The 144,179-nt window shown below is 38.8% G+C and overlaps 4 protein-coding genes and 1 non-coding gene across 5 annotated transcripts; 2 read left to right on the forward strand and 3 right to left on the reverse strand.

Annotated features, from left to right (window-relative positions):
• Positions 1–15,131: 15,131 nt before the first annotated feature.
• SGK3 (serum/glucocorticoid regulated kinase family member 3) lies at positions 15,132–60,873 on the forward strand. The gene is made up of 16 exons (XM_052651654.1): positions 15,132–15,218; positions 20,675–20,758; positions 26,110–26,182; positions 31,652–31,727; positions 36,137–36,224; positions 39,547–39,596; positions 42,003–42,060; positions 47,283–47,366; positions 47,481–47,612; positions 49,580–49,692; positions 49,787–49,823; positions 50,673–50,759; positions 52,780–52,875; positions 54,894–55,049; positions 58,172–58,261; positions 60,703–60,873. The coding sequence occupies exons 1-16, from the start codon at positions 15,141–15,143 to the stop codon at positions 60,871–60,873; spliced, it is 1,473 nt and encodes a 490-aa protein (XP_052507614.1). The 5' UTR covers positions 15,132–15,140.
• A 9,984-nt stretch (positions 60,874–70,857) lies between these two features.
• Positions 70,858–106,360, forward strand: MCMDC2 (minichromosome maintenance domain containing 2). The gene is made up of 14 exons (XM_052651975.1): positions 70,858–70,951; positions 71,038–71,168; positions 71,247–71,306; positions 73,365–73,560; positions 74,711–74,833; positions 74,952–75,056; positions 77,431–77,556; positions 80,078–80,315; positions 87,616–87,821; positions 90,624–90,790; positions 91,296–91,475; positions 93,843–93,985; positions 99,986–100,095; positions 106,194–106,360. The coding sequence occupies exons 1-14, from the start codon at positions 70,858–70,860 to the stop codon at positions 106,358–106,360; spliced, it is 2,046 nt and encodes a 681-aa protein (XP_052507935.1).
• A 2,134-nt stretch (positions 106,361–108,494) lies between these two features.
• On the reverse strand, positions 108,495–119,340 carry LOC128059180 (uncharacterized). Its single transcript, XM_052651573.1, has 6 exons — positions 119,194–119,340; positions 118,633–118,703; positions 112,361–112,831; positions 109,154–109,267; positions 108,842–108,908; positions 108,495–108,661 (listed from the first exon to the last, which is right to left on the reverse strand). The coding sequence occupies exons 1-5, from the start codon at positions 119,338–119,340 to the stop codon at positions 108,902–108,904; spliced, it is 810 nt and encodes a 269-aa protein (XP_052507533.1). The 3' UTR covers positions 108,495–108,661; positions 108,842–108,901.
• On the reverse strand, positions 108,979–109,065 carry LOC128059716 (small nucleolar RNA SNORD87). The gene has a single exon (XR_008200639.1). It is a non-coding gene; the product is annotated as a small nucleolar RNA SNORD87 (small nucleolar RNA).
• A 9,027-nt stretch (positions 119,341–128,367) lies between the features above and the next one.
• On the reverse strand, positions 128,368–136,199 carry TCF24 (transcription factor 24). The gene is made up of 2 exons (XM_052652072.1): positions 135,813–136,199; positions 128,368–128,481 (listed from the first exon to the last, which is right to left on the reverse strand). Exons 1-2 carry the CDS (start codon positions 136,197–136,199, stop codon positions 128,368–128,370), a joined length of 501 nt encoding a protein of 166 aa, XP_052508032.1.
• Between the last annotated feature and the right edge of the window lie 7,980 nt (positions 136,200–144,179).

Below are 144,179 nucleotides of genomic sequence, written 5' to 3' on the forward strand. Positions count from 1 at the left end.
CGCGCGGAGCAGGAGCGCGGGGCGCGGGCGGGCGGCCCCGTGGCGTGAGCCCCGGGAGGGAGGAAGGGAGGAGGACGGGGTCGGGCTCTAGCTTCGGAGCGCGTGTTAACCGCACTAGCTCCGGGCCACGAAACTCTTCCCTCCACCCACCACACAAATCTCGAGAGACCTCAGGTATTGCAGAGACTTTATACTTTGTAACGTACATATCTAGCTCGTGGTTCAGAAACTGTAGGAGAAACTCGTCAGTGAGCTTACCGGGAGCCTTTATTTTGACTTCGTGTTACAAAGTTTGCAGGAAGAGTGCTGCGGCTGGTAATGGGACTGTTATTTCAACAAGGACACGGAGGTTTGCACAGGCAGTGGATTGTGGAGATTAAGCGGGCAGGCTTTGAAGCTGGAATGTTGGGGTTTGAATCTACTTATTAATTATGAAAACCCCGGCAGTTTGCTTAACTTTTCTATGACTTTGTTTTTGCATGCATATAGTGAGAATAATAGTAGATCTGGCATTAAATTTTTTTCTGAGGATTAAATGAGTTACTATTTAGTAGTGTCTGGCTCATGTTAGTCGCTCATTCGTGTGTGACTCTTTTGAGGCCCCATGGTCTGTCCATGGGATTCTCCAGACAAGAATTCTGGAGTGGGTTGCCCTTCTCTTCTCCAGGGGATCTTCCCGACCTAGGAATTGAACCTGAGTCTCCTGCATTGCAGGCATAGTCCACAGTAACTTGGGCCGTTTTCTTTATTATGCAGTCAGATGGGCATTCATCTTCAAAACAGTAGAAAGAAAAACCTTCCTGCAGAACCATTGCTTGGAGTTTGCTTTGGAACAGTTTTCAAAGACTGAATCCCACTGGAAAAGGTCTCATTACTATTCTGTCATGCTAGAGATGTGATCATCTCCGTTCTTCCAAATCAAGGTGAAAGTGAAGTCACTCAGTCATGTCCGACCCTTTGCGACCCCATAGACTGTAGCCTACCAGGCTCCGTCCATGGGATTTTCCAGGCAAGAGTACTGGAGTGGGTTACCATTGCCTTCTCCAGAGGATCTTCCCAACCCAGGGATCAAACCCAGGTCTCCCACATTGTAGGCAGACGCTTTACCATCTGAGCCACCAGGGAAGCCTAAATCAAAGCCATTCTCAAATGATAGCGAAACCTCAGCAATCTTGAGGGTTGTTCTCAAAGAGGCTTGAAGAAAGACAGCACTTTTTCAGTGAGTGTAGCCTCATTTTAAGCACTAAGCTCTGGTGCTCAAAAAGAAGTTCATCTCACTTTATACAGAACTTATAGGTTGTACTTTTTTGGGTGGGTACTTATTTGTAATATTGCAAAATGAGGTAAACCAGAGTACATAAACTAACCATCCTAAGAATCCTAACTTGCCAGTATTGTAAGGAATCTGAAAAATCAGATGAGCTGCCCTTCATAGATGAGAATCAGACCCAAAGATCCAAAACCAGTAAGTGACAGGGCTTAGACTAGAATTCAGCTCTGCTGAGAAGCAGATTATAAAATCAAAGGATGATATTACTCCTGGTGTTGATGATAGTACTATTTTTATTTTTGACAGTTTTATGGTGCTGTGAATGATTTTTCTCAGCATCATCCTACTTCATAGCTTAATTGCATGATTCATAATCATTCTTTAGCACCTTTGATTTAAATCACAAGTCTTAGAGTTGCCACATCAATGATTGCTTTGAGAACAAGATGATTGTCTTCAGCTTTGTACAAACATGTTCTAACAGCGCTTTGGTTTTGTTATTTTATACAGCCCTTTTCTCTCATGTAAGGAATGTAAACAGCCAGTGTAAACACATTGACCTTCTAGGCAGTTTCTTATCATTGTATTATTGGTGAAGTTTCCTTGGTTGGGTAAGATAGTTACCAAATGCTAGCCCAAGGAAATCAGACTTGAGTCCCAGTCATGAAAGAGATATCTTGCAATTGCTACTAACTTCAAAAGCGTCTTGAAGTGAAATTATTTGGAGATACTGGTCTGTTGCTTGCTGACTCTCCCTGGCTCCTTGTCGAGTCCACCCCCTCACCTGTAGGTATTTGTTCAGATGTCGCTGTATCAGTCAGACCCTCCTGTTTAAAATCCCCTTCAGCCCTACTCTTCCTGTAATGTGTATTTGCCTGTCTGTTTACTTGTCTGTTATCTGTTGTCTGCCACGAGACGATAAGTTCCATGAGGGCAGGGGTGCTTGCCAGTTGTGTCCTCTGCTATTCCCGAAGTGCCTGGCACCAGGGAGGATCACATGCAGGCATTTCCAGCTAGGACTAGTAGTTACTTAAGCCAGTTCACCATTCATTTTGGCATGTTCCACCCTCCCCCCATTTCTAGTTATTTGTCCTGTTGTGTTAGTCGCTCAGTCGTGTCCAGCTCTTTGTGACCCCTTGGACTGTAGTCCATCAGGCTCTTCTGTCCATGGAATTCTCCAGGCAAGCATACTGGAGCAGGTTGCCATTTCCTTCTTCAGGGGATCATCCTGACCCAGGGGTCAAACCTGGGTCTCCATATTGCAGGCAGATTCTTTACTGTCTGAGCCACCAGGGAAGCAAAACCTGGAGGCAGTGTTGATTCCTCCTTCTCCCTGGCACTGCATGTGCAGATAATCGCTACTGACTTAGTTCTCTTGTCAGTTTTTCACAGTCCTGCCATTCCTGTTGCTGCCACGTTCCCGTGTCTTCCTCCTGCGTTCCATTTCGTCCTCTCCACCTTCAGCTCTACTAGCTCCCTTCTCGTTTGCCTTCACATCTTCACCTGCAGGATGAAATCCAGAGTGAGAAGGCTGGCGCTGAGTTCTCTGTAACATGATCTCAAATCCACTTTGCCAGCCTGTGTCTCCCACATAGGAGAAAAGTGATTTCCAGCTTATGCTTGTAAATGTGAAAGTAAAATAAGGCTTTGATGGTGATTCCCTATAAAATTCCAGGGTTGCCTCACAACAGTTTCTCTTTCTATTTTTATTAATAAGTAGGTCTTTTCCTCCAGGTGGGCAGGAATTCTGACAAATGGGACTATATGACTATTACCTGTTTGTCCCGAGGACTTTTGCTGCTGTTTCTAAGTGCCCAGCCTTCAAAACCTCTCACATGTTACTGTTAACTGCAGATATCTATATAGGTTTACTTGGAAAATGTATTTCCTGCCTCTGAAGTCTAGTGACTTTTCATGACTTTTAAAGAACTTGGCACATTCTGTAGTTCTCTGGGCATTTTGTCTTTCCTTTTGTGGTACATACAAGCTCCTGGAGGATGGGAAGCATGCACACACAAATATCAGTTACTTTTCTGAGGAAACCAATCTATGCACCCACTTAGCTCCTTTTTAAATAAAATAAAGTTCACCTTATTAGGTCTTTAAATCATGAAATATTGAGCCTCAGCGATTGTTTCTACAAGATGGACACTCCAGGAAGAAGGCAAAGGAAGCTCAGTTCTAGAAAAATTCTTAATGAAGTTACTGAGGTCTGGATTTTTGGAAGGAAGAGCAATAGACCCAACACCCATGTAGGCGGCCAGGCCCAAGTGTAAAAGAAAATACACAGACTCACTCAGAAAACCATTAGAGGAAGATAGATTCATGGAGCCATCTGCAGCTTTAGATTTTCTTGTGAGGAGTTATTCCTAAGCTGTATTTTGTATTTGCATCTCTTGACATGAATAATACTGTCTCCCTTTGTGTTCTGAGCTGGAAGACTGAACATTCTCTTCTTTCTGACCTACAGAGAGCAGTTTACCTTCTTTTCCTTCATTGTTTCATAAAATGTTGGTGCTTCTTTTGTTGTTTATTTTCTGGATATATACAGAGGATAAATGCCAGAAGCTTTTAAATTCTTCAGAGAAAGGTGATAGATACAGGAGTCTTGAATTTGTCTGTTGTTGAAGCTTCCAGTTTTATTAAGTCTTCTGTCAGCATTTGCTTTCATATATTTTGCTTCATTTCATTATAAACATGCCCTTGCACATATTCTAGCTGAGTGATTGCTTTTATTTTACTTGTGATTTTTTTTTTTCCCCTAATAGATTAAATCTTGTCTACGGAACTTGTGTAGACATTTCTGCAGTTTAATTTTCTTTCCTTCTCTCTTGCCTCCCAAACCTCAACTGGAGTTTTTCCATTCTAGGGCACTCATTAGCCTAATTTATTTTCTTACAAATATCTTCTAAATTTTTTTCACCATTGCTGGGATAAATCTGTAGTTTCTGTTGACAGGAAAGAGTTGGTAGGGGAAAAAAATACACATATGTTAAGTCCTAATTTTTGTGGATTTTTAAAATAATTATTCTTGGAGTATAGTTGATTTCCAGTGTTTTGTTAGTTTCAGGTGTACAGCAAAGTGAGTCAGTTGTACATATACATATCTCTACTCTTTTTTAGATTCTTTTCTCATATAGGTCCTTGCAGAATAATGAGTAGAGTTCCTATGCTGTACAGTAGGTCCTTATTAGTTATCTATTTTATATATAGTAGTGTATATATGTCATTCACAGTCTCCCAGTTTATCCCCCTTCCCTTCCATAGGTTTGTTTTCTACAACCATAGGTTTGTAGGTTTGTTTTCTACATCTGTGACTCTTTCTGTTTTGTAAAGAAATTCATTTCTCCCATTCTTATAGATTCTACATACAGGTGATACCATATAATATTTGTCTTTCTGTGTCTCCCTACACTCAGTATGACAGTCTCTAGGTCTATCCATATTGCTGCAAATGGCATTATTTCATTCTTCCTTATGGCTGAGTAATACTCCATTTATTTGCACCACATCTTTATTCATTCCTCTCTTGGAATTTAGGTTGCTTTCATGTCTTAGCTATTGTAAATAGTGTTGCAGTGAACATTGGAGTGCATTTATCTTTTTGAATTATGGTTTTCTCTGGATATATGCGCAGGAGTGGGATTGCTGGATCATATGATAGTCCTGTATATAGTTTTTAAAGAAACGTCCATACTGTTCTCCGTAATGTACCAATTTACATTCCTACTAACAGTGTAGGAGGGTTCCCGTTTCTCCATACCTTCTCCAGCATTTATTTTTTGTCGACTTTTTATGATGGTCTTTCTGACCAGTGTGAGGTGATACCTAACTGTAGCTTTGATTTGCATTTCTCTAATAATTATTGATATTGAGGATCTTTTCATGTGTTTATTAGTCATCTGTGTGTCTGCTTTGGAGAGATGTCTGTTTAGATCTTCTGCCCATTTTTTTGATTAGGTTAAGACCTAATTTTTGAAATGTTAAAACTTCAAGGTAAAAATCTGCATCTTTACTAACAACAGCTAATGTAAGGTCAGGATTTAAAGCACACATACTACAATTTAAATTGAAAGTGTACTATAATTTAAATTTGTAATTGATTGTAAATTTTGTCTTAGGGAAATTTCTTCTAATGTGCTAACCAGTGAAATTTTACTGTCAGAAAAAGAACCTTGAAAGCAAATATTTGCTTTGGAGTAAACTGTCCGTTATCACACTGTATAATCATCTGTGTTTACCCTGAGTTTTCTTTGTTTATAAAACGCCTTAGTTAAGGGTGTTATCAGATAGACTCATCATGCAAATATTGAAAGTTGTAGCATAGACTAATTATATATCTGTGGCACTTGGTAAGCACTGTGTAACTGTTAAATCTATATGTTTTAAGGAAAATTTTATTAAGATACTGTAGTATATCAGTATGTATGGTAATAGAATTGATCTAGCGAAAGGGGAGAAATGGGTGATTCTAGAGACTGATGAAGGAATAATGAGGCGGTGGCTGCTTTGAGGATCTTACTTACATTCTTTGGCAAATTAGAATTCCCAAGTGTTTCTTTTCACCCATTTGTTGAAAGAATAAACAAGCTAATGTATATTGGGGTTTACTGAGTGCATGGTGATAAAGAAGTCACAGATTTTGCGCTATAGTCGGGGCTTCTCCATAAACAAGTCACATCCTATCTTAGATGTAAATGCTAAAATGGAAAGCCCAGGATGATGACAGAAGATTCATTTGGGGAAGGAGCACTTTAGTTAGGGTGATCGTGAAGGCTTGTAGGAGAAAGTGACCTTTTAACAAAGGCCTCAGTGTGAAGGGCTGAAGAGAATGCCTTCTATCCAGGCAGACGGGACCCAGGGACCAGAGACCGGAGTTGGGAACATGCTAAGTGAGTGTGAGCCTTGGGGAGAGGCTGTTCTGATTGGAGTCTGTTGATTGCAGGGGTAAGGGCCCTGGTGCAAGGCAGCTGGAGAGGTAGGAAGTGGTTAGGTCACATGGGTGCTTGTAGGCTGTTGACAGTAATTCAGAGTTTGGATTTTATTCTAAGGGCAGGGGGAGACAATGGAAAGAGTTTAAACAAAGGAGTGAAATTATCAGATTTACGGTGATTTTTAAAAATTGCTCTGGCTACTGTGGGAAGAATGGATTGAAATGAGGTTAGAACAGAACAGAGATATAAAGCTGAAGGTGCTCCCAGGACACTCTGAGATGTGATGGTTATCATTGTCTTTGTGGGGTTTTTTTGGTTGGTTTTTGTTTTCCTGTGTGGTTGTTTTTTTTTTTTTGAGTTTTGGTGCTTCCTTAATCTGAATCCTGCCAACCTCCCCAGTCAGAAGCAGCTTTATCCTAGCTTTCCTAGGGCCTGCAGCGTTTTATTACCACTGCTGGTTCTGTGTCAGTTGCCCTGCACTTTTCTCTTGGCTCATGTAGGCAACCCATCTACCTATTTCCCTGCCAGTGATCATAGTCCCCCAGAGAATCATCTCTGGAAGTGTTCTGGGTGGGAATGTGCACCCCCGCCCCCCTGCCGCCCCGGAACAGTGCAAAAGCATGGGAAGCTGAGGATAGGGCAGGTGTTCTGGTGATGGGGACCCCAAGATAGTGGCTTTGGGAGGCTAATGAGGAAAGAGCAGAGCATTGCTGCTGCAGTTCACATCCTTGCCCTGTCAGTTCTGGAACCAGTGAAGGGACATGTTCGTTGGCATGAGTTTAAGGCCCTCCTCTTTCTCCTAGCAGTTTTGATTTTAATACTGGCGAACAAAGGACTGTCAGCAGTCACTTCTGCCTCCTCACTCAGTCCCTTTCTTAAGTGTCTTTAATAAAATGCAGCCAGTTTCAGAAAACCAACAAATTCATGTATCTTTTGTCCGGATTCTGGAACACTCCTATCAAATTGCTGGGTGTAGACTATTCTGTATTGTGTCCCCACATTGGATATTGTGTACAGACTTTATTTCTGATTCTTGTATTACTGTTCTTTATTGAGAATCAGGATAAAAGTTGTCTCAAATAAGAGTTGCAGTAAACCTAGGGAAAACTAGGACTGTTTTGTGATTACAGAATGAGAGTGAAATCAAAGAGGAGGGTGGGGTGGGGATTAGAATAAAGTAGGAAAACAGGAAAAGTTGTAACTGATTCATCATGTGTTAGGCTGGGGAGGTTACTATGTATCTTTCATTGGCAGATCCTGTTAGATTTTTCAGTTCTTCTGCAATGAACTTAATTTATAGATGTGACAAAGAGGTGCATTGTTTCTGTTGAAACATTTCCAATATATTTGGAGCTGGTAGTCTGTGAGGGGGAAGTAAACAGATTTAGATTATATACTCTTATGTAAACTTTCAATGAAGTAACCAGTTGGCTTGGGGTAAGAATGTCTTAGGAAGGTGCTTTTAATATAGTTTAAAATAAAAGCAGACCTACCCATTTGACTGACCTATATATAGCCTTCTCAAGAGTAATTCCTGTCCTTATCCCCCAGTTATTTTTCTTGAATTCTCTAGGTAAATCCCCCTTCCCCAGAGCAATTATCATACCAGTCCCCAGGCCATGCCTAGGGTCTGCATGAATTTTCTCTTTTCTCTTTCTCCACCATCTCTGTCAGTTCCCTCCTTTGGAGCCTTGTTTCCAAACACACACTGTCCAGCCATGTCCCTGCTGATGAAGAAAACCTGTAGGTCCTCCAGGCCTGCTCCTCCTGCTCGGAACAAGATCATTATTAAATTCCCTTTGTGCTTTGGTATGAATTACTGACCCCTCTCTGCCGTGTTGAGTTGAGTGGATGCTGATAGTTATGAATGCACCTACTTTGTAATTTTGGGTAGGGCCCACTAGTCAATACCGAACAGTCTTTGTAATTGTGGAAGAAATGAGTTAAGAAGGGCTCTGCTTTTACTGTAGAGGGAAAAGCAGAAGAATCTTTTGACTTTCTTATGAGCTGGGTTTTCTTTTTTTTCTGACTGAAACAAAGATGGACACAATCCAGGCCAATAATTGCAGACAGTGGACAAAAAGGTAAACATGGTGATGAAGGGGGAAAATAAGTCTTAATTAGTATCTGTCTATTTTAATCAATATTTATCCAACATTTTTAGTATAACTTGAATTTGGAGTTTTCTATCATGAAATTTCATCTTTTTTCATATTTCTGCTTTTTGTAGGCCCCAATTTTTTTTTAATTTTTATTTATTTTTTTAACACCAAAAACATTTTGTATTGGGGGTATAGCCGATTAACAGTGTTGTGATAGTTTCATGTAGACAGGGAAGGGACTAAGCCATACATATACAGGTATCCATTCTCCCCCAAGTCCCCCTCCCATCCAGGCTGGCACATAACAGTGAGCAGAGTTCCATGTGCTATACAGTAGATCTTCGCTGGTTGTGCATTTTAACTGTAGCAGTGTATATATGACCATCCCAAATTCCCTAACTATCCCTTCCCCCTGCAACCGTAAGTTCATTTGCTAAGTCTCACAGGCCCAATATTTTTAAAAAATTGAATACATTAATGCTAAAAAAAATTCTGTGATAAGATCTATTTTGGTATTTTCTTTATTTCATAATTTAGCCCTTGATTGTCCTAGTGATGGGACCACCCCCACTCACAGCCCAGTCTGTACCAGGCTTTTGATTAGATGTTGAGGGTGATGGTCTCAGCAGCACTCCCTGTTGCCTCCTGGTGGCAGAGTTGAAAGCTGCTTTTCCTGTGTGCGGCTCTCTTTCTGTAACTCCGTGGCTAATGGGCACTTGGTGCTCCATTCCTTTGCCTCCAAAGGTGATTTAGAAGGGATGTGTGCAGCAGAACTGGAGGAAATTGAGAGGCAGCGCGTGCACACTGGGCTCTTGGTTAGAGCCGTGTTCCCATCACAGCACTGCCACCCAGAGCTCTGTGAGGACGTAGACCTGGTAGCCTCAGTTTCTTCATCTGTAAAATAGGAATAAAGACCCTTGACTTTTTGGGTTGCTGTGAGAAGTAAGTTATGTGTTGGATGTGAACACTTGAAACAGTGCCTGGTGTTAGCACTCAATAAATGTTACTTTCTCAACCTTAACAGTATTGACATTGTGGGCCAGGTAGTTTTTTTTTTTTTTCCTGGTCATGCTGCCCAGCATGTGAGATCTTAGTTCCCTGACTAGGGATTGAACCTGCATCCCCTGCTTTGGAAGTACAGAGTCCTAACCACTGGAGTACCAGGGATGTCCCTTTTGTAATAATATTGTTACTAATTGTTAATTTTGTTGGGGAGGGGTACTAGGTAACTTTCTGTTGTAGGAGCAGTGCAGGATGCATGGCGTCATCCTTGACCTGTAGCCGCTAGCAGCCCCCAAAACTGACAACCAAACATGTCTCCGTTCGGTGACAGATGTCCCCTGTCGAGAACCACCATACATACAACATTTACTAGCTGTGACATTATCTTGGCAAAGCATTCTCACTGCTAAGATCCTCTGAAAGTTCTTTTCTCATCTGACCCACTTCATTTTGTTATGTTGAACATGTCTGAGTTCATTCATGGTGTCAGGGCTTCCCAGGTGGCTCCATGGCACAAGAATCCGCCTGCCACTGCAGGACACACAGGAGACCCGGGTTCGATCCCTGGATCGGGAAGTTCCCCTGGAGAAGGGAGTGGGTACCCACTCTAGTATTCTTGCCTGGAAAATCCCATGGACAGAGGAGCCTGGCAGATTGCAGTCCATCAGATCCCAGAGTGGAATGACTGAGCGACTTCACACACACACATCTGAACTCAGTCTCCTTAGCACCATGTGACCTCCCTTAGGCAAGCCAGCTGCCCCTGGGAACCAGTCTGCAGGATGATCTTGTGACTCTCCAGCAGAACTAAGGCAGACTCTTTTCCTGTTCCTCTTTGAGAGGCCCTCCATACCTCTGAACCTGCCCCAAAGTTCCAGCTTTGATTCTCATGTGAACACATAGCTCTTTGTTTCTTCTCTTTCTTGGTGTCGGATTCCTTTTTTTAATTAAACTTTTAATTTTAGAATAGTTTTTTTTTTAACTTACAAAATTGTAACAAGGATAGTAGTACAGAAGTTCCCATGTACCCAACATCCAGTTTTCCCTATTAATATTATTATTATTGGCTGCACCGTGCAGCAGGATCTTAGCTCCCAGATCAGGGATCGAACCCACGCCTCTGGCAGTGGAAGCACAGAGTTTTAACCACTGGGCTGCCAGGGACGTGCCTAGAGTGAGATTCTTACATCAGTCCTCTCCTCACTCCATTTTATTGAGCTGCCTGGCCATTAGATTTTTAATTGCTTCGAAATTTTAATTGCTTCAACACCTTAAGTGTACAGTCATAGCAAGATTGCTTTTTCAAAATTTTGCTTCTGACCGTTTAAAAACACGTCCATGAACCTTCTTCATTGCTTCCCAGAGGGCTCTTTAGAGCATACATGTGTTGTCGAGTTAGGGTGATCTAAAGAATAACGGTCCTAAACTCAGACCACTGCTGGCTCTAATCCTGACTCCACCGCCTCAGGAGGTTACTTTATCTTTTTACACTCTGGTTTCTCCTTGGTTTCCTCTCAGTGGAGCTGTTGTGAGGAGCAATCAGGTTAACACATGTAAAGCACAGTCTGGGTTATAATCTTGCTTAGACACTAAATATTAAATATTGTTAGGTTGCAGGTTTGACTCAGCTTAAGGAGAGCCAGTGTGGTATAGCAAATGAATACATATAGATTTGGGGAGTCACAGATTTGAGTTGGAATACTAGCTCTGTCACCTGTTTGCTGGATACTAGCGTGGACAAATGATCTGATCTTTGTACGATTTCTTCACAGCAATAATTCCATGATTCTAACTCCCTTTTCCAGAGAAAATTGAGGCAGACAAGAGTGGTATCTTTCAAACATCTGTTCCCATACCTTCCTGGCTTTATAATTTGCAAAATAAATTTTTTTATTTGGCTGCACAGGGATCTTTGGTTGCAGCATGGGAACTCTTAGTTGTGACACGTGGGACCTGGTTCCCTTACCAGGAATCAAATCTGGGCCCCCTCCATTGGGAGCTCAGAGTCTTAGCCACTGGACCACCAGGGAAATCCCTGCCTGGCTTTATCTTTAACAAGACTGAGGATCCATGGCAATCTGCGTGCATGTCCCTTTTGTGTGTTCCCAGAGTGTACCATGCATACATCTAAAATCGTACTTAACCAACTATCATAAATTCTGTATTGCTTATCATTCTACCCCATTAGTCAAGTTCCTTGCAGGTAGAGTTTTCTCTTTGTCTTTGTGTTGCTTAGTGCGCAATGAAAGCTTAATAAGTATTTGCTGAATGAGGAAATAAAAAGTCATTTGAAGCAAATTGTAATGTATTTGATCCAGTTTACTGACTGACTGACTGAACAGTGCTAGGTTTCTGACACTCATTGCAAATCCTTAAAACAACCTTGTGAAGTAGGTGTTGCTAGCTTCATCTGCTAGATTAGAAAATTGGAACTCCTATCATTTACACTTACATAAGGACTCAAGGTAGAAAATTGTGCATTTCATCCCCATAAGAGCTGTGGGCATAGAAGAAAGGATCTCCCAACAGGAGCTTCGGCCTTAAGAGAGAGAGGAACATAGCAGCGGCCATGCCACAGCCTGCCCAGGAGGGAGCAGGGCGAGGAGATGCATGTCCTGATCCCCTTCTTCCCACCCCGTGTCCTGCCAGTGCCTTTCTGGATTAGGTCAGCCAGCAGCCAGAGGGCCAGGGAACCTGTGCGGTGCGGGCTGTGGTGGTCACTGTCCTAGGTTATGGAGTGCGGTGTGGAGCAGGGTGGAGTCTGAGAAGAAAAACAGAACGTCAGTGCAGTCTTCCTCTTTCTGTCCCTTAGCATTCGCTCACACTTGGTGCATAAAGCTTCTGTTCCTAACTCAGGAAACTCAAGGTCCTGTAGTCACTTCAGCCAGTTCACTAATGCTCTCACGTGGAGTCACTGCTAATGTTCTTCACGTAAAGTGATAGAAAAAAACGAAAATAAAATGTAGCCGCTGTAGTCTCTGCATCTGTAGCTAGTCCTCTGGCTCAAATTGCTCATCATTCCTTTTTTTCTTCTAGTACTTACTTTCTGTTCCCTTTACCCTCTGCCTGGTCAGTCATTGTTTACCGGATGTCAAGGGTTGTGCTCGTTTTCTCCAGCAAAAACATCCCATTGGCATCACCATCTGATTAAATTTAGAGGCATCCATTTTCGTGCCCTAAGATCTTTGGGCCAGGTAAACAGACCCGTAAATGTGAATGTAGTAGGAATCCACACCCCTATATCCTTCAGGTTTTTGACAGTGGCACTGGTTTCTGAGCTTCTCCAGCGATGTGGTGTAGTTTTTGATTTGCTTTCTTAGTGGGGAGATGAGGGAGAGGTCCAAGGATTCCTTCACCTTTTTTTCCATAATGGATTTTATGACACAGAACAGGCAGCCATCTGGCCAGTGACTAAGTAGATCTATTTCCACTAAAATTCTAGGACTAGGAAAATAACCACAGGACAGGCCAGTAGTCCCGTTGGACCCACCATGCAATATATACCAGGGTTGACTTTATCTATCACCTGCTCGCTGGAGTGAGATGGGTGCTCTGACTGGAGGGCTGTTTTAGGTCTCCTGGGACTAGAGTCACTTCAGCGCTAGTGTCTGGTAACCTTTGGAAAATCCTTGCTCTTCTCTTTCCCAGTGGCCAGTCACCCTTGTGAATGGCTGCAGGTACTTCTTAAGTAAGGTCTGGAGAAAGTGTGATGGGGTGCACGTGTGGGTGTGTCTAGGGCCACAGTAATCTTATGTTTAGACCTCAGACTCCTGGTAAAGTTGTTGAGATTCTGCACATTTTTTGGTGTAAAGTTGATCTCCTCTCAGAGTAGGCTTTGAACTTCTTTCTGGGCTCTTTTGGCATCTAATTCCCATTAGGAGGCAGTGAGGGTTGTTGGGGTAAAGAGAAATCGTGAATCAATTTGAAAGGGCTTATGGGAGGGGAGTTAGGAGGCCGTGTCTCCTCAGAGGGCAAGTCGCTACTTTCAGCTGAGATGTTTGGCCAAATGTGGAGTTAAACACCCTTGTTGTTGTTCAGTTGCTTGGTCGTGTCCAACTCTTTGCGACCCCGTGGACTGCAGCATGCCAGACTTCCCTGTCCTTTACCATCTCCCGGAGCTTGCTCAAGCTCATGTCCATTGAGTTGGTGATGCCATCCAACCATCTCATCCTCTGTCGTCCCCTTCGCCTTCAGTCGTTCCCAGCATTAGGGTCTTTTCAAATGAATCGGCTCTTCTCATCAGGTGGCCAAAGTATTAGAGCTTCAGCATCAGTCCTTCCAATGAATATTCAGGGTTGATTTCCTTTAGGATTGGCTTGTTTGATCTCCTTGCTGTCCAAGGGACTCTCAAGAGTCTTCTCCAATACCACATTTCAAAAGTATCAATTCTTCAGTGCTCAACTTTCTTTATGGTCCAACTCTCACATCCATACATGACTACTGGAAAAACCATAGCTTTGATTATATGGACCTTTGTTGGCAAAGTAATGTCTCTGCTTTTCAATATGCTGTCTAGGTTTGTCATTGCTTTTCTTCCAAGGAGCAAGCCTCATCTTTATCTGCCCAAGTGCCTGCATCTGTGATTTAGGGTCATTCACCTTTCCAGCTCTTGCCCTCATATTAGCGTAAGATTTTACAGCATTGCATATTTAATTGGTTCTGCAACCCTTGTCATCAAACCATGCCTTGATTTTTAGTTGTATCAGATTAGCAGCTATTAGGGGAAAAGGACTCATTTAGAACAGCCGTAGATTTTCCGCTCATCTATTTGGGAATTCACAGCTTTCAATTGGTCATTTGTTTTGTGCATATTCTCAGGGACAGTCAGAAGCAGCTGCAGTCCAGGTCATTATTTTTGAAATCAACATTTTCATCATATACCTGACCTTACGGCACCTTGCTCACCACCTGTACTTCATCCTGGGACAGGAAGTTTGAATGGTCTTGGTATCACTATGTGCCAGATTGTCAGTTTCCCCTCCCCTCCCTCCATAGTAATGTTATCAGGATATTGATCAAACATGCATTTCATTTTTGAGGGTCAGTTTTCTGGGGTCATTCTTGGTGCATTTACTGGAATAGAAGGGACTCGAACAAAGGGACTATTGACTTAGCTGGTGGGGGCAGAGGTGAGAGAAGCAACAGGACATGGGAAACACCCCTTCTCACAGTGTTTGGAAGCCGTTACTGCTCCCAGGCCTTCAGCTGTAGCTTGGGAGAGGGATCACCTGGTGGGAGCCAGACAGCCTTGTTTCAAGTCACTTAACCTCTCTGTGTCTCAGTTGCCTCATTTGTAAAATGGGAGTAAATAATTGGTTAGTAGACAGGTTCCCAGTTGGAAGCAGACTTTGCCAGTTCCTCTTGATGCTAGGAACTTAAAAACCACCCTTTGAAAACCCTACTCTCAGTCCATCACAGTAGTCCTTTCAGGTGAGAGTTTTAACCCTTGGTCCACAGGAAACGTGGTGTAAATGCTCCTGGAGATTTTTAGTAGAAAAGAAAGTAGACGATTTAGCTATTGAAAGGGACATAACAAAAACTATGTCTCTAACCTGGGCTGAGACTTATGATCAAAAGTTAAATTCCTGCAAGAAGAAGGATAAAATGGGTTCTGTGAGCCAGGAATGACAAATCAAGGTATTTTAAAATCATTTTGCTAATCAGTTCTTTTTTTTTTTTTTCTGTTGGTTAAGGTTGCATGATGGAGTTTGAACGTTACCTCAAGAGGTTTTATGTTTTGGATTAGCTAATTGTGTTTGTCCTCTGCTGACTGTTTCTTTGGACTCACTTCTTCGTGTCCTTCTGAGGCAATAAACTCAAAGGAATTATACCATGGACTACAAGGAGAGCTGTCCAAGTGTAAGCATCCCCAGCTCTGATGAACACAGAGAGAAAAAGAAGAGGTTTACTGTAAGTATGTAATGTGAAGTTCATGGGACAAAATTGAAAGTAGAGAATCTTTGCATTTCTGCTTTTCTTCCTGAGCCTAGAATGGCCTCCCCTAGACTTGGCAGCTTATCTTTGAAATGGTGTGTCCTCCACAGTCTTCTCTGTGTGCTGTGATGGAATAGTTTCCTTTTCAGTGTAGATTTTTGCCTGTTTCCCTATCCCTTCAGAGACGCTTGTGACCTGTCTGATGGACCCTCTCAATCGAAAATGTGCATATGCATGGTTCTGTGACACATACGCTTCTCAGAATCTGTGGACTCTGAAGGTCATTGATTCCATGTGAAGAACCACTGTCTTAATTTCCACATGTTTCTTAAGACATTTGTCATTTTAAGATTTTTTTTTAGTGGGGATCATTTTAAAAATATTTGTTGAATTTGTTAAAATTTTGTTTCTGTTTTATGTTTTGTTTTGTTTTTTTGGCCCCAAGTCATGTCAGATTCTTAGCTCCCTGGCCAGGAATCAAACCTGGATTTCCTGCATTGGGAAGTGAAGTCCTAATCACTGGACTGCCAGGGAGGTCCTGACATTTGTCATTTTCTACCTCATTGAAAAAAATATTTAACCTAGTATTTATCTCTTTTTTCACCATAGAGGCAAAGTCCATTTCTAACTTTACTTTTTATCGTCATGGTGGTAACTCAGTGGTAAAGAATCCACCTGGTAATGCAGGCGACGCAGGAGATGTGGGTTCAGCCCCTGGGTCGGGAAGATCCCCTGGAGGAGGAAGTGGCAACCCACTCCAGTATTCTTGGCTGGAGAATCCCATGGACAGAGGACCCTGGCGGGCTACAGTCTAGGGGGTCCCAAAGAGTCAGACACGATTGCGCAATGTATCACCTTCTCCTTATCATCTACTGTAGGACTTCATAAAGAGCAAGCAATGGGTATTTGGCTGAGTCAGTATACTGCTATTGGGAAACAGTCACTTTTCTATTTAGTGTAATGCCGCACTATTAGTATTTAGTGTAGCAGTCTTGTTAGTATATACAGAGATCTGCTGTCTTCCTTTTCCTCAAAAACTGTCATTTATCTTGTCCGTAACAGATCTGTTCTTCCTTGTAAGGCCCCACCCACTGAGCACTATGAAGAAGCTCATTTAACCCAATCCTGTTTAACAGTTTGACTGAAAATGTAAGCAGTTCTTTTAAGTAAAAACGCTTGGGCTGTCTTCTTCATTGTGGTCTCTTTCACTTATGTGAACACATGCCCCTTCTCCAACTTGGCATCGTGGTTTGTGGCAGGAGAGGTGTCCCCTTTCACAGTGTTTGTTCAGTGGATGACTGACCTCATGGTACCCTGGCAAAGGCCGGGCATTCTTGTCATCCTCTAGATCTTTGCCATTCCAGGTGTAGAGTGACGGCTCTGGTGAATCTCTGGCTGTGCTTGACCTGATCCAGCCCTGGGCCTCATGCCTGCATCCACCACTGGCATCTGCTGTTGACGGACTGATCTGTAATCTGTTCTTTGTTGGCTTGGCGAGTGGGGGTGACTGACGCTGACTTAGCTTCCCCTTGGCCCTGTGATGACTGTGGAGCGCACTGAGGCTCTGTGTGCCCTCCACTGCTCCTCACTCAAGTGGTCTGCCCCGGGCTCTGACCACTGGGTCACCTGGCCCCTGCCAGAGTCCACATCACAGGAGGAGTTGACCACGCCAGTCTGCCTTCTTAACTAGGTAGGGGCCGCCTAATGGTGGTTTTCTCCCAGAGTCTCAGACAGGGAGCTGGGAACAGCCCTTCCATTTTCTGTTCTCCCTTCCTTAATGAATATACTCCCACAGCCTGCATGCAAGCCCAGAGCAGAGAGATTGCAGCATGGGTCTGGCCATTTGACTCTCCTCAGACATTGTAGCATTATCTTCAACATTTATTCCACATTCATATAAGCCAATTTTAGAGACATCATATTGGATTTCTCTGGCGGTCCAGTGGTTAAGAATCCACTTGCTAATGCAGGGGACAAGATTTTGATGCGTGGTCTGGGAAGATCCCACATACCTCAACAACTCAGCCCTCTCTTGGGAGCCCACATGCCACAACTACTGAAGCCCGTGTGCACTAGAGCCTCTGCTCTGCAACAAGAGTGGGCACCGTAGTGAGAACCCCGTGTACCACAACTAGAGAGGAGCCCCCACTCGCCGTAACTAGAGAGAGCCCGCGCCCAGCAATGAAGACCCAGCACAGCCAACAATAAATAAATATTAGAGAAAAAACCATCATATTGATGTTAAACCAGAGATCAGTATACCCCACTCCCCGTAACTAGAGAGAGCCTGCACACAGCAATGAAGACCCAGCACAGCCAAAAATAAATAAATATTAGAGGAAAAACCATCATACTGATGTTAAACCAGAGATCAGTATACTTTGAGTAGCAGAGTGGAATGTGCAAGGTTTTCATTCCTTCCGTCTCCTTATTTTTAACTTTGGGAAGTTCTCTCCTTCAAGGACAGAACCTCCTGCCGAGTTTGATGGAAGCTCATCCATAGCAGATACACGCAGTGGGTTATCTCAAGGGTCCTGTTTTTCGTGGTAGGAGTATTTCCTTGTCTTCTGTGAAAGGGTGAGGGAGGCCTGTAGTGTCACTCTTACCAGCTATTCCCAGAGCTGACCCTGGAGTTCTCCGAGGCTCTCTGTAGTTCACCTTGTTCTCTTCCTCCTATCGGATGGTCAGATGGTACCTTGTCAGAGAAGACTTTACTGACCACCTGCTATACAATAGCACCTTTCACACGTCACCCTGCCCCTTTCACACGTCACCCTGCCCCTTTCACACGTCACCCTGCCCCTTTCACACGTCACCCTGCCCCTTTCACACTCTGTCCCACTTACCCTGTTTAGCTTTTTAATAGCAGTTATCACCACCTGACATACCTTTAGGTTTATTTATGTGCACTTCTCCTGAACTTGTTCTTTGAAGCAAGAACTTCCCTCACTATCATTTCACCAGTATCTAGATCAGACGTGGACATTTAGTAAGTGTTTGTGGCACTGAAGTTGAAAGAGAAGGAGGGTTAAGTTCACGTGTTTCTTGCTGACCACTGTAGTACAGTCCTCGGTCCGCGACAAGCTTGGTTCTAGTCAGCGCAGATAAGACCCCACCCAACCCAGCACAGACTCTGTCCAGCTTCAGCACATCTGTCTAATACTTGGGAACAAAAATAGGCACTGCATTAACTCTTCAGTAATATTTTTATGAATAGTTCTCATGTGCCTTTTAAATGACTTTATTCAGTTCAGCTTCTTCCAGAGAAATGCACTGCATTCTAGAATGTCTTGACTTAAATCAAGTCTAAATTATATTTTCATTTATCCACTCAGAGAACTATCCTTGAGCTTTTTTCTTATGCCAGCAGCTGTTCTCGGCATTGGAGATAAGTGGGTAGCAAGCATGATGGCAGTCCTTGCTCTCAAGGAACTTAAATTCTGGTGCAAGACAGGCAACAAGGAAACCTTTTTTTCAAAAAACTTCAGAAGATTTATTGTACTTGTTTTTGTTAAATTCTGTGTATTTTTGCAAATGAGAGTGTCTTTTCAAATGTGAAAGGTTTTTTTTTTTTTCACTTACTGGTATTTTTTTAGAATTTACCTAGTAAGCTCTTGTTTATAAATCATCCTGCTAATGAGTAACCTCACAGGGTTTTATCTCAGCTCCTATAAATAGGGTTACAGCAGAGCTGCCTCAGCCTGGAACCTAGGTTTGGTTCCAGTCTTGGCTGTACCCGAGCATCCGTGGGAAGCCACCTTATCCTGTCAGGAAGTCAGCACAGACAGTGTTGTTTGTTCAAGAAGCTCACAGTCATATAGAGCTAAGTCTCTGATCCTTTGGTGGGAGTCCTGCTTCCAGGCCCATCTGATGCTGACTACCGTGGGAGATGAAACCTGTAGTCTGCTGTTAGAAACATGGCTCTGTTTTGCCGGCACTCTGATTAGGTTCTTCTTCCTCTACTGCTGCACTCTCTCCAAAGGGAGCTGTGTCATCTTATAAACAATTCTGACATCTTACACCCAACAGCTTCCTGTAAGACAACTTAATGTCCTCTTGGTTAACACCAGAGGTAACACCAAAAAGCTCTCTTACCCCTGGAGCTCATGTAAGGTGCCTGGGATGGTCTTGTTTTCTCTGCCTCAGTGATTCATCACTTATCCAGGTAGCTAATGCAGTGGGTTGGCTTCACCTTCCAGGTGAGACTTTGTCCCCTTTCTCATGGGAGGGAGGGTATGGCTTTATGTTGTGGGGCCCTTCTTACTGTGGGTCTGTTAATGTGACCTTATCTTTAACAGTACTACAGAGTTCATACTTCATAAACACACACAGTATCAGAGAGATCTTTGCTCGCAGTATTATCTGACTATGAAGTGGTGAGTGGCGCATTCCAGTCTCTCATGGGAAAGGATAGTTTGTGTAAATGCTTGTCTGGCCATCTTCTGAAATAAATTTACTGTGTTACCTACAGACTGTGGACAGTTGTATTGTAAACATCTCTTTCCCCTAATCTTCACTGTAAAATAGTGAGGTTGATAACCCAAGACATACGTCAGTGAGTTTTTCTTCATACACCTGGATACTTGTTATTTTTAGAAATGATAAAAAGATCTTTGGGGTCCAAATTGTTTTCTCTGCGTTATGTTGAATTATATTCTGAGCCTTTCTGTGGGATGGACTATGAAAGATAATTCTGTACTATAACTGTTAATTTGATTCTTGTTCTAGTGCATAGAAGATAAGAATATTTAGATTTTAGTCTCAAAAGTCTGTGAACTTGGGCAAGTTATTTAACTTTGTGGGGCCATCATTTCCTCCTATCTGCAATAGGGGTTGTAATATTTTTTCTGTTTACTTCATAGGGTTGTTGACTATAGTTATATGAAACTATGTGTGCATGAAAATGTTAAACATAGGCAAGAAAGTAGTAGGAAATATGAGAATAAAGTCTTAGTTTGAAAAATATTGTGTAAAAGATGCTCTGAAAGGAGGAGAACTAATAACTGAGTATTTACTATGTGCCAGGCATCACTTTTGAAAATACTTTATCATTTCTGAATAGTGGTTACCTTTGGGAAAGAAGAGAGCAGTGTCATCTGTTGAAACTGTGTTTTATTCTTGGGGCAGGAAATCTGAAACAAGAATTACAAAATGCCAGAATTCAGAAGATCTAAATAATGAGTACACGGGTGTTCATTATGTTACTCTGTGAAACTACAGAAAATTTTTCCTACCATTTTAAAAATAAAACACCTTTCAACAAGATAAAAGAAGTCTTTGAGTTGGTATACTTGTATATCTTGGAGGATCGTATATAAATATTAATGTCTAATTATTGATTTTGTAGGTATGAAAACATTTTAGTTGCATATGTAAATAGCTAATGGGGGGGTTTCCCTCAAATTTTATTTTATTATTTTTAATTTCCACAGGTTTATAAAGTTCTGGTCTCAGTGGGCAGGAGTGAGTGGTTTGTCTTCAGGAGATATGCAGAGTTTGATAAACTTTACAATACTGTAAGTAACAGTCTACAAGATTTTTACTTAAAACAGCTGAGAAAACTGGAAGCTGAGGGAATTATTTGATAATTAAACAATACTTACATATATATCAGACAAGCAGAAAAGAGATTCTTCAAAATCATCCTAATTTTGGAATGCTTACTAAAAAGGGTGAGAGAGGGCTTCGGATAAACTACTGAAGGTATAGATGTGTAGTCTAAAATACATTTCAGTGTCATAGAATATTAGAAATAAATCCTTTCTATCTGCTTTTCTAATAATTGCTAATCATCATGCTTCTGCTAAGTCACTTCAGTCGTGTCTGACTCTGTGCGACCCCAGAGACGGCAGCCTACCAGGCTTCCCTGTCCCTGGGATTCTCCAGGCAAGAATACTGGAGTGGATTGCCATTTCCTTCTCCAGGGCATCAGAGTGAAAAGTGAAAGTGAAGTCGCTTAGTCATGTCCGACTCTTCGTGATCCCATGGACTGTAGCCCACCAGGCTCCTTTGTCCATGCGATTTTCCAGGCAAGAGTACTGGAGTGGGGTGCCATTGCCTTCTTCGAATCATTATGCTATTTATTTCTAGTTAAATTGCCCAACTCTTAGCTTTAAGTGTTAGAGTGGAGAGATCACATTGTGGGTCTGGCCATTTTTGCAGCAGTGTCTTCAGCATTTATTCCACGTTCATGTAAGCCAATTTTAAGAACATCAGTTCCACGTTCCTATAAGCCAATTTTAGAAACATCATGTGTGTGCGTGCTAAGCCATATCAGTTGTGTCCAACTCCTTGCAACCCCATGGACTATAGCCCGTCAGTCTCCTGTTTATGGAATTCTCCAGGCAAGAATACTGGAGTGCAGAGCCAGTCCCTTCTCCAAGGCATCTTCCCAACCCAGGGATCGAACCCATGTCTCCTCCATTGCAGGCAGATTATTGTCTGATTCACCAGGGAAGCCCATTTAGAATAAAAGGGAAGAGAAAAAATAACATTTTCAATCTGTAAACATGTGTTTTTTATGACTGTAGTTTGCATTTGGAAGCTTTTTATTATAGAACTTGTTGAACATGTATGGAACTAGACTAGTATAGAGAACATCAGATAATGTACCATCCATCTTCAAGAATTATTGTACATGGTCATTCTTGTTACATCTGTATCCCTAGCCAGCCCACTATAATTATGAAGCAGATCTCAGACATCATATCTTTCTATTTGTAAATATTTCTGTGTATATCTCTAAAAAGATAGATTCTTTAAAAATATACAATGTCATTATCACAATAATTAATGAAAATGCTTTAATATCAAATACTCAGTGTTCATATGACTGGTTGATAATCCTGTGACGTGTCTTTTTTTAAAAACAAATCGTTACAAATTTTATTTTTTTGTTTTAACTTTTTCAAAAATTTTTATTGAAATATAGTTGATTTTATGAGTTGTCTTTTAATCACTAAGTTTCCCCCTCCACCTCTCTTTTGTGTACAGTTTTTTTTGTTGGAAAAAACAGGGTCATTTCTCTACAGATTTTTTGATCTGAATTTTGCTGACATCCTGCCCATGGTTTAGACTGATTAATTCACTCTCCTATTTGTATTTCCTATCATTGGAGATATATTTTTGTACTCTCATACAAACACACACTCTATATGTGTGTGTGCATATGTGTGTTTGTGTATATGTAGTATATGTTTGGGTTTTTTTGTTTGTTTGTTTCTAAAACATTTAAAGTTACTAAAGGAATCCAAGGATTGGTAAGACTGTGTAAAGACAGTGTATGTGTGGTCCTTTGATCTCAAGTGATAAGGTGCCCAGTATGCTACTGGAGATCAGTGGAGAAATAACTCTAGAAAGAATGAAGGGATGGAGCGAAAACAAAAACAGTACCCAGCTGTGGATGTGAGTGGTGATAGAATCAAGGTCCGATGCTGTAAAGAGCAATATTGCATAGGATCCTGGAATGTCAGGTCTGTGAATCAAGGCAAATTGGAAGTGGTCAAACAAGAGATGGCAAGAGTGAACATTGACATTCTGGGAATCAGCGAACTAAAATGGACTGGAATGGATGAATTTAACTCAGATGACCATTATATCTACTACTGCGGGCAGGAATCCCTCGGAAGAAATGGAGTAGCCATCATGGTCAACAAAAGAGTCTAAAATGCAGTACTTGGATGCAATCTCAAAAACGACAGAATGATCTCACTTCGTCTCCACGGCAAACCATTCAATATCACAGTAATCCAAGTCTGTGCCCCAACCAGTAACACTGAAGAAGCTGAAGTTGAACGGTTCTATGAAGACCTACAAGACCTTTTAGAACTAACACCCAAAAAAGATGTCCTTTTCATTATAGGGGACTGGAATGCAAAAGTAGGAAGTCAAGAAAACACCTGGAGTAACAGGCAAATTTGGCCTTGGAATGCAGAATGAAGCAGGGCAAAGACTAATAGAGTTTTGCCAAGAAAATGCACTGGTCGTAGCAAACACCCTCTTCCAACAACACAAGAGAAGATTCTGCACATGGACATCACCAGATGGTCAACACCAAAATCAGATTGATTATATTCTCTGCAGCCAAAGATGGAGAAGCTCTATACAGTCAACAAAAACAGGACCAGGAGCTGACTGTGGCTCAGATCATGAACTCCTTATTCCCAAATTCAGACTCAAATTGAAGAAAGTAGAGAAAACCGCTAGACCATTCAGGTATGACCTAAATCAAATCCCTTATGATTATACAGTGGAAGTGAGAAATAGATTTAAGGGCCTAGATCTGATAGATAGAGTGCCTGATGAACTATGGAATGAGGTTCGTGACACTGTACAGGAGACAGGGATCAAGACCATCCCCATGGAAAAGAAATGCAAACAAGCAAAATGGCTGTCTGGGGAGGCCTTACAAATAGCTGTGAAAAGAAGAGAGGTGAAAAGCAAAGGAGAAAAGGAAAGATAAAAGCATCTGAATGCAGAATTCCAAAGAACAGCAAGAAGAGATAAGAAAGCCTTCCTCAGCGATCAATGCAAAGAAATAGAGGAAACGAACAGAATGGGAAAGACTAGAGATCTCTTCAAGAAAATTAGAGATACCAAGGGAACATTTCATGCAAAGATGGGCTCGACAAAGGACAGAAATGGTATGGACATAACAGAAGCAGAAGATATTAAGAAGAGCTGGCAAGAATACACAAAAGAACTGTACAAAAAAGATCTTCACGACCCGGATAATCACGATGGTGTGATTACTCATCTAAAGCCAGACATCCTGGAATGTGAAGTCAGGTGGGCCTTAGAAAGCATCACTATGAACAAAGCTAGTGGAGGTGATGGCATTCCAGTTGAGCTGTTTAAAATCCTGAAAGATGATGCTGTGAAAAGTGCTGCACTCAATATGCCAGCAAATTTGGAAAACTCAGCAGTGGCCACAGGACTGGAAAAGGTCAGTTTTCATTCCAATCCCAAAGAAAGACAATGCCAAAGAATGCTCAAACTACCGCACAGTTGCACTCATCTCACATGCTAGTAAAGTAATGCTCAAAATTCTCCAAGCCAGGCTTCAGCAATACGTGAACTGAGAACTTCCTGATGTTCAAGCTGGTTTTAGAAAAGGCAGAGGAACCAGAGATCAAATTGCCAACATCTGCTGGATCATGGAAAAAGCAAGAGAGTTCCAGAAAAACATCTATTTCTGCTTTATTGACTATGCCAAAGCCTTTGACTGTGTGGGAATACCAGACCACCTGACCTGCCTCTTGAGAAAGCTGTATGCAGGTCAGGAAGCAACAGTTAGAACTGGACATGGAACAACAGACTGGTTCCAAATAGGAAAAGGAGTACGTCAAGGCTGTATATTGTCACCCTGCTTATTTAACTTACATGCAAGGTACATCATGAGAAACGCTGGACTGGAAGAAACACAAGCTGGAATCAAGATTTCTGGGAGAAATATCAATAACCTCATATGCAGATGACACCACTCTTATGGCAGAAAGTGAAGAGGAACTAAAAACCCTCTTGATGAAAGTGAAAGAGGAAAGTGAAAAAGTTGGCTTAAAGCTCAACATTCAGAAAATGAAGATCATGGCATCTGGTTCCATCACTTCATGGGAGATAGATGGGGAAACAGTGGAAACAGTGTCAGACTTTATTTTTTGGGCTCCAAAATCACTGCAGATGGTGATTGCAGCCGTGAAATTAAAAGACGCTTACTCCTTAGAAGAAAAGTCATGACCAACCTAGATAGCATATTGAAAAGCAGAGATATTACTTTGCTGACTAAAGTCCATCTAGTCAAGGCTATGGTTTTTCCAGTAGTCATGTATGGATGTGAGAGTTGGACTGTGAAGAAGGCTGAGCACCGAAGAATTGGTGCTTTTGAACTGTGGTGTTGGAGAAGACTCTTCAGAGTCCCTTGGACTGCAAGGAGATCCAACCAGTCCATTCTAAAGGAGATCAGCCCTGGGTGTTCTTTGGAAGGAATGATGCTAAAGTTGAAATTCCAGAGTTTTGGCCACCTCATGCAAAGAGTTGACTCATTGGAAAAGACTTTGACGCTGGGAGCGATTGGGGGCAGGAGGAGAAGGGGACGACAGAGGATGAGATGGCTGGATGGCATCACTGACTGGATGGACGTGAGTCTGAGTGAACTCCGGGAGTTGGTGATAGACAGGGAGGCCTGGCGTGCTGCAATTCATGGGGTCGCAATGAGTCGGACACGACTGAGCAACTGAACTGAACTGATGTCAAGCTTATAATAAAAATAAGCATTTACCCATTTTTATGGCTTTATTGTCCTAAATTGAACTTCTTTAGGACCAAGTTGTTTTTTCCATGGGGATAGGCAAATCTGAGAGACAAATGTGTTAGAATATTAAGAGGAGGAAGGATTGAGCAGAGGAAATTGAAAATCTATCAGCTTTCTCAGAAACCAATTGCCAGTCTGTTAGAACACAAAAGTCACATTTCCTGACATCATAAATCTGGAGTAACAGGTATTCAAAACCTGTACCCCAGGTTCTTGTCCAAGTACTTAACTTAAACGATTTTAAGCCTCACAGCAAATCTATAAGTGCTAAGGTTATCCCCATTTTCCACAAGAAAACTGAAGCACAAGATGTTAAGTAGCTTATCCAAGGTCACAAAGATACTAATGTTTTACTGGGACAAAAGAGAATTAGCCAGATTAATGATATTTTATTGGCATAATTTAATATTGTACACTTAATCATGATATACTTAAAAGCATGATGGATTTTTATGATGGATTTTTTTTTTGAAAATTAGATTGTATTTTATTTTGGCATGTGTATAACTAGAAGACCTATGTAATAAGTTTATGTAATATTGTTTTTTTCTATTCTAGTTAAGGAAACAATTTCCTGCTATGGCCCTGAAGATTCCTGCCAAGAGAATATTTGGTGATAATTTTGATCCAGGTAAGCAGTACATTCTTAGACCAGCTATGAGTAATGTTAAAGTTTGAAGAAGCAGTTAACATATTCATTGCCCTGGATAGTAGTGTAACTCTGCAAAGCTGATGGTTCTCAGGCTGTATGCCTGATTACCAGGTATTATTTTAAACACTTTATATGTTTTAATTCATTCACTACTCACAGCAGCCCTTGGAGGTTGGTATTACCATCATCACTATTTTATAGATGAGGAAGCTGAGGCATACTTTAGATAATTTGCCCAGTCTCATATACAGCTAGTAATTAGCAGATTTGAAAGTTAAATTCAGGTGGTCTGGCTTCAGATAAATCTGTTAATCATTAAGGATACTGTGCAGTACTTTCCTAACCATGAGAGGCATTCCTTGTTACATCCAGAAACATTTACTAAATGTATGCTCTGTACATGGCACCTTTCAGGCCTTTGAATGGGATACCTAGTATCCTATTGTTCACCCTTGGGAAGCCTAATGTCACATAGGATCTCAGAAATCTGGAGGCTGTATGTATGTCTGAAGCCTCAACTGCAAAAAAAATTTTTTACTAGACTTTAAGAAATCAACCTAGTACACAAATGTCTACTTATTCAATAGAAATCTCTATACACTAGAAATTCCGTACGTAAAGTCATCTGTCTATGCCACAGGTGGATCCTGACAAGTTATCGAGTTTCCTCCCTCCCCACCATCTTGCCTCCTCAGCTAACTTGCTTGTAACCATCAGGCCTGTGATTCCTGAGTGTCTGCTTTCTTGGTTGTTACTCAGGATATGAGCTCTCAAACCACTTCTCTTGCTTCCTCTCTACAGCCTGACCTTACACTGTTCCTTTGTCTCCCAGACCTTTTCACCATACTCAGTGCAGTTCTGCCCATGATGAACAAACTCCTTTACCCTCCATCTTTTTCATATTTCTTTCACATTCTTGCCTTAATTAAAACTGACTCCCCTCCTGGCCCCAGGCTGCTGGAATCCCCTGTAATCCTCTCAACTGAAGACGCTTTATTCTTTTATACTTTCTGAACCTTTGGATTGGAAAGGATTCTCATTTCCCCAATTTTTTTTTCACTTCTCCTATTTTATGTAGATTACTTTCCTCTTGGGAGAATTTAGCACACTTTATTGTCCTACCAGTCTGTTTTATCTGGGTGTAGATTATAAGAAGGTGGATACTTTTATCTTTTTTATTTATGATGCCTAGTAAATATTTGGTTCTCAATAAATATTACATGAATTCATTAATAGAAGATTGAGTTGGCACAACACTGTCAGATAACACATTCCATGGGTTGACTCTGTAGACCAGTGACTTTTGAGCTCTTGTTCTCTTGTATTCTCTTTAGCTGCAGAATAGTGATATCTTATGCAGAAAATGTCAGGTGTAGAACAAATAAAAATGGAACTGCTTTGTTGGTGCAGCAGTGAAGTATGTCTGTGGAGCATGGGTTGAAAAACATTGTGGAGGGCAGCATGGGGGCCTTAGAGTTACTTGAGCAAAACGGCAATATAATGTGAAACCCACAGTGTATATATAAGTATGCACAGCAGAGGGAAGACAAGATAGAGACTGGGAGGCTGGTGAAGGGAATATTCCAGGAGTCCTCCAGTTAGAGAATGAGAGCTGCAAGTAGGGTGGAAATGGGGCTAAAAATTGAGTCAGATCTAAGAAGTCTTTTAATGAAAAACCTATAAAAAATCTTGGTGATTGCTTGGGTAAAGGAGACAGAGAGAGAGTAGAATCAGAGACAATTGATGTGTCCAACCTGGGGGAATGAGAGAATTAATTAATTTGAAGTGGTGGAAAGACACTTAAGGTGACTCAAACCACATATTAGTGATTAATATGAGACCGGAAGTAGGTTTAGAGTTTTGTGGAACCCTCAATTAAACCCTGAAGTCAGAATCATTTTATCCAGGGAAGAAGGCAAAGGGATAAAGACCTGCAACATTGCTATTTCATTGTTAAAGGTAAAATACCGGACACGTTCTTGTGGTATTGATGTTTTTTGTGGATTAATTATTTGACACTAAAAATTGATTTTTATTGAACATTTGGAAATCAGTCACGAGCGTATTTTATATAACTTGGCAACAGTTAAATAGACTACATGCCATAGATTTTTGGAAAACCCAAGTTATACTCAACAAAGCAAAGATTGATAGAATGCTCATTTAATTGGGCTTTAGAGAAACAGACATTCTCATGTCTTGCTGGTGGGAATACAAAGTGGTACCAACCATATGAAATTTGGTAATATTTAGCAAAACTATCATGCATTTCACTTTGACCAAGAAATCACATTTCTAAGGATCTGTTCTAAGCTGCATAGGAAATGATGTATGTATAAGACTGTTGATTGTGGCACTGCTTTTAATAGTAAAAACTGGAAACAACTGAAATAGCCTTCCATTATTGGAATATGATGCATCTGGGAAAAGGAACCAAAAAACACTTTGTACGTTACTGTGACATGATCTCCAGAATACCTGGTTAAGCGGAAAAAGCAAGGTGCAGATGTGGACACTGTATGTTTTTTGTGTAGGAAAGGATGTGAATATTCAAAAGGAAATAATGGAAGAATAAGTCAAAAACTGAAAACTGATGACTTCAAGGAGAGGTCAGCTGAAGACAACAGAGGTGGACATTAGACGCCTCTGGATGAACCCTGTTCATAGCTTTGCATATTTTAAGCAATTTAAAAGCAAAAATAAATGCAGTAATATGGAGGTCTCTAGCAATTAAAAATAAACAAGGAAAAAATCTATAACCTAATTGGTGGTAAAACACATGGAGAATAATTATTTTAAATGACTTTAAAACATGGACATTAACCTGTATATTCCTCATGGGACATATGCTAAGGGCAAAAAAAGCACACAAAGCAATTTTACTCTGCATTCAATGATCTTATTGTTAATTTATATAGAGTTGTTCTTTTGTGATTATGTTAGTGTTATGAGAACCAAAATTTTAAGCAGAAGATGAAAGATACAAATATAAAACTGGAGATTTTAAGTTAAAAAAATCCTGTGGCGGATTCATGTTGATGTATGACAAAACCAATACAGTATTGTAAAGTAATTAATCTCCAATTAAATAAATTTATATTAAAAAATCTTGTGATTTTTAAACTTGATTTCAGAATATAGGATGAAGTCACAATTTATTTTTCCCTTTCTAAAACAGTACACATTTCCTAGCTCTCTCCTCTGGAAATGCCTAAAAACAGTAACAAATAAGGAGCAGCAAACACCCTTAGCATCCATCTAAATACCATTTTCCCTGTAAAGGAACCAGAGTTCCATGGAAAAGTCCCATTTCCAGGTACTGGGCAGGAAATGTGCAAGATACCCTAAGACAGCTTGCCTGAAAGCAAAGAAGCTATGTAGGAATACTGACTGAGGTTTTATCAAAAGGACACAGGAGCACAATTGATGGGGGATTTTACCAGCCAAGGAAGTGAAGTAGCTCAGACGTGTCCGACTCTTTGCAACCCCGTGGAGCCCTACCAGGCTCCTCCCTCCATGGGATTCTCCAGGCAGGAATACTGGAGTGGGTTGCCATTTCCTTCTCCAGGGGATCTTCCTGATCTAGGGATCGAAGCTGGCTTTCCCGCATTGCAGGCAGATGCTTTAACCTCTGAGCCACCAGGGAAGCCCTTACCAGCCAAAGATGGGACAGTAAGACCATGAAAAAAGAAGTTGCGCTTTTAACCTCGTGTTTGACAGCTACCATGTAGAGTTTTCCCACACATCTTGGTGAGTTCTTATGCTGCAACTTTTAAGTCTGTATGTGTCATTTCCTTTTTCTTTTCACTTTATTTTGGTGGTTACCAACCTCTGTAAGATAAGTTTTACGTACTTGAGGCAGAATTTAGGGTTGTTTCTGCCAATACTTCATGGCAAATAGATGGGGAATCAATAGAAACAGTGCTCCAAAATCACTGCAGATGGTGACTGCAGCCATGAAATTAAAAGATGCTTGCTCCTTGGAAGAAAGGCTATAACCAACCTAGACAGCATATTAAAAAGCAGAGACATTATTTTGCCAACATAGTGAAAGCTATGGTTTTTCCATTAGTTATGTGTGAGAGTTGGACTACAGAGAAAACTGAGCACCGAAGAATTGATGCTTTTGAACTGTGGTGTTGGAGAAGACTCTTGAGAATCCCTTGGACTGCAAGGAGATCCAGCCAGTCCGTCCTAAAGGAAATCAGTCCTGAATATTCATTGGAAGGACTCATGCTGAAACTGAAACTCTAATACTTTGGCTACCTGATGAGAAGAACTGACTCATTTGAAAAGACCTTGATGCTGGGAAGGATTGAAGGCAGGAGGAGAACGGGACAACAGAGGATGAGATGGTTGGATGGCATCACTGACTCAATGGACATGACTTTGAGCAAGCTCCAGGAGTTGGTGATGGACAGGGAAGCCTGGCGTGCTGCAGTCCATGAGGTTGCAAAGAGATGGACACTGAGTGAACTGAACTTCCTATACTTTTCAAAGTTAAAATTTCACTTTGAATTTAAGAATCTTTCTGTAGAGTACACACAGAGTTAGGTATACTTTTTTATATTCTGAATAGTTTAATATCAAACCTTTTACTGATTGGATCTTGGAGTCAATATATAAATTACTTTTGGGGTACTTTTATAAAAAGAAGGATATCTTTACCACTGAAAAATAAAATTACAAAGGAACAAAAACGATGTAAGTTAGATAAGGATTGGCATATGAGATTTAGAGATGACAAATGCTAAAATGTGTAATCATTTGTTTGGTGTTTTACTTATTCATTTGCAAACATCAGTTAAGTATGTTCCAAGACACTGTGTTAAGGGCTAAAGTTAAAAATAAATTTAAAGCCATGACCCTTGTCTTCAGTGACTTTCTTAGAAAGCACTTTTATTTCTCAGTTTTAACCTCTGAAGAGAAATAGGTTTATACAAGATAAAAACCTATTTTTAGCAGCAGAGTTTTCATAATAGTCAGTTAACCAGTTAATCATCATTCCCACTTGCAAGGATTTCAGTATTTCTTGATTTCGCTTGTTTTTGTTTTTTGTTTGTGTGTATTTAAGTTAGTATGACTTTTCAGCCATCAGTGTCATAGTGTTAATTCTTATTCATTACCTGAAAGTATACAAGGAGTTGGACAAAGCAAAGTGGTGACTCCAGGTTTTGTAGTGAGTCTGTTTAGAACCTAAGATAGGCATTTTTGTGGGGGAGAATTTTCTTCAGCAAAATATGCTGTATTTTCATGTTATAATCATATTTATAGATTAAAATATATTTGTTAAATATTTATTCCTTATTTGATATCAAGAAGTATGAATTAAGAAATAACTTCTTAATCAAAATTCATTCTCTTGTGTTGGTCTATTCTTGTATAACTGTATTGATGATAATTACAGTCTGATGTAAATAATCCTAATACTATTGTCTCTCTTAACAGATTTTATTAAACAGAGAAGAGCAGGACTGAATGAATTCATTCAGAACTTAGTTAGGCATCCAGAGCTTTACAACCAGTAAGTAATTGTCATTGTGTTCTGAGGATACAGTGAAACCCAGCCTCAGATCTGTGGAATGTTACTTTGTGCTGTATATTTTTGTGGAATCTTCCTCAAGCATTTTTCCCCTGGTGTTTTTAATCATCTAAGAATTTTCCACCTGGTGTTCTTAGTTTTCTTTTCCCTCCATCAACTCAAGGTCCTAATTACTTTCTTCTTACTGTACTTGTATTTGTTTTATAGATTTAACTTGAAAAGACTTTGCACAGTTAAAACATTTTGCTGATTATTTGATGCTATATTTATTCATGCACTGAGAAAGCATTTCCTCATGTACCTCTGTGTGGGAATAAAAGAATAAATGGCAATAAAAGGAGAAATGAGTGTTACCCTTACCTTCCAGAGGTATTGGCTCCCATGCTTTTAACAGACTTTTCAGAGTCACGACACAGGAGGTCTGTATTTTTAAACTGTTACCCTTGTAACAGAGATTACTATTTTATAGTTCTTTACAGTTTATAAAGGATTTCTATCTTCTGAGCAGGTGCTCTGACCTCCTTTTTAACTTAATTTACTAAATTAGTAAAATACTGGAGCTGGACCTCCTCTGACCAAGGTCTTCAGCCCAGTGCTCTGGGTTTCCTTTCCCCTGATGCTCACAGATAAGATGAGGGTCCGGAGAAGGTCAGCCCCTGCTGAGATTGGCCTCTGCAGGGAGGAGCAGGTGGCGGAGGGGCACAGAACTGGGTAGGATCCTTGAATTCAGGGTTCCTATGTGTCTTGTGTGTTCCTCAGCAAAGAACCTTTTATCACTTGGCTCTTTGTATAATTATTTTTTAAACATTATGCCTTTTGCTGCAGACAAATTCTGTGTTATCTTCAGCTTAGATCATCTCCCCTTCTAAATAAAAACAAAATAAAAGTTAGTTTTTATTTCTAACTTGTACTGGTTTATTTATGGCTCTGCTGGGTCTTCGTTGCCGCAAGGGCTTTCCTCTAGCTGTGGAGAGTGAGGGCCCCAGTTGCGGTGTGCGGGCTTCTCATGGCAGTGGCTCTCTTGTTGCGGATCATGGGCTCTAGGGCACAGACTTCGGTAGCTAGGCTCCCAGGGTCTAAGCACAGGCTCAGTAGCACGGTGAGTGGGCTTAGTTGCTCCGTGTTATTGTGAGATATTCCTGAAATCAGGGATTGAACCCATGTCTCCCTCATCGGCAGGCAGATTCTTCACCACTGAACTACCTGGGAAGCCCTACCTTTCTAATGTTGAATTATTATTATATGCACTTGAGATTACTTCAAACTGACATAATTCTGACTTGTTTGAAATTCATATGCTAATAGCTAGAATTTGTCCCCTGTGACAGAACTTCACATGGAGTAAGTATAGAATAGATGGTGGTGATGTTTATTATTTCTGCTGGTATTTTGAATGGTGTTACTCAGAACTTCTGACAGTGTATGTTAAATTTTAAGTATTCATTTTAGATCATGAAGTATGGTATTATAAAGATGTTACATTTGGTATTGAAATTTAACTGAAACCAATTTGGTTATTTCAGTTTAACATTACACTATAAAATACACAATTCTTAATTATACAGCCCAAATAGACTTTTTCATATATATGCACCTCTTCCATTTAAAGTAGAGTACTTTTCCAGTGCCCCCAGATTAAATAGCCAAGAGATTTTTTCTTTAATTTTTCAATTTAATGTTTAATGGACATTTTCTTTTTAATAAAAAGTGACATTTCATGTTTTCTGGATCTCCTCTGTTAATGGAACTTTGTTAGTTTTCACACTCTCCATTTGGACATCAAACTGTTACGAAAATAGTATAGGTTTAAGAAAACAGAGAAGCCAATCAGCACATGTATCTTGAACACCTACTATATGCTTATTCTTATTATGTGTGGAAAAAGCACTTCAAAAGTAGCTTTCCGTTAGAGAAAAGGTTATTTTTAAGATAACGTCTATTAAAATGGAATTTTAAAGCTCAAATAAAATATTGTTATTTCTCTGACCTGTGGATAGGAAAGGGTTTTCTAGCATATTGGCAGTGAGTGATATGTTACAAATTAAAACATTGATAAATTTGATTAATAAAACCTTTTGACCTCCAAAAATTACAAGTAAAATTTAAAACCAAAACTATAAAAAGTTTCCCGTGAATAAAGGACAATAGATAAATATACTTACTAAAAGAGCTCATGCAGATAATACACACTAAGAACCACCCCCCAAATAGACAGAGCACATTAACAGATGCAGATGGCTGATTAATTACTAGAGAAACTGAATGTTTCCTTATCTATTTAAAAAATGCAAATGAACAAAAATATTTTAGCTTTATTGCAGCATAACACAAATAGAAAAGGGCACAAATTGTGACTGTACAGCTTAATGAATTATGAGAAAGTGAATATATCTGAGTATCACCCCCTCCAGGCCAAGGAGTAGAACATTATTAGCACCCCAATATTGAATATGGTTCCTTGTACTATGCAGTAGGTTCTTGTTGTTTATCTTTTTTATATATAGTAGTGTGTATATTGGAGAAGGAAATGGCAGCCCACTCTGGTGTTTTTGCCTGGAGAATCCCAGGGACAGGGGAGCCTGGTAGGCTGCCGTCTATGGGATCGCACAGAGTCAGACACGAGTAAAGTGACTTAGCAGCAGCAGTAGTGTGTATATATTAATCCCAAACAGTATGGAGGTTTCCTTAACAAACTAAAAGAAGTTACTTCATGATCTGCAGTCCCACTCCTGGGCATATATCTGGAGACTACTCTAATTCAAAAAGATATGTGCACCCCAGTGTTCACAGCAGCACTATATAGGAAAGCCAAGACATGGAAGCCGCCTAAATGTCCGTGAACAGACAAATGGATAAAGAAGATGTGATATGTATGTGTGTGTGTGTGTGTGTATGTATATATATAATAGAATATTACTCATCCATGAAAAACGAAATAATGCTACATGGATGGACCTAGAGATTTCCATATTAAGTGAAATAAGTCGGACAAAGAAAGGCAAATACAATATGATAGAATTTATATGTGAAATCTGAAATAATAATACAAGTGAAATGATGGCAAAATAGAAATAGACGAAAACAAGCTGATGGTTACCAGAGAGGATAGCAACAGGGTGGGGAGTAGGGGGAAGATAAATTAGCATTTGGGGATTAATATATCTCAACTTTTTAAAAGAAAAAAAAAAGAACAAAGAACAATTTAGGAGGAGGTACCCAGATGTAGAGATTTAACCATTCCTCAGGATCGTCATTAATCTGTGCAGTCTTATTTCCTCTTTATGGGCTTCCTTGATAGCTCAGTTGGAAAAGAATCTGCCTACAGTGTAGGAGACCCCAGTTCTATTCCTGGGTCAGGGAAATCTGCTGGAAAAGGGATAGGCTACCTACTCCAGTATTCTTAGATTTCCCTGGTGGCTCAGCTGGTAAAGAATCCACCTGCAATGTGGGAGACTTGAGTTCGATCCCTGGGTTGGGAAGATCCCTTGGAGATAGAAAAGGCTACCCACTCCAGTATTCTGGCATGGAGAATTCCATGGACTGATTGTCCACGGGGTTGCAAAGAGTCAGACACAACTGAGTGACTTTCACTTTCTTTCCTCTTTATATCCATTTGTTGAGGCCCACTTCAGCAGGTTTGTTGTTAAGTCTTTGGGTATATATTGATTGACTGTTGCTTTGTGTCTGAGTGTTTAATGTGTACACATAATGGTGCTTTGCTGTGGTTCCCTGTTTCTGGCTGCTGGCTGGTCAGTCGTCTTTGCAGCCAGTTACCGTAGCTTGCTTACTCATTTCCCTAGTGGTGGATGGCTGTTCTGCTTCTGATTCACAGCCATAGAGAGTATGACAATGAGTCTCCTAGTTATATGTCTTTTGCTGAACTTGTACATAATTTTTTCTGTAGTTTAATCCTTAAAACTAAAATTTCTGGCCCCAGGGAAAATGTATACTCAGTTTAACCAAATATTGCCAAAATGCTTTTCAGAAAAGTTGCCTCATTTTACATTCTCGGGAGCAACGTGAGAGTGTTCCTTTCCCTTCATCCCTGCCAACTTGGGTTTTATGCATCTTTCTAGATTTTTCTGGTTAGTGGACGGACATAAAATGACTTCTCACTGTTGTTTTGTTTTTTCCTGATAATTAGTGAAGTTGGCCATCTTCCTAAATTTCATTACCATTTGGATTTTTCTCTTCTGTGAACCTTTGTCCATTTGTTTATTGGACTCTCTGTTTTAAAAAATTAATTTGCTTATTATAGTACAATAATGATTATTATTGGATTTTGTTTGCCTTTCTTACTACAAATGCTACAGTGCTTACTTTTGTTTTCATGTTAAAAGAGAGAAAAGGTGTAGAAATGCAGTCATAATAAAGTTAATTTTTGTTTTTAGTCCAGATGTCAGAGCATTCCTTCAAATGGACAGTCCAAAACATCAGTCAGATCCATCTGAGGATGAGGATGAAAGAAGTACTCAGAAGGTAGTAAGAGGAATTGTATTTTTTAACAGAAAAAAAAAATACCGTTCCCCAAAGATGAAATTATTGGCAACCTTAGAAGCCACATTTACTTAAAATAATTTCCTCCATTGTAGATTTTCTACTGTGTAGAAAACATAAAAACAAATGTGTATACTCCTAACTGATCACTGTTTCTTGTAAAATTGATAAAATGAGTACTTTTTATAACAGAAAGTAATGTAAATTAAAGATTTGAAAATAGTAAGTTAGAAATATCCCTGTTATCAACAACCTGACCTATTTTTAATATTTCAGTGATTTTCTTTCTAATATATGAAAGATTTCTTAATATATGAATTTTTAAAATTACCTGATTTTAATTATACAGCATATAAAGTTTTGTGTTCTGCTCTGTTAACTTTACATCATACTTTTTGATCATCATGTATCTTCATCAAGATCACTGTAACTTGAAATGGTGAATTTTGACCAGCAGAAGAGGGCTTTTCAACCAGAACACTACATACCTCTTTGTCTGCTTTGTCAGATTGTGATGTGTAGAGCAGTCAATATACATGTGCTGGTTGGCATTGACTAAGTTTTATTGCTGTAGTTATATGCACATAATTAATATGTATTCTGAATAAAGAATAGGTATTCTTATTTTTTTAATGAATTGTGATATAGTAAGTTTGTGCTTTCTTATGAAGACATTTTCAACATATACTTTAAAAGGTTATATTAGAAAGATAAATTACCATCATTTAACTCAGGATTATTATATAGCAGTTAAAAGTACATTATAAAAAAAGTATAATTGCAAGTGTTTATAAATATGATAATACCTTTATAATTCAAAATTGATGCGTACTATTGGTAAATACATACATGAAAATGAGAGATGTACAGTTTTGTCTTTATAATGTTTTAATTTTGTCATGGTGCTGTTTTTCTGATTTAAAAGGTAATGTCATTAAAATCTTCATTTGAAAAATAGACATGACTACTAGAAAGTAGTTCTGATTCTCTAAGAGGGCCCTCAGTTAAGAGGATAGGTTTAACTCTTTACATTTGTGACAGGGTTGCTCCTAGGACAATGTAAAAGGATATTTTAATTTCATATATGTGCAATTGATCAAAAGAGAAATAACCAGCTGGGAAAACATAGTAAATAAAGCATAAGAAGGAAAAATATCTATGTTAAAAAAAAAAGCTCATACAAATGTATTTTCGAAAAGAATGATATTTAAGACTGTAGTAGATGAAAGGAACAGGACCGTGAAGAAATAACCCTTGGTAAACAGATATATGGGAAAATGTTCAACCTTGATGCCAGTAGCAAATAAAAGTTTTAAATGACATTTTTTTTCCTCTACCAAATTAATAAAAATGTCAAGAAACTGAAATACACCAGGACTAAGAAGGGTAAGGTAACATGGGCATCCTTGGGCCTTACTGGTGTTATCATTTCATGCAGCTCTTGGAAAGCAATTTGGCAAAGTGTATCAAACATGAAAATAATTCATGTCACTTAGGAGTTGATATAAATGAAACAACCCTTCCCACAGAAAAAAAGCAGAGATGTTCACTTTAGTATGATTCATAATGAAAGTTAGAATCAGTTTGAACATTCATTAAATAGTGATTGTCCCTATATATTGTACATTTAAAAAATATTTCTAAGGATGATATTATTTTAAGTTTTGACATACCATTAAATGAAATCAGGGTATAAAACTTTTTTATGCAAATTTACACAGTGTGAGCACGGTCAGTTTTTAGAAGTTAATACAAAGACTATATGGAGGTGCTAGAAGTATTTGTAATCAAATTACTTGTTAGTATGGACTTTTAAAGACAGCTTACTACTATTCAAAAAATATTTTAAGGAGTAAAATTTATGTAACTATGATTTTCTTTGTTAGTCTTGTTGAGCGTGTGTAGGTGTAGGTCATGTGAAGAATATCTTGCACTGCTGTAGGAAAATGCTTTTTGAAGAAAGAACCAGACTAAGAGAAATTGCTGGGTTCTGGCTCCTGTTCTGTCTCTGTTGACTTTAGATCCAGATTTTGTTTCTTGTTTCATCCATAAAATCTGGAACTTGGACTAGGATCTTTTGCTGTTTTACAATACCAATAGAAAGAACCTCTTCCCCCCCAAAAAAATCCTTGCTTCATCTTATACTTGTAAATATTTATTATTTTATTTTTTAATTAAAATGTATAGGAAATGTATCAGTTTGGTGCCAACATTGTTACTTTATAAGAAACATATGCTTTAGACCTTTTGCCCTTAATTTAAAAAAAAGCTTGTTTTCTAGAGATTGTAAATGGCAAATGAATTTAAGTGGGAATATATATGACCTATGTCTCTAATAAGAAATTTGCTTAGATAAAATTGTTGATTCTGATTAAAGAGAATGTTTTTAAAAACTTATTTTATATAATCTTATATGACGTAGAATTGTATAGGGCTCTGGTAAATGTGCATATTTGAGACATTTCTGATTTGATTCTTTGAATATATTAAGAATTTCATAGTGAATTTTTTGAAGCAGAATTCACTTCCATTTGGCTTTTGTGAAGAGTGCTCACTGTAAAAGGATCACTAGTTTAATCTTTTGGGATTTTGAGTTAAATTTCTAGCTAATTGTTAGTGAGCTAGAATTTTATTAGTTGATTTATGATATACTATATTAATAGGTGAGTGAAGATTTGCTTCTAAGTTAATAGGAGAGATTAAATGTACTTTGCTAACTGTTATAATAAGAGAAGCCTATCTAAAAATTAGGTACTATCACAGTAGTGGGATTAGGGAGAAAAGCACTCTTGGTTTTTCTTCATGTGCTTGCTTTAGAAGTAAATTTACCTCCTCCCAAATTAAAACTTTAATCCAGCATTTGCAGTTGTAATCATCATCACATTACCATTTCTTATCTTTAATAATAGCTTATTAAATATTTGAAAATTTAAAAACAAAAGCTATTTTAACCAGTTTTTTAATGTAAAAAAAAGATTCCTCTTAAACTGTTATTTCAGTGCTCGCCTCTTCTAAGGAGCTTTCTGCAGTTTACTTCATTCATTTGCCATCTTTGAGCTTGATTTCTGCCTTACCTTTTCCCTTACAACTTCTCTTGAAATCGATCATTAAAATGATTGTTTATATTGATTGTGTATCTTCCCAAGACTCTACGCATTTATTGAGAATTAAAGCTTTAGGTTTAACATGGCAAATATCTGTGATACAGTTATGTGTATTTTACTTCAGAAATATCCATTGACTGATAACCTTTGAAACTCCAGTAAGAATGTTAAATTCTTTTCTTTTTTTTCCATCTCAACAGCTACTCTCTACCTCACAGAACATCAACCTGGGACCATCTGGAAATCCTCAGTAGGTTTAATTTGTTTCAACAGTCTAAATGGATTTGAGGAAGATCTTTTTTGTAAATGTGCAGATGTACATAATTATACCAGTTTAACTGGAAGCCTGTGAAATAGAACTGTGGTTACAGTGACTGTTGTACTGTCATACGCTTTTCTGATTCACTGCTCTAGCTTCTCTTTGTTATAGTAGAGCTCTGAGGAGTTTTTAATCCACAGATTGTTGGCTGGGTTCTGCTGTTATGCCATTGTCACTTTCCTGGGGGGGGTGTGTGTGTGTGTGTTCGTGTAAGATGAGTAGACCATATTTCCCAGAGGAACAAAAGTCCTGGGAGGCACTTGGGAAGTACTCTGGCAAAAACATCTGTGCAGGCCTAATTGATATTCTCCTGGTACCCAGTGTCATCAGTACAGCCCTGGTTGTTAGCCAGCTTGGTCCAGAGGAGACTTGATGGAAATCAGCATATGAAAAGCTATTAAACTTATTTTTTTTCTGGTTTCTCCCATAGTCCCATATTTATTTGAACGCAGGGGAAACATTTTGGAGAACACCAGGAGTGGCAAATGTAGGCTTCACTTTAAGCTTCAACCCCAACAGTTCATTGGGATACAGAGGAGTTCAAGGCCACTTCCTGGCTCAGTTTGAGGACCCTGACAGATGAGTGATGACTGCTGTGGGTTACAAGAAGAGTGCAGTGTGGCTGTCCTCATAATTATCCTTCCAGGCTTACCAGATTAATTCTAAAGGATACTGTCTCAGCCCAGCGCACTGTGCTGCTTCTCTCACCTTTTTGGTTCACTTAGAGAGTCAGTATGAAGTGAAGTGAAGGTCGCTCAGTCGTGTCCGACTCTTTGTGACGCCACGGACTGTATAGTCCATGGAATTCTTCAGGCCAGGATACTGGAGTAGCCGTTCCCTTCTCCAGGGGATCTTCCCAACCCAGGGATTGAACCCAGGTCTCCCTCGTGCAGGTGCATTGTTTACCAGCTGAGCCACCGTGGCAGCCCAATGGGTATAGACAGGAGAAGTGAGCAATGTGGTGTCACAAAAGCAGATGAAGACAGGGAATAAATAACAGTTGACGTTGCTGATAGGGTGGGTTGATGATGATTGAGAATGGACCGTTGAATTTAATGTCACGGGTGACTTCTATGAGCAGTTTCAGTTGTATGGTGGATTCAAGAGAGTTTGTCAGGCAGCACAAAATGGAAATATGCTTCCAGTTAGGGTTTGTCACCAACAATTAACAATAGGATTTTGGCTGTGGCCTCGATGTGTTTACTGTGTTTGAAGGATTTGCATGTTTTTTCACTATTACATTTGTTCAAAAAATTATTTCAGTATTCAGCATATCATTAGAGAACAAAATAGTTCAAAGAGCAAGTTCTAGAAGAAGAAAAACACCTAAGGTTAGTTAAGTATTTATCTCCGTAATCCTGACTTGTTATTATTTAACCCAGACCTGGTATTGCTCTCATGTTTGTATTGACTTTGTTTTGGTAATTAAGTGAAGGACATTTAAAATGTGAATGGAGTCATTTCACTCCCCCTAGTCCAATTTAGGAATTCATCCTCTGTTAAAGAAAACAGCTCTTCTGGCTACTTAAGTTCAGCTTTGTGCAGCCATCTGTTTTTGCCTACACACAGCCAATGCTGCTTTTAACTTGAGGTTAAGATAAATAAAAAGGCAGTCATAGTATTCTTTCTGCCTTCTCGATTCCTGGTTTTTCTACATTACTATCTATTAGAATAAGTAGAGAGTTCTTTTATTTTTAACATGCAGGTAGTGTGTATGCAGAACAGTGTGGTGACTTTTTCTCCAGATCAGAAAATTTTCTTACTGACTTCACCAGGTATTCCTACTAGTAACTTTGTTTTCATAATAATTTCCAGACTACTTAGTCCTTGAAATATGTCACTAATTTATCTAGTCATTCAGTTTCCTTGTTAACAATATTGTGAGGTTTATGGTTAATAAAAGTGAAATGACAGATCGTAGATAGATAGACCTTTTTCTCCCAAAAAGTCTATTACTGAAGCCCTTCTTAAGCCAAACTTAACAAAGCTTAAATAAAATGAGAAAATCTCTTATCTAACCAGAAAGTAGGTATCATTACTATTCATTATTACCCACTCCAGTATTCTTGCCTGGAGAATTCCATGGACAGAGGAGCCTGGAAGGCTACACTCCATGGGTTCACAAAGAGACGGACATGACTGAGTGACTATCACTCATTCACTCATTATCTTTTTTATAGTAAAGATGAGATCCTACCAGTGTAAAGGCTGGAGTTCTCATGCTGAAGTGTACCCAAGATTTATTTATTAAGGAGTGAAGTATTAAAAACTATTGAAAAGTTAACATCCTATCACTTTTCTTAGAGGCTAATTCTTGTCATTTTTCATTTATTTCAGTGCTAAACCAACAGACTTTGATTTCTTAAAAGTTATTGGAAAAGGCAGCTTTGGCAAGGTAAGAGTATTTTTATTTTTTCTTCAGTAAATTAGTACTTTAAAAATGCATGCTTTTTAAAAATTAATTGTAAAGAGTCCACCTGCCAATGCAGGAGACACAGGTTCAATCTATGAGTCAGGAAGATCCTCTGGAGTAGGAAACGACAACCCACTACCCACTCCAGTACCCTTGCCTGGAAAATTCCATGGACAGAGTAGCCTGGTGGTCTATAGTCCATGGGATCACCAAGAGTCAGATGTGACTAAGCACACACACACATAGTTGATTTACAATGTTGTACTAGTTTCTGCTGTACAGCAAAGTGAATCTAGATCGATAGAGATTCTGTTTCCATATAGGTCATTACAGAATACTGAGTAGAGTTCCCTGTGATATACAGTAGGTTCTTACTATCAATTTTTTATATAGTAGTGTATTTATCTCAATCACAATCTCCCAGTTTGTCTTCCCCCGCCCTTTCCGCACTGATAACCATAAATTTGTTTTCTACATCTGTGACTGTTTCTGTTTTGTAGATAGGTTCATTTGTACCAGTTTTTTAGATTCCACATAAAAGTGATACCATACAATATTTGTTTTTCTCTCTTTGACTTACTTCACTCAGGATAACAATCTCTAGGTCTCTCCATGTTGCTGCAAATGGGATTATTCCATTCTTTTTTATTGCTAAGTATTATTCCATTGTGTATTTGTACCACATCTTCTTTATTCATTCCTCTATCAATGGGATGGACATTTAATTTGCTCCTGTGTCTTGACTATTGCTGACAGGGCTGTAATGAACATTAGGTGCATGCGTCTTCTTTAATTCATATTTTCTTTGGGATATATGCTCAGGAATGGGATTGCTGGGTTATATGGTAGCTCTGTTTTTAGTTTTTAAGCAATTTCCTTACTGATCTCCATAGTGGCTGTACCAGTTTATAGGGGAATGCATGCTTTATATATGGGATACCATGGGACTTGTTGATATGCAGGATATAGAATTAAGATGCTTTCTCTACCTTCAAAGAACTGACAGAATAATTCAAGATACAAGGCATCTACTCAGATTCTAACCTAAAATGTATTTGTTCAGCGAGTATTTTGTTGAGCACCTCTGTGCTAAGTACTGTTCTGGTCCCTGTTAGATAGTATTGAACAAAAATGACATGCTTTGTACCTTTGTGATGCTTACATCCTATTGAGGGAAATAGTCAATTAAAAATATGCAATCAAGTAAATAATTACATGCAGTAATGAAGCTGTGCAGGAGATGAAGACTAGACCGAAGAGACAGGAAAGTAGGCAGTCGGGGGGAAGCCCCTACTTAGGTGAGTTAGTCAAGGATAGCTTTATGCATATATATGTATACACACACATACATATTTTGGCTACACTGACACACAGGGGCTTCTTTAGTTGCAGGCATGGGCTTAGTTGCTCCATGGCACATGGGATCTTAGTTCCCCAAACTGGGGATTGAACCGCATCCTCTGCATTGGAGGGTGGATTCTTAACCACTGGGCACCAGGGAAGTCGCTAAGGATGACTTCTTTGAAGAGGCATTATTTAAGTTGAGGCCATAAAGACATCACTGAGCAGCTGTGTAAACAGCAGTTGGAGAAGGAAAGGGAAGTTTGAGACCCCTGTCCCTCTTCATGCAGTGAATATTGAGTGAATCACGAAAGTTGACAGTGTGCCACAGCAAGCAAGAAGAATCCTTAAAGCCAGAAGCATCGTAGATGGGAGTTGTCAGAATCATCAAATGTATTTAAGTGCCTTTTTTGCATTATACTTCAATCTGTAGTAAAAATAAATATGTATGTGTTTAATTATAGTGTGCTATATTCATAGCTTCCAGTATCTAGATCTAGTTTGTTTTCTGAGTTCCCTAGAGACCAGAAACTGTGACCATAAAATTAAACCCGTGTGTGTTCATTAATTCAGCAAATATATGTTTGCCACCTGCTGCACGCTGGGCATTGTGCTAAAATAAGCTATAGAAAAGTAGAAGTGCATCTTGCTCTCAAGATGCTCACAGTCTGTTGGAATGTTAGAGATAGTCTGTTGTTAAGGACAGACAGCATTATCTTTTGGAAAGCTCACATTTGGACCTAGAGTCAAATAGATCTATCTAATGTATATAATGTGAGGCATAGGGTCACACTTCACTTTTTTCCTCATGAATGTCAGCTGGTCCTACACAGTTCCTTGAAAAGGTTTTTCTTTCCCTTCTACCCTGCAGGGTAACCTTCATCATGTATCCAGTGTCCATATATGTCTTGGATCTGTTTCTAGATTTTGTTTTATACTTGTCTCTAGATTTTATATTTTGTTTCATTAACTGATTTTTCTGTCCTTGCACCAGTACCACGTTGTCTTGAAAATGAAGGTTGATACTCAACAGAACATCTTCTCTCCTTGCTCCTCTTCAAGAGACTCTTCTTAGCCCTTTGTGTATCAGTCTTAAGTTTTAGAATTAGCATGTCAGGTTCAACAAGATTCTTTTGGATTTTGATCAATTGCTTTGAATCCATAGATCAATTTGGAAAGAATTGTCATCTTACCAGTATTGAGTCTTCCAATCCATGACCATGGCATATCCCTTTGTTAATTTAATTCATCTTAAGCTTTTGTTGGTAGTGTTTTGTGGCTTTATGTATTTGATTTTTACATATCTTTAATTGAGTGTATTCCTTTGTGTTTCATTTTTTATGTGGTGAGAACTGGTGTTAAACCTGGAAGCTGAATATATACATTAGCTGTGACACATTGGTTCTCCTCCAAGCTGTGTAGCCACCAGTAATGCTTGCACATACCCACTAGGAAAGGCATGTGCCAGAATATTCATAAGCTTCATTGTTCATCATCTAAATGTCACTGAAAGAGTGGATAAATTATGGTATGTCTGTGGAATGCAGTACTCTGCACAGTAATGAAATATGAAAACAGTGCTATTGGGTTTGCCAAAAAGTTCATTTGGGTTTCCTGTAACGCATTTCTTGGCCAATCCAATATGTGTCACAATGTGAACATGTTATATAGAGTGAAAGAAGTCAGGCAGACATAACATTATCTATATGATTCCAGTTATATAAAGTTCATAGACAAAACTCACCTGTTTTACTGCAAGTGAAAATAGTGGTCATCTTTGAGGAAGAAAGGGGATGAATCATTTCTGGAATAGGGCAAATGGGAGGCTTCAGGCTACTGACAGTGTTTGGGTTTTTTGACCTGAAAGTGATTACACAGTGTGTCCGTTTTGTAATAATTTATTGAGCTGTAATGTTTGTGAGTTTTTCTACATGCATGTTACGTTTAATAAAAGCTTTAAATCTAGCAAAATGCTTAGACACCAGCAAAGTACAATAAAACAAAAGCAGAGTACACAAAAGAAAAAAAAGCAAGCAGAAATGCAGATTCACAATGAAGGTGAAAAATATGTATGACAAACTTTGCAAATGGTGGCCTTGGTTCCACTTTCCATTTGCCCATCTGTTTCTTAACTGTCTATTCTCCACATCTACTAATCTGCTGAAAAAATGCCTGCCATCAAGGTACTTCCTAGTTGCCACATTCTTTGAATTATTTTCTCAGAACAAACTTGAAGATGAACCAATCAGAGTATAGAGAAGGGAAGGTCAGGTGGGTGGGAGCTGTCAAGGAAAGAAAAAACAATGTAAGAAAGAAGGAACATTCAGTGGAGTCAAGTATTGTAGAGAACAAAAGCCTGAGAAATGAGAGAGATGCTAGCAGTTGACCTGAGGAAATGTACACCCTGAAGGTATTCTTGACTTTGTTTTTATGAGTAACAAACATCTTAATCAATAGACTTTATTTTTCAGAACCATTTTAGATTTACCAAAAAAAAAACCCCAAAAAACTGAGTAGAGAGAAAATTCAGGGGGACTTCTGATAGACTGTATTTTTTAGAACCATTTTAGATTTACCAAAGAAAAAAAAAAAAAGAAAACACCTGAGTAGAGAGAAAATTCAGGGGGACTTCTCTGGTGGTTGAGTACCTGAGACTCCAAGCTCCTAATGCATGGGGGCTGGTTTTGATCCCTTATCAGGAAACTAGATCCCTCATGCTGGAACTAAAAATCCTACATGCTGTAAGAAAGACCCAGCACAGTCAAATAAGATAAATATTTTTAAAATTTTTTAAAAAAGAAAGTTCAGAGAATTTCCAAACCACCAGTTTACATCAGTATGGTACATTTGTTCCAAGCAATGGACCAATATTGATCCATAATTATGTACTCAAGCCCATCATTTATTCACATTTCCTTAGTTTTTACCCAGTGTCCTGTTTTTTTGTCCCATCCAGGACATTTAGTTGTCATGTCTCCTTAGGACTTTTCTTGTGTTTGAGGCCCTTGATGGTTTTGAGAAGCACTGGTTAAGTGTATTGTAAGACATCTGTCTGTTGGAGTTTGGTGTTTTTCTCAAGACCAGACTGTGATTACAGATATAAACGAGGAAGACCACAGATGTACTGAAAAGTAAGGCCCAGCATTGTCACCAGCAGCAGATCATCTCAAGACGTTTTGAAATGTATCAGCTGATAGTTACACAACTTGTAGGGTGTCTTGAATCCCTTAAAATTTATTTCTAAAACTTTGGAGTATGTCTGCCTTTTTTCTAGGGCAAGATCTTCTAAGTTTCTTCACATCCATGAAGTGTCTGTGTGCACCACAGCCCATTATAGAATCTCAGCTACATACGGTGCTTGTTTCTCTGAGTGCTTCTAAATTTGAACCCTATAAGAGAAACCCAAATGTTAAAACGAAAATGCATTTTGATCACTGAGAAACCATTTTCTTCTCTCTCTTTTTTTTTAATGTAGCCATGAAATTTATAGCCTCAGTATTTTCCAAAGACACTTTGGGACTCAGGGCTAGCATACACACACACACACACAAACACACACATTTCTCAAGCAGTATGGATTTTGACACTTAAACTTAGTAAAAACCTTAAGCATTAGCATGTTAAGTGACAAACGATGCCTGGCTCTTTAAATCATCAACATTTCTTTGGTTTTAGTAAAATATCTAAGGAAAAGTGGAGTTGTAGAAACAAATTAGGAATTTTCAGGTTTCAAAATAAAAACATTATCTAGGTCTGTTGTGGACTTTATTTTTATAAAAATTTTAAGTATTGACTTAGCGATAAGTGAATTGTCTCTGTCAAAACATTGATATTTCTAACAGCACAATCTTTAAATATAACAGGTTCTTCTTGCAAAACGGAAACTGGATGGAAAATTTTATGCTGTCAAAGTGTTACAGAAAAAGATAGTTCTCAATAGAAAAGAGGTAAAATGAAATAGCTTTGTTTTCCTATATCCATCTTCTCAGTTAACAGAATTGTTTTCTGGTGTATAATGCAACTTGACTTTTTTTACCTTTTCTTTTTATTTTTTTAAACAGCAAAAACACATTATGGCTGAACGAAATGTGCTCTTGAAAAATGTGAAACATCCGTTTTTGGTTGGATTACATTATTCTTTCCAAACAACTGAAAAGCTTTATTTTGTTCTGGATTTTGTTAATGGAGGGGAGGTGAGTAATTAGTGTTTCAGTATTGATGATGTTTAGGGGAAAAAAAATAGAATTGAGTTAGAGTTTTTCTTAAGGGTTTTAGAAGCAAAGCCCAGCATAGACAGCTATTTGTTGAGTAGCAATAGTATATAAGATGCTGGCTAATCAGCACAGTGCAGGATGTGGAGAAGTGAGACATAAAGTTCTTTTCCTAAGCAGCTTATGGTGTAGGTGGGAAGCTCATAAAAGAACCTTGTTATGAAGCTACAGACTTCTCTGATAGTTTTGTCACTGAGCTATGTAGCAAGAACATATATTGAAACATTGGAATGAAACTTGATTTGTAATTTTTGATAATTAACGTTTCAGCAGTTGCATATAAACATTAGTCTGTCATTTTCCAAAACGTGCAACTGTTAATCAGATGAGGTGATCCTGTAATAAAGGGTTCTGTGGTGAAGCTAGTTCAGAAAATGTTTCATGTTATAGCCCCTTGGTGGTTTACAACACGTTTCAGCATATTTGAGACTTTGAGAAATTAATGCCTTAAAGACAGCCAGGATTTATATTTTAAAAACTTTTTTAAACCACACAATCACCTTTTGTTTGTTTGAACCAAATCTAATAATAATATTCCCCAAAACTCTGAATCAGAGGGATATTGAATATTTTTGAGAAATGCTGCTGGTAAGATAGTAATTCCAGTAATAGCTAACTTGTATTGAGCATTCTTATGACTCTTTATACATGCTGTTTTATCCTCACAACAATTGTGTTGTATAAGACAAAGAAACTTAGTGAGGTACGGAGAAGCTAATAACTTGATTAAGTCATATGGGTTAGTCCATGTGAAAGACATCCACATAGAGGTGGTGGTTAAAGTCATTGGATTGAGTTGGTTGGGAAGGTATCCAGAGAAAGAATAATAGTGGAGAAACTGAGGACAGACACCTTATCAATCCTTGAAGCATTGTGGGTAGTAAGGAGCAGAGGTGGAACTCTCCAAGGTAGAAGAAAGCCTAATGAGAGATCATTGTTTTAGAACCTAAAGATTTAGAATAAGAACCTAGGGCAAAATTAGCTTAGGCAGGTAACCTGATGACTAGAGGGTGGGTTATAAGAAATAAATGAAGAATTAGGAAGTGTAAGAAATGAACTGAAGGGACATCCCTGGTGCTCCAGTGGTTAAGAGTCTGCCTTCCAATGCAGGGGACACAGGTTCGATCCCTTGTCAGGGAATTAAGATCCCACCTGCTGTGGAGCAGCTAAGCCCATGTGCCACAACAAGAGAAGCCTGTGTGTACCACAGTGAAGACCCAGCACAGCCAAAAAGTAAAAAAAGAAAATGGAAAATCCAGCTGCCACTGAGCTTCAGCCAGTTGCTACCATGCTGAATTTAGGCTTAATGGTTCAGAGACCTGCCCCCCCCACCCATTTCCCTTTGCCACCTGCCCGAAACTAAAACTATGAGTTTTTACCCAAAAAAATTTTTCCCAATTTTTAAATGTTACCAGTTACTTTAGATTTTTCTGAAAACAGTATTTGGTTCAAACAGATTATATCTTTGGGTTCTGTTTGGTCTGCCAGCCACTGGTTACCAATTTCTGAATAGTATTTGGTTTAATTCAAATAATAAAAGATCAAGTAAGATAATTAACATGGAAAAATCAAGATCATTGGTCTTCATTAATAATCTTTTCTAGGGGGGGTTGCCTGGTGTGGTGAGGATACTGCCACACTGGAGGATTGAGGGGTAAATAGATGAGTAAGTTAGCAAGAACAGGGAAAGAGTTATGGTTGAAGAGAGAATGATTGCTGGGCGGATGGGGGACACAGGCAAGGGAGTATCAAAGTTCTGTACTTTGGTGCTTTTTTTATCTCATGTTCAAGGTAACGAAAATAAATCCTGTTTTTATATTTACAGAGTATATTTGTCTCACTTTATGTGTGAATTATCTTGGTATTCATTTTTTATTTCAATTTTATAGCTGTTTTTTCACTTACAAAGAGAGCGGTCTTTTCCTGAACACAGAGCTCGGTTTTATGCTGCTGAGATTGCCAGTGCATTGGGTTACTTGCACTCCATCAAAATAGTGTACAGGTAAATTTTTAAAATTGCACTTCTGAAAATGTCTTTTTATTATTTTGTTTTAATTCAAATTGAGTTTTGCTTTTCTTTCCTTTTAATTTGATAGAGACTTGAAACCAGAAAATATTCTCTTGGATTCAGTAGTAAGTATTGGCTTTTAAAAATCTGCTGGTTCACGATTCTTGTTGATGTTATGCTTAATGAAAAAGAGTCAGCCTCAAAGGTTCCACACTGTGATTCCATATGATGGAACACATGTTCCATTCATACATGAGGGATTTATATAACATTCTCAAAAAATCCAAACCAGAGAGATGGAGAACAGATTAGTAGTTGTAAGGGGACCAGGGACTAAGGGATAGGGAAGTTCAAAAATAAAGCAGTAACATAAGAGAGTTCTTTTGTTCCTTTGGGTTGATGGAAGTTTTCTGATTGTAGAGGTAGTTACACAAATCTATATATCTCTATTGCATAGAGCTACACACAGGGCTTCCCTGGTGGCTCAGTGGTAAAGAATCCACCTGCAATGCAAGAGACATGAGCTCGATTATTGGGTCGGGAAGATCCCCTGGAGAAGGAAATGGCAGCCCACTCCAGTATTCTTGCCTGGGAGATCCCACGGACAGAGGAGCCTGGCAGGCTGTTTTCCATGGGGTCACAAAAAAGTCAAACACGACTCAGCAACTGAAACAACACATACACACACACAAATGCATACATGTAAAAGAGTGAAAACTGAATAAAGGTGGCTGTCTAGCCAAGGGAATTGTACCAGTGTCAGTTTCCTGATTCTGACGCTGTACTACGTTATATAGGCTGTCAGCACGGGGTGTGTGGGAGGAGGGAGAAGCTGGGGGAAGGGGACATGGAGCTTTGTGTACTAGTTTTTGCAGTTTGCTTTTGGTCTATGATTATTTCAAAATCAAATGTTCTTTAAAAGTGTCAGTTTATATCCATGCATTATTTTATTTTACTGCCCCTGTATTTGTCAGGGACATGTCGTCTTAACAGATTTTGGGCTTTGTAAAGAAGGAATTGCTATTTCTGACACCACAACAACATTTTGTGGGACACCAGAGGTAAGAAATTTATCTCATTTGTCATTCATGGAATCATACGTGAAATGCAAAACTGAATCACAAATTGCATATATAAAATTTGAAATCAGAAAAGTAGAGTAAAGAGACTTCTCTGGTGGTCCAGTGGTTAGCGCTCTATGCTTCCACTGCAGAAGTCGTGAGTTCAGTCCCTGCTTGGGGAGCTAAGATCCTGCATGCCTCATGCTGCTGCTGCTGCTGCTAAGTCGCTTTAGTCGTGTCTGACTCTGTGCGACCCCATAGATGGCAGCCCACCAGGCTCCCTCGTCCCTGAGATTCTCCAGGCAAGAACACTGGAGTGGGTTGCCATTTCCTTCTCCAATGCATGAAAGTGAAAAGTGAAAGTGAAGTCGCACAGTCGTGTCTGACTCGTAGCGACCCCAAGGACTGCAGCCTACCAGGCTCCTCCGTCCATGGGATTTTCCAGGCAAGAGTACTGGAGTGGGGTGCCATTGCCTTCTCTGACATACCTCATGGTGCGGCCACAAAAAAAAAAAGGAAAGAAAAGTAGAATAAAATGTTTTCAGCTTCCAACCAGCTGGGAATATCTGATAATCATCTCTTTTTTTAAATAAACATTTATATAATAAACATTTAAAAGTTTATTGGTAGTTTTTTTTTAACTCTGATTTTGTGATATCACCAGTAACCAACAAAGATAAATTACACTTATTTGTGCTTATTTGTTTTTAATGTTGAAAGTTTATCTTCGATTTCTTCAAGCATTTGATTATATTTCTAATCCTTAAGAAAAAACTCATGAATCAGTGATGAAAATGTTCAAAAATTAATTGTGATAATGTTGGAACAACTCTGTAAATATATTGAATTGTACACTTTAAATGGGTGAATTGCTTGGTATTTGAATATCTCAATAAAGCTGCTTTTTTTAAAGGAAATAAGCTAAAGCAAATATGGCAAAATGTTAGCATTGCTTATGTTTGGATGGCAGCTCTATTGGTTTCTATTACATATTTATGGTTTTTATATGGTTAAAATATTTCATAACGAAGCTATTTAATGTAAGAGAATAAAGCAGTGTGTATGGGGGGCGGGGATTACAAATCAGAATTTATTAACCAGAACATCCTATTCTCTAATCATGTTAACTAGCAGAAAATGTATCTTTCCATTTGAGACAGTGATAATAATCCTTAAGATTTATGTTAAAGCCTTGTTATTCTAATTTCACACATACACACATTTAAAATATCCTATTTATTGCAATCTTAAGTGCCAGGTAGCTTTTTTTGGTCATCTAAATTTTAATGTGATCGGAAACTAGTAAACCCTTTTTTTTTAATTTTCCCATTTCTTTGTATCACATAAAAAAAGCTGAAGAATGTATTTCATCGTATATATTTCATGTGGGAAGAGGAAATACATATTTTGGAGTCTAAAATTCAAATTCACTGTTTTATATTTGCGAAATCATGCTTAAATGTTTTACAAGTTGAAGTATGATAGCCATCTAATAACTTATACAACTTTTAAAAATAATACATCAAAGAATTACTGTCATAATTCTTAAATAAGAATACAGTTAGTTATTTTTTCTTTCACTGAAAAGGAAAAAATGAATTATAATTGTCATATTAAGAATTCTTTCTTCAATAATGACTTGTTTCTTCAAGAAAATGAAGAATAAAGAGAAATAAGATTTAATTAATTAATCTAAAATTAATTTTGTGAAAGACAACCCCCTGCAAAATACCTACTTTATTATGGTTTCTATACTTGTCATCCTTCTCTGTCTTAACTGCATCATCATTTCTGGGTAAAATACTTGAATATGTAGTTTTTGAAAATTATCCTGGTGGACTCCCAAGTACCACTGACCAGGAACCACTGATACAGTGAGAATACCGAACCAACTGAAAATCTAGATAACATGTTTCATTCAGTGTAATATAACGCCTAAGATTTATTAAATTTCTCAATTATTCCTAGGTTTTGTCTTCATTTGTTTCTGAGTTGCTCTAATAGTTAATCTTTTCTGTAGTATCTAGCACCTGAAGTAATCAGAAAACAGCCCTATGACAACACTGTGGATTGGTGGTGCCTTGGTGCTGTTCTGTATGAGATGCTCTATGGATTGGTATGTGTTTCTACTCTGTTGTTATGATTCCAGTACATTGCAGTTGATTGGAGTTTTCTCTTTTGCCTTTCAGTAATCTTGTGGACACTTGTTAACTAGGTGACACTAACAGAACAGTAGTAACCTGGTTAAATGAATCCAGAACCACATTAGGGGTATGCACAAAAAGAAAACCTGTCATTTTGTTACTGATTTTTTAGAATTATTTTTCTGCCACACTAATCACTACTTCAAATATTCTCATCTCACTAGCATTTTTTAGAAATAGATACCTAGTTGTAACATTAAAATTACCCACTTTCAATCAGTTTACTCTGGCCATTCTGCCTAATTTCTAATTTTCTTAATTTCAAAAAGATGGAAAAGAAAGATTTTATTTATCAGAAGATAATAATACCTTTTGGTTTTTGCCTTGTATTTTGTTTTCATAGGATTTAATTAGGATACTGGTGCTCTGCTTTTTTTCTTTTAATTTTAATCACCAGGAGTCCTTTAGCCCTTTACCATACACACCATGTCTTGAAGCTTTCATTGGGAAAAAAGTGATGTTTACTATGTAATCAGTTTCCCCAGTTTTTATTAATTAAAGACATTATCAGCCAACGCTTCTGATGAACAAGTCAAGTTGTTTTACTACATTGAGTTAATATCATTTCAGCCAGGACAGACATTTTTAGGTTCTCTTGGTGGTCCTGTGAGTGGCCAGCAGCCTCATGCTGGGAGCCATGCACTCGATGCTGCCCTCATGAGGCCACGCCCACCGTCACTGAGACCTGAGGTGGGCGTGGCTTTTCTGTTTGCTGTGTGTGAGTGTATGTGTCCCCTGAAAAGAGGGGTGATGAAATTTAACCCTTGAGGTATGTTTTAGAGAATTTGTCTCAGGTTGTTAACTTTGAATGACAGATGCCTATGACAGCCAACACTCTCTTCTCTGCCCTTGACCATAGTCCGCTTGTTAAAAAGACCCAGTTTTGCTGTGTTAACACAGGGAGCTCACCTTGGTGCTCTGTGACAGCCTAGAGGGATGGGATGGGGGGATGCTCAAGAGGGAGGGGATATATGTATACTTAATAGCTCATTCACATTGTTACTAATACAACATTATAAAGCAATTATACTCCAATTGAAAAAAAAAAAGACCTAGTTTTCTGGTTATGCTGGTAACTTAGAAGACCTGCTAACCATGTTATATCTTACATTCTTTAAGTGTTGAGTGTTTCTCATCCTGATATTTTCATATCCTTTTAATTTCTTTAGAAGTCTTTGAGAGTATAAAATATCATTGCATGTAAAATGCAGCTGACTCAGTAGGGAATATTTGAATCACATACTTCATTAATCAGGCTTATATTAATGATTCAGAAATAAAGTTACATTTTAAAAACTGAAAAGTGAAGATTTTCTTTCCCGTACAAAAGGGAAAAAATGACAAGCCTGTAACTTCTTTAACTTAAATTATTTTTCCTTTAAAACTTTTAACTCAGTAATGAACTGGCTGATCCTCACGTTGAAGCTGTACCTCAGGTCTTTAAGTTGTTACAGCAGCAGGACACTGCCACCACCACAAGTTCTTAGGAAGAGCACTTTCTAGAAATCCGTTTAAATTAGTATATTACTGTGTCTCAAGAAATCATTTAATGTTTGCCCTGTGTCAAATCTCTGTTTCCAGTAATTCTATCATTATGTCTTATGGTGAAGTTGGAGGTTGTTTTCTTTAAAACAGTTATTATTACAACTTTTATGCAATTCACACCTGTCTGCCCAGTGTTATTGAATAAACGGGCCCTTATTCATTCAGTGACCATGTATTAAGCTCTACAGTGTGCTGACTTTTAAAATCTCTTCCCATGGGAGGCCTTACTGTAAGGGTACACAGGCCCAGATATGCCAGTGCTTTTCTGCAGCTGCTGGACACAGACTGCTCTCTTTAGGTCAGGGCCAAATCTAACAATTTTAAACCCCATTTGTGCATAGTTCAATTAATACTAACTTTCTTTCTCTTTTTTTTTTTTTTTAAGCCTCCTTTTTATTGCCGAGATGTGGCTGAAATGTACGACAATATTCTTCACAAGCCTCTAAGTTTGAGGCCAGGAGTGAGCCTCACTGCCTGGTCCATTCTGGAAGAACTCCTAGAAAAAGACAGGCAAAATCGACTCGGTGCCAAAGAAGACTTTGTATGTACATCTTTCTCAGTACCCTCTTTATTTATTTATCATTTGAAGAAAATTCCTCATTTTATGTAGTATTTAATGGGATAAATACAGCTCCTAAAGAATAGTACCATGAAAAAGAAGCATGCTTGTCCCAAAAATTTTCACCAGGGTTTATATAAAACTGTACAGTGTATAAAACTCCTGCACATGCATTTTTTTCATTTGACCTTCAGAATAATTTGATCCTGTCTTTTTCATCCTCCATATCCAGCTTTCATATCCTGTTATTTGTTTGATTTCATTTATTAGCAGTTTTGCTCCTCCCTTCTTCCTAAAAAAATAATGTGTGGCTTGCATTTTTTGATTGCCTAAACTTTTAGCTCATTTTGTTTAGGAAGAATTAAAGTGCCCCTTGACTGCATGAGGTAGTAACTTTTGCTTGAACTATCGTTCAGTGACTTTTTTTTCCTGAGAATGTAAATGTGACACCTCCTTAAAAAAGTATGGGATCTGCAAGAGTTGTTTCTTTTTGTTTTTCACTTCAAATCAGAATAATTTAATTGCTATCAAAGTTGCTGGTGTTACATTACTGAATTCATGAATTACTGAGGAACATTAATTTTAAATTCATTAAAAGTTCTCAGGAATTCTTGAGGGCTGTTTGCCAGTCTTGAACTTGAGCTGTGAATAGTGAACTCCCTGGTGAAGTGCAGGACTTGGGCTCCAGAGTCCACTGTTTTAGGGAGCCTTGCTAATGCTCCCTCCCTCCTTGTACCTCAGTCCTTTTGTTTAATTCACTCGCAGAAATTGGAACCCTGGATGAGTCAATCTATTTGCCATCCCTTTGCTGGTGGACAGTGCTGACGGAAGTTATACAACTGAGAATATTAGAAGCACTGTGAAGTCTAGTCGTTAGTCTTGGATGCTTCTCCACCTAATGCTCCGGCTCTCTATAGTGACTATTTTAGACCTTCTCTCCAAATTTCTGGGCTCACCGGTGGCTCAGATGGTAAAGAATCTGCTTGCAATGCAGGAGACCCAGGTTCGATCCTTTGAGTCAGGAAGATCCCCTGCAGAAGGGAATGGCTACCCACTCCAGCATTCTTGCCGACTTTTTCACTTTTCCTTTCCTTCTTCACTTTTAGCAGATGCTGTTGCCTTCTGTTTTATAAAAAATAGAATCAGCAGAGACGACTCCTCACGTAGACCCAGTGTTGTACAGCCCATTTACCTCTTGAGCTCCTCTGTGTGTGACAGTCCCCATCTTTTCCTATACTGCAGCCATACTGGGCTCTTGTTTTCTTGACCGGACTAATCTGTCTGCCACCTCAGGCCCTTTGTATGCCTCCTGGAATATTCTCCCCTCATTCTTTTTTGTCTGACTCCTTCTTACTGATCTTCCAGAACTCTGGTCAGACATCACTTCCCCTGAGAAGCAGGAGAGGGATCCTACTTATATACACTTTGTGGCTCCTTGTAAGAGAAAAGGTGGAATGGGTATGAGTACTTTGCCAGCTTTCAACAGTAGTAACCCAGAGTGGAATTGTTTTTGATAGTAGAGCTTGTCACCTGAGTTTTACCTCAGACTCACCATGTAAAAGTCTCGTTTGATATCTTTATCTCCACATTCAGTAGTAATGATTCTTTGTATCTGTGTAGTACTTTATTCCTTTCATACCACTTTTATTTCCATATTTGCCAGTGATTCTTACAACAACCTATGAAATATATAGGGCAGAAATGTTAACCTCACTTTACCTGTGAGGAAACAATGACTTGAAGAGGACATAACTTAAATTGGTCATTCTGAGTTAACTCTCCCATGCTTCCTCTGGGCATCTGTCCACACTGTTTTGCCACATTGAAGGACATGAACATGTGCCTAGAAAGAACTTTGGAAGGAGTGGGACCAAGTGGGAATGGTTTGGCTTCCTAAAATTCTTCAGTGAGTACTCAGTATATCTTTTAGCACTCAGTTCAGTTCAGTCGCTCAGTCGTGTCCGACTCTGCAACCCCATGAATCACAGCACACCAGGCCTCCCTGTCCATCACCAACTCCCGGAGTTCACTCAGACTCACGTCCATTGAGTTGACGATACCACCCAGCCATCTCATCCTGTGTCATCCTCTTCTCCTCCTGCCCCGAGTCCCTCCCAGCATCAAAGTTTTTTCCAGTGAGTCAACTCTTCACATGAGGTGACCAAAGTACAGGAGTTTCAGCTTTAGCATCAGTCCTTCCAATGAACACCCAGGACTGATCTCCTTCAGAACGGACTGGTTGAATCTCCTTGCAGTCCAAGGGACTCTCAAGAGTCTTCTCCAACACCACAGTTCAAAAGCATCAATTCTTTGGCACTCAGCCTTCTTCACAGTCCAACTCTCACATCCATACATGACCACTGGAAAAACCATAGCCTTGACTAGATGGACCTTTGTTGACAAAGTAATGTCTCTGCTTTTCAATATGCTATCTAGGTTGGTCATAACTTGCCTTCCAAGGAGTAAGTGTCTTTTAATTTCATGGCTGCAGTCACCATCTGCAGTGATTTTTGATCCCAGAAAAATAAAGTCTGACACTGTTTCCACTATTTGCCATGAAGTGATGGGACCAGATGCCATGATCGTCATTTTCTGAATGTTGAGCTTTAAGCCAACTTTTTCACTCTCCTCTTTCACTTTCATCAAGAGGCTTTTGAGTTCCTCTTCACTTTCTGCCATAAGGGTGGTGTCATCTGCATATCTGAGGTTATTGATATTTCTCCTGGCAATCTTGATTCCAGCCTGTGCTTCATCCAGCCCAGCGTTTCTCATGATGTACTCTGCATAGAAGTTAAATAATCAGGGTGACAATATACAGGCTTGGCGTACTCCTTTTCCTATTTGGAACCAGTCTGTTGTTCCATGTCCAGTTCTAACTGTTGCCTCCTGACCTGCATACAGGTTTCTCAAGAGGCAGGTCAGGTGGTCTGGTATTCCCATCTCTTTCAGAATTTTCCACAGTTTATTGTGGTCCATACAGTTAAAGGCTTTGACATAGTCAATAAAGCAGAAATAGATGTTTTTCTGGAACTCTCTTCCTTTTTCCATGATCCAGCGGATGTTGGCAATTAGTAAATAATAAATCAGTTTCTTTACTATTCTAGCTTGAAATTCAGAATCATCCCTTTTTTGAGTCACTCAGCTGGACTGATCTTGTGCAGAAGAAGATTCCACCACCGTTTAATCCTAACGTGGTAAGGTTACATCCAAGTCTTTCATTCTAAATAGTGAAGTGTGGGACTATAGCTCCTCATAATTTTAGGACTAGATCTCAAAATCTAACCTGAATAAAACTGAATCAGTGCCGAAATATTTATAAAACAGGTCAGGTACAACTGATAAATTCAAGATGATTCCTAAGATTTTAGTTACTTTAGATTGATACAAATATCTTCCAGCCCAGTATCTGTGAAGTGTTTTCTTTAGAGCATGTGTGAAAAAGGAATGAGCACAATAGGTTAAAAAAATGCAAATTAAAGTGACCATGGGGGTATCAAATTCACATCTATTAAAAAAAAACATTTTAAGTAACACTAATACACTTTTTCCTAGATTGATGTAAAACCAGCTACAGTCAAACATTATTAATGATAATGTAAATTGTTACATCCTATTTGGAAAACAGTAAGACAGTATTATAAAAATGCTTATGTTAGCTTGACTTGTTAAATCTTCTGATGGAAACATTTTACTTAAAGGATTAACAGTGTTGAAATGTTTGGAAATAAATATATAATAATAGGGAGATTATTAATAAATCATGAGAAGGCTAATAGTGATGTTACTAATGATAGCTTCCTATAATGTAGGGATATTATACTTCTTACGCATTACAGCATGTAATTTATGTGTCAAATAAGCTGCCAAGTTACTGCTATTACTGTTCTTACTATACATGTTTGATAAATGAAGAAATGGAAACTCAGAGATGTCATGTAGCTGGTTAAAAGTAGTAGAGCGGTGATTCAAAGCTGTGCCTGATTCAAGGTCATTATTCCTTCTATGCTTTTGTACATGGACAAAAGACACAAAGTAAGCAATTACAGAAAACTAAATACAGATGGTTTCTAGATGTTTGAGATGTTCAAACTCACTGACATTTAAGGAAGGCAAAATAAAACCCTCACATGTTGCTGTTTTTCACCTAACAGATAAGCAAAGATTTAAAAATTAGCTCCTATACTGTCCTCAATACCAGTGTCTTTACTCAAGCCGGACAACAATCCTATGAAATAGTACTGGTGTTTTCCACATAGTACAGATGAATTAACTTAGGCTCAAAAAGGTCAAATCACTCGCGAAAGTTTAAAATTAAAATTGTAGAAGTAGAACTTGAGCTTGGGTGCTTTGAAAAGAGTCCTTTCTCACTCTTAACATGAGCCATGCAGTATTATCCCTCGCAATATGAGCCATGAACCATCAGGGTACTCATACAGTATTTATAAAGTCAAGTGAAGGAACATTTGTCATCATTTATTGAGCACCTTCTATGTGTCAGATTTGGGAAATTTTATGTATTAACTCATCTAGTCCTCACAATAACCTTAACAGGTTTATGGTAGTATTTTTATTTTACAGAGAAGAAGAAACAAACTCACAGAGATAGGTTAGTTTATATAAGGAATTATAGCTAGCAGCCTTCATAGCCAGTATTCAAACCTTAGTCTTGTTCCAGAGTCCATGCTTCTAGGGTTATAAATGAGAATTTGATGACTTTTCTATACATACATGAATACAATTTTTAGCATTCTTTCTCCTCTGTTGGAGAATCTCTCATGTGGAAGGATCTAGCATCCTGGATTTCCCTGGTCTCTGCTCTGCTTGTTTGTAGACCTGCTGGGCTAACTCTATCCTTGACTTCCATATCTGCTGTGAATCCATTTACCTTGGTTAGAGTTGGTGAATTGGACATTTTAAGGATTCCCTTCCCCTGAGTGGAAAATACCCAGAGTTTCAGGGATGGGCTTGAAGAGTGAACCACCTGAGTTTGTATCCCAGTTTTGATCTGTAAATACATTGGAAGGGAAGAGTCCATTAGCTTGTATCAGCTTCCTGAAGGAAGGTTAACCACTGCCTTTGAGCCTAAGTAGCCACGATACTTCACTTCCCAGGTTCCAGTCCCGTTAGGTCTCCAGAGCTAAGGGTGTCACAGCCAGATGTTGAATGAATGACCTCTGTAGAATCACCTTTAATATTCATTTCTTCATCAAAAGGCCTTCCCAGAATTGAGAAACTGGATGGGCAGGCATTTTATGCAAGAGCAGATGCAAAATGCTGTCTTGAAAACCTCCCTGGGCACCTTTTCTAAACTTAGAGGTGATGATGGGTAGAGAGTAAGCAGGTCAGTTATAGGACCTGAGAGTCACGTTAACAGAGGCAAGGACTCTGTCATACTGGCCTTCCTCACCCTCCTCCTCCCTGTACCCAACAACGAGAACCTTAACTGGGAGAAGGGCATGAATAATGAAAGTCAAAAAGGAAAAAGCAGGAAATGTTTCAAGAGACAGGATGGAGTAGGAAGACATCTAAACTTGCCAGGAATAAATGGACGGATTCCAAAGAGGGCTTTAATGGGTGACTACATCAATGGGAAAAAAAGATACGGTGAATAATGGTATGCTTTTCAATGTTTTAGGTGGGACCAGATGACATCAGGAACTTTGATGCAGTGTTTACAGAAGAAACAGTTCCGTATTCTGTCTGTGTGTCTTCTGACTATTCCATAGTGAACGCCAGCGTACTAGAGGCAGATGATGCCTTTGTTGGTTTCTCATACGCGCCTCCTTCAGAAGACTTGTTTTTGTGAACAGTCTGCCCTCCAGAAACCGTTAAGCAAATATAAGCCTACAGATGAGACGGAAACTTCTGTTTGTGTGAATATATTCAAATATGTTTAACTAGTGCCTCATTTTTACATGTAATGTTTAAAACTATGAAAAATGTATTTTCTGCTGTATGCAAGAAAATAGGGCATTTCAAAGAGCTAAGTTTTGGATTAAAATTTGTATTCTTGTTTATTAAGCTTATTTTTAAACAAATTTTGAAAGCTGTTGTTCTTAGCACTAACCTATTTTTTGAAAAAAAAACAAAAAAACTTTTTGCTAATGACTGTTTTTTTCCCCTCTAGGTTTACACTAACATCTACCCAAGATCGGCTGTTTTTCAGCAGTCTTATTGCAGTTCAGTTAATGTATATTAATGCCTTTGTAGCTCTCTACTTAGACCTTTGTTCTCTGATCACAACTATGCAATTGGTACATGGTTGTTTAAGAAAAAAACCATATCTTTCCATAATGAATCACTGTTTGACATAATCATTCCGTGGTAGGATTAAAATATAAAAGCATAGTTAATTCACTGGCTGCTAGCTGATGCTTTGGATAACTGTTCATTCTACAGATCAAAATAAGAAGTAACAAGAGGAAATTCTACGTTTCTGAAATACCAGTTCAAATTTGTGAATTATTTTTCCTCTGGAGGAAAAGTAAAAGTTTAATAGTTAGAAAATTTAAATATTCCCAAAGATCTGAAGGGAAATAAAGTAACTGCTGGATTTTTTTTTAGGTGGTGCCAAAAATGAATGTCTCTGTTTCATGTATTTATATTACCAATACATTCTATTTATGTTGTTTTTGGTCTTTTGAATATTTAATATATTGTTAAGTAGGTCTAAATCTTGGTATTTGCTTTTGCAAATAGCTGTTCGAAGCTGTCTTCCTAATTGGTTGATAAGTAATAAGAATATTGCACTGTCTGTTTACCTAATTGGGAATTAAAAGAATAGCAAATTATGGGTCAGTATAAATCTATACAGTTTTACTACAGTGTAACAAAAGTTAAAAATAATTTAGGCAGATACATAGTATCTTATTTATCTTAGAAAAAGTACAGGAAATTGACTTTTAAAATCATACTAAAAACCAACTTGTGTACTTGTACAAAAGGAGTATCTTTGGAAAACTAAAAATTATGCTTACCCTGGGGTTCTGATTCTTAGTTTAGAGATTTTTCAAGTCTTGTAGGAAACTGAAAGAGTTCAGTGACACAGTTTTGATGCCTCAAGAACAAGCGTTCTTTCATGTAATTTTCTCTTGAGAAAGAAATTATAGAATTCCCTTTAGTTTACAATCATTCAGCAGAAGTGGGGATGGGAGAGTGTACTTTTGTTAGATTAGTAATATTTGCATCCAATACACTGAATCTTCCTTTAGAGGTAAGACTTTAATAGCAACACTGTAAATATTTGGTTTATTTGGCACTACTGTAAGTTCTGCTTTTATACAAAGCTCTTTGCTTATTGTAAAGGAAAATAAAAACTGTAGTTTCTTGTATGATTTTTTTACTCGGCTGTTCCTTAAACTGCCAAATATTAAAGTGCAATATTGTATGTTTTTAACAACAGATTTTAAATAGAATACTGATGTTTCTCGGGTCACAAGAAATACAAATCTTATAAGTATAATAAAAACTAGCAAAAAGATTAATGATCATCTAATGCCTGCCATTATTTTAAAATTGGTGATGGTTACAATAGTCATTGCAAACAGTAATTATTCATATATGTAAGGGAGAGAAGTATAACATTTTAAATATTTGGGCCTACACAGAAATTACTAGATTATCATAGGCTGACATGTTTAATATTCAGTGGGCAAAATCTCTTCCAAGTTTCAAGATTATCTTTTTTCTCAGAGCATGCTGTCTTTTAGAAAATATATGCCATTTGAATACTTGAACTATTTCATGGTTATTGCCAAAATAAACTCAAAGGTTGAAATGAAGAAGCCCCAACATTCTTCATGTTATACATATCTCTTATTTTATTGCATATGGTAAAGTGTAGAGCTTCTGAACCTTTGTCATGTTATAGCACAGACTGAAAATTACAGAATTTGGCACACCCACAGGGAGGTGTTAACTGACGCAGATACTGGCAACAAGTACTCTGCTCAGAAGTTGTCTATGCCAAAATAATTTTTGAACTTAGGAGCCAGCAAACACTGTCAGGATATAATTTCAGTAATGATAAACATTTGAAAAGTGATTTAAATATTTGTAATATTTTTTACTATAAAATTTTATCACTGTAAAAATTTACCATTACCAATCTCTCTTAGCATACCTGTAACTTTTGTGGTGATTTATCCATAGACGTACAGACCTTTACACAGATATTTATGTCTTTTGTATATCACATTCTGTATGAAAAGTGGGAGTAGGTTTATAGGAACATTTTTGGTAGTGCTGGAATGACTTTAATGAAGTGTGTTAAAATTAATAACTTATTTCCTCATGTATGTAGTTTGGAAATTAGCTGTTTTTTGAAGTGGGATTTTCTGCCACTTTCCTGTAATAGCAGTTTTTACTTATAGAAATAAAAGTTAAGTCATTATTCTACCATCTTTAGTATTTTAGCCATTGTACCACATTACTGATAAGTGAATCAGGAATTTGGACCAAAGGAAAAGTGGAAAAGAGATAAAAACAGCATCACCTAAGCAATGCAAGTGCACAGGAATGTGCAGTAGTGACTTCGTTTTCCCAGTTCCACGTGTATGGAGCTTAGAAGTTGCCTAAGAAAAAGCTGAGCAGACTGAAACATCAGCAGCTTTTGTTGGATACATATGACAGTGGAGGACACAGGGCAAACTGCTGCCCCTAAGACTGGAGAGACAGATGGCCGAGTATAAAGAGCTGTGGTTTACTGGAGCAGGCAACCCTGCAGGAGGCACTGCAGCGGTGGCAAAACCTATATAACAAATGCTAGAGATCACGTGCACAACTTTTTGAGAGTTCAAAAGTCCAGGGGAACCTGGTCACAGGGGTCCCCACAATTTTGTGAGATTTATCTCCCAGGGCTGAACCAACTTCTCACAAACTAAGAAAAACATTTCCTTGTACTTCCAGTATGAGGAGGGAAAATGAACCATTTTCAAATATGCCAGAGCACTGTGTTCTTAACAAGGCTTGCTCCTAGAAGAAACTAGTTAATCTGAACCTGACCCACAGCAGTTTTATCAGAGCCTAACTGACATATGGGAAGGGAAGTACCCAAGTCCAGTCCATTCTAGCAATCCTGTCCCACCGAAGGGGTGGAGGTGGGAGGAGAGGAAACAGAAACGCACTGTCTGTTGGACAGCTACGAAAGATGCGACTTACGTGTAATGAAAATACCAGAAGGAGAGAAAAAGGAATAGAAGAAGTATTTCTCCAAGTTAATGTCAGACACCAAATCACAGATCCAGGAAGCTCAGAGAACACCAGAGTAAATGCAAAAACCACAAAACAAAACTATACCTAGGCATAAATTAGGGACAAACATTCCTAGGGGAAACAAAGATATGAATTACATGTGACTTCTCAGGAGCTATGATAGCAAGAAGAGGAGAAAGCCCACCAGCTTGGTAAAGGAGAAATACTTTCTCAGACAAACAAAAACTGAGGTAATTTGTTGCCAATAGACTTGCCTTCCAAGAAAGGTTCTTTAAAGAGAAGAAAGGCTTCTTTAATTAATCCAACTATATCAATAATCACTGAATATAAATGGTCTTAAGTGCACCAATTAAAAGATTTTTTCAGAGTGGATCAAAAATCAAGACCCAACTATATGTTGTTTGTAAGAAATCCACTTTAAATATAAAGACATACAGATTAAAAGTAAATAGATGAAGAAAATACATAGCATGCTAATACTAATCAGAGGAAAGGAGGAGTAGCTATATTAATTTCAGACAGAGGAGACGAGAGAGAGGCAAGTTACCAGGAATAAAGAAGGACATAATGGATGATAAAGGAGTCAATTCTTCGAGACGTAGCAATCCTTACTATGTATGCACCTAACGGAGTATAAAAGTACGTTAGACAAAAATTGATAAAACTAAGGAGAGAAATAAATTCACCCTCATAGTTAGAGACTTCAACAGTCCTCTCAGAAACAGGTCCAGCAGACAGCAGTCTGTGAGGACTTAGTTGAACTCAACACTATCCATCAACTGAATATAATTGACATCTAGACTGCTTCATCCAAAAATAGCAGATACACTTTCTTCTCAAGTTCGCATGGAACATTGACCAAGATAGGTCAAATCATGGACCATAAAAAAACAGTTAACCGAATTGAAAAGTATAGAAATTATGTCTGCTCTAAAACCATAACACAACAAAGCAAGAAGTCAATAACAAATATAACTGAAAAGTCCCAAAATACATGAAGATTAAATAACATAATAACACATAGGTCAAAGAAGAAATATCAAGAGAAATTTTAAAATACTTTGAACTAAATGAAAATGAAAACAATTGTCAAAATGTGTAGATAAGAGAAAACTGCTTGGAGATAATTGCTTGAATTGATATAATTCAACATATCATTGAATGCATTTATTAGGAAGAAAGATCTAAAAATAAGTTTCTACCTAAAACTTGTTAACTTGCTCAATTTTGCTGTGAAAAAAACCTGCTCTAAAATTTTTAAATCTTTAAAAGGCATGACAGCAGGTCCTGTGTAGTTAGTTGCTGAAAGAGGAAAAAACTGGAAGAGGGGATGAGAATGGAAAGGACTTTGATTTGCATAAAACAGTCCTCTTTCACACCACCACTCTCAAGTTAAAAAAATTAAAATGAACCAATCACTTAACAAAGTATTTATCTTTATAAATCTTCCCAACAGATGCCCTATATAAGTGTATCTAAAATTAAATGTTGCTTCTTGCAAAGCATACTAGTTTTACACACTGGATGTCTACTTTAAATTTCAAGCCTCCTATTGAGAGCTTTCTAATTCTTAACCTGCCGCTGAGATTTTGTTTGTGATGTTCAGTGATCTCCTAAAACAATAAAATGCTTTAAGTATTTACAATAATGTAGCAATCAGAAGCAATGAAATTTTGACTCGATATTTTCATTTTCAGAGAATTTGCAACAGGCAGTAATGCACTGAATACTTAAAATTTTAAGTGCTTTTTCTATGTCTAACATACTTTAAAGGATGTACTAAATACATAAAAACCTATTGGAGGGTTTTATTGGACTTGGTTGATTTAAAACTCCATTATTACTTTGCATGGAAATGAATCATTACAGTTAACTGATTAACCAAAACTTATGTATATATTAATAAATACCTTTCAGAAGAATCAATTCTACCTTAAAACAAGATCCATCAGCAGCCCATAGTCTAGTTCTTCTCATATAAAATGGTATTTATAACCACAGGATTTTAGTACAAGACAGTATTAACAGACCTTTGCTGTTGCAGATTGATTCCTAGTTCAGCAAAACATTTTCTTCACCTCATCGCTCACATAGATGATATTCCCCCATAGGAACAAACTCTGTGGTGGTTTGTCAACCCTATTAAATATTGAAAGGAGTGGCTTCTATTACTTTTCCAAGGAAAATGGTCCAGGCTTCCAACTCCTGGATCTCCCCAACCCAATGAAATACAGTACGATTGATAACTGTTAAAAGTAATACTAACAGGGAAGGACTCAGCACAAGCTTTGTTTTTTTGCTAACAGCTTTATTGAGATTTAATTCACATCACCATAGAATTCACCTATTTAAAGTGTAAAATTCACTGGCTTTTAATCTATTCAGAGATGTGTAACTATCACCACAATCAAGTTTAGAACATTTTCATCACCTCAAGAAAAAACCTTATATGGGTCAGTTCAGTTTACTCAGTCATGTCCGACTCTGCAACCCCATGGACTGCAGCATGCCAGGCTTCCCTGTCTATTGCCAACTCCTGGAGCTTGCTCAAAGTCATGTCCATTGAGTTGGTGGTGCCTCATCCCCCTTTCCCTCTCCACCTATAGCGGTGGATAAACAAAATGTGGTATATACATACAATAGAATATTATTCAGCCTTTAAAAGGAAGTTCTGATATGCTATGATGTAGAAGAACCTTGAATACATTTTGTTAAGTGAAATAAGCCAGTCATAAAGGACAAACTGTGTGATTCCACTTATATGAGGTACCCAGAGTAGTCAAATTCATGGAAACAGAACCCGGCTTGCTCTCAGGGGCAGATGGGGAAGTAGAGAGCCAGGGAAATGTGGTATTACTGTTTAAGGGGGACAGAGTTTCAATTTGGAAAGGTGAAAAAGTTCTGGAGGTGGGTGGTGGTGAGGCTTCACAATGTGAATGTACTTAACACCACTGAACTGTACACTTAAAAACTGTTAAAATGGTAAGTTTTATGTACATTACCACAGTTTTTAAAAAGTGATACCCATTAGCAGTCACTCTCCATTTCCCCTTAAAGCCCCAGAAAACCACTAATCTATTATCTCACTCTCAGATTTGTCATTTCTGAACGTTTCACATAAATGGAATCTTTCAACATTTGGCCTTTCCTATGTAGCTTCTTTTGCTTTGCATAGTGTTTCCAAGGTTTATCAATGTTGTGGCACATTTTACTACACATTCTTTTGAGTATTGAAAGTCAGTTCAGTTGAACAGACATTCTTTTGAATTGACAACATCATGTTATATGGATATATCACATCTTATTTACCCATTTATCAGTTTCCACTTTTTGGCTATTGTAATACTACAAACATTCACATAAAAGTTCTTGTGTGAACATACGTTTTGCATTCTTTCTCATACTATCTATATATAATATGTATAATATGTAATATGTGCCATGAAATTGTTGGGTCATATAGTATCTCTGTGGTCCTTTATCAGGGACTGTTTTCCGAATTGTCTACATCATTTTGCATTCCCACCAGGAGATTTTTATGTAATTTTTTTAACAAACATGAGCATCCTTGGCCGGTGAAAACCAACGGTTTTTTATCTTTCTATCTGTTCTTTGCTTCGCAAGGAGCAAGCAAGACCCGTTATATTAAAGAGGATGGAGTGCAGGTCAGACTAGGTGTTCTGGTGACTGGAAGGGCCACCCCAGCAGGCTCTGCGCGACCAACGGCCCAGAGGTGCGCGCATGCGCGCGAGGACAATGCTGGCTCCCAGGCTCCAGGTGGCGCGCGCAGGAGAGGTTCGGTGGGTGGCAGGGTGTCACACCCTGCTGGGCTGGGGTCCACAGGCACAGTCCACGGTGCCTCTGTGGGTGGAAGAGGTCCTGGAGCTCAAGATATGAGGCCGGACTTGCTTCCATCCACTTTGTGAGGTGTTTTCGTGCTGACTCAGTCAGGAGAGGAGACCCGACCTGCGCCTGTTTCTAGTGAACCAACACTTGGGTTCTCTAGGCTGTGGGGAGACCTGTCACATTTTATCCCGGTTGGCTTATTTAATGCTTTCCCAAAGGGTTCCATGTCTTTTCCTCCACTGTCCGCTTTCTTGATAATGCCAGTACTCCAGGACCTCCGCTTTACGCTGGTGATACCCAGAGCGTTATCTCTGGTCTTTTTAAAATTACTGAAGGCCAAGCCCTGGTTTACATCCCCCTAATTCTTCTGTCTGGACATCCTCAGAACCGATCAAAGTCAGCATATCTGAAATGAATTTCACCTTGTCATTTCCCTATCCTTCTCCCGACTCCCGTATTCTATTAGAGCAGCAGCATCCACCCACACCCGTAGACGGGCGTGAAATTTTTAGAAGTCTAGAATCCATCCCCTCCATTCTCTTTCGTTCTTAACGCCCTAGGTTGGGCTAAGTTAAGACGCTCAGTCGTGTCCGACTCTTTGCGACCCCATGGACTATAGCCCACCAGGTTCCTCCGTCCATGGGATTCTCTAGGCAAGAATACTGGAGTGGGTTGCCATTTTCTTCTCCAGGGGATCTTCCCGACCCAGAGATCGAACGCAGGTCTCCGGTATTAGAGGCAGACGCTTTAACCTCTGAGCCACCAAGGAAGCCTAGGTTGGGCTATGTATCTCCAAAGACTAGAAACTGATCATAGAATTCTTCTATTGCAACCCCTCTTTCCACTCTGGCAGCAAGCACTGATGTCCAAAATAAAAATCTGACCATATTACTCCCCTGTTAAAAACTTTGATGATTTCCCTTTGTTTGTATGATCGTTATGGACTTCCAAATTTTTCAATCCTGTTGAACTTCACCAAAACATTTCATTATTAGCAGTCTCCCATCATTCGGCCTCCAAATTATGGTCTGATGAAACACACATGGAACGTTCTGAACACAGCACACACTTTGAGATCGTTTTATTTAGATTCAGTTCAGTTCAGTTCAGTTGCTCAGTCGTGTCCGACTCTTTGCGACCCCATGAATCGCAGCACGCCAGGCCTCCCTGTCCATCACCATCTCCCCGAGTACAAGACTCACGTCCATCGAGTCTGTGATGCCATCCAGCCATCTCATCCTGGGTCTTCCCCTTCTCCTCCTGCCCCCAATCTCTCCCAGCATCAGAGTCTTTTCCAATGAGTAAACTAAAAATAAACTCTGAAGTTCCCCGCCTCCCTGCCGGCGCCTCCGGCCGCCCCGCCCTCTGTGTACTAGCCAAAAGGACAGTCTCACTTTGGAAAATGAGCTGAACTCCAAGTAGCAAGGGTGTGGATTCAATAGTGTAGGCGTGAAAACTGGAAGAAGGGAGATTACCTCCATCCTTGAAAAACTTTCTCTTCTCTTCACCTCTCCTCCAATTACTGACATCTCACTTAACTCTCCTCCAGTTACTGAAATGTCATCTTTAAATGTCTATGACTCAACGATATTAAATCAAAATGTCCTAAAACAATAGAAAATATTATTACCCCTACACGAGGAAGACCCCAAGTTTAGTGAACTCTTTCATATACAGTTCCTTCTGTGCTCTCCAGTACATTAATATTTCTTATAGCACATAATTGTATAGAATTTTAACTTTTTGACATGTCTACTTTCCCTCACTGTACTCTTGGAACAATAGGGAACTTAGTTTACTGATCTTTGTATCCCCAATGCCTAGGACAGGATGATATCCATTAAATAGTAAATGCCCAATAAATATTTGATAATGAATAAATCTGACAGTCATTATTTTTTACTTCTCGAAATTGGCACCTCATTGAAGGCAGAATTCAATCTTAATCATCTTATCCCTACCACCTAATACAATATTTGGCATATATTGTTTCCAATTTTTGTTTGCTATCTATCTTTAAATTAATTTTATGTATTCCACTCTCATTGCTATGGTTTAATGTTTTATGTTGGTCACTGATACAAAATGTAAAGGAGGAAGAGGCCTTATCATCTAATACAACACCTTAATTTCCTACAGGTGAAGATACTTAGCCAAGAGAGGTCAAGTGATTTCCCCACAGCAACTAGAAAACTCTGGATTTACAACCAGGTTTTCAGATCCCTTAGGCTAGGACCTCATTATCTAATATTTTTTCAACAGGTGTATTTTGGTATACTTACTCTGTAAAGAGACATTTGAGGATCCTGTTCTTAAATTTGCAGTCTTGTGAAGAATTTCATAACCTAGTCTTGAATAAAAAATCATTTGGCAAAAGAAGCCAAAGTGTGGTTTCCCTTTGGGTAGGATTTTTCTGCACTGCTCAGCTTGTGGGATCTCAGTTCCCTGACCAGGGATTAAACCTGCATCAAGGCAGTGAAAGCTCAGAATCCAAACCACTAGGCTGCTAGGGAACTCCTAGGAATTTTTTTAAGTTGGAAATTTTACCTCATTTTATTTCACTCTCAGTTTTACCTTTAATAGTGTAAACAGTTTTATTGTATATCCTTAAATGTAAATTTTATTTTATTTCTAGGTGTTCTCATATTTTCTGAGTATCAGTCTCTGTAGTCTTCACTAGCAATTGTGATTTAAGCATTAGTAAAAGAGAAGAATCATTAACTAGAAGAAAATGTCAAATCTAAAAATGAAAGAGGCAGCCCTTATCTATCTTGACAGAAGTGGAGGCCTCCAGAAGTTCATAGATGATTGCAAATACTACAATGGTATGTTCAGCAAAGGTGACTTTATTTTAGAAACTTTAAAATAAAGTCCTACATATAACTAACTTCAAATTTGTGCATTTTTACAGATTCGAAACAAAGTTATGCTGTCTATCGATTCAATGTTTTAATAAATCCCTCTGATATTGTTGAATTGGATGCTGAACTTGGAAATCACATTTTACACCAGCCTTTAAAAGCTGCTCAAGTTTTTCAATCAGTAAGTTAAAGAAAGAAATATTTTTATGCCACATGGAATCTTCCATAACTTCTTTGGTTTTCTTGTTTGAAATCACAGGTCTGTTATATTGCTGTTAAGACTCTCTCACTAATTGGACAGTTGCAGACTGAAACCCAAGTAAGTTTTAGTTAAATTTAACAAAGAAAACTGAGGTACGGTACTTTCAGGATAACTTGTAAATAAATATTTTTATATTAAAATATATTTTGTATTAAAGCATTTTTTCAAAGTTCAATGGACTACATATACATCTTTACTTCCTGCATTATCACTTATAATATTAAGCATTTTAATAATAAAATATTTCAAACATACCCTAAAATAAACAGAATAATACAATGAACTGCCATATTATCTATTGCTCAGGTTTAATAGTTTGCAATATTTTGCTATACCTGCATCATCAGTTTTTTCCTGAAATATTTTAAGGCAAATCTTTAAAATACATTTGATATTTCACCCCTACATACTTCAGTATGTATCAACCTCCAAAAATTGTGAACATTTTTCTTTTATAACCACAATGACACTATTACCCCTTACAAAAACCAGTAATTTCTTAGTATCGTCTAATATCCTCTCCAGCCCAGATTTAAATTTGCCCAATTGGGGTTCTCAAGAATCTCTCATAGCTGATTTGTTCAAGTCAAGATCAAAACAAGATGTACACATTATAATTGGTTCTTATATCTCACCATGTCTTTTTTGATCTAGAGGCATTTCCTTCCCCTCCTTTTTATGCCATTGAATTTTTGAAGAAGCTTTTTTAGTTGTCCTGTAAAATGTCTTATAATCTGGGCTTGTCTGATTATGCTCATGTGGTATTTAACTTATTCCCTAGACCCCATATTTCTGAAAAATAGCAGTTGCTTCCAAATATTATACTTGCTTAGATTCAAATTCAACTCATTTTGACAAGAATAGAGTATAGTGTCACATGTTTCATACTGCCCTACAGTAGAAGTGCCCTCTCTGTGGTCCCACTTTTAGCAATGCCACATTGATTGGTGGGTGCAGATGATGTCAGTCTGACCCCTCCAAATCACAGTTTACCATCAGCTTTCACCTCAGTTTTTGCAGTCATTGATAATCATTGCCTGTGTGTGTGTTAGTCACTTGGTCGTGTCTGACTCATTGCAACCCCATGCCTGCCAGACTCCTCTGTCCATGGGATTCTCTAGGCAAGAAGACTGGAGCCAGTTGCCATTGCCTTCTCCAGGGGATCTTCTCCAAGGGATCGAACCCGGATCTCCTGAATCATTGCCTAGATTCCGTTATTTCATTAGGAGTTGCAAAATTGTGATTTTTCCAGATTTTAGAAAACTTTCAATGTTTATTACCTAAAATTATCCTGCAAGAGAAGTTTTTCTGTCATCAACTGTTTAATTACCTTGCAATACAATTTGTACAGGAAAAGCAGAAGAAATGTTTGATTCTTTCCATTTATAAATTTTTGGAGTGATAAGTTGAAATATAGTAGCTTCCAATGATGAACAATATTTTCTGTTTGCTTTTCCATTTTTAAATTATGAGGAGCTATTAATACATGAATTTTTAAATATATCTGATATGTTTCAGTGAATCTTTGTCATTTTTTTTTAAGTTTATATTCTCTAACTTTGGTCACTGGGAGCTTCTTAAAGTTTGTTCTTATTTCCTTTTGATACATTTCATTAGTGTATTTTCTGCCCCAGACCTGAAACTAGCCATTTTTCCTAAGGAGCTCTGGTTCCTTTCAGTGAGAAATTATATTTAGAGATCTGGGCATTAGAAGTATTTATTGCTATGAGGTTGTCATTGTTTTATAAATAAGTTTTTCAGGGAATGGTGAGGAAATGTGTGTATATATATATTTTTTTTTTAACTTTTCCATGATTTTATTTTTTAAATTTTAATTGCAAGATAATTTCTTTACAAAATTTTGTTATTTTCTACAGAAATGTATATTTTTAAAGAAAGATAATAGTTCATAATACTTTTAATTAAAATATCAGATTATAAGGATTTTGCATTTTAATTTTACATTTAAATATCTTTTCTCTTAATGCTCAAAAGGTTGGTTCCTAATACTAACAAATCATTTATTTGACTTACCCTACAAATATATTTACTATATTGTAATGCAAGTCCAATTGGATCTGCACTTTTTAATACTACTTTTTATGTTCTTATTAGATTAATATAGTGCTGAAGTTAACACATTTACCTCCTCTGCCAAGTTATTGTCTTGATCTTTGTGAGTTTCCACGTGATTATACATCTCAAAGATTTTATACGATGCAAGGAATTGTGATTGCAATGACAACTGTAACCAAATACACACAAGGTGCAAGATTTCTTTGTTCAGATGACGCATGCCCTCTTTCAAAAGGTAAATATTAAAATGTAAAATCAAAATAATTTACCGTTTAATCTTAAATCATGTTTATAATTAGTTATGAAACATTCATAGCATGAAAAGAATGGGATAAAATTTGGTGTCTCCTAGGCTTCCTTGGTGGCTCAGATGGTAAGGAGTCTGCCTGCAGTGTGGGAGACCCGGGTTCAATCCCTGGGTCTGGAAGTTCCCCTGGAGAAGGAAATGACAACCCACTCCAGTATCCTTGCTTGGAAAATCCCATGGTTGGAGGAGCTTGGCAGGCTACCATCCATAGGGTAGCAAAGAGTCAGACTCGAGTGAGCAACTTGACTTTCACTTTCAATGTTTATAAGAGCTTCCCTCATAGCTCAACTGGTAAAGAATCTGCCCGCAATGCGGGAGACCTGGGTTCGATCCCTGGGTTGGGAAGATCCCCTGGAGGAGGGAAATGCTACCCCACTCCAGTACTCTGGCTTGAAGAATTCCATGAAATATACAGTCCATGGGGTTGCAAAGAGTCTCACCTGACTGAGTGACTTTCACAATGTTTGCAATTCTACTTTGTATAACCTTGAAATTCATTCTTTCTTCCCCATCTCTCCTCTATAATTTAATAGGTGTACTTGTGTTGCTGCTGTACTTGTTCTCTCACACAGTTCCAGAGCTGTTCATGGTGTTCCCTCTCCACGTAATGTCCTCTCTCAACCCTTTGGCTTAGCTCCATTCAGTCTTTCTCCAGGACAACTTTTCCATTCATCCCCACCTCTCATTGGGTTGGTTGCCCCTCCTGTCTTCTCTCTGAACACTTTGTATTGAAATTGTCTGTTTTTGGTCACCACCTATTGAAATTGTGTGTTTAAATATCCATAAAACCAGTGCCTTAGCACAGTGCCTGACAAAAAATGCCATTGAACTGCTGTGAACTCACATCCAAACCCAATTTAATTATATGTTGAATTAGATTCATTTTAAAGGACTGAAAATGGCAATCTACTCCAGTACTCTTGCCTAGAGAATCCCATGGAGGGAGGAGCCTGGTAGGCTACAGTCCATGGGTCGCCAAGAGTCGGACACGACTGAGCGACTTCATGACATGACCAAAGGATTGAAAATAGAAAGCTAAATCTGAAGGCAAATATAGCTTAACTCTGTTTTCTTTCAGGATTTCAGTATATAAGAGTGCATGTACCTGGTGCTACAGAATCTGCAACAGTAAGAAATGACTTTTTGTGTAATCTATGTTCATCTTCACTTCAAGAAGACAGAAAATTTAGAGTACTTGGTGGTAAAATGCATTTATGTTTTATAATTATAATTTTTAAAATAATGTCTGATATTTTAATGTAGAAATTAAATTGAATATATATCCTAATAACTAATTCTTTTTTGCTTTTTGCGTTCAGATAAACAGATAGTTGAAATAATTACTGCAAAGTCACTTCATGCTTTTCAAGGATATTGTAACAACCAGCCATTTAGGTTTCAATCTCTTACAGTATTCCTCAGAGGTAAGACCTGTTTGCACTAAAATGTACTTGACTTTATGCTTGCTATACATGGTATAAACATGGTTTTTATACATGGTACTTGTATAGCTTGATAATCATATGTCTTCTCTTTCTTGAGTATTTGAGAGTCATATACAGCTAATGTACCAATTATTTATTCAGTCACATAACATTCACTTAAAAAGATATTAGTACATGCTATGAAGCACTACGTTAAATCTCAGGATGACAGTTATTTACAGTAATAATCTCCCATTATTGTGTGTGTATGTCTTATGTAAGTATTAATGTTTTAAAATATAATGTTCATGAGGTAGGATGTGAATTTTTACTGCACATAGTAACAATTTAGTAAGTAAATTCATTCAATAAATGAATGAACTCCATGGGTTAAGACCTGTGAGTAGAAAGATTCTGCAATAAAGGAGGAAATCATTATCAGTATCAATCACCCAGGGAAGAGTGAGTCTTCATTAAGAAGCCAGAATTGTGAAAATGAAGATGGGTTCAGCCTCTTTTCTTGGGCTAAAATTGGAAGAATTAAACTGTTTTTAAAGAGAGATTTTGGATGCAACCATGTGTAGGGAACTGAAGAGTTTGGAAAGTAGAGACTCAAACAAGAATTCTTTTCACCGTGGCTTGACAAAGACAAGGCAGGCATGTAAGCCCAAATGACTATAATTTTCAATACCAAGTATTGTGTGCCAGACACTTTTACATATATTAACTCATTTAATCAGAGCAACTCTCAACTCTTTCAATTGTTGTCTCCACTTACAGTGTGGAAATGGATGCACAGAGGAGTTAAATATCTTTTCCAAGGTTACACAGCTAGCACATGACATAGCCATGATTCAAACTCAGGCATTCTAGCTGCAAAGTCTATTATTTTAACTACTTAATTCTGCTAAATACAAGCCATGCATTACAATATAGAAATATAAGTGACTATCCAACATATATTTTAGTAGAAAACCCTTTCTTCAAATAAACTTTTAATAGAACCCAAGTGAATTTTTAAAAATTAAATTAATAAAAGGAGGCCTTTGGGGATTATCAGAAGAGATACCCAGACTTCCCAGTCTCCTAGCCTTCCTCTTGATCCTTTCTTGACCTCAGGATACATTCACCAAACTCTGAGTCCCGGGAACAGCTGAAAAATTGTTTGTTTAATTTTCCCTTTGTAATTCATACTGTATCCTTCAGAGGTTTGAGGCGGGTAGGGGAAGAGGGAGTGTTGGTTTGTTTATTTGGTTTGGGGTTTTTATTTTCTTAAGTCTTGGGCCTGATTCTTCCCATCTAGGTCTACAGGGTTTACCAATATATTCTCTGGAGCTAGAGAGAGAGAGAGAAAGAACAGAGAGGGAGAAACAGAGATTACTGTTTACTCACAGAGGGAGGTTAATCCTTGCTCCTGCTTGTAAGCTTTTCTTTCACAGCTTTACAACCATCCAAATTATAACTGTGTAATGGAGGATCAAGATTTTTTAGTTTTTCAGAATAAATTTTGAACTTGTGCAAAGGCTTTGCTCAATCTGTAAAGGTGAGAGGAACCTAGTAAAGTGTCTTGTGGGTAGACTTTAGACAGGAGCAGACCCAGATGGGAATTTCAATTCAGCTACTTAACTACTTGGGCTTCCCTGGTAGCTCAGACGGTAAGAATCCACGTGCAATACGGGAGACCTGGGTTTGATCCCTGGGTTGGGAAGATCCCCTGGAGGAGGGCATGGCAACCCACTCCAATATTCTTGCCTGGAGAATCCCCATGGACAAAGGAGCCTGGCAGGCTACAGTCCATGGGGTCACAAAGAGTTGGACAGGACTGAATGACTAAGTACTTAACTACTTTAGCCTTGTATAAGTCACTTAACCTCTTGGTTTCTTCATATATAAAATGGGGATAACAATATTTGTATTAAAGTTTATAATTACATAGTGTGTGTAAAAGTACCTTGTCTATTATAGACAGTACATAATACTTTTAAAAATAATTTTCTTCCCAAATAAAATTATTACTTATAAAGTCTTTTATTAACATTTTTGTTATTTAATGGAAACATGCTTCATTTAAACGAAGTTGTCCTGTTTTGCCTCTTGACTATATTATAGGAGACTGTTTAGTTGCTATGCCACATACTTCTTGAAGTCAACTCTCATCACTGGCTCAAAATGATGTATCAAAATTTATCAGCAGTAAAATTACCTCAATTTGCATTATTCATGTCACTCAAATGCATGTTATACTAAACAAAAGTAAATATTTAGCAGCTAACTGAACTATTAAATTGTTACTGGTTTTAGATCTTTGAACCATATCATCAGTAAAAGTTTCATTCAGTAAACACATATTTTCTTTTGTCTTGAATAATTTTAGATGAATCAGTGAATAAAATGAATATAGGAAATGAGTATAAGGTTATTGGAATTCCAACCTGTGTAAAAACATCACAGACTGCTGTCTGTGTAGAAGCAAATAGTATCACTTTTTGCATTCCAAAAGGTAAGGAAAATGTTAATATCGTTTTTAACAATACTTGCAAGTTTAAAGCCTCGTTCAGGAGATAAGTATTGGCTGCCTGTGTGCTGTACACTCTTCAAAACACTAGGGATAGAGCTGTGATCAGGACAGTCAAGATTCCCACCCTTAGACCATATGGTAGATAGTGAATAAATCTAAACTAATTAATAAGACAATTTCAGATAATAAATGCTATGAAGGAAATAAAGCAGGATAATGTGGAAACTTGCCCTTAGGAATGATTCTTTTCTTTTGGCTAAACTCTATTTAGAATTAAAAAAAAATAATTTCCAATGAGAAGAACGTTTTAAGATGCCAGGAGTCAAAGAGTAATCTAAAAGTTTTCTTGCCTTTGTTTTCTAGCTAAGGCAATGCTAAATAACTTGTCATGGTTGAGAAAAAGAGCTGGATAAAATGGCATCCTCTTCCGCATCTGAGTTTTGAGCCAGTCGAGAAATAAGACAAGAGGCAAAGGCAGTTGGGGGCCAAAATATCTGCTTTATTACTGATAATTTTCTTCCAACTTAATTAAGCACTAAGTAACCAAAAGTGAAGAGCAGATCACTCTGGCAAACAAATATCTAAATGTAAGACAGGCTAGTTAAATCTTGAATAATAGATTTTTTTTAATCACTAGATAGCTTTTGAACTGTGGTATTGGAGAAGACTCTTGAGAGTCCCTTGGACCGCAAGGAGATCCAACCAGTCTATACTAAAGGAAATGATTCCTGGGTATTCACTGGAAGGACCAATGGTGAAGCTGAAACTCCGATACTTTGGCCATCTGATGCGAAGAGCTGACTCATTTGAAAAGACCCGGATGCTGGGAAAGATTGAAGGCAGGAAGAGAAGGGGACGACAGAGGATGAGATGGCTGGATGGCATCACCAACTCAATGGACATGAGTTTGAGAAAACTCCGGGAGTTAGCGATGGACAGAGAGGCCTGGCATGCTGCAGTCCATGAGGTTGCAAAGAGTCGGACACAACTGAGTGACTGAACTGAACTGAACTGAGATAGCTATCTAGAGTAACAGAAGCCAATGTTGAATTTAGGGCTTCCCTGGTGGCTTAGATGGTAAAGAATCTGCCTGCAATGTGGGAGACCTGGGTTCGATCCCTAGGTGAGGAAGATCCCCTGGAAAAGGGAATGGCTACTCATTCCAGTATTCTTGCATGGAGAATTCCATGGACAGAGGAGCCTGGTGGGCTATAGTCTCTGGGGTCACAAAGAGTTGCTCACTACTTAGCAGCTAGCACTTCCACTTTCTTTCAAGTTGAATTTAAATACAATGAATTATAGACACCTCCGCTTATTCTGAAGAGAAAAACTTATTAAAAGAATAAAAATATTGAAGAAAGAAAGCATTAATGAACAATGGACATTTTAAAGATCCTTTCAGTATTTTCTGCTCTGAAATGTTTTAAAATTTACTGATTTGGTAGCAGAACATGACTTATATGTAGGTGAAGTGTGCTTTCTCCTGCTAAACTCTAGAATTAGGCAGATTTAACCACCTAAATGTGACAAGACCTACTCTAGGTAGGCCTCCCTTGGTCCATGGACATGGCTGAATAGAAGAAATCATTGCTCCGTGATGACAGCCCAAGAGGAAAGAGAAAGGGACTGAGTTATATGTGCACAGCTTTTCCCAAACTGACCCATTGGATTAAATTGCTCATCCTTTTCAGGAGTTGGACAGAATAAGGGAGTGGAGAAGGTCTAGAATGTTACAGTCTATGTTAAATTAGTAGGGTATAAATCTTCCCTTTTAACAGGAACATTCAAATATATCCCGTTCTGCTTTTGCAGTTCAGTTCATTTCAGTCACTCAGTTGTGTCTGGCCCTTTGGGACCCCATGGGCTGCAGTACATCAGGCTTCCCTGTCCACCACCAACTCCCGGAGCTTACTCCGACTCATGTCCATCGGGTCGGTGATGCCATCCAACCATCTCATCCTGCGTCGTCCCTTTCTCCTTCTGCCTTCAATCTTTTCTAGCATGAGGGTCTTTTCAAATGAGTCAGTTCTTCGCATCAGGTGGCCAAAGTGTTAGAGTTTCAGCTTCAGCATCAGTCCTTCCAATGAATATTCAGAACTGACTTTAGCCCTCCCTAAAGCAGAATATTCAGTTCTGCTTTTTAGCCCTCACTAAATGTGATACTGTTTTGAACACAGAAATATAAAGGAAACACTGCAATACAGGAGCCTCATGATCTGACTTTGCTCACATTGGTCTTAAAAGGAAAAAATGAGGAATTTACTTGCAACCCACAGGCTATCTATGTGGGCACACAGGGTGTGCATCCTTTTATTATGTTTCTTGGGTAGAATGATAAACCAGAGTGACCTCCGATCATAATTTATTATCATTGTATTACTTTGAATGTGGCATCATTAAAAGAACTGCAATTTCATATTTTAGATTAATGGAATTAGATGTCTGTATACCATTTGCTTGTTTTAAAGCCCTTTTTAATATGTGTATTAATATTTACTTTCAGTTCCTTCAGGAATTAGTGACAATTTCAGGTGTCTCCTCTCTCTGACTTCCAGCTCATGCTGGAAGTTTACAGCCATACTTGCCAACATCTTTGCATCACAGATTGTTCCTCCTGGGACTTACAATTTGCTCAAGCTCTGTTTGCTGATGAGTCTAGTACAGACAAGTGACCGTAACAAGGAACTGGAAAATTGCTTGGATATTTTAATTGTAACAAGTGATACTCTACTCATAGACAGGTAAAATATATGCCATTACAAACTGATCACAGATTGCATAAATCTTTTCCATAAAGATTACTATAAGACAGATATTTAGAATTTATCTGATATAAATTGCTCCCCACTAGCAAGTACTCTTTTTAAAAAGTTTACTTAAATGTTCAAAAACCTAGGAATGAACTTCATATATTAATATAGTATGTGCAATTATAAGGCAAAAACAAATTTATAAAAAATTTAATTAAAAAAATAAAAGTCCAATTAGCTCTAACTTAATCGGATAGATGATGTTTTGCTAAAATAAAAATTAAATGATAACGTAAATATAGTGCTAACTGCCACAGATTGCACCAATTTAATCTTCCATTAATGAGCATCAGAATATTTGTTTAACAGTCTCACCAATACTGGGTATTATTAGGCTTTTAAATTTGGCCCTCTGATAGGTGGAAACTGGTATTTTATTTTAATTTTCATTTCTTTAACTAGAAGTAAGTTTTAGCATCATTTAGAATTTATTGAACACTTTATTATTTTTCTATGAACTCTGTGACCATTGTCCATTTTTAAATTAATCTGCTTATTTCTTGTTTATTTGTGATACCTCTGTAAATTAAAGCCCTTGTCTCTCTTTCTGTTTGTCATTAACCTTTTCCTGTAGTATTTGGGGCTGTATGAGAGATTTAGTGTTTTGTTTTTTAGGTAAGGTTTACATAAATAAAGTGCAGTAATAAGATCTTAAGTATGCAGTTTGATGAATCTTGACAGATACGTGCATTCCTGTAGCCATCACCTCAATAAGATATGAAACATTTCCATTTTCCATGACTTTGGAAAGTTCCTTTATTCTCTCAGTTAATTCCTATTTCCACAGGTGATTTCTGTCACCATAAGTTAATTTTCCTGTTCTTGAATTTTGTATAAATAGAATCACACAGTACAGCCTCTTTGGGATCTAATCTCTTTTGCTCAACATGTTTTTGAGATTGGCCCTGTTGTGTGTGTGTCAGAAGTTCACTTGTTTTTATTGATGAGTCATGTTCCATTATATAAATGTCCCAGAATTTGTTTCTCCATTTCCCTAGTGAGGGACATTTGGGTTTTGCATGTTTTGACTATATAAATAAAGCTGCAATAAACCTCTCTTGTACAAGTCTTTTTGTAGACTTGTGTTTTCATTGTCTTGAATAAATATCTAGGAGTGGAATTGCTGTGTCATAAGGTAGGTGTATGTAACTTTATAAGAAAGTACCAAACAGTTTTTCAAAGTGGTTGTGCAATTTTACATTCCAGCCAACGAGGTAGGGTTCCAGATGTTTCTATCCTCACTAACATCCAGTATTGTCAGTCTTTCTCAATTTAGCCATACTAGTGTGTGTGAAATGGTATCTCATTACATTTCTAAGTTGCATTTCCCTGATGACTATTGATTTGAAATCTTCTTCATGTGCTTATTTGCTACTCATCTTATTTTATGAAGTGTCAAGTTGTTTGCTCACTTTTAAATGGAGTTCTGAATGCACATCCATTGTCACATATGTATCATGAAACTTTTCTTCCAGGTACAAAAATAGTTTGTATATTTTTTCTTAAAGATATATTTGATGAGCAGACCTTTTAGTTTTGATTATTATTTTCTTTTATGTTTAGTGTTTTCTGGTTTCTGTTTAATAAGTCTCTGCCTACCTCAAGGTCATGAAAATATTCTTCTATGTTTTCTTCTAGGAGCATATAGGTTTGACTCTTACAATAGGTCTGTTATTTATTCCAAGTCAGTTTCTGTATATACCTTGTATATATGATAGGTAGGAATCAAGATTAATGTTTTTCCTATGCATTTATCAAACTTTTCCATACTATTTGTTGCAAAAACTTTCCTTTCCCCATTGAATTGCTGTGGTACCAGTATTGAAAATCTGTTAAACTGGTTATATGGTTATAAATTTAGGTATTCAGTTTAATTGGGTATACATCTATTTGAACTTTCTTTTGTGCTTTTTTGACTTGTTTGTCTATGATGATGCCTCACATTCTTGATTGTTGTAGCTCTATATTAAGTTTTGAATCAGGTAGTGCAATTTATTCTTCATTTTTAAGATTTGTTTTCACTATTCTAGGTGTTTTGCATTTTCTTAAAAAGTTTAGAATCCATATGTTACTACCAATCTCCGTCACACCAAAAAAGCCTTTAAGGATTTTGACTGGAACTGCTTTTAACTTATAAATCAATTTTGGGGAGAATTTACATCTTAACAATGTTCAGTCTTCCAATCCATGAATATGGTATATATCTCCATTTATTTAAATCTTAACTCCTTTCAGTAAATTGCAAAAGTCATGCACATAATTTGTTGATTACTAAGTATTTGGTATTTTTGATGCTGTTAAGCTGGAGACCCAGTTCCCCCTCAGTCTATCCCATCAGGAAGCTTCCATAAGCCTCTTATCCTTCTCTATCAGAGGCAGACAGACTGAAAACCACAATCGAAGAAAACTAACCAATCTAATCACATGGACCACAGCCTTGTCTAACTCAATGAAACTATGAGCCATGCCGTGTAGGGCCACCCAAGACAGATGGGTCGTGGTGGAGAGTTCTGACAAAATGTGGTCCACTGGAGAAGGGAATGGCAAACCACTTCAGTATTCTTGCCTTGAGAACCCCATGAATAGTACGAAAAGGCAAAAAGATAGGACACTGAAACATCAACTCCCCAAGTTGGTAGGTGCCCAGTATGCTAATGGAGATCAGTGGATAAATAAAGAATGAAGAGACAGAGAAAGTAAAAACAACACCCATTTGTGGATGTGATTGGTGATGGAAGCAAGGTATGTTGCTATAAAGAGCAATATTGCATAGGAACCTGGAATGTTAGGTCCATGAGTCAAGGCAAGTTGAAAGTGGTCAAACAGGAGATGGCAAGAGTGAACATCAACATTTTAGGAATCGGCAAACTAAAATGGACTGGAATGGGTGAATTTAACTCAGATGACCATTATATCTACTACTTTGGGCAAGAATTCCTTAGAAGAAATGGAGTAGCCATTATAGTAAACAAAAGAGTCCAAAATGCAGTACTTGGATGCAATCTCAAAAATGACAGAATGATCTCTGTTCGTTTCAGAGGCAAACCATTCAATATCACAGTAATCCAAGTCTATGCCTCGACCAGTAATGCTGAAGAAGCTGAAGTTGAACAGTTCTATGAAGACTTACAAGACCTTTTAGAACTAACACCCCAAAAAGATATCCTTTTCATTATAGGGGACTGGAATGCAAAAGTAGGAAGTCAAGAAACACCTGGAATAACAGGCAAATTTGTCCTTGGAGTACAGAATGAAGCAGGGCAAAAGCTAATAGAGTTTTGCCAAGAGAACGCACTGGTCATAGCAAACACCCTCTCCCGACAACACAAGAGAAGACTCTACACATGGACATCACTGGATGGTCAACACTGAAATCAGATTGATTATATTCTTTGCAGCCAAAGATGGAGAAGGCAGTCAGCAAAAACAAGACCGGGAGCTGACTGTGGCTCAGATCATGAACTCCTTAGCCAAATTCAGACTTAAATTGAAGAAAGTAGGGAAAACCACTAGACCATTCAGGTGTGACCTAAATCAAACCCCCAACTATTATACAATGGAAGTGAGAAATAGATTTAAGGGACTAGATCTAATAGAGTGCCTGATTAACTATGGACGGAGGTTCGTGACATTGTACAGGAGACAGGGAGCAAGACCAACCCAAGAAAAAGAAATGCAAAAAAGCAAAATGGCTGTCTGAGGAGGCCTTACAAATAGCAGTGAAAAGAGAAGCAAAAAGCAAAGGAGAAAAGGAAAGATATACCCATTTGAATGCAGAGTTCCAAAGAAGAGCAGAGAGAGATAAGAAAGCCTTCCTCAGTGATCATTGCAAAGAAATAGAGGAAATCAATAGAAAGTGAAAGACTAGAGATCTCTTCAAGAAAATCAGAGATACCAAGGGAACATTTCATGCAAAGATGGGTTCAATAAAGGACAGAAATGGTATGGACCTAACAGAAGCAGAAGATATTAAGAAGAGGTGGCAAGAATACACAGAAGAATGGTACAAAAAAGATCTTCATGACCCAGATAATCACAATGGTGTGATCACTCACCTAGAGCCAGACATCTTGGAATGTGAAGTCAAGTGGGCCTTAGGAAGCATCACTATGAACAAAGCTAGTGGAGGTGATGAATGCCAGTTGAGCTAAAAGATGATGCTGTGAAAGTGCTGCACTCAATATGCCAGCAAATTTGGAAAACTCAGCAGTGGCCACAGGACTGGAAAAGGTCAGTTTTCATTCCAATCCCAAAGAAAGGCAATGCCAAAGAATGCTCAAACTACCGCACAATTGCACTCACCTCACACGCTAGCAAAGAAATGCTCAAAATTCTGCAAGCCAGGCTTCAGCAATACGTGAACCATGAACTTCCAGATGTTCAAGCTGGTTTTAGAAAAGGCAGAAGAACCAGAGATTAAATTGCTAACATCTGCTAGATCATCGAAAAAGCCAGAGAGTTAAAAAAAAAACACACATCTATTTCTGCTTTATTGACTATGCCAAAGCCTTTGACTGTGTGGATCACAATAAAGTGTGGAAAATTCTGAAAGAGATGGGAATACCAGACCACCTGACCTGCCTCTTGAGAAACCTGTATGCAGGTCAGGAAGCAACAGTTAGAACTGGACATGGAACAACAGACTGGTTCCAAATAGGAAAACAAGTGCATCAAAGCTGTATTTTGTCACCCTGCTTATTTAACTTATATGCAGAGTATATCATTAGAAATGCTGGGCTGGAAGAAGCACAAGCTGGAATCAAGATTACCAGGAAAAATATCAATAACTTCAGATATGCAGATGACACCACCCTTAATGGCAGAAAGTGAAGAAAAACTAAAGAACCTCTTGATGAAAGTGAAAGAGGAGAGTGAAAAAGTTGGCTTAAAGCTCAACATTCAGAAAATGAAGATCATGGGATCTGGTCCCGTCACTTCCTGGGAAATTGATGGGGAAACGGTGGAAACAGTGTCAGACATTATTTTGGGGGGCTCCAAAATCACTGCAGATGGTGATTGCAGCCATGAAATTAAAAGAAGAAAAGTTATGACTCCTTGGAAGAAAAGTTATGACCAACCTAGACAGCATTTTAAAAACAGAGACATTACTTTGTCAACAAAGGTCCATCTAGTCAAGGCTATGGTTTTTCCAGCAGTCATGTATGAATGTGAGAGTTTGACTATAAAGAAAGCTGAGTGCCAAAGAACTCATGCTTTTAAACTGTGGTGTTGGAGAAGACTCTTGAGAATCCCTTGGACTGCAAGGAGATCCAACCAGTCCATCCTAAAGGAAATCAGTCCTGAATAGTCATTGGAGGGACTGGTGTTGAAGCTGAAAGTCCAATACTTTGGTCACCTGATGCAAAGAACTGACTTATTGGAAAAGACCCTGATGCTGGGAAAGATTGAAGGTGGGAGGAGAAGGGAATGACAAAGGATGAGATGGTTGGATGGCATCACTGACTCAATGGGCATGCTTTTGAGTAAACTCCAGGAGTTGGTGATGGACAGGGAGGCCTGGTATGCTGCAGTCCATGGGGTCACAAAGAGTCAGGCATGACTGAGCAACTGAAATGAACTGAACTGAACTGTTGATGCTGTTAAAGTGGTAGTGCTTTGTTAATTTTATTTTTAAGTATTTGCTTTGAATATATAGAGATAGTGTTGATTTTTGTATTTGTGTCTTATACTCAGTAGTTCAAAAACTTCCTCAGTTAATTCCAATGATTCACCAATTTTGAGGCCTATTGTTCTATATAATTAGGTTCTCAGCCTGACTGCCTGTTAGAATCATCTGGGAAAATATTTTTTAAAATATTTATGCCTGTGGCTCACCCCCAAAGATTATATTTTGTGGAATAGGGCTTAGCATTGGAATTTTTTAAAGACGCCAAGCAATTTTTTTGTTAAAGTGTCTTAGCGTAGTAATAACCGTTAGGCCCATCTGTGTTTTCACAAACGTCAAGATTTCATTGTTTTTATGGCTGAGTAATATTCCATTATATATATATATATATATATATACACACACACCACATCTTCTTTATCCACTCATCTATTGATGGACACTTAGATTGTTTCTATATCTTGGCTATTGTAAATAATGCTGCAATGAACATGGAGGTGCATATATCTTTTCCAATTAATGTTTTTGTTTTCTTTGGATTAATGTCCAGAAGTGGAATTGCTGTATCATATGATAACTCTGTTGAGGAATTTCCACACTGTTCTCCATAAAAAGCTATATCAATATATAGTCCTACCAACAGTGTATAAGGGGTCCCTTTATCCACATTCTTGCCAACAATTGGTTTTTGGGTTTGTGTGTGTTTGATAACTGTCATTCTGATAGGTATGTTGTGATATCTCATTGTGTTTTTGATTTCCATTCCCCTGATGATTTTTTATGTTGACCATCTTTTCACATGACTGTTGGCTCCACAGGCGATTTTAAAGTGAACTAGGGTTGAGAACCACTGCCCTATAGACTTGCAAATTTTCCTTCTACATCTTACCCATTTTACATATCTTCAAATTAACATCTAAATTCCTTGGAATGACACATATTCTAGACATTTTATAGCATCTACCTGTTCATTCTTAAGAGATTCTGCTTCACCCTCTTTTGCACTGTATGTGTGTGTCTGGTCATCATAGTAGATCGCACCAGCAAGCTATGATTTCTGCAGCAAGGATTTACAAGCAAAGCTAAGCTAATCATATTCTTTTCTTATAATTTAAATTTGAGAAACAAAGAGGCTTGAGGCAATTGGCCAAGATATTAGAAAGCAAAAGGAAGTATCAAGAATTATGTTGATACATAGGTAGCAGGGGTAGTCATGATTAACTATTTGCAAAACCTAAATGCAGAAGTTTTGAATAAGTGAAAGAAAGCAGGTCATCAAAAGAGAAAGTCTTGGTTCAAATGTCATCTCTCTATAGCTTTCTCTGATTTTTTTTCCAGGAAGAAATAATTATTTTATGGATGTCCTCACAGCATAATTTTAGTACTCATCATATCATATTTTACTTTTTTGTTTTCATCTCTCTAAGGTGTGAGCTTTCCAAGTTGAGGACCAAATCTCATGTGCTCCTATGTGTTTTTATCCCTAGCACTAGTGCTCAATAAACATTAAATCAAATTAAATCTAATTGTATAGCTATTATACATTATGACTTCTGAAAATCAAATATTAAATAGTAGTAATTCATGATTTATTTTTTCCCTCAGGCTTTTGAATTTTAGTATAAACCTTGTGCCCCGTGGTATACGTCATTCAGTCTCTACTGAAATTTTCCCTACTCTATCCAGGAATAAGTATGGAACTGGAGCAGTTAGCATTCAAGCTGGCAGTGCTTTGCTAGCTAAAGGTGGTATCTGCTTTATAGGAGACTTGGCTTCACACAAAAAAGATAAACTTGAACAGCTCCAGTCAGGTAAACAATATTTTTTCAAATTAATTTTTACCTATTTAACTTTTCCATCAGTGTCATGGAGTTGAATGTGCTAAATTACTTCAGTCATGTTTGACCCTATGCGACCCTATGGACTGTAGCCCTCCAGGCTTCTCTGTCCACGGGATTCTCCAGGCAAGAATACTAGAGTGGGTTACCGTGCCCTCCTTCAGGAGATCTTCCTGACCCAGTGATCGAACCCAGGTTTCCTGCATTGCAGGCCGATTCTTTGCTGTCTGAACCACCGCGGAAGCCTAGGACTTACCTAACAAGAGAGGTTATAATGTACACATTTTAGCAATAGAGAAATTATATTAAATGACATTTCTCATTTTACCTTGATAAATAAAAACAGGAATTTAATGTGTAAATGCACTGTTTAAGCCTTTGCTCTCAGTTGTAACACATGAATTTGTATTAGAGTTAGTCACTCAGTCATATCCGACTCTTTGTGACCCCATGGACTGTGGCCCACCAGGCTTTGTTCATGGAGTTCACCAGGCAAGAATACTGGAGTGGGTTGCCTTGCCTTCCAGATTTATTTCCTCTTCTTGTGTTATTGCACTAGTTAGGACCTTCAAGATGATGTTGAAAAACAGTGGTGAAAAGGAACATCATGATCTTGTCTTGTTCCTGATCTTAATAGGAAAGTTTCAAGTTTCTCACCATTATGTATGATGTCAGCTATAGGTTTTTTGATGAAGTTCTTTTTCAAGTTGAAGGTGTTCCCTTCTATTCCTAATCTACTAAGAGTTTTTAAATAAAGGGTGTTGAATTTTACCAAATGCTTTTTCTGCTTCTATTGACATGATAATGTGATTTTTTTTCTGTAGCCTGTTGATATTATGGGGATTACATTAATTGACTTTCAAATGTTGAACTAGCTTTGCATACCTAACATAAATTCTACCTGGCTGTGTTGTATATTTATTTTTATACATCATTGAATTAATTTGCTAATATTTTGTTGAGAATTTTAACTTGTGTATTCATAAGAGCTATTGGTCTGTAGTTTTCTTGTTATATCTTTTATCTGATTTTGGTATTAGGATGCTACTTGAGCCAGATTTATAACTAACAAGGATATGGAGAAATAAGTATTGGGCAAAGAAAAGTTAGGGCTTTGCATTCTTGGCATACCAGCAAGCATGTGCAGCAATATACAGGAGACATAGCATATTGCCTCTGCCTGCAGAAATAGACTCACACTCATATGTTCAACTGATTTTTGATCACAACATCAAAACAATGAGGAAAATGGGGAAAGTTTTTTCTACAAATTATGGTGGAACATCTGGAAAAGAATTAATATTTGTTCATACCTCACAACTATACACAATAATTAATTAAAGATGAATCATAAACCTAGATGTAAAAACTTAAATTATAAGGCTACTAGAAGAAAACATGAGAAATCTTTATGATTTAAGGGTGTGTTGTGTAAATGCTCAGTCATGTCTGACTCTGTGACCCCATGGACTGTAGCCTGCCAAGCTCCTCTATCCATGGGATTTTGCAGGCAAGAACACTGGCTGCTGCTGCTGCTAAGTCGCTTCAGTCATGTACAACTCTGTGTGACCCCACAGATGGCAGCCCACCAGGCTCCTCTGTCCCTGGGATTCTCCAGGCAAAAATACTGGAGTGGGTTGCCATTCCTTCTCCAACACATGCATGCATGCTAAGTTGCTTCACTCGTGTCCGACTCTGTGCGACCCCATGGACAGCAGCCCACCAGGCTCCTCTGTCCACGGGATGCTCTAGGCAGGAACACTGGGGTGGGTTGCCATTTCCTTCTCCAGAGGATCTTCCCTATCCAGGGATCAAACCTTGATCTCCTGCATTGCAGGCAGATTCTTTACCACTTGTGCCACCAGGGTAGGCAAAGATTTTTTAGGCAAAACCCAGAAAGCAATTAACAGAAAATAATTGATGAATTGGACTTCATCAAAAATTAAAAAGTTATACACATCAAAAGGCCATTTAAAAAGTGAGTAGGCAAACAAAGGAAAAGAAAATAATTGCAATACATTTATTTGACATAGGACATATACCTAGAACATAGAAGCAATTCCTACAAGTCAGTAATTTAAAAAACAAAGTGTATGTGTTAGTCACTCAGTCATGTCCAACTCTTTGTGACCACATGGACTATATATAGCCCACCAGGTTCCTCTGTCCATGGAATTCTCCAGGCAAGAATACTGGAGTGGGTTGCCATTCTCTTCTCCAGGGGATCTTAACAACCCAGGAATTGAACCTGAGTCTTCCACACTGCAGGCAGATTTTTTTATCCACTGAGCCACCAGGAACCTCCCACCCTCCACCCCAACAAAAAAACCCCTAAAGAACCAGACACAAAATACCAGATTGTATGTATTGTCTCACAATCTTTTCCTCTTTCATTCTTAACTTAGATGATCTGCTTTCTTTTTTTTTCCCACACGAAAGAACATTGCTTAATTTCAGCCTCCTTTGTAACCTGCATGATACTACCAGTCTCCTTACCCTCCGCCTATTCATCCCAGTCCACAATTCCAGCTTCATGCTTTGGACTAATGGTTCTCATCGTCAGGGGATACAGAAACATTCAGATATTTTTCTTGCCTTCTTCTTTTTATGGCAAATCCTCTAATTTAGCCATATCCTGCAAAACCATCAAGTTTTCCTGTATCTTTGCTATCTAAAATTTAGGTCATTAAATTCATTATAACAATATTTATTAATTTATAGCTATATTGACCAAAGTGAACTTAAGTAACAAATGGATAATGTCTCTTGACTTAGCTGTGGAAAGTAGAAGCATCACAGTCTACATCTCGGGAAAGAAGTTTGGGGATGATGTGGATCAACAAATGACTTTTCCAGTTCAGTGTAGTTTTTGGTCTTTTCTTGATATGGATTCACCCTCAAGGAGAAATATACAGAAAACCAATATGCTAATTGGTCAGATGGTAAAGTATATGTGTATTTTATTGTTAGAATGTTGTTCAAGGAATTTAGTCATGGACTTTAGTCTCAATTTTTTAATAACAATGTTTTATTTTTATTTCTGTGTTTACTTTCTATACTTACTCAGATCCTGGAACTAAATAATGACACGGTTGTTTGCAATTTTTCATTTTTCAGTCATACAAAGCAGGTATCTGCTCACTAGAAATTATTATTTAAGTAGGTAGTGGGGGAGGTTTTCATGAATAATGTATAAGAAAATACTCAATAAAGAGCATTTTAAAAAATTGGTTACCACAAAGATCCCATGCTATTTGGGAATCACTTTAAATGAAGTATTATTTATAATTATTATTTAAATTATTAACAGAATTATATTACTATAGTGTCAATTACATTAAATTATGAAACTATAATTGTAATGATTATTTTATTTTGTTATTATTTAAAGTGTTTGTGAAAATGCCAGTGTTTAATATTTGCCTTCTACATTTTTGTTTGAGGTAGGATTGCAGTTTAATTCCAGCTAATCTTGTAGAGTCCTTTGCATTATTGATTAACTGCAACGAATCATCTTCTTGCCACCCACTTCTTCCAACTGTGCAACATACTTTAAAGAAAGCCATTGATCCTGAAGGGCTGCTTTATTTAGCTTCTAAACAGTTCACAACTGAAGATTTTGAAAAGGTAAAGGTAGAAAAAATGAGTGCCATGAATATTTGTGTTAATGTTTCTCAATTTAAATAAAACTCCCTTTGAACATTCAATTTTCCTTATTTAGAATTTTCTTTTATTTCAATTTGCTTTCAGCTTTTAAGCATTTTAAGGACATTGCATAGAAAATATTTTAGATTAGAATTAAAAGCTATAAGGACATAGATATTAAAATGTTGAGTTTATTCTTTGAATCACTAATCAGATCACCATGGTTTATCTTTCCATTAAAACATTCAAAATAGAATATTTTTATAAAACATTATGATGAGAGGCTTTCTAGATACACAGTTTTTTACATTTTACAAACTATTCAAAGGGAATAGTTCTGACTATCGGGAGTATGTATCATGACTCACAAACCCATTTATTTTAATGTCTTGACCTGAAAACATGTGTGGCATGTTCAGAGAACCTGAGAGCTGGATGATGCAGATTTAGTAATGACTCTAATAGCTATTAAAGGTACTCAAGTATTTACAAGTGAACCCCTTTTAATATTAACTGTTGAGAAATCTGTCCACAATAGAGTAAAGTGTCTGTGTAGGATAGCTAAATGGCCAGTAACGCTGGGAAGTGGGAATCCACAGGTCAGTAAATTTTTTGTTCATATCAGCCTTTTTTGCAGCCCAAATTGCATGGATAAAAGGTTGAAAGGTGGAGTTTATTAACATAGATTAAAACAGAAAAAGAACAATATTTATGATAAAGTCTTTTCATTTGTTTTAGTGTGTATAAAAAAAGGCAATTAGTCTTTAGGAACTGGGGTACTAAATGATATAGACATGCTAATAACCTGGAAAAATTTTTGCCCAGTTTTTCCCTGAAAAACAAACAAAAAAATCTATGGATTTATTAATTAGTCAGGCATTAACTGAGTACTTAATATAGATGAGCCTCTTTCTGTTCTTTTATATTCTCCTAGAAATGTACATTTTTCTTCCTTAGTTTATCATTTAATTGAGATATATGAAACAAGGGACAATTTAAAGTTGTGTTAGGTGGTGCTGACTATAAGTATTGCATGACTTCAGAAAGGAAGGTATCAAGTAGAATGCAAGAGATAGGAATAACCGAAAAGGTGGTGAGACTTTAGTTGTGCCTTAAGAAAAGATAAGATTTAAATTATCCTCCAATTAAAACTAAATTTTACAAGAAGGAAAAAAAGAAAACAAAAGGTAAGATTTAAATGACAGGAAGGATGGACATTCCAAAAAAAAAAAGCTAAAAATAAGAGCAAAGACATAAAAGTAGAGGTGAGTACACATGGAAAACTATGAGAAGATCTGTCGACTGGAGCAAAAATTATATTATGTAGTCATAAAGATTAGGCAACTGTTGAAGAAGTTGATAACTGGAGGCCAACGCTGGCTCCTGTGCTACATTCCCAATAGCAGAGACAACAGGTCTTTTATGAAGGGGCATGTGGATGTCTTATCACTGTGACCCCATAGCATAAAACCTAGAGAGAGCTATCAATGTTATTGATAGTATTGTTCTGTTCTGAAGGCCTGGAGGGAATTGTGGAATGTAAGAAAAATAAAGACAGGACATATCCAACCCAGGACATATCCAGATCTTTTTAAAAAGTTATATTTAAAATACAGATATAATAGTTAATAGCAACTTTATTATGGATGGTTTTTCTTTTTTGTTTCCTCCTGTTGTTTTTCTGGTTTTACAACTCACAGAAACAAAAGAAATGGTGAATGGTGAAAAGTCTGGAAATGGTGTCATAGAATAAGGACTTGAGGAACTGGGCATTAGTCAGAAAGAAAGCACAAAACTCAGAGAAAACAGTGATAATCATTCAGTTGAGGGCTTATTTTCTACCCAAAATCTTTCTGAATCTTCAAGGCCCATATTCATAGTAGTTAACACAGTACTTCCCACATCGCTGGTCTTTAGATGTGTTTTTTAAAAGGAAGGAAGGGAAGGAAGAAGGCCAATGAGAGAAAGTTTTCTAGAAATAAACTGTCAGAAAATTAAGACTATTCAAAGCGAAATGAGATTCTGAGGGGAGCTGTCTCCCACTAGAAGGCTCTGAGTAAGCCTTTATTCCACTGGAAGCAAAGACTTGATAGTCATTCAAATACATTGCACAGAACATTTCTGCACTAAGAGGGAAGAATAGGTTATTCTGGGTAGACTGTAATATTCTTTGTAAGTATAATATGATTTAAAGTGCTCAATGGCTTTGGATGGCTCATATATTTAATCAGTTTTGATGTAAATAAAGTATGCAAACTTTAAAAAATAAAATGACCATATTTGGATTTTTGTAATATAGGTTCTCTTAATAAAGTTTCAATTTCTTGAATTTTCACACTTTCGATTTAGCTGCTTGCTTTTGCAAAAAATTTGAATGTCGAATTCAGCTTGGAGGCAGAAAGAATGATTCATGGCTATTACCTAGCAAGTCGCAGAATCAGAACAGATTCTATATATGGATCAAAACTGTCAGCATCTGCATTAAAATATTTGTAAGTATTCAATTTTAAAATCATTACTGACTTTAAAAAATCTTTGTTTACCTTTTTTTTTAGCTGTGCTGGGTTCTCCTTGTGTGGGATTTACCCTAGTTGCAGAGAGTGGGGGCTACTCTTTAGCTGAGGTACACAAGCTTCTCATTGCAGTGGCTTCTCTTCTTGTGGAGCATGTACTCTAGAGCTCATGGGCTTCAGTGGCTGCGACGTGAAGTCTCAGTAGTTGTGGCTCCCCAGCTCTAGGGCATAGGCTCAGTAGTTGTGATCCAGAGGCTTACTTGCTGTGCCGCATATGGGATTGTCCTGGACCAGGGATCGAACCTGTATCTTCTGCATTGGCAGGCAGATTCTTTACCACTGAGCCACCAGGGAAGCCCCCATTATTTACTTTTAAATGATGCATTTAATTAACTGTCTCACTTGTTTTTTGATTGCTGGGTGGTTGATTTACAATATACTTTGTTCCAAAAGAATTTAAGGTAACTTAATTATTTCTTCTGCTATAGCCTTACATCGTTTGAACCTCCAACAATTTGTTTTCACTAAACTACTTTTTATTGGATACCTGGTATCAGGTACATCTGGAAAAAATGCACTGAATTTTTTAATGCAAATGATTATTTTTTTTAAATGTGGTTCAGTTCAGTTCAGTTCACTTCAGTTCAGTTCAGTCGCTCAGTCGTTTCCAACTCTTTGAGACCCCATGGACTGCAGCACGCCAGGCCTCCCTGTCCATCACCAATTCCCAGAGCTTACTCAAACTCATGTCCATTGAGTCAGTTGACTTTCTAGATATTTTATAGTTGAGCTTAGAAAAAAAATTTATGTTATTCTTTGTACTTTTAAACACTTTAGTACACTCAAGTACTATTGTTCCTTGAGAAGTGTTTTAAAACTAATTTTTATTATAAAAGTAAAGTATGGACATAGTGAAAGAAAAGTCTAAAATAATGAGTTAAGTCCCTTGCTAACCCTACCTGTGATTATCTCACTCCCTGGAGATGATCCCTGCTAACAGGCTTTGTGTGTCCTTTCATAAATTACCCATTCAGATACTAGCATATACAAATATATAGTTTAAATATGTGATGTATATTAAGTACATATTTTATTTGAATGTTATATATTTTAGGTTAACATGTTATTTAACATATTATATAAAAATATTTTTATAATACATAAATACATATGTAGCCATATTGATATTCTCTTTTTGCCCAAATGGAATCATGCATACATCTCATGATATCTTACTATTAACACATAAAGAATTGCCTCATTCTGTTTTAATAGTTCCCTTATAGTTTTACTGTGTTATGATGTGGCTATTCCATAATTTAAACAGTCCTCTGTTGATAGCCATTATTCCATTTAATATAGATTAATATGTAATCTCAACCCAAATTGTGAAGTAGAACCAGGGGTAAAAATAATCTATTAAATAAATAAATATCTTGTTATGACTGCAGTATAAAATAAGACAAGTGGAGGACTGATAGGAAATGTCAAGTATAGCACTAAAAGAGATAAATATGTTTAGTTAATTTCTCCAACTCTATCTTCATAGAACTAAAAAACTGTGACAGAAAGGGAAGGTAGAAATTAACTGTGATGTTTTAAAATGGCAAACAGAATTATATAATGCTGTTTTCTGAAGTAATATTTCAAATACTCAATTCTCAGAGCTTAAAAGGTTTGAAAGCCCTATTATCTCATTTGCTTTTTCTCTGTCTTAAAAAGATATTTTTAATTTAAACTCACATAGCCTCAGTTTACATTTGACTCTACTAATCCAAGAATAAGACAGAATTAAGTTTAGTATGACAACTCTACTTTTTCCTCTTGTAGAAATAAATACTAGAGATGGAAATGGGTCTTATAAAATAGTCAAGTAAATGGAGCACTTCTCAGAAGAGTCATAAACCTTGACTTTTTCTCCTGCTTCTATAGACAGGTACCTATTAACACCAGCCATGCTTAATCTCCCTACAATGCAGGAGACCCCAGTTCGATTCCTGGATCAGGAAGATCTCCTGGAGAAGGGATAGGCTACCCACTCCAGTATTCTTGGGCTTCCCTTGTGGCTCAGCTGGTAAAGAATCCACCTGCAATGCAGGAGATCCTGGTTTGAGCCCTGGGTTGGGAAGATGCCCTGGAGAAGGGGAAGTGTATTCACTCCAGTATTCTTGGGCTTCCCTGTGGCTCAGCTGGTAAAAATCCTGCTGCAATGTGGGAGACCTGGGTTTGATCCCTGGGTTGGGAAGATCCTCTGGAGAAGGGAAAAGCTACCCTTTCCAGTATTCTGGCCTGGAGCATTCCATGGACTGTATAGTCCATGGGGTTGCAAAGAGTTGGACACGACTGAGTGACTTTCACTTTCATGCTTTTCTAGAGAAGTGGAGCTGAACAGTGCTCTTTACTTTCCCTGAAAAGCTGTATATATATTCTGTCCCGGTCAAAATTTTTAGAAGAAGTTTGGGTGAGGACATCAGGAACATGATAATTAAATATGTAAATAAGCAACTCTGGAGAGATCTTCACAGACTCAAATTATTATTTTAGTCTAGCAACAAGAAAATTAATAGGACAAATGTAATGTATGGACAGAAGTTCGTGACATTGTACAGGAGACAGGGATCAATACAAGCCCCATGGAAAAGAAATGAAAAAAAGCAAAATGGCTGTCTGAGGAGGCCTTACAAATAGCTGTGAAAAGAAGAGATCGAAAAGCAAAGGAGAAAAGGAAAGACATAAGCATCTGAATGCAGAGTTCCAAAGAATAGCAAGGAGAGATAAGAAAGCCTTCCTCAGTGATCAGTGCAAAGAAACAGAGGAAAACGAGAATGGGAAAGACTAGAGATCTCTTCAAGAAAATTAGAGATACCAAGGGAACATTTCATGCAAAGATGGGCTCGATAAAGGACAGAAATGGGATGGACCTAACAGAAGCAGAAGATATTAAGAAGAGCTGGCAAGAATACACAGAAGAACTGTACAAAAAAGATCTTCATGACCCAGATAATCACAATGGTGTGATCACTCACCTAGAGCCAGACATCTTGGAATGTGAAGTCAAGTGGGCCTTAGGAAGCATCACTATGAACAAAGCTAGTGGAGGTGATGAATGCCAGTTGAGCTAAACGATGATGCTGTGAAAGTGCTGCACTCAATATGCCAGCAAATTTGGAAAACTCAGCAGTGGCCACAGGACTGGAAAAGGTCAGTTTTCATTCCAATCCCAAAGAAAGGCAATGCCAAAGAACGCTCAAACTACAGCACAATTGCACTCATCTCACATGCTAGCAAAGTAATGCTCAAAATTCTGCAAGCCAGGCTTCAGCAATCCATGAATCGTGAACTTCCAGATGTTCAAGCTGGTTTTAGAAAAGGCAGAGGAACCAGAGATTAAATTGCCAACATCTACTGGCTCATCGAAAAAGCCAGAGAGTTTGAAAAAAACACATCTATTTATGCTTTATTGACTAGGCCAAAGCCTTTGACTGTGTGGACCACAATAAACTGTGGAAAATCCTGAAAGAGATAGGAATACCAGACTACCTGACCTGCCTCTTGAGAAACCTGTATCCAGGTCAGGAAGCAACAGTTAGAACTGGACATGGAAAAACCTGTTCCAACATATTTCCATTTCCAACTAGGAAAAGAAGTACATCAAGGCTGTATATTGTCACCCTGCTTATTTAACTTATATGCAAAGTACATCATGAGAAATGCTGGGCTGGAAGAAGCACGAGCTGGAATCAAGATTGCCAGGAGAAATATCAATAACCTCAGATATGCAGATGACACCACCCTTATGGCAGAAAGTGAAGAGGAACTAAAGAGCCTCTTGATGAAAGTGAAACAGGAGAGTGAAAAAGTTGGCTTAAAGCTCAACATTCAGAAAACGAAAATCATGGCATCTGGTCCCATCACTTCATGGCAGATAGATGGGGAAACAGTGGAAGCAGTGTCAGACTTTATTTTTTGGGGCTCCAAAATCACTGCAGATGGTGATCGCAGCCACGAAATTAAAAGACCCTTACTCCTTGGAAGGAAAGTTATGACCAACCTAGATAGCATATTGAAAAGCAGAGATATTACTTTGCAAACAAAGGTCCATCTAGTCAAGGCTATGGTTTTTCCAGTGGTCATGTATGGATGTGAGAGTTGGACTGTGAAGACAGCTGAGCGCCGAAGAATTGATGCTTTTGAACGGTGGTGTTGGAGGAGACTCTTGAGAGTCCCTTGGACTGCAAGGAGATCCAGCCAGTCCATCCTAAAGGAGATCAGTCCTGGGTGTTCGTTGGAAGGACTGATGCTGAAGCTGAAACTCCAATACTTTGGTCACCTCATGCAAAGAGTTGACTCATTGGAAAAGACCTTGATGCTGCAAGGGAGTGGGAGCAGGCGGAGAGGGGGATGACAGAGATGGCTGGATGGCATCACCGACTCGATGGACATGAGTTTGAGTGAACTCCAGGAGCTGGTGATGGACAGGGAGGCCTGGCGTGCTGTGATTCATGGGGTCGCAAAGAGTTGGACACGACTGAGCGACTGAACTGAACTGAATGTCTTTTAGGTCCCAACCTCCCTGATACTGAATGCATGGGAAAGGGGTGATCTGCCTTAAAATGAAAAAGATTTGAGATTTCATGTTTTTATGTTTAATATGAATAAGTAATGTAATAGGGCTGTAAATAATACTGTGATTTGGGGTTGTATTAATAGAACATAGTATCAAGAGTGAGAAAATGCTTATTCTGCCCCAAGTCTTCTCTACTGATCAAATCACACCTTAGTACTATACTGAAAAGGAATATTAACCAAATTTGGTCACAGTATAGTACTAACGTGATTTGATTAAGTATCAGGGAGGACATAGCCAGGATGATAAGGGGCATGAAAATCATGTCACATGACATATTAAAAGAACTAGGAGGGACTTCCCTGGTGGTCCAGTGGTTAAAACCTTACACTTCCAAAGCAGGGGGTGCAGGTTTCTTGGTCAGGGAACTAAGATCCTGTATGCTGTGGAATGTGGCCAAAAGAAAAATAGAACTAGGAATATTTATCTTGGAGAAAATAAACTATGGAGCAACTAGAATAGTTGTCTTTGAATATCTGAAGAGCTGTCCCATTTAAAAAGTGTTAGATTTGTTTTGTAATCCCAGAGGACAAAACAGAGACCAGTGGGTGTAAATTGCAGTGAAACCAATTTCAGTTTACATTTATATAATCTTTGTGGGTGAGTCCCCAAATTTTCAAATGTGTTATTTGAAATCACAATAACCCTATTAATTTTTATTATCCCCATTTTATAGCAGAGCTTCAAAAAAAATCTCAGAAATTAAATGATTCATACAAACTCACACAGCTAGTAAATTTCTAGAGACATAGTTCAGATTTTCTGATTCCCATGTGCAACAATCATTCAAGTGCCTTAAAGCTAGGTTAAAAATAATAAAGGAATGGATTGCTTTCCGATTCTCAGTGAATCCTAGGGTAGGTTCAAAAGAGACCAAATAATAAGTATCCTGGGATGCTGTACAGAAAATTCAGTTATCTGATGGGATGTTGAAATTTGCTTTCTAAAATCTCTTCAACACGGAAATTTCAAGATTCTGAGGACTTCCAGTGGGTTAAGAACTGGGATAAAAGACCAAGGATGTGTCTGTAAGAGATATTTAGTTAATTTTCTAGCTGTGTATTTAACTGAACAGAACTTGGGGAGGGTAATGTGTAGAATAATAAAGAAAAACCAGGATAAAAGCCAATTCTTTGATAACAAATCAGGAGACTTCCTCATTCTGAAACAGTCTATTCAACTTGGTAGAAAAAAAATGCTTTGTAAAGAAACTAAAATTGTTTTAAAAATAAGAATATGCTGATCTTTAAGGTGTGGCTTATGTTCACACATATCTTGTTTTTTTCTTGCCAAAATATATATTGTCTTTATAATATCAGCATATTTTGATTGGCCTCAATTTTCTCTTTTAGAGTTTCCCTATCTGAAGCCCATGCTCGACTGAACTTAAGGAATAAAGTGCTTAAAGAAGATGTACTAATTGCAGCCTTGTTATTTGAAACATCTCTAACACTGAAATATGGTAATCTATTAAGTTATTAATGATCACTATAAATAATTATATTTAAACTTAAAGATTTTTAATCTGTTAAGATGTTACATATATATTAAATATTATTTTAAAGAATAATAAATTTCTACAAGATAAGTCCAGTTTGAATTTAAACATTTAATTATTGTTTACAGGTCATATCATTATCTGGTATTAAGTTCCTAATCATCCATGGTTATTCCTATACTTTAACTTTTTCATTGCTTAGAAAATTCTGAAAAAGTACTTAATATGATGCATGAAATGATTTTAAATTTATCTTCCTTTTACATTAGCATGCAACATATAATTGTCAAGCAAATCCCCCACAGTGGAACTAGACACTAAGCCAAAGAAAATATGATCAACTTGTATCACCACCTTTTCTGAATTACTAGTTATAATACTGCGACTATAGCATTTAATTATCTGAAATCAAAGGAGCTTATTATGGTTTTGCTAATAAAAATCTAAAAAGAGCTGTTAAAGGTGAGAGTAAAGAGAATTATCCTTACAAAGTTCTTTCTGAATTATTCAGCTCAGTTCAGTCACTCAGTTGTGTCCGACTCTTTGCGACCGCATGAACTGCAGCACGTCAGGCCTCCCTGTCCATCACCAACTCCTGGAGTTTACCCAGACTCATGTCTATTGAGTCAGTGATGCCATCCAACCATCTCATCCTCTGTCATCCCCTTCTCCTCCTGTCTTCAGTCTTTCCTGGCACCAGGGTCTTTTCAAATGAGTCACCTCTTCACATCAGGTGGCCAAAGTATTGGAGTTTCAGCTTCAACATCAGTCCTTCCAATGAAAATCCAGGACTAATCTCCTTTAGGATGGACTGGCAGGATCTCCTTGTAGTCCAAGGGACTCTCAAGAGTCTCCTCCAACACCACAGTTCAAAAGCATCAGTTCTTTGGTGCTCAGCTTTCTTCATAGTCCAGCTCTCACATCCATACATGACCACTGGAAAAACCATAACCTTGACTAGACAGACTTCTGTTGACAGAGTAATGTCTCTGCTTTTGAATATGCTATCTATGTTGGTCATAACTTTCCTTCCAAGGAGTAAGCATCTTTTAATTTTGTGGCTGCAATCACCATCTGCAGTGATTTTGGAGCCCCCTCCCCCCACAAAAAGACAGCCACTGTTTCCACTGTTTCCCCATCTATTTGCCATGAAGTGATGGGACCAGATGCCATGATCTTAGTTTTCTGAATGTTGAGCTTTAAGCCAACTTTTTCATTCTCCACTTTCACTTTCATCAAGAGGCTTTTTAGTTCCTCTTCACTTTCTGGCATATGGGTGGTGTCATCTGTATATCTAAGGTTATTGATATTTCTCCTGGCAATCTTGATTGCAGCTTGTGCTTCATCCAGCCCAGTATTTCTCATGATGTACTCTGCATAGAAGTTAAAGAAGCAGGGTGACAATATACAGCCTTGACGTACTCCTTTTCCTATTTGGAACCAGTCTGTTGTTCCATGTCCAGTTCTAACTGTTGCTTCCTAACCTGCATACAGCTTTCTCAAGAGGCAGGTCAGGTGGTCTGGTATTCCCATCTCGTTCAGAATTTTCCACACTTTATTGTGATCCACACAGTCAAAGGCTTTAGCCTAGTCAATAAAACAGAAATAGATGTTTCTCTGGAACTCTCTGGCCCTTTGATGATCCACCAGATATTGGCAATTTGTATTATTATGAGACATTAATTTTGATGAGATATACCATCCTTCAAACATTGGGTCTGCTAACATAACAATAAAACAGCCAGTTATTTTACCAGGAAAATGGTTTTTATTCAGGAGAAGGAAAGAATAGCAATTTAGGACATCACAAATCTGGTAACTAACATATAAGTCTGGTAAAGCAAAGGAAAAGAAACTCTTCTATAGAGAACAGTTCAGAGGGTTGTAACAGAAAGTCCATTGGAGAAAACTGGGAGTTCCAAGTTTAGTGTCTTTTCATTGGATACTTTGTGACAGTCTCTCTTTGGCAGAGCTGTTGCCAGGCAAGGAGAAAAATCTTTCAAATCTTCCTTCCTCCTGTTGGTGGTACTAGAGTAGTGTCGCTTCTTGTTGGAGATGCAAGATATGTTTCTTCCTGTTGGGATCTATATTGATGTTGAGAGGTACCTACCTGTATGAGAGCTCCCCCTTCTGGTCTCCTGACTCCATTTTAGTGAGATTTTTACTCTATTTTCAATTCCAGCTCTGGGCAATAAAGTATTAACCCCGACTTTTCTGTGTGTATATATTTAGTGTTTTAATTTGCTTCAGATTCAATTTATAATAATTTTTCACAGACATCCATTAGAACATTAGAACTTTGTTCTTATCTCAATCAAGAATTCTTAACCTAGGATCCATGGATACTGAGAGAGTCCTAGGGGCTTGTGAATGAATCCCTAAGTTACATGTGAATTTGTATCTGTATTTGCTTTCTACCTTCTTGCTTAGGAAGAGGAATCATTAAGTTTAATGGAGTATGTCTGAGAGTTTCATGACCCTCAGAAAATGTTAGTTATCATCCTGAATTAAGAACTTCCCTGGTGGCTCAGACAGTTAAAGAGTCTGCCTGCAATGCAGGAGACCTGGGTTCAATCCTTGGGTCAGGAAGATTCCCTGAAGAAAGAAATGGCAACCCACTCCAGTATTCTTGCCTGGGAAATCCCATGGACAATGGAGCCTTGCAGGCTACGGTCCATGAGGTTGCAAAGAGTCAGACATGATGGAGCAACTAACACATTCACTCACCAAAAAAGAAAATCAGTTGTTCCCAACCAGCAATAAATAAGGATATGTATTTTTGTTTGTAATTTGCTTTATCTTTAAATTCTTATTCTGTATTTTAAAATATACTTGATAAAATTTAAGACATTATGTACTATGAAGAAAAAATGCTGCCAATTTTACTGTGACAAACTATCACCATCAAAATGTTGTCAAAACTAGATTTCAGTAAGAAGATAAAAATACATGTTTTTGAATTTGAATTTGAATTTGTTGTAGAACTATGGTACTACAATGTTCAGGACTCCTGTGACTGAATATGGCTATTTTCACTTGATAACTATCTATCAAGACTTTACTGAAGCATTTAATAAAGCTTTTGTTGAGGGAAATAAAGCTATGTGAAGTTTTTCCTTTAGTTACTTTTTGTTTCCATAATGAGTGTCAGTTAGGTATATTCTTTTTTAAGTCTTAAGCAAAATGATGTTAAGAACTCCATTAAGTGTTACTTTAAAGATAGGAAAATAAGCCCTACTCAGGGATGTTTTTCTAGGATGCAAAAACCAATACCTGTGCTTGTGAACTGGATTTAGGAGTTGGGGCAGTGGGTAGAAGGAAGAATTAAAGAAAACTCTCAGGTTTCTGCCTTGAGCAACTGAGTGGATCATGTTGCCATTTACCAAGACTAGAAAGAAAGAGAAAAGCTTGGGTCCAATTGTTGTTGTTGCTGTTCCATCCCTAAGTCAAGTCTGACTCTTTGCAACCCCATGGACTGTAGGATGCCAGGTTCCTCTGTCCTCCATTCTCTCTTGAAGTTTGCTCAGGTTCATGTCCATTGAGTTGGTGATGCTATCTAACCATCTCATCCTCTGCTACCCCCTTCTCCTTTTGCCTTCAGTCTTTCCCAGCATCAGGGTCTTTTCCAATGAGTTGGCTCCTCATCAGGTGGCCAAAGTATTAGAGCTTCAGCAACAGTCCTTCCAATAAATATTCAGGGTTGATTTCCTTTAGGACTGACTGGTTTGATTTCCTTGCAGTCCAAGGGACTCTCGAGTCTTCTCCAACACAACAATTTGAAAGCATCAGTTCTTTGGCACTCAGCCTTCTTTATGATCCAGCTCTCACATCTGTACCTGACTACTGGAAAAACCATAGCTTCGACTATATGGACCTTTGTTGGCAAAGTGATGTCTCTGTTTTTTAATATGCTGTCTAGGTTTGTCACAGCTTTTTTTCCCAAAGAGCAAGCGTCTTTTAATTTCATGGCTGCAGTTACCATATGCAGTGATTTTGGAGCCCAAGAAAATAAAATCAGTCACTGCTTCCACTTTCCCCCCTTCTATTTGTCAGGAAGTGATAGGACCGGATGCCATGTACTTAGCTTTTTGAATGTTGACTTTCAAGCCAGCTTTTTCATTCTCATCAAGAGGCTCTTTAGTTCCTCTTTGCTTTCTGCCATTAATGGTATCATCTGCATATCTGAGGTTATTGATATTTATCCCAGAAATTTCTATTCCAGCTTGTGTGTCTTCCAGCCCAGCATTTCACATGATGTACTCTACATAGAAGTTAAATAAGCAGGATGACAATATACAGCCTTGTTGTACTCCTTTCCCAATTTTGCACCAGTCTGTTGTTTCATGTCCAGTTCTAACTGTTGCTTCTCAACCTGCATACAGGTTTCTGAGGCGGCAGGTAAAGTGGTCTGGTATTCCCATCATTTTAAGAATTTTTCACAGTTTTTGTGATCCACACAGTCAAAGGCTTTAGCATAGTCAGTGAAGCAGAAATAGATGTTTTTCTGGAACGCTCTTGCTTTTTTGATGACCCAGCGGATGTTGGCAATTTGATCTCTGGTTCCTCCACCTCTTCAAAACCCAGCTTGTTGGGTCAGGGTTACAGTTACAGTACAGTTCAGTCACTCAGTTGTGTCCGACTCTTTGCGACCCTATGAATCGCAGCACGCCAAGGCCTCCCTGTCCATCACCAACTCCTGGAGTTCACTCAGACTCGCGTCCATCGGGTCAGTGATGCCATCCAGCCATCTCATCCTCGGTTGTTCCCTTCTTCTCCTGACCCCAATCCCTCCCAGCATCAAAGTCTTTTCCAATGAGTCAACTCTTTGCATGAGGTGGCCAAAGTACTGGAGTTTCAGCTTTAGCATCATTCCTTCCAAAGAAATCCCAGGGCTGATCTCTCTCAGAATGGACTGGTTGGATCTCCTTGCAGTCCAAGGGACTCTCAACAGTTTTCTCCAACACCACAGTTCAAAAGCATCAATTCTTCGGTGCTCAGCCTTCTTCACAGTCCAATTCTCACATCCATACATGACCACCGGAAAAACCATAGCCTTGACTAGACGGACCTTAGTCAGCAAAGTAATGTCTCTGCTTTTGAATATGCTATCTAGGTTGGTCATAACTTTTCTTCCAAGGAGTAAGCGTCTTGGGTGGAGAATCAAATTATAGGTACAAGTTTAAGACATCCTAGAGAGATATCAGTAGACAGATACAATAATCTGGGGTTTAGAAGAGAGTTTTAAACTAAAAATATAATTTAGGTATCATCAGTACAGAGATGGTACTCAAAGCCATGGAGTGGATGAAATCACTGAGAGAGAGACTATACAGAGAACCACAGGACTGCCTTTGAAGAATCCCAGTATTTACAAAAGAAGTTGAGGGGGAGGACTTAACTAATGAGACTGAGAAGCAGTTGTATTAGAGAAGTCAAGAAAAAAGTCTTTCAATAAAGTAGTGGAGTGGTCAACTGTATCATGTGTTGAGAATTTGAGTAAGATCAGATTTGGCATCTAGAGGTTGTGGATGGTCATGATTCGAACTTTTTCGATGGAGTTGGGATTTGGGTGGGGTAGGAAGTGAGGCTATGGAGATAGCACACACAAACTTTGAGATGTTTGACTATGAAGATGAAGAGTATTAGCTAGAGAAGGATGTGTGGTCCAGGAAGGGGTTTTTTAAGATGGAAGATAATAGTTCATATGATGTGCAGTAGAAAGTAAACTAATGACACTATAGAAAGAAGCGTGAAGTCTTTCAAAAGGTGAGAGAAGATAGGATCTAGAGCATGTGTGAAGGTAAAGGCCTTGGTTTGAGGGGAATAGAATGGAATATAATAGTCATTGGTGGGGGGGGGGGAGATAAAGTGTGCTAGAAGAGAAACAGGTTTTTCAGGCAGTGCAACTGCCCATTTGAGGCTTATTTAAAGTGAAATCAATACCAATTATTGTTTTTCTGCCTAGCAACCTGAATGCAGGCATAAACTTTTTTGTTGAAAGTATGCCTTCACATTTAGCATTTGAAGTATTTCTCATTTTTACTTTCTCCTTCTTCATTTAGGGGCCGCTGTATTTTGTGTTGCTCCAAATGCAGTGTTTCCGTTTGAACAGTATAATGAAGAATATTTAGAGCAAAGGGATGTCTTTCTGACTGAGTGCCAACAACAGCTCCAGCAGTTTATTGCCACATATGGACCTGGGACAGCTATTTTTGCTAGTGATGAATAGGCAGTCTGAGGAAATTTTTTTCTTCATTCCTTTTTAAGTAATGGAAGGCAATCTTGTGTGTACGTACATTAGAATGTACCTACATTGTGTAGGATACATTAGAATGTCATCTTAAAAAATATAAAGTATTTCTTCAAATTGGTAATGGAATAAACACTAATCCAAATCTCAAAGCCAGCAGCAGAAATTTATGTTAGAATTTTATTAAAAAAAAAAACTTCTGGTTAGCCTAGTATACCAGTGGCCCACAGATTAAAATATAAAGAATGTTACAAACTAAGAAATGAAAAAAAAAAGGTAAGTTTTGTGTTTTTGTGTAGTTCCCTCTATTTGTCTCAAGATGGCAGTAACACTTTAAATATTTACATTCAAAGTTAAAACCATTTTTTTCTTTATTTGTGAACTTGACAAATTGATGGGTAAACAACAGCATTTATATAACCAAAAACCTTCAATTTAAGAACTTTTCATGCTTTACTAGATATTGTCATGTCTATTACATTGTTTTAGAAACCCTAATTTTAAGATAAGAAAAGGCTTTGGAAATTTTCCATTTTTAAACCAGGTTAAATGAAAAAAAAAGTTACACTGAATTGAGGAGCAGTAACTGGCTCCTTAAACCCAGTTGCAAGATACCAAAATGCAAACAAACCAATTTTCAAACCCTGTCTTCATTTTTAGAGGGACGATATCTACTCTGAAAAGGCAGGGACATGATAAGAAAATATACTTATAAAATCCCCAAAACCTTTTCCAAGTTTTAGTAAAAGAGTACTCACTAAAAGGAAAATGTCATCACAAAATTGCCACCTTATCAACCAAGACACTATCACACATCATTTTGTAGAAATGGGTACTTCATGGAGTTTAACCATGAAGGTAGACAGCTCTGTCTAGAGGACTTTGACTCATCATTTATTTTACTTCCTAGCCATTCATTCAGCTGTATTTATTGAATATCCGCTAGTGTCAGAGACTATAGTGTTTTCAGAAGGCAAACCTCATCTTTAAAAAAAATGTATGTATCACAAATTAAAGACTTTACTTTGTGGCTTATGTATTTAGGTTTTTCGTTCCTTATGAGATGAAGGCAAAACACATTTCTTTATAAAACTAGGATCTATAAAATGGCATCCTCTTTACAATTAATTGTGAAGTGTTCAGATTCTGTTGATGAAAAGGACTAGTATCAAATACAGGTGAAAATTGTTTTCAAATGTCACCCCTGATGGTAAGGCATTATAAAGATATTGCTGTACACTTTATACTGATTTACCAAACTGAAATTATAACCCTGATAAAAGCAAGGATTTTATGTACTGTGGGACACAAAAGGGGAAAAACAAGATTCAGCTAAATTTAGATCATCTTGGTAGGATTTCAGTTGTTGTCAAATTCGCATGCCCTGGACAGACTGGACTGTCACTACTTGGTTTAATCGAGCATACTAGTATGTATACTAGAATTAGGAAAAATTGTAATTTTCCTTAAATTAACCCCCAGATCCCTTTTTAATTCATAAATGTAAAAGCAAACCAAGAATAAAATTAAAATTTAAAAAAATCTGTAGGTCACAGGTGAAACCTTTACTTGTAAGGCGTCATTTAAGGAGTTGAGAAAATTTCAAGTAGTATACCTTTGAACACGTTTGAACTACATGAGTCCACCACATACAGGGTGGGTTTTTTTTTTTCAGTAAATACATACTATACTATACAATCTACAGCTTATTGAACCGGAGGATGTGGAACCTTGGATACAAAGGGTGGACTATAAAGCTATACTTGGATGTTCGATGCTGAGAAGGGTTAGGGCCCCTAAACCCCTTTGTCATTCAAGGGTCAACTGTGCTTGTTTTTCAGATACACAGAGGTTCTGAAGGGGGAGGCCCCCAGTTATCTAGTACATAGTGATTAACCTCTGCAGAAACCCCCTAAGGCAAAAAAGGGGAGTGAGAACTGGATGTACTAAAAATGTCTCCCCAGCTGCCAGCCACCTGCCACTTCAAAAGGAATCACTATCCAGAGGAGCTGGTTATTGACAAGAGTATAGTATCCCTAAAGTACTTTAAAAACAAGTCTGACCAGTAACTATGAAAATGAAGCTATTTAAAGACCTGATATATTTTAAAGAGAACAGACTTTATTGACCAGCAATTAAAATCATTCGAAGATGTATTTTTCTGCATAATTTATTGTGAGATGACTGTTACATAAAATTTTAATTTTTGTCACTCGCTTTAATGCACGTCTTCTTGAACAACTCTTCATTTTTCCTTCGAAAACGTCGTGTGCCACAACTCTGGGGGAGAAACCAGAAACCAACAGTGAAAATCATTCCATACTCAAAACTTGAAAGTCATACACCTGACACACAAAGGCACCTTAAACAGGAAAGGAAATGGCCTCAGCTTTTTGGAGTTTATCAGATACTTTCAAATTGTCAACAGATGTGGCTGCGTGACAAATCATAATCACTTACTTGAGGTAATGAAGTTTTTAAGCACCACTGCTAAGCACTTGAACATTCATTTGCAGGTACTTATCTGCTGAAAAGAACAGTTCAACCTTTTTAATAAAAAACTGCATTAGATTTGAGTAATTCACATAATATATATTACTGGCATCTCAGTCTTAAAGTTATTTCTTCAAAGATACCCTCAGCTGGGTAAACGGCAAAAAGTAATTTGTCATCACTGTGCCAGTTATTAAATATTTTGGTATTGTGCCTCAGGAACAATACCATACACACACACACAAAAAGCACACAACTTAACATTATAACTTTTGGTACCTTGTTACACATGCAGCAGTCCTCCTGGTGTTTTCACAGCCATCTTCTGTGACAGGTTTTTGGAAAACATTTATCACAATGATCTTCATCTTCAACTCATAGGCACTGCTGCACCTAGAAATTACATATATTTCATCGTGAATTCTCATTTGCACTTGTATCTGTTTGGCATCTTAGATCTAGTATGGACAAGTAGGCTCTTTTCCCCATACTCATCAAGAACCATTTAAGAAAAAAAAAGAAAAACTTACAATCTTTCTGACTCGCAATCAACTTTTAATAAAAAACACTAACAAGTGGAGTAATCTTCCGCTGTTTAACACACCTCTAAAGGACTGGAAGAAGCACAAGCTGGAATCAAGATTGCCAGGAGAAATATCAATAACCTCAGATATGCAGATGACACCACTCTTATGGCAGAAAGTGAAGAGGAACTAAAGGGCCTCTTGATGAAAGTCAAAGAGGAGAGTGAAAACGTTGGCCTAAAGCTCAACATTCAGAAAACGGAGATCATGGCATCTGGTCCCATCACTTAGTGGCAAATAGATGGGGAAACAGTGGAAACAGTGTCAGACTTTGTGTTTTTGGGCTCCAAAATCACTGCAGATGGTGATTGCAGCCATGAAATTAAAAGATGCTTACTCCTTGGAAGAAAAGTTATGACCAACATAGATAGCATATTCAAAAGCAGAGACATTACTTTGCCAACAAACGTCCATCTAATCAAGGCTATGGTATTTCCAGTGGTCATGTATGGCTGTGAGGGTTGAACTGTGAAGAAAGCTGAGAACCGAAGAATTGATGCTTTTGAACTGTGGTGTTGGAGGAGACTCTTGAAAGTCCCTTGGACTGCAAGGAGATCCAACAAGTACATCCTAAAGGAGATCAGTCCTGGGTGTTCATTGGAAGGACTGATGCTAAAGCTGAAACTCCAATACTTTGGCCACCTCATGCAAAGAGTTGACTCATTGGAAAAGACTCTGATGCTGGGAGGGATTGGGGGCAGGAGGAGAAGGGGACAAGAGAGGATGAGATGGCTGGATGGCATCACCGACTCTATGGACGTGAGTTTGAGTGAACTCCGGGAGTTGGCGGTGGACAGGGAGGCCTGGCGTGCTACAATTCATGGGGTCGCAAAGAGTCAGACACGACTGAGCGACTGAACTGAAAGAAACAAAAGAATGTGCTTGCTGCTTAATTATACTTTTTTTGGTAATCAAAACTGATAAGGCTCCCAGTTTAATACCTATAATGACTTGGGTATGTCTTGATCCTTTTGATTGGTTAGGCCCTAATAATTCCATAAATGATTTTTCCAAGCTGGAAATGGATTCATTAGCATAGGTAAAAATGATGGATGTATTTATGATGTTCTTTTACTGTGGCAGCACAGATTTTAAGACATGATGGTCCTAGTGAGTACTTAACCATTGCTTTTCTGTCTCAGAGCTTGACATGGATGAGGTGGGCCAGGTTAAAGGTTAGATATATAAAAACACGTGTGCAGATGTCTAACTAAAAACATTATTATGGCAGCTCTAATATAATTTCAGGGCAGAGATACATGATGTTGACATCATTACTGGATACAGTCCTGTAGAATTAAATCCCACGTTGCCTGAAAGCATATTTATGTACTGCAAAGGGCACGGTCAGGGCCACAGATCATGTCCCCTAGAACCCCAAGAGGATAAATCATTGAACCAGACAGCTACTGGAAATGATTTATGAGGACATTACAAATGCTGGGCCTTGCAAAACAATTTATCACTTTCAAGTCTTGAAATGCTGAGATATTTCACATAATATTAAGAACACAAACTACTGGTTATGAATATTTTCAACTTGGAAAACTTCAGTTTAATATATGATTCATAACACTTCTGACAACTACATACAGGTTCTATTTATGGCCTAAAACAACCAACACTTAGGGATATATATGTATAAAACTGCTCTCCACTCTACTCCCCTCAAAAAAACCCAAGTTTGGACACAAAATCCCAGATGATGGGCACCTCAGAAGGCATGGGATAGAAAGAAAGGAATGGGATAGGGAAGCAAATGGATGTTATGGTATTAATAATATTCCAGTTCTTAAATGGATCACTGGACTCGTGTATTTATTATGTTTGTGTGTGTTAGTTGCTTGGTCGTGTTCAACTGTTCACTACCCCACATACTGTAAGCCGCCTGGCTCCTCTGTCCATAGAATTTTCCAGAGAAGAATACTGGAGTGGGTTGCCATATTTTACTCCATGGGATCTTCCCGACCCAGGGATTCTTTACCACTGCGCCACCTGGGAAGGCTTAGTTATTAAGGACTTACATAAATTATCAAAATTTTAATCAAACAGTTATTTTGTAAAGTTTTTAAAAATTCCAATACTTAGCAATGAAAATAGGGTTCCAGTCACTATGCCTCAAAAAGAATGACTGAAATGCCAAATATAAGCTACTTCAAGCCATCACATTTGCCGTGGTGAAAGTTAACTGTTGGGATTGTTTGAGATGAAAAAACGTGTATTTCATATCGGGGGGGGGGGGGGGGGGCGGGAATAAACCAAAACACCTGACTATACTAAGTCTCATTGACGAGCACTTACAACTGTGCTTTTAAACAGACAAAAAGTCTTCCAGCTCTTGACCAGTTTCTTCTGTATCAAGTTCAGAATACACATCTTTACGTAAATCCAAGCATCTAAGGCTACAGGCGGCATTTATAGCCTAAAGGGCTTCTAACCACTACGAACTGTTCTCCAAATTCAGTGTCACGTCTCTAGAGTCTATTTACAAAGGAAGATCCAGGAACAAATGAATGGCTACATTGCACCACTGCGCAGAGCCCAGAACTCATTGTTAGCAGGTTAACCGTGCCGCGTTAAAAAGTTTTAAAACCAACCAAAAAGTCCAGCCAAGTCAAGATTGCCTTAAGATTTAAGAGGTAATCCCTTCCCCCTTTACAGAACGTTTCCTTAGAAAAGGTAAATGAGCGCACATTTAAGGGGCCCCGAAGCCGAAAGGCCGCACACAAAGCTTTACTTGGGATACAAAAGGGCTCCGGTCGAGGCCTGGGCTGGGCGCGAGGCCACCCGCCTCGGAACCCAGAGAATGGCAAAAGGCCCTTTGTTAGTCTGAGCTGAGAACAGTCGAAATCGGCTTTTAGTAACAAGGGTCGGCTAAAACTCACAGGTAACGGTTACTCACAAAATGCGATTGAGCAGAAGGCACGGAGGAGAGCTCGAGGCGGCGTCAACCGGGTGGGGGAGGGGAAGATGGCCTCCTGGGATGACTTGGAGGCCGAGGCCGCGCCGACCGCTGGGCTGTGCCCAGCAATGGACGGAGGCCACCGGGATGGGGATCCCGGGGCAGGACACACAAGGCGGAGGGGCCCGAGGCCGACCTATAGACTCTGGCACGGAGTCGGGTTCCCGGGAGAAATAAGAAAATGACCTAACTCCGCGAGGCCTTCCCCCCTCGAAGAGCGGGGAGACGTGTCCGCGGGCGTTGCCGCCACGCCCGTAAGGCAGACGGAGCCTCAGAGCCCTTCCTTCTTCAGCGGCCAAGCGGAAAAGAAAGCGCGGGGGCTGGGTTGGCGCTCCGACGCTCCAGGCCTGGCCCCGCCCCTTCCGGCCCTGGCCCCCGCCCCTCAGCCGGCGCGTGTTTGCGGTGCGGCGGCTGTACAGCGAGAGCTGAGGGGTTCAGTTCAGTTCAGTTCATTTCAGTCGCTCAGTCGTGTTAAACTCTTTGCGACCCCATGAATCACAGCACGTCAGGCCTCCCTGTCCATCACAAACTCCCAGAGCTTACTCAAACTTATGTCCATCGAGTCGGTGATGCCATCCAGCCGTCTCATCTTCTGTCGTCCCATTCTCCTGCCCACAATCCCTCCCAGCATCAGGGTCTTTTCCAATGAGTCAACTCTTTGCATGAGGTGGCCAAAGTATTGGAGTTTCGGCTTTAGCATCATTCCTTCCAAAGAACACCCAGGGCTGATCTCCTTTAGAATGGACTGGTTGGGTCTCCTTGCAGTCCAAGGGACTCTCAAGAGTCTTCTCCAACACCACAGTTCAAAAGCATCAATTCTTCGGCTCTCAGCTTCTTCACAGTCCAACTCTCAACATCCATATATGACCACTGGAAAAACCACAGCCTTGACTAGACGGACCTTTGCTGGCAAAGTAATGTCTCAGCTTTTCAGTATGCTGTGTAGGTTGGTCATAACTTTTCTTCCAAGGAGTAAGCGTCTTTTAATTTCATGGCTGCAATCACCATCTGCAGTGATTTTGGAGCCCCCCAAAATAAAGTCTGACACTGTTTCCACTGTTTCCCCATCTATTTCCCATGAAGTGATGGGACCGGATGCCATGATCTTCGTTTTCTGAATGTTGAGCTTTAAGCCAACTTTTTCACTCTCCTCTTTCACTTTCATCAAGAGGCTTTTTAGCTCCTCTTCACTTTCTGCCATAAGGGTGATGTCATCTGCATATCTGAGGTTATTGATATTTCTCCCAGCAATCTTGATTCCAGCTTGTGCTTCTTCCAGCCCAGCGTTGCTCATGATGTTCTCTGCATATAAGTTAAAGAAGCAGGGTGACAATATACAGCCTTGATGTACTCCTTTTCCTATTTGGAACCAGTCTGTTGTTCCATGTCCAGTTCTAACTGTTGCTTCCTGACCTGCATACAGGTTTCTCAAGAGGCAGGTCAGGTGGTCTGGTATCCCCATCTCTTTCAGAATTTTCCACAGTTTATTGTGATCCACACAGTCAAAGGCTTTGGCATAGTCAATAAAGCAGAAATAAATGTTTTTCTGGAACTCTCTTGCTTTTTTGATGATCCAGCGGATATTGGCAAGCACCCTTATTTCTTGCCAACTCCAGTCCTAATTATTGACAATTTATGTAATCTTGTGATTTTCTGCCTTTATGAGCTTCCCCCACGTTGCAGTGTGGCAGAACATAATTCAAGCCCTTCTTGGAGCTCTGTCTCTCCAGGCTGCAGTCCCAACACACCCCAAATGAACACCTCTTTATTGCTGCCAGATCTCTGTTCTTGGAATTCTTGGGTAACAAATCCTAAGAAATTGATACAAAATCCAGGGCAGGATATGTTTGCCTCAAAAAAACATGGTATGAAAATCTAAACCTAGCAAAACAAATTGTGACTATGTGAAGTCGCTTCAGTCCTGTCTGACTCTTTGCGACCTATGGACCATAGCCCGTCAGACTCCTCTGTTCATGGCACTCTCCAAGCAAGAATATTGGAGTGGGTTACCATGCCCTCCTCCAGGGGATCTTCCTGACCCAGGGATCGAACCCGTGTCTCTTAAGTCTCCAGCATTGGCAGGCATGTTCTTTAGCGCCACTTGGGAAGCCCTGTGAATGTTCTTAATCTTATTGAACTATACACTTAAAAATTGTTAAAATGGTAAGTTTATGTTATGTATATTTTATAACATTACAACTAAAATTTTAAAAATATTTTAGAGGAAAAAATTTCTGCACTTCACATGACTCACCTCACCTTTTGTTTCCCTTCTCTTGCTGCACACCAATCACCCTGCCCGACTCTTAGTTTTTAGAATGTGGCAAACAACTTCCACATCTCAAGGCGTTTGCTCTTGCCTGGAATTCTCTTATCCCAGTTTTTTGAGTGACTAACTACTTTCTTTCATCTTAGCTTCTAGGTCAATTTGTCAGTGAGGCCATACTTGCCCTTCCTATCTAAAGTGTGGTGGTGGTGGTGGTGGTTTAGTCACTAAGTTGTGTCTAACTCTGGCAACCCCATGGACTGCAGCCTGCCACGCTCTGTCCATGGGATTTCCCAGGCAAGAATACTGGAGTGAGTTGCCATTTCCTTCTTCAGGGATCTTCCCAACCCAGGGATTGAACCCAGGTCTCCTGCAGTGCTGGTAGAGAATACACATGCAATGCAGAAGACCCCGTTTTGATTCCTTGGTTGGGAAGATGCACTGGAGAAGGGATAGACTACCTACTCCAGTATTCTTGGGCTTCCCTGGTGGCTCAGCTAGTAAAGATCCACCTTCAGTGTGGGAGATCTGGGTTCAATCCCTGGGTTGGGAAGATCCCCTGCCCTGGAGAAGGGAATGACTATCCACTCCAGTATTCTGGCCTGGAGAATTTTGTGGACTATACAGTCCATGGGTTCGAAAAGAGTCAGAGGCAACTGAGCAGCTTTAACTCACTCACTCCTACAGTGCAAGAGATGTCCTTCACTGCAAGTGGATTCTTTACTGACTGAGCCACTTATTTGAAGTGGGTCCACTGTAAAACATATCCCTTTTTGTTTCCTTCATAATCTGTAGTTACATTAAAAAGAAAAAAAGAACTTCTATACTTTTGCTGCCCTCACTGAAATATACATTCTGTGAGAGGAAACATGTAGTCTGTTTTGCTGACCATTTTATTCCTAGTACCTAATATAGTCTCTAGCATTTAATAAATAGCTATTGATTGAATAAATAAATGGATCTGTATTTGACTTGGAAATTATTTCAAGATATGTTAAATTTTAAAAACTAGATGCAGAAGGTGTTTAGTAAAATCCTATTTTTTCCTACATAAAAAGAACATACATTTATTTGACTATATATATTTTTTGAGAGGTTCAGAAGGAATGTTGGCAATGTATGTCTCTAGTTGGTTTTGGAGGGAAAGTGATATTTTAATTTTTTTTGTATACTGTTCACTACTGTTTGGATATTTACTGTGTGTATGCAATTTTATAATTAAAGTAAGTTGAAAAATTATTAAAATAGTACATTTTCTCTTCTGACTGCAAAAATATACCATTTCTATTTGCCCCCTTTCTATTTGAAGATTTGCCCCCTTCAGCCATCATTCCCTTATTAACATCATGACAAGTGTTCAGTATTCTCCAGCAAGGAGCACCATCTTAGAGGTTGCCAGTCTCTAGGTTGCTGAAGTGAGTTAACGCTGCCAGTTGCAAATATAACTAAAACCACTTCAAAGGGAAAGTTTCATGGTTTATATGATATGTGTGCACGTGTGTGTTCAGTTGTGTCTGAATCTTTGCAACCCCATGGACTGTAGCCTGCCAAACTCCTCTGTCCATGGAATTTTCCAGGCAAGAATACCGGAATGAGTTGCCATTTCTTCCTCCAGGGGATCTTCCCGATCTAGAAATTGAATCCTCATCTCTTGCGTCTCCTGCATTGGCAGGTGGATTCTTTACCACTGTGCCACCTGGGAATCCCTAAATATAACGGTTTATCCAAATGTAACTTAAAAAAAATAGCTATTTTTTGACAGTATAACTTGGATTATCTTAGAAAGTTTACATTTGGTAGACATATATGTGGATTCAGGGCATACAGGGTATTATTTCCTTAGAAGCTGTCAGAATCTATCATCCGCACTTCCACATGTAAATCTCATTAGTAAATTAATACATTTGGCCTTCAGTCTTTTTCATATTAGTGAATGACTCGGAGAACCTGGTTCACCTCTATGTTTGCAGCAGAAAATGAGGTTGGAACTGGAAGGAAGTGGCTATAATAACCATATGCTTGTGCTTTCCCTGGCTCAATGGTAAGCATGTCAAAATAGAGTTAAGCAAGAGAAATGTAAATGACCCTAGTCATAACTGCATGACTTTCATATATATGATCCTTTTACCTCCAGCAAGATTATTTTTAAACATAATATTGACATTAAGATAATCATAGCATTTATACCTCTCGTCAAGGTTAAAGTTCTAAATCTGTGAAAAATACATTAAATTGTCAGAAAATAGGGCACTGATCTGAATGAAAGTTGATTCTTAAACACTTGAAGTACATGAACTTTACTGAGATAATTTCAGTGAAAATTACCTAAATTACTTACGATTTTTGCCCGGATCTAAAATAATGAGTGGCTTTAATTGTCAGTGTGAGACTCTAGGGTTTTCCTTTTCTGTTTAAAAATTTAACTTTTATGTAAGGCTTGCAAACAACTACTTCAATCCTATGACAAATTCTGAATGTAATGGAATTAAAATTTAAATTATTCAAGCTGACCAATGGGACCTGAGGGGAAGTCTGCTAGGGGAATTCAGGGAAAGTTTTGTTCTTTGATGAAAAGGCACATGTGGGAAGAAGCAGCTTTTCATCCCCTACAATGATCACCATCGATCATCAGTGAAAGAATTCCTGGCATCACTGCAGCCCTTTTGTTAAATGAGCGGAGCTTCCGTTGATGGCAAAATGGGAAGAGAAGGAACCAAGCAACTTAAAAATAGTCAGCAAGTTAAGCAGCCAGGAAGCCTCTCCAGCTTCTTCTTATGTGAAATAATATACTTTCCTTACTGTTTAAACAAAAATTGTTTAAGAATGACTACATAGAGAATAGAGAATGTGGAACTGAAAAATTCAAACTAAGGTTAAAGTATGATGTTATTGTACCTCTGTGATGATCTAATATGAATTATGTCCTGAAATTAACACCTCATTAAACATAAATACAGTGGAGATTCTGAATGTTTTTTCCTATGATGTCTCCTTGTACGTAGGCATGAATTTCTCTATGTCTGTTGGTGTTTTGGTAAATAAAAGCTCAAAACAACAACAAGAAAAGAGTAAAACCCAACTCCCCCCGAAACAAAACCCTTATTTGTAGTATTTGCAGATATCCATGCTGTTAATTGGGCCTCCCTGGTGCTGCAGCAGTAAAGAATCCACCTGCAACGCAGAAGACATGAGTTCGATCCCTGGATGGGGAAGATCCCCTGGAGAAGGAAGTGGCAACCCACTCCAATATTCTTGCCTGAAAAATCCCATGGACAGAGGAGCCTGGCAGGCTATAGCCCATGGGGTCACGAAGGAGTCAGAAACGACTCAACAACTAAACGACGAAAATAACAATGCTGTTAATATATCATGGTGATTTCAAGCTACTAACAACTGGCTCACAAGATACCTGAATACTTGAATAATTAACAACTAGCTTTCCTAATACACTATTGTCTCTAGAGGCTGAACTGCTGGGTTTAAGGATCTAAGGATAAATTCATCTTCATACTTAATAGTCAGTTGCTTTCCAAATAGTTGCTCTATATCCTTGTTTTCAGAATTTAAACAATTTTTTCAATATGATAAATATGAAATGGTGTTAACTGGTATTTTAATTTGCACTTGCTATGAGGTTGAAAACATAATTTTATGTTTTTCTCTTAATTTTTTTCACATTGTTAATCATTTGGGTTTTCTCTTCTGTAAATCATAGCCTTCAGAGCTTTGACCAGTTTTTTACTGAAGTATTTGTAATTTAAAAAATTTGATTTATGGGATTTCTTTCTATATTCTGGATACTAATCTTTTGTCAGTTAACAGTCACATGCATTGCCAATAACTTTTCTCAGTCTGTTTTATTTTTTAGTTGTAGGTATGGGGTTTTATGTTGATGGAAATTTGTACTTTTCTTTCTGCTTATGAATAGCTCCTTGATACCCAATACCTCTGCATTTCTATGCAAGATTTATGGCTACCCTTAAATCCAAATTCTTTAATGTACATTTCAAAGCCTTCCTTCATTTAAAAATTGGGAATAATATAACTTATTCCTAAGATTTTTGTGAGGAATAAACGTGATAATATATGTGAAATACCCATCCTTCTTCCCCAGGCACTTTCTTTCGAAGCAGCACATTCTTTTCACTTGGATTTTCCTATAACTAGAATGCTCTTCTTGTCCCTCTTTGCCTTCTCAGGAAGTCTTCCTTGATTTCTTAAGACTGGGTCAGGTTCTTTGTCACCATCCTGTGTCCATCCCCAGCCTTCTTCCCTGATAATGAAACCCTGATTTTGTGTTATGTGCCTAGTTCTAGGGGTAAGCCCCTTGTTTCAATCTGCTTGCTTGCTTCCCCAGCCTCCTTTTATCTGTTTCTATATGTCAGAGGATGAAAGGCTAAGTATTACATAGCATTTCAAAACTCTTTAGCAGCTTAGATTCTGGATGTGAATTAGATCCTACCAATGAAACACATTTGTGTAAAACCCAGATTCTAAATTGAGCTACATGAGGAGAAAAGCAAGCTGCGATGTATCCATTGTGCTGACCTTTACACAGCAAAGGCTGTGCGCTTCTGGAGTCAGTCAGCTTCCACTGGGCAGGCAGAGTACAGGTTGTGGCAGAAGGTTCAGCTGCTTTGGCGCCAAGTTCCATGGAATGACTTAGGAAATTGTTCCTAGAAATCCAGCTCAAGTTGGTTTCATCCCAGTGATGAAAGTCACTAATTCCTTGTAAGAAGTCTGAGTGTTTTTAACTGAGCAAGAGCAGATACCATCCCAAACCCAGACTGATAGATATACCTCCCTTAGACCTAGGGGCGACCTTTTAACCCACTTCTGGCAACGGAGAAATATGTAGAAGCTTTGGCCCTTGATAAATTTACAAAGCCATCTTACCAGCCCGGGACCTCCTCCTTGTAGATTTCTTTTACAGGAGAGAAGAAAGCCCTAATTTATTTAAGCCAGTATGGTTCAGACTTTCTAATTAGCAGCGGAATGCAATTCCTAACTGATATGACAAGCAGTGAACAATGCATGCCATAGTATTAAGAAAATATTTGTGGACCAACTGATGATTGATGAACAAAAGCACTGAAGCATGAAACAGCTCTGTGTGTGTGTGTGTGTTTACTATAACCTGAAGTATAAAATGGGTGGGCTTCCCAGGTGGCTCAGTGGTAAAGGACCCACCTGCCAATGCAGGAGACACAGAGATGACGATTGATCCTTAAGTCGGGAAGATCATCTGGAGTAGGAAATGGCAACTCCCTCCAATATTCTTGCCTGGAGAATCCCATGGACAGAGGGGAGCCTGGCAGGCTACAGTCTATAGGGTCACGAAGAGTTGGACATGACTGAGCACACAGGTACACACACACACACACAATGTAAAATAGGCAATGGAAGAGGACTGTGGGCAGTGATATAGACAGAGGTTTCATAAGCCAAGTTAAGGGGTTAGACCTGCTCTTACACAATGAGGAACCGTTGAATGGATTTGATCAAGTACATTACACCCTCAGGTTTGCACTTTTGGTAGGTTTCTTGAGTGCAGCCAGTACAGAAGGCAGGGGAAACTTTTAAGTTTATAGATGATGAGACAAAAGATGATGAATAGCTACAATAATTATTGTTATATATATTTATGACTGTGTATTATTAGGCAAATTCTTTAATGTAGAATTGCTAAGTCAGGGTATGTACACTTAACATATTGAGAGAGAGATGGTGAAACTGTGTTTAAAAAGCTTGCAGCCATGAAATTAAAAGACGCTTACTCCTTGGAAGTAAAGTTATGACCAACCTAGATAGCATATTAAAATGCAGAGACATTACTTTGCCAACAAAGGTCCATCTAGTCAAGGCTATGGTATTTCCAGTGGTCATGTATGGATGTGAGAGTTGGACTGTGAAGACAGCTGAGCACTGAAGAATTGATGCTTTTGAACTGTGGTGTTGGAGAAGACTCTTGAGAGTCCCTTGGACTGCAAGGAGATCCAAACAGTTCATTCTGAAGGAGATCAATCCTGGGTGTTCTTTGGAAGGAATGATGCTAAAGCTGAAACTCCAGAGTTTTGGCCACCTCATGTAAGAGTTGACTCATTGGAAAAGACCCTGATGCTGGGAGGGATTGTGGGCAGGAGGAGAAGGGGACGACAGAGGATGAGATGGCTGGATGGCATCACCGACTCGATGGACATGAGTTTGAGTGAACCCCAGGAGTTGGTGGTGGACAGGGAGGCCTGGTGTGCTGCAACTCATGGGGTTGCAAAGAGTCAAACACGACTGAGCGAATGAACTGAACTGATACTCCAACAGTGCTATAATCATCATTTCCCCACCCTCACTAAAAATGGGTATTTTACATTTGTGTCATTCTTTTTTGGTCACATTTCTCCATTTAATTTAACCTGGAAGAGAAAAGGCAGGAGGATAAACATGACAAAGATTAATTTTCATCAAAAACATAACTACTCAAGCATTATGGTTAAAACAAGTTAACTCTAGTATACCAGAAAAATCAGTCATCATCACTTACACATTCTCCCTCCCAGTTTTATTGATATAATTGACATATCACAATGTATCAGTTTAAGAGGTATTACATAATGATATATATCAAGATGATTTCCGCAAGTTTAGTTAACATCTATCACCTCACATAATTATAATTTTTTTCTTGTATTAAGAATTTTTAAGATCTACTCTCTTAGCAACTTTCAAATATACAATACAGATATTACTGTATTTACCATATTGTATATTACATCCCCAGGACTTATTTTGTAATTGTATACTTTATAGCATTCAGATAGGTGAAATATTTTATTTCATTGCTTTTTAAATTTACATTCCTTATCTTAGGTGAGTTTGTGTGTCTTTTCATAAAGATACTGGGTGTTTGGTTTCTTTGTATGAACTTCTTACTCATATCATTGGCGGCATTTTTCTGAGTAGCTGGTCTTTTTAAATTCTGAGAGCTTCATTATATAAAGGAAATTACTGGTGTGGCTATCATGTGTTGTGGCTTTTTTCTCAAGCTTTTCTTTTTTTTTTTTTTTGGTCTTTTTACCTTATGTTTTTTTCTTTCATTTTATGAATTTTACATAGTCAAAATTACCGAGCTTTTCTTTTGTGGCTTCTTGATTTTTATTTATTTATTTAAAAATTTATTTATTTTTGGCTGTGCTGCGTCTTTGTTGCTGTACTTCGGCTTTCTCTAGTTGCAGAAAGCGGGAGTTCCTCTCTAGCTGTGGTTCGCGGCTTCTAATTGCAGTGGCTTCTCTTGTGGCTCACAGGCTCTAGAGCGCTTGGCCTTCAGTAGTTGTGGCACGTGGGCTTAGTTGCTCCACAGGATGTAGGATCTTCCCAAATCAGGGATCGCATCCACGTCTCCTGCACTGGCAGGTGCTTTCTTTGCCACTGGACCACTAGGGAAGTCCAGCTTCTTGGGTTTTTGTGTCACGCTTCACCGTATCATCTTTAACCATTTTTCTAACCTCTAACCAGCCAGAAATGACAAACCTGACTTGCTTTGAGCTGCTTACGTGTACTTTCTTAGCTATTGCTATGCTGTGATTAGTCACTCAGTCATGTCCGACTGTTCGTGATCCCATGGACTGTAGCCGGCTAGGCACCTCTGTCCTTGGGATTCTCCAGGCAAGAATACTGGAGTGGATTGCTATGCCCTCCTCCAGGGCATCTTCCCAACTGAGGGATTGAACCCAGGTCTCCCGCATTGTGGGCAGATTCTTTACTGTCTGAGCCACCAGGGAAGCCAAAGAATACTGGAGTGAGTAGCCTATCCCTTCTCCAGGGGATTTTCCCAACCCAGGGATCAAACCGGGGTCTCCTGCATTGCAGGCAGATTCTTTACCAGCTGAGTTACCAGGGAAGCCCTTCTTCGCTATTATTTCACATCAACTGTGAGCTGAGGTGAAGAGGAGAAAAGGCAAGTGTTTGTTGAGGGCAAACACTAAGCCTGGTGCTTATTGCAGTGATGGATTATCTTAGCTGGAAGTCAGGTTCATTTCAAGGCAGTCTCTCGTGTACGTCCCAGAACATCACACCTGTGGCCTGACTGAACATGGCTGGAACAGGCCTCCTCCTTCTGAGAAGAGGATCTGGAAATAGCTTCCTGCTTCTCACCTCTCTTCCCTCTCTTGACTCTCCTGTCTCTGCCATTGTTGTTGTTATTCAGTTGCAAAATTGTGCCTGAGTCTTTGAGACTTCATGGACTGTAGCACATCCCTGCTGTTGAACCCTACTTTTTCACTTGCTATTATTGCCCAGTTTCAAGAGGGCTCTGGTCTAGGGTCTTACTGTCAGCAAGAGGTGCAGGTGAGCTACACACAGTAAGGACAGTTTTGCATGGGCCTTTAAAAAATATAAACTTAATTTAAACATTTTGACATGCATGACATACATAGGTAAGTATGTAAAGCATTTAGGTGCCTTATAATTGCACACATTTAAAGGTTGTAAATTAAGTGACTTCAGAACTTATTTGAAAATAAGAACGTTTAAAATCAGTTCTTATTTAGACCTCACATTGTTGTAAAAGGCCTCCAGTTTTTAATGGCCATAAAAACAGAGACAAGTGATTTAAGTTCATCCCCAGACCTCCCCATGGACATACTTCTTGGTCCTGAGAGGGCAGGAATGCATGCGTTTCTTCAGTAACATTCATGTGTACAGGAAATGACTATTGACATAATCTTTAAGCCTAATAGTTAAGATTATTCTTCAGTTTATAATTTAAAAGCTTCTGACAGCTATGTGCCGTGGTGTAATTTATAATGAAAGTCTGACTGATTGAGGTATATTTCACTGAACTGGCTTCTCTTATGAGTTGAAACTAAGGCTTGTGTAAACATAGGAAGGGAAGCTTTTCCCGGGCTTATGTAGTTGGGCAAGAATATTTAATGTCCCTCATTCCCAACTGTGCTGCAGTACCATCTGTGCTGTACTCAAAGTTTATAGAAAGCAAATCTACAGGATTTAAGGGGCATTTATTTTTTTCAATAAAATAGCCACATATAAGACCGCCATCTACTAGTGTGCAGCAAAATAAAAGTACAGTTTTTTGAGATATACAATTTTGTAGTACTCCCTTCGGAGAAGGCAATGGCACCCCACTCCAGTACTCTTGCCTGGAAAATCCCATGGACGGAGGAGCCTGGTAGGCTGTAGTCCATGGGGTCGCTAAGAGTCAGACATGACTGAGCGACTTCACTTTCACTTTTCACTTGCATGCATTGGAGAAGGAAATGGCAACCTACTCCAGTGTTCTTGCCTGGAAAATTCCAGGGACAGAGGAGCCTGGTGGGCTGCTGTCTATGGGGTCGCACAAAGTCAGACACAACTGAAGCGACTTAGCAGCAGCAGCAGCAGCAGTACTCCTTTAGTGCTTCTTTAGGAGTCAGACTTTGTACATTTTCCATTTATTTGGCTTTACTCTTTTTTATTGATTTAGGGTCAGAAATCTTTGTAATATTGTTTTATATTTTTAATGACACATACACCATTATTTTAAAAATTTATTTTGCCATTTCCTTCTCCAGAGGATCTTCCTGACCCAGGGATTGAACCTGCTGCTGCTGCTGCTAAGTCGCTTCAGTCGTGTCTGACTCTTAGCAACCCCATGGACCGCAGCCTACCAGGCTCCTCCTTCTATGGGATTTTCCAGGCAAGAGTACTGGAGTGGGGTGCCATTGCCTTCTCCAGGGTCGAACCTGAGTCTCCTGCATTGGCAGGTGAATTCTTTACTGCTGAGCTATTAGGGAAGTTCTAGCTTTTGTATATTTTTGGTTATAAGAAAAACAAAACTTAAAAATAAAAAATGTGTACCATAGAGAAAGACAGTGATAGTATACTATTAGTTGTAAGCTATCTGGAAAACTAGGTATCATATTATCCAGCAATGATTAAGAAAAAAAGAAGGAACTTGTCATCAGATTAAGACAATCTGCAGTGCCAGAAGAGTCAAAGTTTATAAATTTTCAAATAAAATCCATGATTGATATAATTTGTAATACCCTATACAGAGCTAGGAAAGAGCATTTAGGTTAAACTGCCCTCTAAGGTATCTAATATATGAATTTGGATCAGAAGCAATCTGTTTGACTTATCATTTCTTCTCCCTGACAGCTAAGAATACAGTTTTATATACAGCCAGCATGCAAAGTGTCTTAAAAGATGCCAAATACAATTCATGTGTTGATTTCTAATGGAATGATGTTAGCCATGGTGGAGATGTTTGGTCTGGATTGGATTATTTCCTCAGAATGGCACTATTGATACACCGAAGACTAAAGAAAAAGATTAAATACTGCTGGAAAATATATATGGAATTACCTCTATAACCCACTCCCCTCGCCCCACCCCAAACAAACACAAAAGCCTAAACCAAAAAAGAGATCTCACTAGAGCTTGAAAGCTTTCTTGTTTGATAATAACTGGCTAGCTGCCTTCATGAATATAAAATGAGACCCTTTGGAAAAAGGGAAAATTATTGAATAATTTAACCTAAAAAGCAATTTCAACTAATACTGTGCATTTCAGTGAGGACAACTAGCATTTATTTTCTTTTCTTACAGCTTTTTCTTACTTTAAATAAATTCTCCATGAGTAGATAAGAAAATTACTGTTTAGGATATCAATAACTCTGCAGATTGAAGTAGTTGGATCAAAAAAGCCTTATCAAAATATAAAAAGTTTTAAAAAATATTTATTTTTATTTACTTGACTACACTGTATCTTAGTTATGGCATGTGGGATCTAGTTCCCCCAACCAGGGGTCAAACCTAGGTCCTCTGCTTTGGGAGCATGGAGTCCTGGACACTGGACCACCAGGGAAGTCCCTAAAACCAGTATTTTCTATCAGCAAATAATGTGTGAAACAGATACTTTCACCTTCACTCTATTCTCAACAACCCCTTCCACTGTGAGACTTTTACTTTTCCACTTCATTCCTTTTCGTTATTAAGTTTATTTTTTAAAACAGGTATGTATATACTTTTTAATGTAGCTTGACTGATGTATAATTGACACACAAACTACACTGTAAGCATTTTTATAAACAGAAAAAGAAGCAATAAATATTTTAAAGGTCTACTAGAACTGGTTATGCTTCTAAAAAGGTATTTCCTTTTCCACCCAAATTATCACTACAGAGGAATTGTAAATATATGACTATTACTGAGAGAGGTGAGTACACTGAAAACACTTAAGGGAGGATTTCCCTTGCAGATTATGGGATAATATGGTGATCCAGTATACCCTCTTCCCCTCCCTATTACATACTCCACTAAAGACAGCATGGTGAAGAAGCTAATACCAAGTAGGTGTCTATCTTCTAGAAAGATTTCCAAGTGTTGCCATAGGTATTTGTTAAATAACTGCAGAGACAGATATAACAGACTAAACTAGTTTTCAAATTGGTGCTTTATTTTATTTTAGTAATATCCTTTATCTTGACCACGCACCATTAATTAAACAGCATGCTTCTTTTAAACTTTGAGTGAAAATATGCAATTTCACCTCAAGTTTTCCAACCTACCAAACGCTGTTACCATATTTAGCAATTCAATAAAATGTTATAAAGCTTATGAGAGAACTATAGTTCTTTGGCATTAAAACATTTGTAACTGGACAAGAAGAAATAAAAAGTAATACTGTTAAGACAATGACTAATAATTTAGAAGGAGGATTTAGAAAAGTCTGATAATTTAACAAAAATCATAATTATTCCCCAACTAAATGCTTTAAAAACGGCATTTTTTCCCTGAAATTCTTGCTATCACATTTAGTGTTTTCAGTTCAGTCCCAGGTAACTTTAAAGAAGTTCTGGTTCCATTCCTTAAAAGATTATTTTTAGCACTTTTTTATTCTAATAATTTATAATAATGAATGGCTGAATCCATCTCATTTTATTTTGTATTCCTTTCAATGGCATATGAATGGGTAAGTATACTCACAAATACTTAAATATACAAACATTTTTGCTACATAGTAAATGCAGACATTTTTTATTATATGCCTTTTCTTTTTAAAGACATGCTCTGGTCACATTACAACCAGTATATTCACATTAAAATAAAAGTTACAAACTATCAGACATGAGCCAAGACATGATCATCCTCAAATAAACTTTGCCTTCAAATAGTCTTTTGTTTCATTTTACTGCCAAAAGCTGGAGTTAAATGCAGGAGGAAATGAAATGGTGGTTCAGCTGCTATATTAATTCAACCAAGGCCATTCACACACATTTCTATTTAATAATCTTGGACCAAACCCAGCAACTTTAAAATTGTGGGTTATCAAGAAATAAATGACCTTTACACACCTGGACAGTGAAATAGTAAAGAGTGAGGAGAAAAATAAGAAAGGGAGATAAAAGGGAATCTAAATCAGCAAAGATGACAAAAGAGACTAATACTTTTTAAAAACAAGTGTCTCTACTACACTCTGTTGTTTTGAGATTCGCTGTGTTCCCTGAAAAATATCTCCACTTCTCAGCTAGGACCATCAAGCTCCTGCCAGAAACCACTGGTTCAGGCAGGCAAAAGAGCTGCTCCCTGGGTACTTTGTGTGCAGGGCAGTGGGTGAGACCCAGAGCAGAGAGCTTTTCCTGCTTGTGGGTCCAAATCAGAGCATCCTGTATCTCAGGATGGTCACTCTGTGTCCTTAGACCTCTTCAAGGTACAGATCAGCCCCAGAAGTCCCAAGTCAGAAAGGACTTCTCCTGTTCCATAAGGGTCGGGTAGGTTCACTGTGAACAGCAGCTGACAGGGGGAGAAGGAACCTGGCCAAGGTTGTGACTGTGAAGGTCAAGGGGTTCACTGGAGGCCCCCGACAGGCCTGAACACGCCACTCTCTCTAGGGGCTACAGCTAAACCTGTTTACCTGGTCCAGGACCTGAGAGTAGGGTGGATATGGAGTGACTGGGGGCAGGAAGGGTGGCAAACCCTGCTACCCAGCGACAACCATCTGCTGTTCACACAGGGTTGCAGGGAGGCCCAGTGCCTTCCATAATTTGGAAACATAGTAAGATATTTAATAATCCTCTAGGAAGGTGGCCAAGACTTGTCCTAGGAAGCAAACCATTTCTAATATTCCAAACAAGTTTTCTAAGAGGGAAAAACAGTTATAGAAGTTACTGTGTCACCATATAGCTCAATAGTCTTCACATATATTCAGCTAAAACTGAGTAAATGATCTAGCACTTCCAGCTGGAATGGCTTCTTAGACCAATTTTAAGCACAGGCTGGTTTTCACAAAAATGAAATACTGGTGTTTTACAAACCCAGTTTTTATTTTTTTAAACCAGGAAAACTGTATAGATGAGCTTGTGAGAGATACACTACAGAAAACATATGTATTCTTTGGCTATGTACACAATTCTTTGTTGTCCTATGGGTTTTTTTTTTCCCCATTAGTTTCTCCTGCAATTTATAGTAATGACTCTCTCACACTGAATGGACAAGCTGTGTATTTTTACATTCGACTGAGGATTTCATTCCACATTTACTTAGATTAGACAAATTAGAATATGCAACTATGGATTCACGTGAAAACTTTCAGAAATAATGCTTGTTATGTCTGATGTAATAAATATAGTTATTTCATATCAGTTAAAAACAACAACATCACTTTCTACCAGCTCCCATCAGGGGAGAGCCTAAGGCTGAGAGTCTGTTGGAATATTGTCATGATTTGTTTTTTCTCCAGAGACAGGATGCTTCAGAAACTGACCAGTAGCACCAATGTACAATCTTGATCGCATGGGCCATTTCTGAAAAAGAATATTTAAACAATAATCCAAAAGTTAGTATCTATGACAGACAGTGTACAATAAGAATATTAAAAATTCCTAATGCTTCAATGCAAATGCAATACTATGTAGCTAGTAACAACTGTGATTACGAAGTCTAAGTGATGACAAAAAAACAGTTTATTAATGCTAACAGCAAAATTAAAAATATACCCAGACTCTGATTATAATGCATGCATGTGGGCCAGAACTGCAAAAAATTATGAAGAATAAGTATATTTAGATGTAGGAAAATGTATCTATCTACAATATTTTAACTTTAAACTCAACCTAAAACAAAATCCCTGGCTTTAAAAATGTTTTAAAAAGTTATATGTGGTATTACCCATCAACATTTGACAAAGGGTTACAATGAAAAGTGACTAATTCAACTACCTAAACATTTTATCCTGCTAAAAGCAACATCCGGAAGTTGCAAATATTAGAATGTTCGGGGTTACACAGCTAGAACATCTAGATTAAATGTCTGCTTGTACTGGCATCACACGCTCTAACCTTCAGTCATCATCACATTTCTATTCTGATTGTGACTTTTCTAAATTCACCTTTAAAATGGCCAGCCTTTCAAATAATATAATTAATTTCCAAACAGGACGATGATAAAAAAATACACTATAGGTAATACTTTCAGGATGGACTTTTTTTTTCTTACAGGGGACGGTCACATAATTTTGGTTTAAGGTCCTTGGAATACTAATCAGAGAAACACCGCTTTTTTTTTTTTTAATACAAAGATAAGTCTTTAGACTAAAGTGCAGTTCTTTGAGGTCAGCAGTGGGGTCCCACACTCTCCAGAGAGTAAACACTGGTGTGAGTGGCAGGCTACTTTCACCAGTGAATGTTCATGGGCAGACTGCTGGTTACACAGCACCATGAAATGTTCTTTTTAAAAAATACTTAAGATTAATATATTTATTTGGCTCTGCCAGGCTTCAGTTGTGGCACACAGGATCTTCAATTTTTGTTGCAGCATACAGGAGTTGCGGCATGCAGAATCTTTAGTTGTGATATGTGGGATCTAGTTCCCTGACCAAGGGTCAAACCTGGGCCTCCTGCATTGGGAGCACAGAGTCTTAGCCTCTGGACCATCAGTGGAAAGGGTGGTCCTTGGAATGTTCTTAAATGCCTGGAAGATAAACCATGGTGCTCAAACAGAGGTACAGTTATTAATAATTCAAAGTCCGTAAGAGGACTTCCCTGGTGGTACAGTGGTTAAGAATCTGCCTGCTAATGCAAGGAACATAGGTTCCCTGATCCAGGAAGATTCCACATGCTGTAGGGCAGCTGAGCCCATGCTTTAGAGCCCGTGCTCTACAAGAGGAACCACTGCAATGAAAAGCCCGACCAGAGAGTAATCCCCATCCGCCACAACCAGAGAATGCCCATGCATAGCAATGAAGACCCAATACAACCAGTAAACAAATGAATGAATAAATAAGTTTTTAAAAAGTTCATAAGAGCTCTGGCTTTTCAACACAAGTTGCACATTAGGATCACATGGGAGCTTTAAAAAAAAAAACCCAAAAACTAATGGCCAAATCACACTCCAGACCAATTAAATCAGACTGGACCTCTTCAGAAAAGTATAAGGTAGAGCCAATTCTTATCTGAAATAATATAAGCCTGCCTTATAAGCCTGCCAAATACAGGGACTGTCACCTCAACTGGGATTCCAGATGTAAAATGTAGCATAAGGAATAATAAGTAAGCATATGAGTTTTATGCCTCCAGATGTGATAACTGAACTTGCTCCAATGTGGTTTAGATCATTTCAGAGTCCTAAAGTCAGATTATTCTGCTCAGAATCTAGCAGAACTTCAACACAGATTAAATACAACATCTGTGTTACTTGGAATTTAAAATGTTCCACTCCTATATAATCTTCCTATAAACAAACTTGTATTTTATATTCAATACAGTAATAAGACTGATTGTTATTTATTTTTGCAAATCCATTTCAGGTTTTGTTTTAAATCATAGAAGTGCATTCGTGTATGCTCTGGATGTATCATATTGGTCCTGTTCCTGGGATTCCCTTGACCAGTAGGGAATGTGAAGTGTTTTAGAAATTTGCCTGGGATTTTTTGATATGTCTGAATTTGGCATTGTTAGACCAGAGTTAAGACCTGCATTATACTGAAGAATCCAGTGTCATGGTATTATGGAGTGAACATTTGTGTTCCCCCAAAACTTACTTGTTAATGCTCTAACCCCCAGTGTGATGATAATTTGGAGAGGTAATTATGGTTAGATGAGGTCATGAGGGTGGGTCCCTCATGATAGGATTAGTGGCCTTTTAAGAAGAGGTAGAGCTCCCCTTCTTTGAGAAAGAGTGAAGTTGGCCAAATGCAAGACAGGAAGAGAGCTCTTGCTAGGAAGTGAGTTGGCCAACACCATGATCTTGAATTTTCCAGCTTCCTGAACTGTGAGAAAATAAATTTCTGTTGTTTCATCTACCCATCTATGGTATTTTATTTTCACAGTCTGAGCTGACTACCACATCCAGCAAATAGTATATGGCACAGATCGTCATTTTGAAGTGCAGATTTTCAGGCATATCATAAACAAGTGCTTTTCTTTATTTTTAAAAAACTTAATTAATTTGGATATGCCAGATCTTAGTTGCAGCACGTGGGATCTTCAAACTTTGTTGAGGCATGCAAGATCTTTACTTGCAGCATGCAGGGTCTTTTAGTTGTGGAAGGTGAACTCTTAGTCGCAGTATGTGGGGATCTGGTTCCTTGACCAGGGATCAATCCCTGGCCCCTTGTACTGGGAGCATGCAGTATTGGCCACTGGACCACCAGGGAAGTCCCTAAATCTGCACTTTTCAATCTTTTACACTACTGCCACATTTTCATGAGTATAAAAATTTCATGCTCAAACCTCAAATATAATTTGAGAATTCTATACTTGAGAATATAGATAATAGATGTAGATAATAATAATTTGAGAATGTGAATTAAAACACATCAAAAAATAAATAAAAGTATTACTGAATGCTCCCTGTTAGTTCTATGTGTTGCCTGGGTTTCACTGTATCACTCTAAAGCATGCAACCAAGAGTGGACCAATGAAGGCATCTGCTCTACAGCCTTGCTAGTAGGTAAGTGGCCTTCCCAGGTGGCCCAGAGGTAAAGAATCTGGGTAAAGAATTGTCTTGCCAATGCAAGACATGAGGGTTTGATCCCTGGGTAGGGAAGATCCCCTAGAGCAGGAAATGGCACCCCACTCCAGTATTCTTGCCTGGAAAATTCCACGGACAGAGGAGCCTGGTGAGCTACAGTCAGTGGGGCTGCCAAGAGTCAGACACCACTGAGTAATTGAGCACACACACTACATAAGTAATTTATATGTAATTTATGAAACAAACCTAAAAATGTTTATGTGGATTTTTGCCTGATATTTCATGGACTAAGTAAAGTTCCCTTTTTAATAACTTTGTGTCCCTGGATTTTCAAAAAGGCTACTAAAATTTTTTTTAATGAATTTAATGTAGACACACAAATAGTTTTAGGAGTCAGAAATAAACATATAAATAAAATATTGGTTAGGTTGCATGGCAGCATCATGCCAAAAAAACCAGGTGACTGATTTACATTTCACTTCTCAATGGTCTGTTTTAGCATTGTGTAGATTAACACAATCCTGACTTTCTACTTTACCTAAGAAGGCATATTTAAAATTAGGTAGTTTCTTAGCTTAGAACAATCTAATGCACTCATACAATTAACCAGAACTAAACCGGAAACAAAAGACTTTAAAAACATATATTCTTGATTTTTGGAGTTAAATGATTCCAAAATAACAAAACAAAGTAACAAAATTTATTTTTTAAAATTACTGTTTATCTGTGTTATCAACAATGAGTCTCCAGGGGTAATGCAATTAATAAGGCCAACTGTGCTTTTCTTACAATGTAAGTATCTGAAATACAGCCCTGTTCTCTTGGAGTTCTGCTCTTTTGGATGCTGGTGCTGATCAGAACTGTTCACATCCCAAACACATATAAAGTGTTGTTTTAGCCTATCTTCCGGGATCCCAGTCTCTTAAACCTTCCAGTTTCATTTGAGGTATTCTTTTTTTGTTTAAGATTCTCAGGAGAGCTTCTTTTTTTAAAATTTATTTGGCTGCGCCGAGTCTTAGTTTTGGCATGCAGGTTCTTACGTTATTCAGGATCTGGTTCCCTGACCAGGGATGGAACCCCGGCCCCCTGCATTGGAAGGCACAGAATCTTAACAACCGGAACAATGGGCAAGTCCCTTGGGGTACTCTTACTATAAATTCCCAACAATGCTAACAATGCCAAATCTCCAATACTGATAATAAGATGATTATTTTGATGATTCAAAATTATGGCCTTGAAATATTTGTTAATGGATCTTTGATCATCAAAGTAAGGCCCAGTAATACTATGTTGAAAGACAGAAAAATAGTCATTTTGGAACACTCTTTAACTAAAGGTTACAGTACCTTTTGTAGATTAAAAAGTACAAATAATCAGAATATTTCTTTGGCATTAGATTAATCAACAACAGACTTAATATTTAAGCATTTTGGTAATATTTGTAAAATCAAGTGTCACAAACTGTTTCAGTTATGTACACAGAATCTCTTTCCTCTGCATCGCCACAGCACGGGGTTATAGTCTCCTATGGCACGTACAGCGTTCTCTCTTAAAAGTGTTATTGTTCAGTCGCTAAGTCCAGTCTGACTCTTCTGCGACTCCATGGACTATAGTCCACCAGGCTTCTCTGTCCATGGGATTCTCCAGGCAAGAATACTGGAGTGGGTTGCCACTTCCTCCGCAAGGGGATCTTCCCAATGTGGGGAATGAACCTGCGCATCTCCTGCACTGGCAGGCAGATTATTTACCGCTTAGCCACTGGGGAAGCGGAGAGGGCAATGGCAACCCAGTCCAGTACTCTTGCCTGGAAAATCCCATGGACGGATGAGCCTGGTAGGCTGCAGTACATGGGGTCGCTGAGAGTCAGACACGACTGAGTGACTTCACTTTCACTTTCATGTATTGGAGAAGGAAACGGCAAGGAATCCTAGGGACAGGGGAGCCTGGTGGGCCGCAGTCTATGGGGTCGCACAGAGTCGGACACGACTGTAGCGACTTAGCAGTAGCAGCAGCAGCAGCACTGGGGAAGCCTGTATCTTATAATACTGTTACTGTATTTCTGTCTTTCTCTCCATTATATGTTCATTTAGGGCAAGGATTGAGTCTTACCCTTAATTGTATTCACTCTCTTAACAACAGTGCTTTGCACATAGCAGGCACTCAGTAAATAATTTTAAAATAGACTAGTAATTTGTTCAACCACCATCAATTTCATTTTTTAATATTTATTTTTATTTATTTATGTGCCCAGGTCTTAGTTGTGGCATCTGGGATCTCTAATCTTTCTTGCCAGCATGCAGGATCTTTAGCTATGGCATGTGGGTCTAATTCCCTGACCAGGACTAGAATCCTGGCATCCATGCATTGAGAGCACAGAGGCTTAGCCACTGGACTACCAGCGAAGTCCCTCAATTTTGTTTTAAGAGGTAATCTTTGGCCGTCTTTCATTATCCCTATAATTGTCTCTTAAAATCAAAATAATTGATTCAGAGGACAAATGAGATATAATTTTTCTTTAAAGAGTTATAAGACTACAAAAACATTTGGTATGGGAATTAGGGCAAAAAGAAACTCTTGTTAAGCTTATTGTTACATGAAATTTATGGTTTTAGCAGTCATGAAAATTATGGTTTTAACGTTACTCATTCAAAAAAGCACTGCAAGAAACAAAAGTGCAAAACAACGGGATTTCTCATATGATTTCTCTCTCCCACAAAGAGACATTTAACAGATGCCTTTTGTATTAAGCCTACTTAATGTTGAAATAAACTTTGTTAGAGTATAATGTCAAGTCAAAAGAAATCTAATATAAATGATACATTTGAATAGCAATCTGAGGTACCTAATATTAATCTAATATTGATAGATTAATAACATCTAATGGTTATATACAAAACCCCTTAATTAGTAATGAATAAGTTTCCAGCTGAGGTTATATAACACATGAATGGAATGAAATATGCTATCATAATTATGAATAAATAATACTTCAAATATTTACACTTAATATTTGAACTAGTTTGAATATCATCATGTTGATTACATTTGCAAAGTAAATTTTGTTAAAGCTTACTACAGAATTTTAAGTTCAGTCAATATTAGAGGATTATTTTACCCTCATTTCAATAATGATTATTCAATAATTTACTGAACACTGATACACTTAAGGCAAAGTCTTAATTTTATATTTGTGTGTGTGAAAATGCTTCAGAATAGTAGGATAAAATTTTGAATATTTAGTTTTAAAAAATATAGGGAAGGTGATTCATTTTGAACAGAAACCCTGATTGATGTAATATTTAAAAACAATTAGATCTAGGAGAAAAGGACGATGAGAGTCTAAATATTGCAATATAGGTAATAAATCATAATCATATAAACCATATTAAACAAAACCCCAACCAATTTTGTACATTACTACCTACATGTAATGTAAAAAATATTATACAAGAGGAATTCTCTTGGCTAATTTTGTACATTAAAGAATTTGAATATAGTATTTAATCCGAACACAAATACATGCCAATTTATTATGAAAATTACATAAACTCATTGTAGTTTTTCTAACATTTCTAACATTCTTGGTAGTTGCCTAGTCTATGATAGTTAACATTAAAATGGACTGAAAATTTACCATAGGGGGATGCAGAACGGTCTTATTTTACAGAAAAATTTCAACATTGGTTTCCTAGGGTGAGTTAGCAACAGATAATTCCATCACCCTATTTAATTCGTGAAACTTTAAAAAAAATTGACAAAAATCACAAGGGGAAACATAATTATGTAAATTTAAAACCCCCAAAGGCTCTGGTAACTAAAAGTTATCAGGATGTGCAACCAAGCACCCCACCAGGCACCCCCGAAAAATTTCTCCTCTAGTAAAGGTATTCTGTAGGTTCCATCATCCTATAGGGGGCATGAGACTCCCCCTACCCAAGCCACCCCAGGTTTAAGCCACTACCTGCAAACAGTTAAGGAGTAACCTAGTGCAGTGGGGACCTCCCTGCCGGTGACTTCCCAGGCGAAGATCGCTCTTCGGGTCTGTCCCCTGTCTCACCCGGAAGGAGCGGTGAGAGCTCGCTGGTATCTGCCCAAGCAATGTCAGACTCGGCAGGTCATCGTGGCTTGCTCCCGGGCCCGGCTCCTCAGTGCCCTGCCCGCCTACCTTGACCGGGTGTAGGTAACCATCGCCGCGAAGGGCGCCCAGTCCTGGGTCCGCCGGCGCCGTGTCGTCCTGCAGGCTGCGGGTGAGGTGCGCAATATAGGTGGTGGCCAGCAGCAACACGTCCAGCTTGGACAGCTTTGTGTCCGGCGGCACCGACGGCAGCGTGCGCTGCAGCTCCAGGAAGGCGTGCCGCAGAGTCTGCACGCGGCTGCGCTCCCGTGCCGCGTTCGCGGCCGCCGGCCGCCCGCCTCCCGAGCGCGCGCCGCCGCCTGGGCCCGAGGGTCCCGGCCCGGTCCGTCCGGGGCTCAAGTCTCGGGCTGCAGCTACCGGGGGCGCGAGCTCGCTGCTGGAGATCAGAGGGCTGCCTGCGGGGCCGCCGCGGTCCATAGCGGCTTCCCTGCAAAGGATCGAAAGCGCGGTGAGGCCGGGGCGCTGGTCGAGCTTAGTCCGGATGGGAGCGCAGCCCTCTCGCTCCCGCAGCGCGCCCTGCCCCACCATCCGATGTGGCTCCGGGCCATCTCAGAGTCGAACGCCTTCTGATTGGGGCACTTTTGCCTCCCGGCGTCTGGGGAGAGTTGGGGGGCCTGAGGATTCCTAGACTGGTTAGAAGGCTCAGGAGGGCCCCGGTACCAAACAGCCTTGTGTGCTGTGCTTAGTCGCTCAGTCGTGTCCGACTCTTTGCGACCCCATAGACTGTAGACAACCAGGTTCCTCTGTCCATGGGATTCTCCAGGCAAGAATACTGGAGTGGGTTGCCATTTCCTTCTCCAGGGAAATCTCGTTGACTCAGGAATCGAACCCAAGTCTCCGCATTGCAGGCGTATTCTTTACTGTCTGAGCCACCAGGGAAGCCCAACCGCCTTACTTTCCACCAACAATTTAGTCAAGAAGGCTACGATACTGGGGGAAGGAAGATTTCAGGCTCAGAACTTGTTCGCGCGTCTGGATTATTAACCTGCCCATCCCGCGGGAAAGATGGAGGGGGTCAACTCGTAGACACGCCGCGGCCCGCGCTGCCCGCGCCGGCCGCCCTCGCATTATGCGTTCCGGAGGCTCGGGGTCACCAGGGGCGACAGCAGAAGCCCGGGGCGGTTTCTGCCAGAGTGAGGGACCTGTGGCGTCACCTCAGACTAAGGCACCCGCCACCCGTCCAAGTCCGGGAACTGCGCGGCAGGGGTCGGACCCGGGTCCTCACCTTTCCTGGAGGGGCTGTGCGGGGTTCGGCTCTGCTGCGCGGGAAGAGAAGCGTCTAGCTGGGTCTGCGTGGCCTGGACCGCGCCGGTCACTCCATCTTCGTCCAGCGGATCGGGTGCGCCTTTTATGCGGGCTCCTCCGAGGCGAAGACTGCTTGTGGGCCCAGCTAGGCGCCGGGATCACCGCGGCAGGACCCGCCGACGTCCTCTGGCACCTGTGGTGCTGGGCTGTGGGGCTGCGTGCTCCCGGAGCCTCTCTGCTTCGGGAGACTCATTAATCAAACCGTCCGGCGGGGCGGGGCCATAGGGGCGGGGCGTCTTGCTGGCCACGCCCCCGCGTTCAGGTTCTCCCCCAGGTCGGGCCCCGAGCGCGGTACGTCAAGCGCTCCGGTGGGGCTGGAGTTGCGGCTTGGGCTCTAAGGACCCCAGCGCGGCCTCGCGAGTTACATTGTCTCGCCGTGAACCTTCCGCTTCGGGCTCTAGCTGAGCCCCGGGCGCCTTCCAGACCCGCGCCGGGCCGAGGCGCGAAGGTGGCCGTTCTGTGGAACGCGCCTTAACTTTCGGTGAGGAAGTGTGGAGTGTGCCTCCTCGACGCGCTCACCGTTTGCTGCACCACAAGGTCAACGTCTCCTGCCGTCTTGACCGCTTGAAGCGTAGTCCCGCCGCCTCGGGACTCCGCGACCGGTGTATTGAACCGCCCGGAGGTAAATTGCACTGAGTTCGAGCGTGCCCACGGTCTGTGGTACTTTTAGTTTCCCCAGTCGCAGTCGCTTCTTCCCGAGGTCCGCGCCTCCATCGTCCCATCCCCCCGGGGCCCCCCTTTGTTTCCGTAGTTGGAACGGATTTGGGAGTTTCCCTGTAGGGAGCTCGCCCGAGGTGTTGTACCCTCGTGGCTCCTGGGGAGAGGGGATGGCGGCCGCGTCCAGGCTCCTTGAGAAAAGGGGGCGCTGCCCGGGAAAGCCCGGGCCCTGGACGCCCCCGACCTGGTGTGGCTTCCGCTCGTTTGCAACCATCGCCTTCACAGGTGAAGTTTGAGCAGGCGCCCAATATTTCCCAGCAATGTGATTAATGCATCCTTGAAAACAATTCTTGCGTCAATCTTCTTTGGGGGTCGAGACAGAATATCGAATTTAAAGTATCCTTAATGAAACCGTTCTTGTACATGTGACATAATTTCATCCTTTACCATGTATTTAAAAATTGGAGCTGCCAACAAGTGCAGGGCTTTCCTGGTAAAGAATCCACCTGTCAATCCCAGTTTGATCCTTGGGTCAGGAAGATACCTTGGAAGAAATGGCAACCCACTCTAGTATATTTGCCTGGAGAATCCCCTTGGCCAGAAGAGCCTGGCAGGCTATAGTCCTTGGGGTCGCAAAAGAGTCAAACACGACTTAGCGACTAAACAACAAACCTAGTACATAGTAATGGTGGCACTTACGGACTCGATGGACGCGAGTCTGAGTGAACTCTGGGAGATGGTGATGGACAGGGAGGCCTGGCGTGCTGCGATTCATGGGGTCACAAAGAGTCGGACACGACTGAGCGACTGAACTGAACTGAACTGAACTTCATTTGAGTATAAAGTTCCACACACTTTATTAGTAACTCAGAGTAATCCTCAGGTTTTCATCTCAATTCCCATTCGATAAATATAGTCAGATTTACACTTTAAGATAAAGAAGCACACCAAAATACCGTGAGTTCAGAAAACGATTACTGTTGATGAATGAGAAAGCACATCTTTATTTTCCCAGAAAATTGTATGTAGTGAGGAATAAAGCAATTGTAAAGGACTGTTTCAGATTTTATAAAGAAGCAAATCAAACAGGAATTGCAAAGGTTTTTCTTATATAATGAGAGACTGTAAAGCCACAAACCACAAAAGATGATGTTGCCTAGTGCTATAAAAGTAAAGAATGAAACATTTCAGATCACTGAGGTTGAATTTACTGTTTTACAAATTTACTTTCAAATTATGAAGAAGGTGAGGTTCACGTGCATCATTTTTTGTCAGCAAGCTTTCAGATGCCTTCAAAGAGAGAGTTCTGTATTGACAGAAAAAAAAAACAGCATTGAAATTATTTCAAAACTGAAAGTTATCCAAAACAGGTAGGAAACGTATATAATCTAGGACACATTAACAACAGTGAAGGCTAATGATTAGTTACTAAACTGTGAATCTTCTCAGGCTTTAAAGAAAGCAGAAACGAAGATTGTGCCTCTGAGGCAGGGAAGATTATGGAAAATTTGTGAGTTGGGAGAGATGTGGAAATAACAATATTGGAGCGAAGGTAGGGGCCAGGATTAGGGTAGGCCAATTAGGTGCTCAGGGCTCCTTATATTTTGCACCCTGGCATCTCATAAGCCTCCTCTTAGCCTAGACTGCTAGAGTCTTCTGGTCCTCTAGGAGTTGGGGCGAATGTGCATGTGCGGCACAGGGCAGGCACTTCACTGCTACTAATGACTGGCCAGTTGCCTGCTGAGTTGCCCAACAGGTTCGAAAGGACTGATGTAACAAGATCTGCCACCTCAGGCCACCCCCTTGTCTTGTCTGCTGCCACTCTAAGCAGCCTCTGAATCCTCTGATGACTCTAGTCCTAATTCCTACTAGACTCTAGTATTTGCAATTAAAGTTGAAATGGAGAATAAACATCTTCACATTTTCAACATTATATAAATTAGTAACAGGTATCTTTTTAAGTGCTAAGTGTTTTACAGAAAGCACTTTTATTTTCTCATTTAGTGTTTACAAAAACCCTTCGAGGACCTTATAGTTGAGAAAATAAAGCTAAGACAGTTGAAATAAGTTGTCCAAGGTCACACAGTTACTAAGTGGCAGAGACAGAATTCAGGCCAGGCAGACTAACCTTAACACTTGTGCTTTTTACCATACTATTTTATTTACTATTTGTAGGGATCTTCATTATTTGCAAAACATTTTTTTTTTGTATCTCTTATCTCAGTAAAGAGCATTAACTTGAATCCCTATTAACAATCCAAATACTATTTTCATTATACATCTTTCTTTGAAATTCTTGCCTAATCTGGTTATAGAGTGCTATAGATTTTATTTCACTGAGTGTGATTAGGCCTTTTAAAAAGATATTTATTTATTTGGCTGCATCAGGTCTTAGATGTGGCATGCAGAATCCTTATTTGCAGCATGCGGACTCTTTAAGTTGCAGTGTGTGAGATCTAGTTCCTTGCCAGGGATCAAAGACTGCATTGGGAGTTTGGAGTCTTAGCCACTGGACCATCAGGGAAGTCCCAGAGTGATGTAGGTCTCAAAATCATACTTATCTTTTTAAAAAATATGTCACAGAGTTTGTTATCTTTATAACGTAAAATGATCACATATACCAGTGAAGAAAATATATTGTTTTGTTATCTGTATACAGTTGGTGCTTTTTTCACCTTTCAGCTATTTCCTTCATTGTAAATTAAGGTATAATTTACAGACTTAAACAGTCCTTTGAGTATATAGTTTTTGATAAAACATTTACAGTCATGTAACTAGTACCACAATAAAAATATGCAACATTTCTTCACCCCCTCAAAATTCCCTTGTATTGACCCTTTGTAGTCAACCCCAGGTCCTCAGCACCTACTCATGTTTTCTGTCTCTGCAGTTTTGCCTTTGCCAGTAGGTCATGGAATCATACATTGTGTAGCCTTTTAAGTCTGGTGTCTTTCATTCAGCATAGTGCTTCTGAGGTCTGTGTCATTTCGTATATTGGTAGCTCATTTCTTTTTAATGCCGAGTAGTATTCCATTGTATGGATGTACCACAGTTTATTTATCCATTCCCTGCTGAGGGGCTTTTGGGTTGTTCCCAATTTTTGGTGATTCTTCGTAAGCCACTAAAAACATTAGGGTTCAGATTTTTGTGTGAGTATATGTTTTCATTTCACCTGGGGAAATACTTAGGAGTGGGACTGCTGAGTGTGTTGAGTGTGTGTTTAACTTTGTAAGAATATGTCAAACTTTTTTCCAAATTGGCTGAACTATTCTTTTTGCATCGCCACCAGTAGTGCATGACAGTTCTGGTGGCTCCATATCCTCGTTAGCATTACTTGATTTATTTTTTCTTTTTACCCATTGTAATGGACATTTTTAAAGAAAAAATATTGATCCAGTATTTACAACATTTAAAAAATCAGATGATTCCACAATCTAGATATCTTGCTTGCCAGATAATCTGATTTCCCAAGTTCAACTTGCCTGTCTGGCTGTAGTGTTTTGGAGCCAAGTAGCTACAGTTGCCTTTAGTTGGACAGCATGCTCTCCAGTTTACCTCAGTCACATTCTCACCTGCTTCCCTTACTTATTTTATCTGCTTTTACTTTAGGGTGCTTTTGAGACCCCCCCCTGGCAGTGTAATGTTTTTGAGACCCCCTGGCAGTGTAATTAAGAACTTGACTTTTGGAGTCAATGACCTGGATTCATGTCCCAGTTCAGCCTCCTGGCAATCCTGTGACGTTGGGCTCCTCTGACTGGGTTTCTCCAACACTCATTTTCCCTATATATAAGTTGGGGCTGATAGTACTCTTATCTCAAAGGGTCCTACTGTGTTTTATAACTTGTTTGGGTAATGAAGACTAAGCTTTCAGAATAGAAATTTTAAAATGGAAAATAACTAGTACAGTTCTTATAACGTACATAATTCTTCTTCATAGAGTAAGCCATTGACAGAGTTGAGACTAGACATCACAAAAGCTAGCTTAGACTGTTTTAAAAACAGTTTTGTTGCTCATTACTATTACTTTCTTTTTCCTTTTTCTTTAGGGAGGTGAGAGTTCTCCTAATTTCAAAAGAGTTCTTTGAGAACTGCAAACCAAAATCTTAGCATTATACCTGTATTACTGATGCATACAGTTATTTTGCATATAAAAGTTGGTTAGGCTGAGGTTGGATTTAACATGGCAAAATTAAAAGTAGTTAGAGTTTTACAAATGAGTTTATATAATATCATCCCAGAGTTTCATGACTAAAAGTATTATCTAAGTTTTAAAAAATTCTTCTTGAAGCACATAGGAGATCTGTTGTTACAACTGTTCAAACATAGCATAGCCTTAACAGTGGTAAAAGCAAATTATTTTGTACTGTTTTTAAAGATCACTTTTTAACTCAAAGAAACCCAATGCTTTCATTTCTAACTAAAGTTAGTAGGTATTTTATAAATAGTTAAATAACACACAGTGAACATTTCCTATGAATTATAGGTCCCAGGGATTCACATTCCTTAAAGGTGTCTGAACCTAAGGGCATTCTAACCCAGCTAGGAAGGTATTATTTTTACATTAACAGAAGGGATGGATTGACTCTATTGACATTGCTTGGGCTTGAAAGATAGTTAATCAAGTAACAGTTTGCTCTTTTCATTGTACCGTGCTGTGGGTACTGTATTCTCAGTGGATCTTATTTACAATGTACAAATGTATTTAATGCCTATTTTTAAATTACCAAGGCTCAAATACCTCCTAGCCAGCTTGAAAAGAGAGGAAACATCTGTCAGAAAGTATTTACTGTGACAAACAGAGAAAGAGGCAATAATTTGCACATTTTTTGTTCCATACCACATACTATTTTTAATTGAACAGTGAAGGCATTTGTTCAGAATCGGCCTTTAAATAAAAAAATAGTGTTGAACTAATCTTTAATTAAAGTGTACATTGATAGTATCAAGTTCAGTTTGGTGGTCAACAGCAACGTCAATGAGTCTGACTTTTTCCTCCCTGTGGGGAAGGCAGGCTTATGTAAATATACATGAGCACAGACAGCATGCATTTATAAAGGAGGTGGAAAACATTCCCCTGTCATTGGACAGATGTTGCTTCACTGTGTTCTACACAGGACACAGGCACAGCTCTCAGTGTGTAAACCTTAAAGGAGTGTGGGGCTTATACTTCTAGAGTTTTGGAAAAACCTCTAAAGCTCCTTTCCACCTCTGATCAGGCTCCCCACCTTGAATCTTAAATGTAGACTGTAGGGGACTCTCCTGCTGATACCAGCTCATTAACCCTCCTTCAAGTAATTAAGGGAGGGAGTTGGTTTAATCAACTTTTTATAAACTAAAAATCTGTTCTTAAGAGCTGTGTATTTTAATACTTTACTAACCTTCTAACTTTATTCTCATTGTCTCATGGTGGTGGTGGTGGTGTAATTGCTAAATTGTATCCTACTCTTGGGACTCCATGGACTGTCTCCTAGCCTTACAGTAAATTAGTAAAATGTTAGCAAGAGGCACACCCTAATAGTCTATTATCAAGAGCTTAATGAAATTCCATAATAGGTTTGGTCACCTTTGATTGAAGGTGATATTAACATTTAAAAAGACTTAAATTATTTGTGATAACCAAATCAATGTTTTGGCATGCCCTCAGTGAAAATGTGCCCTGAGGAGATAAAAAATATTTAAAAGAAAATGTTGGGGCTTCCCTGGTGGCTCAGGGGTAAAGAATCCACCTGCCAGTGCAGGAGACATGGCTTTGATCCCTGATCCTGGAGGATCCCACCTGCCATGGAGCAACTAAGCCCGTGTGCCACAACTATCGAGCCTGTGCTGGAGAGCCTGGGAGCCATAGCTCCTGAAGCTTGTGCACCCTAGAGCCTGTGCTCCACAACAAAGGAAGCCACCACAGTGAGAAGCCCGCACACTGCGACTAGAGAGTAGCCCCCATTCTCCTTAACTAGAGAGAAGTCCACACAGTGATGAAGACCCAGCACAGCCAAACATAAATAAGTGAAAATTTAAAATGAAAATGTTTATGTAATACTTTTTCACAAAACTTAAGAATCAGGATTGAACATAATCAGTTTCACTGACAGTGGCAAAAGCAGGACAATATATTCTTCTCACAGGAATCCCTCTAGGCTGGTGGTTTCTTTAGGGTAGCCTATCTCAACAGTACTTCGTATTGGTAGTTGAAGATGCATGTAGCTTGTGTTTAGCGTTCCTAGTTAGGAACTAGGATTTGTCAGTGCAGTCCTAGTGACCAGAGCTTTGTTTGGGGCGGCAGAATATGTAGTACGTGCCACAGCTCACAACTGATCTAACAGTATGTGTGGCAATGTACAGATTTACCAATATTGTTTTCTGAGGCTGTGTCCGTTTTTATTGTTTTCTTTTCCACCTTGATGATACAGTAGGAAGACCTTTCAAAATGCTTGGCCA

Source organism: Budorcas taxicolor, chromosome 14 (assembly GCF_023091745.1).
Source record: "Budorcas taxicolor isolate Tak-1 chromosome 14, Takin1.1, whole genome shotgun sequence".
Classification (NCBI taxonomy): domain Eukaryota; kingdom Metazoa; phylum Chordata; class Mammalia; order Artiodactyla; family Bovidae; genus Budorcas; species Budorcas taxicolor.

Bases quoted from the DNA above. Each gene is read 5' to 3' on its own strand.
- SGK3 (XM_052651654.1), top strand. From the start codon at position 15,141: ATGGACTACAAGGAGAGCTGTCCAAGTGTAAGCATCCCCAGCTCTGAT. The intron at 26,183-31,651 runs GTAAGCAGTACA...CTCTCTTAACAG, and splicing joins TGGTGATAATTTTGATCCAG to ATTTTATTAAACAGAGAAGA. The intron at 49,824-50,672 runs GTAAGTATTGGC...TGTATTTGTCAG, and splicing joins ATATTCTCTTGGATTCAGTA to GGACATGTCGTCTTAACAGA.
- MCMDC2 (XM_052651975.1), top strand. From the start codon at position 70,858: ATGTCAAATCTAAAAATGAAAGAGGCAGCCCTTATCTATCTTGACAGA. The intron at 74,834-74,951 runs GTAAAATGCATT...TTTTGCGTTCAG, and splicing joins AAAATTTAGAGTACTTGGTG to ATAAACAGATAGTTGAAATA. The intron at 93,986-99,985 runs GTAAGTATTCAA...TTTCTCTTTTAG, and splicing joins GCATCTGCATTAAAATATTT to AGTTTCCCTATCTGAAGCCC.
- LOC128059180 (XM_052651573.1), bottom strand. From the start codon at position 119,340: ATGGAACTTGGCGCCAAAGCAGCTGAACCTTCTGCCACAACCTGTACT. The intron at 118,704-119,193 runs GTAGCTCAATTT...TTTTAAATGAAG, and splicing joins CAGCTTGCTTTTCTCCTCAT to GAAGGCTTTGAAATGTACAT. The intron at 109,268-112,360 runs GTGAGTAACCGT...TGTAATTTCTAG, and splicing joins CTTCTGCTCAATCGCATTTT to GTGCAGCAGTGCCTATGAGT.
- TCF24 (XM_052652072.1), bottom strand. From the start codon at position 136,199: ATGGACCGCGGCGGCCCCGCAGGCAGCCCTCTGATCTCCAGCAGCGAG. The intron at 128,482-135,812 runs GTAGGCGGGCAG...ATTCTTTTTCAG, and splicing joins GTTACCTACACCCGGTCAAG to AAATGGCCCATGCGATCAAG.